The following is a 121896-nucleotide window of genomic DNA, read 5'->3' on the forward strand; positions in this document are numbered from 1 at the left end:
CATTCAGTCTCCTAGAGATGAACGTACTTTGGTGTGAAAAGTGCAAATGAATCTCAGAACAATAGCAAAGGACCTTGGAAAGATGCTGGAGGAAACAGGTACAAAAGTATCTATATCCACAGTAAAACGAGTCCTATATCGACATAACCTGAAAGGCTGCTCAGCAAGGAAGAAGCCACTGCTCCAAAACCACCATAAAAAAGCCAGACTACGGATTGCAACTGCAAATGCGGACAAAGATTGTACTTTTTGGAGAAATGTCCTTTGGTCTGATGAAACAAAAATAGAACTGTTTGGCCATAATGACCATCGTTATGTTTGGAGGAAAAAGGGGGAGGCTTGCAAGCCGAAGAACACCATCCCAACCGTGAAGCACGGGGGTGGCAGCATCATGTTGTGGGGGTGCTTTGCTGCAGCAGAGATGGCAAAATAGATGGCATCATGAGGCAGGAAAATATGTGGAAATATTGAAGCAACATCTCAAGACATCAGTCAGGAAGTTAAAGCTTGGTCGCAAATGGGTCTTCCAAATGGACAATAACCCCAAGCATACTTCCAAAGTTGTGGGAAAATGGCTTAAGGACAACAAAGTCAAGGTATTGGAGTGGCCATCACAAAGCCCTGACCTCAATCCTATAGACAATGTGTGGGTAGAACTGAAAAAGCGTGTGCGAGCAAGGAGGCCTAGAAACCTGACTCAGTTACACCAGCTCTGTCAGGAGGAATGGGCCAAAATTCACCCATCTTATTGTGGGAAGCTTGTGGAAGGCTACCCGAAACGTTTGACCCAAGTTAAACAATTTGAAGGCAATGCTACCAAATACTAATTGAGTGTATGTCAACTTCTGACCCACTAGGAATGTGATGAAAGAAATAAAAGCTGAGATAAATCATTCTCCTATTTTTCTGACATTTCAGTCTTAAAATAAAGTGGTGATTCTAACTGACCTAAAACAGGGAATTTTTACTAGGATTAAATGTTAGGAATTGTGAAAACTGAGTTTAAATGTATTTGGCTAAGGTGTATGTAAACTTCCGACTTCAACTGTACCTGTCTATATAAGGTCCCACAGTTGACAGTGCATGTCAGAGCAAAAACCAAGCCATGAGGTCAAAGGAATTGTCCATAGAGCTCTGAGATAGGATTGTGTCGGGCTAAACTAAGCAATCTGGGGAGAAGGGCCTTTGTCAGGGAGTTTACCAAGAACCCGAGGGTCACTCTGACAGAGCTCCAGAGTTCCTCTGTGGAGATGGGAAAACCTTCCAGAAGGACAACCATCTCTGCAGCACTCCACCAATCAGATCTTTATGGTAGAGTGGCCAGACGGAAGCCACTCCTCAGTAAAGGCACATGACAGCCCACTTGGAGTTTGCCAAAAGGCACCTAAAGGACTCTCAGAACATGAGAAACAAGATTCTCTGATATGATGAAAGTAAGATTGAACTCTTTGGCCTGAATGCCAGGTGTCACATCTGGAGGAAACCTGTCACCATCCCTACGCTGAAGCATGGTGGTGGCAGAATCATGCTGTGGGGATGTCTTTCAGAGGCAGGGACTGGGAGACTAGTCAGGATCAAGGGAAAGATGAACAGAGCACAGTACAGAGAGATCCTTGGTGAAAACCTGCTCCAGAGCGCTCAGGACCTTAGACTGGGGTGAAGGTTCACCTTCCAACAGGACAACGACCCTAAGCACACAGCCAAGACAAGCAGGAGTGGCTTCGGGGACAAGTCTCTGAATGTCCTTGAGTGGCCCAGCCAGAGTCCGGACTTGAACCTGATTCAACATCTCTGGAGAGACCTGGAAATAGCAGTGCAGCAACACTCCCCATCCAACCTGACAGAGATTGAGAGGATCTGCAAAGAAGAATAGGTATAGAATCAGCTTGATCCCTTCTGTCGAAGATGCTTGGACCTTCTTTTTTGATATTTTCAGTTGTATTGTTAACAAACATGCCCCCATAAGAAAATGAGAATTGAAAAGAGAATTGACCATGATCTTGCAGAGTTACTCGACCTCAGAATTGCATTTGGTGAAAGGCTCTGCACACGCATACTCAGGTTGACTGGCTCTTGTTCAGGCAAATGAGAAATAAGTGCACTCAGGCTATTCCTAAGGTCAAAGTTAGTTACTTTAACCTTTTCACATGTACCAACAAACAGGTGTGATCATTCTACAGTGGTCCCTGCAGCGTACGCTCAAAACGCTGTGATTAGAACGCTCATTTAGAACGTTCAGTTTCGATTTACGCAACAATCTTCATTTGAGCTGGCCATACTGTTTTTTTCACAGAAACATTTTTGCAGAAACACAGTCCTTACAAAGTTATGTCCAGAATGTGACCAGTTTATTTTTGGATGCAATGTTCAGACATTCACAGAAGTAGCTACGGCATAACACAATCATCCAAACCGGAAAATGTAGGCTACATTTGTCCTAGCTCTAACTGAGGAAAGATTGATGTAACACAAGCGGTCATATTTTTATAACTCTTGGCTGACAGAAACTACAATATGAATTAGCTTATAGCAATTACTATTTATAATTAATCACATCACTGGTGAGCTCACCATTGATCAAAATGATTGAGTAAAACACTTTCTAGAAATCGAAAGTAATCCAACGATGGGTAGTTTGTGAGCACCGGCATGTTTGTTTTTTCGCATCAACCAAAGATAATAAAAGGAGACAAGATGAGTTTGGTCTGTTTATAGTATGCATGTTGAATGGGGTATGTCGTTAACGATCATTCACTTCCCTTCATTCACTCCAGGAAGTTTACCCGAAAGATGAGGGAACCATTCTTTCACCTTTGGTCTGACAGATTACGTGACATCGAGAATGCATTGTATAATGTCAACAAACATGGCGCCACACATAACTGGCAAATAGCTTAGCATTAGCTCATTATAATCAGTACAACCTTCAAAAAAGTATTTTACACACATCATAGGTGTCAATTAAAATCTATGCAATAATCGGAATGCATTATTTGTCACCAGTACTTGAAAACGTGAATAAAACTGTAAATACAATATGCTCCATACATACACTACCGTTCAAAAGTTTGGGGTCACTTAGAAATGTCCTTGTTTTTGAAAGTAAAGTAAGTTTTTTTGTCCATTACAATAGCATCAAATTGATCAGAAATACAGTGTAGACATTGTTAATGTTGTAAATGACTATTGTAGCTGGAAACGGCTGATTTTTTATGGAATATCTACATAGGCGTACAGAGGCCCATTATCAGCAACCATCACTCCTGTGTTCCAATGGCACATTGTGTTAGCTAATCCAAGTTTATAATTTTAAAAGTCTAATTGATCAAATTTTATTTGTCACATACACATGGTTAGCAGATGTTAATGCTAGTGTAGCGAAATGCTTGTGCTTCTAGTTCCGACCATGCAGTAATATCTAACAAATAATCTAACCTAACAATTTCACAACAACTACCTTATACACACACAAGTGTAAAGGAATGAATAAGAATATGTACATAAAAATATATGAATGAGCGATGGCCGAACGGCATAGGCAAGATGCAGAAGATGGTATAGAGTACAATATATACATATGAGATGAGTAATGTAGGGTATGTAAACATTACATAAAGTGGCATTGTTTAAAGTGGCTAGTGATACATTTAGTAAATACATATTTCATTATTAAAGTGGCTAGAGATAAGTCCGTATGTTGGCAGCAGCCAATGTTAGTGATGGCTGTTTAACAGTCTGATGGCCTTGAGATAGAAGCTGTTTTTCAGTCTCTCGGTCCCCGCTTTGATGCACCTGTACTGACCTTGCCTTCTGGATGATAGCGGGGTGAACAGGCAGTGGCTTGGGTGGTTGTTGTCCTTGATGATCTTTTTGGCCTTCCTGTGACATCGGGTGGTGTATGTGTCCTGGAGGGCAGGAAGATTGCCCCCGGTGATGCGTTGTGCAGACCTCACTACCCTCTGGAGAGCCTTACGGTTGTGGGCAGAGCAGTTGCCGTACCAGGCGGTGATACAGCCTGACAGGATGCTCTTGATTGTGCATCTGCAAAAGTTTGTGAGTGTTTTTGGTGACAAGCCGAATTTCTTCAGCCTCCTGAGGTTGAAGAGGCGCTGCTGCGCCTTCTTCACCACGCTGTCTGTGTGGATGGACCATTTCAGTTTGTCCGTGATGTGTACGTCGAGGAACTTAAAACTTTCCACCTTCTCCACTACTGTCCCGTCGATGTGGATAGGGGGCTGCTCCCTCTGCTGTTTCCTGAAGTCCACGATCATCTCCTTTGTTTTGTTGACATTGAGTGAGAAGTTATTTTCCGGACACCACACTCCGAGGGCCCTCACCTCCTCCCTGTAGGCCATCTCGTCGTTGTTGGTAATCAAGCCTACCACTGTAGTGTCGTCTGCAAACTTGATGATTGAGTTGGAGGCGTGCATGGCCACGCAGTCATGGGTGAACAGGGAGTACAGGAGAGGGCTGAGAACGCACCCTTGTGGGGCCCCAGTGTTGAGGATCAGTGGGGTGGAGATGTTGTTACCTACCCTCACCACCTGGGTGCGACCCATCAGGAAGTCCACGACCCAGTTGCACAGGGCGGGGTCGAGACCCAGAGCTTAATGATGAGTTTGGAGGGTACTATGGTGTTAAATGCTGAGCTGTAGTCGATGAACATCATTCTTACATAGGTATTCCTCTTGTCCAGATGGGTTAGGGCAGTGTGATTAGGATTGCGTCGTCTGTAGACCTATTGGAGCGGTAAGCAAATTGGAGTGGGTCTAGGGTGTCAAAGCACTTCATGATGACGGAGGTGAGTGCCACGGGGCGATAGTCATTTAGCTCAGTTACCTTCGCTTTCTTGGGAACAGGAACAATGGTGGCCCTCTTGAAGCATGTGGGAACAGCAGACTGCGATAAGGATTGATTGAATATGTGCTCTGAGGATGTGGCTGGGGATGCCGTCTGGGCCGGCAGCCTTGCGAGGGTTAACACGTTTTAAAGTTTTACTCACGTTGGCTGCAGTGAAGAAGAGCCCGTGGGTTTTGGTAGCGGGCCATGTCAGTGGCACTGAGTTGTCCTCAAAGCAAGCAAATAAGTGGTTTAGTTTGTCTGGGAGCAAGCCATCGTGGTCTGTGACAGGGCTGGTTTTCCTTTTGTAGTCCGTGATTGACTGTAGACCCTGCCCCATACCTCTCGTGTCTGAGCCGTTGAATTGCGACTCTACTTTGTCTCTATACTGACGCTTAGATTGTTTGATTGCCTTGTGGAGGGGATAGCTACACTGTTTGTATTCGGTCATGTTTCCGGTCACCTTGCCCTGATTAAAAGCAGTGGTTCGCACTTTCAGTTTTGCGCGAATGCTGTCATCAATCCACGGTTTCTGGTTGGGGAATGTTTTAATAGATGCTGTGGGTACAACATCACCGATGCACTTGCTATTAAACTCGCTCACCGAATCAGCGTATCAATGTTATTGTCCGACGCTATGCGGAACATATCCCAGTCCACGTAATCGAAGCAATCTTGAAGCGTGGAATCCGATTGGTCGCACCAGCGTTGAACAGACCTGAGCACGGGCATTTCCTGTTTTAGTTTCTGTCTATAGGCTGGGAGCAATAAAATGGAGTCGTGGTCAGATTTTCCGAAAGGAGGGCGGGGGAGGGCTTTATATGCGTCGCGGATCCAGGGTTTTGCCAGCCCGGGTCGCACATTCGATATGCTGATAAAATTTAGAGAGCCTTGTTTTCAGATTAGCCTTGTTAAAATCCCCAGCTACAATAAATGCAGCCTCAGGATATGTGGTTTCCAGTTTACAGTGAGTCCAATGAAGTTCTTTCAGGGCCGTCGATGTGTCTGATTGGGGTGGGATATACACGACTGTGATTATGATCGAAGAGAATTCTCTTGGTAGATAATGCGGTCGGCATTTGATTGTAAGGAATTCTAGGTCAGGTGAACAAAAGGACTTGAGTTCCTGTATGTTGTTATGATCACACCAAGTCTCATTAATCATAAGGCATACACCCCCGCCCTTCTTCTTACCAGAGAGATGTTTGTGTCTGTCGGCGCAATGTGTGAAGAAGCCAGGTGGCTGTACCAACTCTGATGACGTGAGCCATGTATCTGTGAAACAAAGAACGTTACAATCTCTGATATCTCTCTGGAAGGCAACTCTTGCTCGGATTTCGTCTACCTTGTTGTCAAGAGACTGGACATTGGCGAGTAGAATGCTCGGGAGCAGTGCGTGATGTGCCCGTCTTCGGAGCCTGACCAAAAGACCGCTCCGTCTGCCCCTTCTGCGGCGACTTTGTTTTGGGACGCCGGCTGGGATCCGATCCATTGTCCTCCTGGGTGGTGGACCAAACAGAGGATCCGCTTCGGGAAAGTCGTATTTCTGGGCGAAATGTTGGTGAGTTGACGTTGCTATTATATCCAATAGTTCCTCCCGAGTGTATGTAATAAAACCTAATATTTCCTGGGGTAACAATGTAAGAAATAACACATAAAAAAACTAAATACTGCATAGTTTCCTAGGAACGCGAAGCGAGGTGGCCATCTCTGTCGGCGCCGGAAGTAGAAACCCTTCTGCAATTATGTTAGCACAGCTGAAAACAGTTGTTCTGATTAAAGAAGCAATAAAACTGGCCTTCTTTAGATTAGTTGAGTATCTGGACCATCAGCATTTGTGGGTTCGATTACAGGCTCAAAATGGCCAGAAACAAAGTACTTTCTTCTGAAACTCGTCAGTCTATTCTTGTTCTGAGAAATGAAGGCTATTCAATGTGAGAAATTGCCAAGAAACTGAAGATCTCGTACAACGCTGTGTACTACTCCCTTCACAGAGCAGCAAAAACTGTCTCTAACCAGAATAGAAAGAGGAGTGGGAGACCCGGGTGCATCACTGAGCAAGAGGACAAGTATATTAGAGTGTCTAGTTTGAGAAACAGATGCCTCACAAGTCCTCTTCATTAAATAGTACCCGCAAAACACCAGTCTACGTCAACAGTGAAGAGGTGACTCCAGGATGCTGTGGAGTTAGGGGGGGGCTGTGGAGTTAGGGAGGACACACGGCCGACCGGTGCTGGAGGAGTCAGTCTGGGAGTCGAGAGGGCAGGCAGAACACTTCTCGATCACCCCAGGTGAGTCAGCACCAAACTCACCCAGAACCCCCTGTTGGTCACATGTTCGTATTCATTTTGTTTTCTGATTTTTCTCCCTCTTCCCAGCATAAGGCGCTAGTCGATTCAGGCGCAGCTGGGAACTTTATGGATCGCGGACTCGCCATCAAGCTGGGCATTCCGCTAGTGCCGATATATCCCCCATTCCCCGTGCACTCCCTAGATAGCCGGCCATTAGGGTCAAGGCTGGTCAGGGAGGCCACGGTTCCACTGGACATGGTAACGCAGGGGAATCATAAGGAACGGATTAGTCTCTTCCTTAGCGATTCACCTGCGTTTCCGGTGGTGCTGGGGGTTACCTGGCTGGCTGATCACAATCCCCGGATTTCGTGGAAACAGGGGGTTCTCCGGGGGTGGTCAGAGGAGTGTTCAGGGAGGTGTATAGGAGTTTCCATAGGTGCCACGTCGGTGGAGAGTCCAGACCAGGTTTCCACCGTGCACATTACCCCTGAATACACCGATTTGGCGATCGCTTTTTGTAAAAAGAGGACGACCAAATTACCACCTCATCGACAGGGGGATTGTGCGATAGATCTCCAGGTCAACGCTGCGCTTCCCAAGAGTCACGTGTACCCATTGTCACAGGAGGAGACGGTGGCTATGGAGACATATGTCACGGAATTTCTGGGACAGTGGTACATTCGGCCCTCCATTTCACCCGTCTCCTCGAGTTTTTTTTTTGTGAAGAAAAAGGAGGGAGGTCTGCGTCTGTGCATTGATTACAGAGGTCTAAATGCTATCATGGTGGGGTTTAGTTACCCGCTACCTCTCATCGCTACGGCGGTGGAATAATTTCATAGAGCAAGATTCTTCACAAAACTGGACCTCAGGAGCGCGTATAACCTGGTGCGTATTAAGGATGGAGACGAGTGGAAAACCGCATTTAGTACCACATTCGGCCATTATGAGTACCTCGTCATGCCGTATGGGTTAAAGAATGCTCCAGCCGTCTTTCAATCCTTTGTAGACGAGATTCTCAGGGACCTGCACGGGCAAGGCATTTTTTTTTGTCATTTTAGCAGACGCTCTTATCCAGAGCGACTTACATTTCATTTCATACATTTTTTTTTTTCCGTACTGGCCCCCCGTGGGAATCGAACCCACAACCCTGGCGTTGCAAACACCATGCGTTGCAAACACCATGCTCTACCAACTGAGCTACAGGGAAGGCCTGAGCTACAGGGAAGGCATGGTTGTCTATATCGATGATATTCTGATATATTCCACCCGCGCCGCGCATGTGTCCCTGGTGCGCAAGGTGCTTGGGAGACTGCTGGAGCATGACCTATACGTCAAGGCTGAGAAGTGTGTGTTCTCCAAACGAGCGGTCTCCTTCCTGGGTTATCGCATTTCCACCACGGAGGTGATGGAGTGTGACCGCGTTAAGGCCGTGCGCAATTGGCCGACTCCAACCACGGTGAAGGTGGTGCAGCGGTTCTTAGGGTTTGCCAATTACTACCGGAGGTTTATCCGGGGTTTTGGCCAGGTAGCAGCTCCCATTACCTCACTGCTGAAGGGGGGGCCGGTGCGTTTGCGATGGTCGACTGAGGCGGACGGAGCCTTCAAAAGGTTGAAGGTGCTGTTCACCGAGGCACCCGTGTTGGCGCACCCGGACCCCTCTCTAGCATTCATAGTGGAGGTGGATGCATCCGAGGCTGGGGTGGGTGCCGTGCTATCACAGCGCTCGGGTACGCCATCGAGCGCAACTATGATGTGGGGGACAGGGAGTTGTTAGCGGTGGTAAAAGCCTTGAGGGTGTGGAGACACTGGCTTGAGGGGGCTAAGCACCCCTTTCTCATCTGGACCGACCATCAGAATCTGGAGTATATCCGGGCAGCTAGGAGACTGAATCTGCATCAGGCAAGGTGGGCCATGTTCTTCACCCGTTTCAGGTTTACTATTTCCTATAGACCAGGCTCCCTGAACACGAGGGCCGACGCGATGCCCCGTCTCTATGACACTGAGGACCGGTCCATCGATCCTACTCCCATCATTCCAGCTTCTAGGCTGGTGGCACCGGTGGTATGGGAGGTGCACTCGGACATCGAGCGGGCGTTAAGGGTGGAACCTGCGCCTTCACAGTGTCCCGTGGGTCGCATGTACGTGCCACTCGGTGTCCATGATCAATTGATTCGGTGGGCCCACACACTACCCTCTTCGGGTCATCCTGGTGTGGCGAGGACAGTGCTGGGTCTCAGGGGGAAGTACTGGTGGCCCACCTTGGCTAAGGACGTGAGGTTCTACGTCTCTTCCTGTTCGGTGTGCGCCCAGAGTAAGGCTCCTAGGCATCTCCCGAGAGGGAAGTTAGAGCCCCTCCCTGTTCCACAATGGCCATGGTCTCATCTGTCCGTAGACTTCCTGACAGATCTCCCCCATCTCAGGGGAGCACTACGGTCCTGGTTGTTGTGGATCGGTTTTCAAAGTCCTGCCGTCTCCTCCCGTTGCCCGGTCTCCCTACAGCCCTGCAGACTGCGGAGGCCCTATTTACCCACGTCTTCCGGCACTACGAGGTGCCGGAGGACATTGTCTCTGATCAAGGTTCCCAGTTCACGTCCAGGATATGGAAGGCGTTTATGGAGTGTCTGGGGGTCTCGGTCAGCTTGACCTCCGGTTATCACCCCGAGAGTAATGGGCAGGCGGAGAGGGTGAACTAGGAGGTGGGCAGGTTTCTGCGGTCGTATTGCCAGGACCGGCCAGGGGAGTGGGCGAGGTACATTCCATGAGCGGAGTTGGCCCAGAACTGACTTCGTCACTCCTCCACTAACCTGTCACCCTTTCAGTGTGTTTTGGGTTACCAGCCGGTCCTGGCACCATGGCACCAGAGCCAGACCGAGGCTCCTGCGGTGGAGGAATGTGTGCAGCGCTCCAAGGAGACCTGGAGAGCCGTCCAGGAATCCCTGAAGCAAGCCAGTGGACGGCAGAAGAGGAGTGCTGACCGCCACCGCAGTGAGGCCCCCGTGTCCGTACCGGGGGACAGGGTCTGGCTCTCGACCCGGGAACCTGCCCCTCCGTTTCCCTGCCGGAAGCTGGGGCCGCAGTGTGTGGGGCCCTTCAAAGTCCTGAGGAGGATAAACGAGGTGTGTTATAGGTTACAACTCCCTTCCTATTACCGTATTAACCCCTCGTTTCATGTGTCTCCTCAGGCCGGTGATAGCTGGTCCCCTGCAGGAAGGTGAGGTGCCGGAGGTCCCTCCGCCCCCTCTGGACATCGGGGGGTCCCCGGCGTACAGCATACGGGCCATTCTGGACTCCAGACGCCGGGTGAGGGGCCTGCAGTAAGTACCTCGTGGACTGGGAGGGGTACGGCCCGGAGGAGAGGTGCTGGGTACCGGTGGAGGATGTCTTGGACCTGTCCCTGTTGAGGGATTTCCATCGCCTCCACCCGGATCGCCTTTCGCCTCGCCCTCCAGTTCGCCTTCGAGGCCGATGTTGGCGCGCTGCGGGAGCAAAATGTGCTTTCACCGAAAAGCTATTTTAAAATCGGACACCGCGATTGCATAAAGGAGTTCTGTATCTATAATTCTTAAAATAATTGTTATGTTTTTTGTGAACGTTTATCGTGAGTAATTTAGTAAATTCACCGGAAGTGTTCGGTGGGAATGCTAGTTCTGAACGTCACATGCTAATGTAAAAAGCTGTTTTTTGATATAAATATGAACTTGATTGAACAAAACATGCATGTATTGTATAACATAATGTCCTAGGAGTGTCATCTGATGAAGATCATCAAAGGTTAGTGCTGCATTTAGCTGTGCTTTTGTTTTTTGTGACATTATATGCTAGCTTGAAAAATGGGTGTCTGATTATTTCTGGCTGGGTACTCTCCTGACATAATCTAATGTTTTGCTTTCGTTGTAAAGCCTTTTTGAAATCGGACAGTGTGGTTAGAAAAAGGAGAGTCTTGTCTTTAAAATGGTGTAAAATAGTCATATGTTTGAAAAATTGAAGTTTTCGGATTTTCGAGGAGTTTGTATTTCGCGCCACGCCCTATCATTGGATATTGGAGCGGTGTTCCGCTAGCGGAACGTCTAGATGTAAGAGGTTAAAACAAGTCCAAATACGCTTCTATTTAATCCTCAGATACCTTAAAATGTAATTAAACTATAATTTTTCATAAGGAAAGAAGTATGTTCAATAGGAAAACGATATTAGCAGGTGCGTGTCCTCTTTGTCATCCAAGTCTGTGTCCCTGTAGTAAAACTCATATTTCTTACTCGTTTTGGAAGAAACAAGCTTGAAACCTTGAACAAAGACTACTGACACCCAGTGGAAGAAATAGTAATTGCATACTGGGAGCTAGATTACATTTTTTCCCTATACGTTCCATTGTTAGAGCATGGGCTCTCAAAAAAAAAGCTAATTCTGCTTGGTTTTTCTTTGGATTTTCTCCTACCATATCTATTGTGTTATAGTCTCCTACATTATTTTAACATTTCTACAAACTTCAGAGTGTTTTCTTTCCAATGGTACCAATTATATGCATAGCCTGGCTTCAGGATCTGAGCAACAGGCAGTTTACTTTGGGCACGTCATTCAGGCGGAAATGTAGAAAAATAGACCCTAGCGTGAAGAAGTTTTAATTAAAGATCATCAGAGTTATAAGTGTCACCTTTGCTCACTTTATCCAATGGTGCACGATCCTCCAGACGCCATTCTTCCTGCAGGGAACCAGCCAGAACACTTTGAAGCTCTGTTAGGTGCCCTTGCCGGACCAACCCGTCCTGATCAGCTGGAGCGATGGAATAAACCACTCATTGTCCTCTGGCCATCGCACTACCCAATAGAGTGTCAGGCCCCAGGCGTCCTGAATCTTGTTGTGACCTCTGACCGAATGGTTTCTGGTGTAGACCAGTTTTTCTTTCCCTTAGTTGTGGGTCGCTCACTTGACTTCGATACCTCTGATCTCTGAGCTGCTTCCTTGCATTCAGCCACTGCTGCACATGGTCATATGCTTCGCCCAAGGACTCCTGGTGCTCCTACACCCAATCCTCCACATTGCCCTCTACAGAATCCTCTCTGTCCATACCTAGCAAAAAGTCAACAGGCAGACAAGTAGACTGATCAACAGTATGCATTGGTTACCTGATGGAGATGGTGAGGTCAGCGCCTCTTCTGGTCAGAGGGCAAGGTCATGAAGGATCCAGTTGAAGTGCTCACACTGACCGTTACCCTGGGGGCTGGTATGGGGTTGTACGACTCTTCTGGGTCTTGTAGAGTTTGCACAGTTGCTGGATCAAGTTGCTCTAAAAATGTTGTTCCGAATTGATCCGACACGGTGGGCCGAACAGATATAGCCAATGCTTCACCAGAACCTCAGCAACCGTACCTGCCCGCAGATCCTTGGAAGGGATTTCCTGCATCCACTTGGAAAACACATTGGTAACAGGAGAACATTCTGGCTTCCATTGCTAGCTGGCTCTAGTACAGTGAAATCTATAGCTAGGACTTCATGTGGGTGGGAGGCCTGGAGGCTTCCAATAAAGAGTTTGACCTTTGGCTGAATTGCTTTAGGTAGAATGCACCTTCAACACATTCTGCACCATTTCTCGAAGTCTTCAGACATGCTTGGTCAGTAACAGCGTGACCGTACCAATTGCAAAGTGCGCTCCACCACTTGGTACCCATGATTGTTGTGAAGACTGATACCTTTATACCTATGGTGACACTGTGGCAGTATGAGATGATACTCCTCCTTACCTCCATCAGAGGCATAGTTTTGTCGGGAACAACACAGTCACTACCACTGACGAACAAGCTCCTTTGTACATACACCCAATTTCTCACTCTCCGTTGGGCCTGGACTCCGGCATCCTTCCAGTATGTCAGGAATGGTCCAATGACTGTATCTCGCTTCGGAAAAACAGTCAAGTCTGCCTGCGAACAACCAGGAAGAGCATAAATCTCACATTGAACACTTGACAACTTTCTTACTGGCTCTTCCTCTCCACCTCCTCTAGTTCGACTGGCTTCACATACTGGCGGGACAGTGCGTCAGCATTTCCATTCCGAGATCCAGGGCGATACTTAAGAATAAGGTCAAAAGAGGCCAACTGGGAGGCCCACCGTTGCTTGATTGCCTTGTTCAGATGACACAACTGGTTGTTATCTGTAAATACTTTAAAGGGGGCCCATAGCAAGTACTCTTTGAACTTTTCCGTAACAGCCCACTTAAGGGCCAGGAACTCAAGATTCATGGAGATGTAATTCTCCATGTTCCTCTCAGTGGGTTTGAGCGCTCTGATAATAAAGGCGACAGGTCTGCGCCTCCACCCCTGGCTGGCATCAATCTCTAATACAAAAAGCATCTGTAAGTCAGCATAAACTACAATAGGGGCTGATATGAAAGCTTGTCTGAGCTGGTGGAAACATGCCTCGCATTCTATGGTCCAAGCCCATGTCATGTAAGGTTATAGCACCAGTTCCAATCCAAGTGCCAATGCTGTTTATCAAACTCCAGGTGGTGCTATGGTCAGATTACATGAAAATAGAGGTCTTTGGGCAGGCACATCAGTGGTGGGTTTGGCATCGAAAAACTAAAGCATATGCAGAAAAGTATTTAATACCTACGGTAGAATATGGTGAGGCATTTTATATCTTATGGGGTTATTTTGCTTCCACTGGTCCCTGTGGTTCTTGTTAAGACTGCCCTGTGAGCTTGGCCAACTGGACGTTATCAAAATTCTGGTGCAGTTCAGCACCGACCCTGATGAGTCTGACGCCTGGGGGAACAGTGCCCTGATATGCACCGGCCACAGCCAGGAGCTGGATTTCCTGTTAAGGGCTTTCAAAGGAATAGGCCTGAGGCTGGACCGCACCAACCAGGCTGGGCACTCTTCCATCCAGGTGGCCAACTTCTTTGGGCACGGAAAGTATGTCCAGACCCTGAACTCTGGGAGGAACAGGGTGGTGTCAGATGACCCACTAGGGGAGGTTGGGAAGGGGGCAGGGACCGAGCGGTGACAGCCCAACATGCTCTCTAAACCCTCTCAGGCAAAGCAAAGTAATTTAACCTCCACCTCCTGAGCAGCAGAAAGCAGTCTTATCAGGGTAATGTGCTTGACAAGAGCCTATCAGCAAGGAAATTAAAGATAGCCTTGCCGCAGGACAAAATATCCCTAATAACCAATGTCAAGAGAGCACCTGTGAGGTGACAAACGATGCTGACAAAACTGTCTCCACGCCAAAAGCACTTTTAAACGGCAAAGTCAATCTCCGAGAGCGCCCGAGGATTCCACCAGGGTGCCAAAAGATTAAAATAATGACGTTGCACAATCAAGTAGGAGAGGGAGTAAGAAGAATGGCAGCCTACCGCCGAATGGGCAACTAAACAAACTCTGCTTCCACAGAGCAGAGATGGAGTCGGAGATTCCTGTCCGCCCCCCATGGTTCACCGGGCTGGGGACCAGATTACTGCACCGATTCACCACCCCTAAGTTCATGAGACTGGTAAATAACTGTTCCTCCGGTTCCTCACAGGGCAGAGGGAGGATGTGCTGGGATAAAACTTTCCCTTTTCTCAAAACACCAGAAAGTTAACAGTCAGCCAAGTGGGACAGCATCAGCGGGTTGAAGTGTGAATTTGAGAGCAGTGTCTCCCTCGAGTAAAAGAAAAACCGACTGTTCAATTTGGAAAATTAGAGGCCGTCGATTTGATGAAGCACTTTAGATTCCACATGTTCAAACAGTATGGTAATTTAGGAATATATTCCAATGCTTTGTCTGTAGATTCAAATCATGTGCTATTTGCACAAATCGTAATAATGGCAATGTCGCTTTTATTTGAGAAAATAATAATATATTACACTATTATTGAAATATGTAGTGTATATTCTAATTATAATGTATACTTATTTATAATGACTCATGTTGTTAATATGCACAGGCTATATGAATTGTAATACATTTATACAAATATTTCCAAATGTGACAGAATTCTAATTTCTGCATTTTATATAATCTTTGAAGGAGAGTAGAGAGAGAGAGAGAGAGACAGAGAAAGATGCTCTTGTGTGAAAGGGGACATTAAACATCAAACTCAATTGGAACAAAATAGCAGTGGTTAGTTGATAAATAGCAGGGATTAGTTGATCAAGATCAAGAGTTAATATGCATTATTTATTGATTTTTACAAAATGTCATAAATGTCCTACATAGAAATACAAATACATTAAATATATTGTATCACTGGTAAGAATACAAAGACAATGTGCAAGGTGTTCTCAGCTGGTGGACGTTCTTCAGCATCACATGCCAAGCCTGTGTGCTTTATCTTTGCAAACCAATTCAAATGCTGTCACGCATACATTTTCTGTAGCAACACACACATTCTGTAGTTTTAAAAAGTTGGTTGCAACACAGTGGAAGGGATGGTTGAGGCAAACACTAAAACAGCATCCAGGCATAAACACACACACTTTAAAAATTAAGTTAAATTCATACCATATACACTTCCGTTCAAAAGTTTGGGGTCACTTAGAAATGTCCTTGTATTGAAAGAAAAGCACTTTTTATGTCTAATAAAATATCATAAAATTTATCAGAAATACAGTGTAGACATTGTTAATGTTGTAAATGACTATTGTAGCTGGAAACGGCAGATTGTTAATGGAATATCTACATAGGCGTACAGAGGTGTCACGCCCTGACCATAGAGAACCAAGGTAGGTCAGGGTGTGACTAGGGGGTGTTCTAGTTTATATTTCTATGTTTATATTTCTATGTTGGTGTTTTGTATGGTTCCCAATTAGAGGCAGCTGGTAATCGTTGCCTCTAATTGGGGATCATATTTAGGTAGCCGTTTTTCCCACCTGTGTTTGTGGGATATTGTTTGTTTGAGTTAGTGTGTGTGGGCACTACAACTTCATGTTCTCTTGGGGCTAGGTGGGACGCTAGCGTGCCACCCGTGGTGCACTCCATCAACAGCAGGTGCATTTCAAGAGCGGCAAATTTGAATCCAAATAAATGTCAAAATTCAAATTTTTCAAAAATACAACTATTTTACACCATTTGAAAGATAAACATCTCCTTAATCTAACCACGTTTTACGATTTCAAAAAGGTTTTACGGAGAAAGCATAAATTTAGAGTATGTTAGGACAGTACATTTACAAGAGTTGTGTGTAATGTTTTGTCAAGTCAAAGACAGGGTCACCAAAACCATAAAACCAGCTAAAATGATGCACTAACCTTTTACAATCTCCATCAGATGACACTCCTAGGACATTATGTTAGACAATGCATGCATTTTTAGTTCTATCAAGTTCATATTTATATCCAAAAACAGCGTTTTACTATGGCATTGATGTTGAGGAAATCGTTTCCCTCCAATAACCGGCAGTCAAGTCAGCGTAACAAATTAAATAATTAAAATTAGAAAACATTGGTAAAATATTATATTGTCATTTAAAGAATTATAGATTTACATCTCTTGAACGCAATCAACTTGCCAGATTTAAAAATAACCTTACTGGGAAATCACACTTTGCAATAATCTGAGCACTGCGCCCAGAAAAATACGCGTTGCGATACAGACTAGACGTCATGTTGGGGAGATCTAAAATCGAAAATACTATGTAAATAATCCATTACCTTTGATTCTCTTCATCAGATGTCACTTCCAGGTATCACAGGTCCATAACGAATGTAGTTTTGTTCAAAAAAGCTCATCATTTATGTCCAAAAATCTCCGTCTCGTTAGCACATGATGTAAGCCAGCCGGACTTCTCGTCATGAACGAGGGGAAAAAATATATTTCCGTTCGTTCAAACATGTCAAACGTTGTATAGCATAAATCATTAGGGCCTTTTTTAACCAGAACATGAATAATATTCAAGGTGGACGAATGCATACTCTTTTATAACGTATTGGAACGAGGGTACCCAACATGAACTCGCGCGCCAGGTGTCTAATGGGACATCATCGTTCCATGGCTCTTGTTCGGTCAGATCTCCCTCCAGAAGACTCAAAACACTTTGTAAAGGCTGGTGACATCTAGTGGAAGCAATAGGAAGTGCCAAAATATTCCTAAACCCCTGTGTTTTTCAATGGGATAGGTTTAAAGTCAATACAACACATCAGGTATCCACTTCCTGTCAGAAAATGTCTCAGGGTTTTGCCTGCCAAATGAGTTCTGTTATACTCACAGACACCATTCAAACAGTTTTGGAAACTTTAGAGTGTTTTCTATCCATATATAATAAGTATATGCATATTCTAGTTACTGGGTAGGATTAGTAACCAGATTAAATCGGGTACATTTTTTTTATCCAGACGTGCAAATGCTGCCCCCTAGACCCAACAGGTTAAGTGTTCGCTCTTTTGTGTAGAGCTGGATTGTAATTCCCTGTACGTTTTTACTCAGTTCTGTGTCCTGCGCCTGACTCCGTCCTACCCGCTGCACACAGACACATGACAGAATATCCCACCCACGCAGGACCAAGCAGCGTAAATGAGATAAAGGAGTTTTGAACTTGGGAGGACATGAGAGGACACGAGACCCTTCCTTGGCGGGAGTCGCCAAGGAGCATAGGGGGACAGCGACGGCGCCGGGGACCGAGGCCACAGAAACCCCAAGATTGTTTTTGGGGGGGGCACATGGAGCGGTCGGCGGAGCAGCGGGGAGTGCCAGAGCCCGAATGGCAAACTCTGGAGCTCAACGAGGGATACCGGAGAGAGGTTTTGGCGAGGAGTATGCTGCAGCGCAGGCGCGCTGAAGAGCGCAGGTGCAGTCTGGTGAAGTCTGTGCTGGCTTCACGCATCTGGCCTCCATTACGCCTCCCCAGTCCGGTACGTCCTGTGCCAGCTCCCCGCACTCAACCTGAAGTGCGTGTCACCAGTCCGGTGCCACCTGTGCCGGCTCCACGCATCAGGCCTCCAGTGCGCCTCCCCAGTCCGGTATTCCTGTGCCAGCTCTCCACACTCGCCCTGAAGTGCATGTCACCAGTTCGGTGCCACCTGTGCCGGCTCCACGCATCAGGCCTCCAGTGCGCATTCACAGTCTAGAGCTTCCGGCGATGGTTCACAGTCCAGAGCTTCCAGCGACAGTTCACAGTCCAGAGCTTCCGGCGACGGTTCCCAGTCCAGAGCTTCCGGCGACGGTTCACAGTCCGGAGCTTCCGGCGACGTTTCACAGTCCGGAACCTCCGGCGACGGTTCACAGTCCGGAACTTCCAAAATAGTCAACAGTCCGGAACCTCCAGCGACGGTCAACAGTCCGGAACCTCCAACGACGGTCAATGGCCCGGAGCTTCCAGGGACGGTCAACGGCCCGGAGCTTCCTGGGATGGTCAACGACCCAGAGCTTCCAGTTACGGTCAACAGTCCAGAGAGTCCAGGCACGGTGTCCAGTCCCGCTCCATGGCAGAAGCCTTCCTCTGCGTCGGTGCCCAGTCCAGGCACGGCGTCCAGTCCAGCTCCAAGGCCGGAGCCTTCCTCTGTGCCGATGCCCAGCCCAGGCACGGTGTCCAGTCCCGCTCCATGACAGGAGCCTTCCTCTGCGTCGGTGCCCAGTCCAGGCACGGCGTCCAGTCCAGCTCCAAGGCTGGAGCCTTCCTCTGCGCCGATGCCCAGTCCAGGCACGGTGTCCAGTCCCGCTTCATGGCAGGAGCGTCTACTGCGCCGGTGCCCAGTCCTGGCACGGCGTCCAGTCCCGCTCCATGGCCAGAGCCTTCTTCTGCGCCGGTGCCCAGTCCAGACACTGCATCCAACCCAGCTCCATGGCTGGAGCCCTCCTTTGTGCCGGTGCCCAGTCCAGGCACGGCGTCCAACCCAGCTCCATGGCCGGCGCCCTCCTTTGCGCCGATGCCCAGTCCAGGCACGGCATTCAGTCCGGTGCCACGGCCGGATCCGGGTTCTGGGTGGGGGCTATGACCTGCACCGGAGCCGCCACCGAGACTAATCACCCCCCCTACCCTCCCCATTTGGTTTCAGGTTTTGCGGCCGGAGTCCGCACCTTTGGGGTGGTACTGTCACGCCCTGACCATAGAGAGCCCTTGGTTCTCTATGGTGTAGTAGGTCAGGGCGTGACTAGGGGTGTTCTAGTTTATATTTCTATGTTGGTATTTTGTATGGTTCCCAATTAGAGGCAGCTGGTAATCGTTGCCTCTAATTGGGGATCATATTTAGGTAGCCGTTTTTCCCACCTGTGTTTGTGGGATATTGTTTGTTTGAGTTAGTGTGTGTGGGCACTACGACTTCATGTTCTTTGTTAAGTGTTCGCTCTTTTGTGTAGAGCAGGATTGTATTCTCTGTATGGAATTAGTTTTTGTCTTATTTCGAGTAAAGTACGTTTTTACTCAGTTCTGTGTCCTGCGCCTGACTCCGTCCTACCCGCTGCACACAGACACTTGACAAGAGGCCCATTATCAGCAACTATCACTCCTGTGTTCCAATGGCACGTTGTGTTAGCTAATCCAAGTTTATCATTTTAAAAGGCTAATTGTTCATTAGAAAACCCTTTTGCAATTATGTTAGCACAGCTGAAAACTGTTGTTCTGATTAAAGATGCAATAAAACTTGCCTTCTTTAGAATAGTTGAGTATCTGGACCATCAGCATTTGTGGGTTCGATTACAGGCTCAAAATGGACAGAAACAAATCTCTTTCTTCTGAAACTAGTCAGTCTATTCTTGAGAGAAATTGCCAAGAAACTGAAGATCTCGTCAACGCTGCGTACTACTCCCTTCACAGAACAGCGCAAACTGTTTCTAACCAGAATAGAAAGAGGACTGGGAGGCCCCGGTGCACAACTGAGCAAGAGGTCAAGTACATTAGTGTCTAGTTTGAGAAACAAACGCCTCACAAGTCCTCAACTGGCAGCTTCATTAAATAGTACCTGCAAAACACCAGTCTCAATGTCAACAGTGAAGTGGCAACTCCGGGTTGCTGGCCTTCTAGGCAGAGTTGCAAAAAAAAGCCATATCTGAGACTGGCCAATAAAAAGAAAAGATTAAGATGGGCAAAAGTACACAGACACTAGACAGAGGAAGATTGGAAAAAAGTGTTATGGACAGACAAATCTAAGTTTGAGGTGTTCAGATCACAAAGAAGAACATTCGTGAAATGCAGAAAAAAGGTAAAGATACTGGAGGAGTGCTTGACGCCATCTGTCAAGCATGGTGGAGGCAATGTGTTGGTCTGGGGGTGCTTTGGTGGTGGTAAAGTGGGAGATTTGTACAGGGTAAAAGGGATCTTGAAGAAGGAACGCTATCACTCCATTTTGCAACGCCATGCCATACCATGTGGACGGCGCTTAATTGGAGCCAATTTCCTCATACAAGAGGACAATGACCCAAAGCACAGCTCCAAACTATGCAAGAACTATTTAGGGAAGAAGCAGTCAGTTGGTATTCTGTCTATAATAGAGTGGCCAGCACAGTCACCAGATTTCAACTCTATTGAGCTGTTGTGGGAGCAGCTTGACCGTATGGTACGTAAGAAGTGCCTATCAAGCCAATCCAACTTGTGGGAGGTGCTTCAGGAAGCATGGGGTAAAATCTCTTCAGATTACCTCAACAAATTGACCAACTGGAATGCCAAAGGTCTGCAAGGCTGTAATTGCTGCAAATATAGGATTCTTTGACGAAAGCAAAGTTTGAAGGACACAATTATTATTTCAACAAAAAATCATTATTTATAACCTTGTTGTCACGCCCTGACCTTAGAGAGCCTTTTTTATTCTCTATTTTGTTAGGTCAGGGTGTGACTTGGGTGGGCATATTTATGTTTCTATTTCTTTGTTGGCCTAGTATGGTTCCCAATCAGAGGCAGCTGTTTATCGTTGTCTCTGATTGGGGATCATACGTAGGCAGCCTTTTTTCCCACCTGTGATTGTGGGATCTTGTTTGTGTGTAGTTGCTTTCTGCACTGCATATAGCTTAGTTTTTGTATTTTGTTGTTTTTTCGGTGTCATTTTTATTAAAAGTAAAATGTATGCCTACCACGCTGCACCTTGGTCCAGTTTTTCAGACGTTCGTGACAGAAGATCCCACCACCAAGTGACCAAGCAGCGTGCCCAGGAGTGGAGGACTTCCTGGACCTGGGAGGAGGTAATGGCAAGGGACAAGACCCTGCCATGGAAGCAGGCGGAACCAGCGAGAGAGGAACGGCGACGAGACCAGGAATCAAGGAGACGACGGAAACCCGAGAGACAGCCTGAAAAAAATTGGGGGGGGGCATACGAGGTGGCGAGCGGAGCAAAGGTGGGAACAAGAACCAACTCCCTGTAATTACGATGAGGAGTTGGTCACGGTTCAGATACCATGCTTTGCGGAGATACGCAATGTGTCTCCAGTGCGCATCCACAGCTCGGTGCGTTCTGTGCCAGATCCTCGCACTTGCCGTGCGAAAGTGATCCAGCCAGGACGGGTTGTGCCGGCTCAGCGCTCCAGACCTCCAGTACGCCTCCTCGGTCCAGGATATCCTGCGCTGGCTCTACGCACTGTGTTGCCAGTGTGCCTTCACAGCCCAGTGCGTCTTGTGCCAGTGCCCCGCACGTGCCGGGCTAAAGTGAGCATCCAGCCAGGACAGGTTGTGCCAGCTCTACACTCCAGACCTCCAGTGCGCCTCCACGGCCCAGTATATCCCGTCCCAGCTCCGCGCACCCGGTCTCCAGTGCGTCTCCCCAGCCCTGTACGACCTGTGCCTGCTCCACGCACCCGGCCTCCAGTGCGTCTCTCCAGCCTGGTACGCCCTGTGCCTGCTCCACGCACTCAGCCTCCAGTGCATCTCCCCAGCCTGGTACGCCCTGTTCCGGCTCCATGCACGAAGCTTCCAGTGATGATCCATGGCCCGAAGCCTCCAGTGATGATTCATGGCACGAAGCCTCCAGTGGTGATCCATGGCACGGAGCCTCCAGTGATGATCCATGGCCCGGAGCCTTCAGTGATGATCCATGGCCCAAAGCCTCCAGTGACGAGCCAAGGCCCGGAGTCTCCAGCAACAGTCTGCAGTCCAGAGTCTTCAGCGACGGTCTGCAGTCCAGAGCCTTCAGCGACGGTCTGCAGTCCAGAGCCTCCAGCGACGGTCGGCAGTCCAGAGCCTCCAGCGACGGTCGGCAGTCCAGAACCTCCAGCGACGGTCGGCAGTTCAGAGCCTCCAGCGGGGGTTCCCAGTCCAGAGCCTCCGGCGACGATCTATGGTCCAGAGCCTCCGGCGACGATCCACGGTCCGGTTCCACGGAAGTGGGGGGAGCAGGGGGGGTACTGTCACGCCCTGACCTTAGAGAGCATTTTTATTCTCTATTTTGTTAGGTCAGGGTGTGACTTGGGTGGGCATATCTATGTTTCTATTTCTTTGTTGGCCTAGTATGGTTCCCAATCAGAGGCAGCTGTTTACCGTTGTCTCGGATTGGGGATCATACTTAGGCAGCCCTTTTTCCCACCTGTGATTGTGGGATCTTGTTTGTGTGTAGTTGCTTTCTGCACTGCATATAGCTTTACGTTCGTTTTTGTATTTTGTTGTTTTTTCCGGTGTCATTTTTATTAAAAGTAAAATGTACGCCTACCACGCTGCACCTTGGGCCAGTTCTTCAGACGTTCGTGACAGTTGTCAACGTCTTGACTGTATTTCCTATTCATTTTGCAACTCATTTCATGTATGTTTTTATGGAAAACAAGGACATTTCTAAGTGACCCGAAACTTTTGAACGGTAGTGTAAGTACAGTGGCTCTGCAAGTAAGTCCTAATATACAGAATGTACTGTATTTACGTTATTTGTTCATCTGCTACATTTCAAGTTGATATTCTAAACTGAAAACTTATTTGCAATTTCACATTACAAACCATTCACAACACTTTTCGGAAAAGCAAAATAGAATAAATATTAAAAGGAACATGATTCCTTGAGCACAATAAAAACAAACAGCCATCCCCTCATCTACACATTTGTCATGGTGATACTGGCGGCAGGTCTCTCATGTCATCTCTTAGTAGCATGTTTTAAACATTCTGATCAGGCCAGGTCTGCCTTCATTTGGCCATGCAAATTGTTTACTGACAAGGTGAACTTCAGTCAGTGTCCCATATGGTTGTAGAGCTAAGTAACATCAAGCTTCTCTCCAAGTCATGAGCTACCATAACTTGAGTCTATAGCACAAGCTGAAAATTCACTATTATCCAAACACTACAATGGGAAACTGCTCAATAACAGGAAAAGTCCACAATGCAGTTCACAGTTTCCTTGGATTTCAAGTCTGTATATAATGCATCAATGCTAGATTGGTGTTGTGTCGGGAGGAATCCCATTGGATGTTGTCTATCACAGGTAGAACCAGACGTTGTTGAGATGAGTTAGGAATACTGTTTGTTTGCATGCTACTGTTTCACTACACCAACTCACTGCTAAAGTGCTTCTTACAGTAGGCCTCTAGGCCCATGCTGTGCCATTGTCTACCAAGCCGACAGGCCTGATGCCATGAGCTCTGTAACAGCACCAGGATCTCTGGGTCTGGATCTGCTCTCTGGTGCTGCTCCCACACTGGGGTGGGTGCTGGGTGGGTTGGGCCTGGGCAGATCACACTCAGGGTGGGTACAGTAGTAATCAGGGTCCACCATGGGATCAGCAGTGAGACATGCGCTTGCGGTACTGCTCCACCAGGGGCACCAGGCACTGCGTGGAGCCGCTCTGCAGGAGGAAGGGGTGTTCTAGCAGGTCTGTGGCGCTGGCCCTCTCCACTGGGTCCCGGGTCAACATACGGTTCAGGAAGTCTTTCAGCACCGGCGATACCTACACAAAGTGTAAAGTCCAAGCTAATTCAGCAGAAATAGAGGAAAGGTGTGTGTGTGTGTTTCTGTGCATGTGTAAGAGAGTATCTCTCTATGTACTGTATGTGTTCTGTTTGACCTCTGACCTGGGTTGTGTTCCGTACGGTGGGAGCTGGCTCATCCCTCAGTCTTCTCATGGCTGCAACGGGGGTCTCACTGAAGTAGGGGGGCTCTCCGTCCACCATCTCAACTACCATGATGCCCAGAGACCACACATCCACCTGGCAGACACAACAAACCAGTATACACTATACTGTATATCAGCAGTGTTGACATGGACATGAATACTGGACATCATGAGTATTTGTTTGGACAATTAGTATTCCATTAGTATGCAGTAATATACCTTGTACAGTTAGTTAGGATACAGAGTAGTTTTGAATATCTTCTTTCTCACCTCAGTGCTGTATGGAGATTTAGAGATGACCTCCGGAGCCATCCAGTATGGTGTTCCTACTAAAGACTTCCTCTTGGGAATGTCCTTACTGATCTGTGCACAGAACCCAAAGTCTGACAGCTTGATCTGTACAGGACAGGAGCATTACAATTCAATTATCAACAGTTATGAATACATAAACAGGTGTGTTCTCGCTCAACTGAATTCAAAAGATTTACCCTCCCATCCAGTGTTAGCAGTATGGAGTCACTCTTGATGTCCCTGTGGATGACTCCCTGGGAGTGAAGGTAGGCCAGGGCTTGCAGCACAGCCTCACACACTGTGGCTATCTGCTCCTCACTCAGCCTGCATGGGGGAGTGACACAGATACACACAACACTCAAAACTGCACTGCAAAATGGCTGTTGTTGTGTCACCCAGGTGATGCTATAAATGAATGGTGGCATAGGTGAGGTTCAGACAACTATGTGCATTCAGAGTATCACGTTTATGCATTTTGAATATATAGCCTAGGAGATTTTGAACACTGAAGAACTGTGTTTCAGAAACTCCTCAGTAAATACCTTAGCACACATCTTCAGTTCAAATAACAAATCAGGCTCCTCACCACTGTTCTGTTAAATAGCTGAGGGATGGGACTGGAGGTCTCAAATTCATAGACAGAGCTATGCATGCAAGGACTGACCATCCATGATATAAAAAAATTATAGTTTTGACCATGTTCTGAGGCTATACAATGTTTGTTAGAAATATAATTTGGACAAATAAATGGAGTAAAACAAGCTTAGATTTTGGGTTCTGATGGGGTACGACAGTTGATTTATGCTCTTTCTAAGTTATATTCTTAAAGAATCAATGGGTATATATAATTCATTTAAAAGTAAAAAAATGTAAGTAGAAATCGCAGATTGTTCCTTTAAGGCTTCCAGAACGATATTGATTGTTATCAAAACTTATTTTGGGATGGATTGGAGTATGAAGGAGGTATATTTTAGCAAAGGGGTCTTATTCCAGACAGTTCAATCAAAACAAATACTAATCTTGGGTTCTGACAACCAATGAAAATTACAGACTCCATCTGGACCATTTTAATATGTCAGCTGGATAGATAGAAATGCACTCTGTCCCCATGTCTCTAGATACCTGATTTTGGGGTCAACTCCTATCTATGTAGTGAGAACGTGTCAACTTTCAGTTTGGAATTTAAAATACATTGACAGGTAGTGTTAATATGCATTGACAATTTCTTTATCCATACAGTTCCTGATATATTTAACAGCATGGGAGCATAGATTGAATCGTGTTTTTGGATCAAATTAAATGAACCACGTCATTTTAACATGCACAAATCTAATTATGTTATCAGATTATAGTTTCCCATAGGAGGACACAGTGTTTTGCTCTAGTATCAGTGAGAATGAAAGAAACTGTGCTTAGGTGCCTGTCCCCTCAAGCAGTCAGTACCACACTACCACATAATGGTGAAAATAGGTACTGAAGACATGACTAGAATTTTGCTTTATCATTCTGTCACACAAGTCTTTGAATTCTTGTCTCTTAAAAATGACTATATTTTACTTTTCATTGTTCCTTCAATACAATTTGCCCCCAGTTGTTTATGGGGGAGTAGGTCAGGTCTGTGCTGTGTCTCCATACCTGGTCTCAGACACGATGTTGGTTAGTGCTCCACCCTCTATGTACTCCATGATGACCCAGAGCTCCTCCTCCACCAGGGCACTCTTAAACATCTCCACCACGTTCCTGTGCTGGTAGTCCCTCATGATCACCACCTGGACAAACAAATACAGTTGATAACAGAGGTGTCACGTAATGTTACTGACAATTTCAAGAGGGCACTGATGGGCAAAATAGGGTCTTTGGGTATTATTGTCAGGGACAATAACTAACTGATGGGCAAAATAAGGCCTAGCTGGATCTAAGGGGGCATGTGCCCCCGCAGTTTCAATTGATAACAGGTGGGCTCTGTTACAGATATAGTATCTTAATTTGACCAGTTTCTCACAGCCAGAAAATAATCCTGCAGTAACAAGAAATGTGAATTATTATGTGGATTATAATTAATGGACATTTTTGTAGGGGGCGATCATTTTTTGTTAGGATAAATCAAGTCTGACATTTTAAAATGTAAATTATAAACTTTAGAAACGTTTTAAAATCTTGAATACATTACAATGTGCATTTCCTGCTGTGAAGGGATATTTTCTGCGACAACAGAGTGATCAAATTAAGATAGGATATACAGCACCAGTCAAAAGTTTGGACACACCTATTCATTCAAGGGTTTTTCTTTATTTTTGCTATTTTCTACATTGTAGAATAATAGTGAAGACATCAAAACTATGAAATAACACATGAAGTAATCAAAAACAAATCAAAATATATTTTATATGTGAGATTCATGAAATTAGCCACCCTTTGTCTTGACAGCTTTGCACACTCTTGGCATTCTCTCCACCAGCTTCACCTGGAATGCTTTTCCAACAGTCTTGAAGGAGTTCCCACATGTGCTGAGAACTTGTTGGCTGCTTTTCCTTCACTCTACGTTCCAACTCATCCCAAACCATTACAATTGGGTTGAGATCGCGTGATTGTGGAGGCCAGGTCATCTGATGCAGCACTCCATCACTCTCCTTCTTTGTCAAATAGCCCTGACACTGGCTGGAGGTGTGTTGGGTCATTGTCCTGTGGAAAAACAAATTATAGTCCCACTAAGCGCAAACCAGATGGGATGGCGTATCGCTGCAGAACGCTGTGGTAGCCATTCTGGTTAAGTGTGCCTTGAATTCCAAATAAATCACTGACAGTGTCACCAGCAAAGCACCCCCACACAATCACACCTCATCCTCCATGCTTCATGATGGGAACCACACATGCGGAGATCATCCGTTCACCTACTCTGCGTCTCACAAAGAGAACAAAAAATCGGTTGGAACAAAAAATCTCAAATTTGGACTCATCAGACCAAAGGACAGATTTCCACCGGTCTAATGTCCATTGCTCGTGTTTCTTGGCCCAAGCAAGTCTTTTCTTATTGGTGTCCTTTACTATTGGTTTCCTTGCAGCAATTAGACAATGAAGGCCTGATTCACGCAGTCTCTTCTGTACAGTTGATGTTGAGATGTGTCTGTTACTTGAACTCTGTGAAGCATTTAATTGGGCTTAAATTTCTGAGGCTGGTAACTCTAATGAACTTATCCTCTGCAGCAGAGGTAACTGTGAGTCTTCCTTTCCTGTGGCGGTCCTCATAAGAGGCAGGTTCATCATAACACTGGTGATTTTTGCAACTGCACTTGAAGAAACTTTCAAAGTTCTTGAAATGTTCCTTATTGACTGGCCTTCATGTCTTAAAGTAATGATGGACTGTCATTTCTCTTTGCTTATTTGAACTGTTCTTGACATAATATAGACTTGTTATTTTACCAAATAGGGCTATCTTCTGTATACCACCCCTACCTTGTTACAACACAACTGATTGGCTCAAACACATTTTAAGAAGGAAAGAAATTCCACAAATTAACTTTTAACAAGGCACACCAGTTAATTGAAATGCATTCCAGGTGACTACCTCATGAAGCTGGTTGAGAGAATGCCAAGAGATAATGCCAAAGCTTTCATCAAAGCAAAGGGTGGCTACTTTGAAGAATCTCAAATATACAATATTTTTTTGGTTACTACATGATTCCATATGTGTTATTTCATAGTGTTGATGTCTTCACTATTATTCTGCAATATAGAAAATAGTCAAAATAAAGAAAAACCCTGGAATGAGTAGGTGTGTCCAAATTGTTGACTGGTACTCTATGTATATGATGTATCCAACGTGATTTATTGGTGATTTGGGGTGTTGTTTAGAGGGTTTTGGGGGTCATTGAGGATGGTGTTGGCTGGGGATACCTCGTTGAAAAGTAGCTCTCTTCGCTGTTGTCTCCGCAGGTCCATCATCTTCACGGCCACCTGCCTGCCGCTGTGTTTCTCCCGAGCGATACACACCACCCCCCGTCGAACCTTCGCCAATCTTCACAAAGTTCTCCAGGTACGACCGAGGGTCCCCCTTGTCTACCACCATCTGCAGGGCAGCCTTAAACTGTTCATGAGTCACCTTGGGGGGGGTCTGGTGGCGGCCTCTGGGGGTGCTGAGGGGGTCTGAAAGCAGGGGAGCATGTGCCTGGGGGGCTGGTGGCCAGGGAGCCGGTGGGGGAGGGCCGGGGCTGGGAGGGGCTGTCCTGCCTGGGGAAGGGAGCATTAGGGCAGCCTGAGTGTCTCAAAAAGGGGTCAGGGCCATTGAGTCTCAGGCCCATGTTGGGAGACAGTCCCAGGGTGTAGCTGGCTGAGGAGCGCACCGTCCTGTGGGGCCTGATGCCACTCATGAAGGGACTGCTGGGGGTGCTGGGTAGGAAGCCTGACTGGTGGTGCCTCAGAGCCGACTCTGCCTGGATGATGAGAGAGTAAGAGAGAGAGAGAGTTGGCTGTCTTCCCAAGGTCCCTCCCCTGCTTTATTACTGGATGTAAATAACAGTGCTTTACTCTCACACTATGCATTCACTTCACCTGGTACGCCCCTTGCTAAAACGCCATACAGATATAGGATCTTAATTTGATCACTCTTTTGTTGCTGAGAATTTTTGCTCTTTTCATGAAGCCTACTTTTGGCCAGTGAATAGCCTAACCACCGATCAAGCAACATTATGGACTTAACGTTCAAATCCTGTTGCTGCAGGATTATTTTGCTGTGATAATATAGGTCAATTTAAGATCCTACACCTGTAGGTACCTCAATGTACCCTTGAGATCTTGCTAAACATAGCATCTCTCAACGTTTACAAGCACATTCACGCAATAAAGTCACAAATCACATTTTAGCACCTCGGAAAAAACAACAGCATTAATTGAGCAATCGACCGTAGAATGCAGTGTTGGAGTCTGCTGTAAGATTGAGAGGAGCTATGCGCTCTAAAAGTGTTTTACTTAAACATTTCTATAAATGTTTCACCTAAAAAACTGTCTATGAAGTAGCTCACTGTCCAAATTATGCACAGGGTTTTCAAAGAGTAAAGGTGTTGATTGCTGTATATACCCACAGCACAGGAGGCTGTTGAGGGGAGAACAGCTCATAATAATGGTCGAATGTAGCAAATGGAATGGCATCAAACACATGGAAACCATGTGTTTGATGGATTTGATACAGTTCCACATATTCCTCTCCAGCCATTACCACGAGCCCGTGCCACCAACCTCCTGTGTACCACAGTTAACTACTGGCCAATGTGAAATTGGTTGACGTATGTCTGTGAATAATATATCATAGTTGATTACATCAGCTAAGCTATGACAATGTCCATCTAAAATATAGATGAGAGATAATGATGAAGTGACATGCTTACCTTCAGGTCGTAGGAGGAGTATGGTCTGCTAGGGCTGTTGTGGGAGTGGATGTAGAGGTTTGTGCGGTACTCCGGAGGGGGGTGACGCCCATGATCAGGATGGGGCAGCTGGACAGCCATGGCTGGGTTGTAGAAGCATGAGAAGGGCCTCTGGTTGTGTGGCATAACCCTCGGCACCTGGAAGTCTCTCCTCACCATCAGTCTCTCTGTGGGACTGCCCACCTCACAGCTGATATAAGCCCCCTTAATAGGCACCTGTATGGGCTGGGACAGAACCGGGGGTCCCTCCAGAGAGCTGACACTCACCTCGTAGGTGGACTTGGCCCTGGGAAGATCACCGTTGGGCTGCAGGGTGATGCTCTTCTTCATGCCCATTTGGGGCATCCCACTCTCACTGTGGATGTTATGAGCCCTGTCCCTCCACTGCTGCTGCTCCATGTCATCCTCTCCCAGATCTTCATACTGGTAGGTGTCCCCCTCCTTCACCTCCCCCAGCCTGCCAAGGGACTGGGCCCTCTTCCTGCCTGAAGGGCTGCTCTTCCTTAGGGAGTTGGAGCTGGTCACGGACAGCCTGCTCATGTCGGAGATCATGGCTGAGATGTAGTCTCCATGGCCGATCATACTCCCACGCACGATGGTCTGAAAGGAGAGCAGTTATGTTCAGCCAATCACATTGACTGGAATGATCATAACATACTGAGAGGCCTGTGCATTTGGGTGTGGAATAAAGAGGGTGTGGAATAAAGAGGGTGACACAACTGTGGCTGGGAGATTATTTTTAGAACTCTGAGTCTGAAAGGGAAGTTTTGGCATTCTTTAAAAATCCAGACTTAACTCGTTTCCCAGTTAGTTTTGCTGGCAATATGTTGGAAGGACATATCTACATGTTGCATGTTTATTTTGTAGCATAGATGGTGATTTCATATTTTGGCCTGTATGCAGCCGCTTCTATTTTGTAATGTGTGTTGTATAAAAACGGTAAAAACTGACAGATTCTTTCTGACAAGTAAAATATCTAGCAGCACCCCTCACAGTGGCATAGAGAAAGAGCATTAACTTGCCCTGACAGAACAAGATGACACAGACTTAAAAATGCATTGGCAGACGGCCCTTCCAGTTTAACATATCAGAGAATAGGCCCACTGGCTGATTACTCAATCTCTGGGCAAAGAAAAGTCATGTTCACTGTTATGAGAGTTTTCCATGCTTCTGTCTTTGGTATGGTGCTCTAGTCTGCTCTCACAGCTGCACAGGTGGCTTAAGGGCTATTTATACACTATGAAGACGGACCCAGTGTCACTATGTCGTTTTTTTGTCACAAAAGGGATGGCTCCTTGTAGTGCACTCCGACATTCTAGTACTCCCGTGCCACACTACATGAAAATTGTAAAGCACTGTATCATTCCTTGCGTAGCCATGGGGGCATCGTTGAAGATCGCATGGTTTGTTGATCTGATCTATAGGCTATGTATCAAAGTAACCTATTTTGCATTGATAAGTACATATAATCTCAGCGACTATTCAAACAATAAACCAAACAACATTAAAGCCTTATTAGAATCCCCCACAAAAATGTATTTTGTTTAGAAGTGATAACTTTATTCTAGGCTATTTTAAAATGTAAAAGTAGTGCTTGTTTCTTCTTCTCTGTGACAAAAAAGTATAACATTATATTTTTAGATTATATGGAAGTGAATACATTGAAGCAGCATATCAAATTGGGATAATGTTGTAGGTTACACTGGCAAATATAATAATATTTGACAGGGCATATTATTTAATTATAAATCAGGTTATTTCACATGAGATGTGGGAAGCTAAAAGGCTAGCTAGCTTGCAGTGTTTAGCCAACTTGCCAGCAAGGGAAGACAAGACAAGACAGACTCTTCTTTTGCTTTCACAAGAAATGAGAAGACAACAAGAAAACCTCTGTCACCCCTTGATGAATGTTGCTATTTGGGATGGGTGAGGTATCAGGTTACCCAAAGGTGCACGTTGCTCTAAAATGTCTGACTCCACCCAGCGCACACATGCGTGTAGATCTATGCATGTGAAGACTAATTCACATCCCACTGCATACCCTTTACAAAGGACAGAATGCATCATTATTGTTCAAATGTAGCAAATGTGATCATGTTTCATGTAACCTCTCCAACCTTTGCCTCTGCCATACAGGCTACATCATTTACAGAACACAAGACTCCTCTGTACTACCAATCCAATCCCGATGATCCCATTAAAACCATGACTCTGCTTCAGAAGCTGACGAGGAGATTCTGAAACGCAAAGCTCAAACTTATCCACTGGTGGTAATGAAAACGTGTTATGTTTTTCTAAGGGGCATATCGGCACGAGCATTCAGTCTAGCGCAGAAATCCTTCGAATTGCAGGCTTTATCGCTCACTGGCATTTCCACTGCTGTACCTGCACTTTCTATTCCTCAGCGTGACATCTGTGGGAAGGCACCATGGATCGTTATTAATTGCCTGCATTGAGTAATAAATCTTGGAGCCCTCCAAGGATTCATGTTGTACAGTCAGTGTACACAGCAGGGTCATTAGCTGAGCCCTGTGATAGATAAGAAAGCAATATGACAGGGAGAACAGCAAAGTGTTGACCACCACAGTGCTCTGCTGCAGTAAAGGACTCTGTACTGTAGTAAGAAAGCCTCTGCTATAAATGCTTTCGATGGAGGGCTTTGAGGCTCACTAATAGTGGAATATTCTCAGAAATAAAATCCTATACATTTTCAACTCTTTTAATCTGTTGGAAAATACATCAAGAGAAAAAGACACCCAGTGCACACAGCCAAAATAAGGTCCAGTACCTTCTTTGGATTGAGCTCAACTGGGGTGATCCGGGAGGGGTCCACCATAGGCTTGGGCCTGCGGAGGTTCTCTATCAAACTGTGCCATTGGGTTGGCAGGCCCACGAAGCAGCCCCGTTTAGCGTCAAAAGAGGTGTGCACCCGGTGCTCAAAGTTCTTTGGTGCTGAGATCTCTGGCCTCTTCTTTTTCTTCTTACGAAACATTGTCAGGTCCAGAAAAGTGACAGCTTGCCAAATTCAAGATGGCCCTGCATAGACAAGAAATATATATAACATGTTTCTAAATCTGCAGCACACTTAACATCTACTGTACTGTTAATACCATTGATAAAGTCACTTACAGCTCCTTTAATCTATGAACAGCTTATGTGTACGCCAAAGTGACTAAGCCATCATCAGATGCAGTACGTTCCCAGAAATCAAAATACAAGTGAATAAACTCAAATCTATCTGTCTAAAAAACATTTTCCATCTTCCAGACTGGCTTTCTGTCTGTCACTGGCCTTTGTGCTTTAGAACTTGTCTTAGGGGGACAGAGTGCATTGGGTTTGTAAGCCTGTGTGTAATGAAGGATATCTGGTCAATTAAGGCTTTTTCATTCTCTGTGCCCTTTTTACTGACGAGCACACAGTCGGCCTCGCCAGAGCCCACAGGCTTTCAGAGCATTAGAGGGAGGAAAACACACTAAAAGTCTACCCACTATGCTACAGTCTACCAACTATAACCCCATCCCCATTCCAATGCTAATGAAGGAGCATGCATTTTTCTGGCTTGTAGGGAAAGTAACCACTCAAGCTTTAGATATAAAACCCTCTGCACTGACAGTGGAGTGGTATAGTGTAAGCCAAGGACAGTGCTGTCATGTCTCTCATGCGTATCTACCACAAAGACAGTTATCAATTACGTTACATCTAATGTCCTTAGCTGTACTAGGATATAATTCACCTGCATTTATGCATGCGTATTTTCTTGAAAATATAATAGTGCATTTGAGCTGCTCTTTGATAAAGTGCTGTTGGAGAACATGTTTTGTTGAAAGCTGGTGGATGTTTGTTAGAACATCAAATGGGAACATGGCCGGTGGCCCACTGTAACAAGCTGGCATGACACACTAATGACGTTGTCATATGTAACACAACAAATGTGCCTTCAGTTGAATATGGCACATCTCCCATGATGCAATGTGACACAGTGGGAGATTAGGAAATCACTACTACGGCATTCTATAACTCAGCAGGCCATCACACTGGCAGCCTCCCCTCCCACACTCTACAATCCCAATCTCCCCCCTCCAAGGATAATTCAAACAGAAGGTTAATATGCTAAGTGTTGCATAAGTGTATCATTCTGTGCTCTCCCTATGTACGTAATGTGGAGCTGGGAAGGAATTTCATTCTGACAGGGACACTACAGCGTGAGGGAGGCTGGCAGGAGGTGGGGTGGGTGGCCTTGAGGATGGAGCGGGGACCACAGAGCAGAGTAGACCTGACTGTGGTTTTTGACGGGCACCTTGTTTTTCACTCTAAAACACGAAAATGCTTTTAAGGAGTGTTTGTCTTTTGAGTTTGATTAAATAAAGGTTTGAAATAGCCAGAAAGTACATGACTGTTTTTTTCGCTCCATATGCCTGGTTCTCTGGTTCTGTGTCTGTTCAGAACTGTGCATTTGCAGATGTTGGCACTACTGAGCCAAATATTTACACAAGGCTCTTGTGTTTCCTGTACAATCAGATCTATCAATATTTACACATGAGTGAAATGTAAGCTACTACAGTCATCCGGTGCCAGTGATAATGGGATGATACCATCACAAACAGAATGGCTGCTCTCAGTTCTCTGTGCTGTGTGCTGCTACTCTATCAGCCATCATCGCTTTGCAGAACTGCAGATTACAAACACAACATTATACATCACTATATCCCTTCTATGCAGTTCCTTTCAGAATAAATGGGAGTTAAAGTAAAGAACCAAGTAATTGGACGCAAATAAAAACACAGTGTCTTGATTCATTCTCAACAAAATGAATTGAAAAGTAGATGATTTACAAGTTGTGATCACAGGCTTCTGCCCTTACATCGACCTCTCAGAATCCACTAAGCTTATGACTGTTCAGATAACACCATCTTTCATTTCAGCCCATAGGAAAATACTGTATATATATGCATGCAGAGTGGAACTTGCAGTTGCTATAATAATGGTTTCTGGTCACATACTTCTGAACTTCAGGGACTTGACCCCATGCCTCAGCAGCTTGCCTTGAATCTATCAAAGTGCTGAAGCAAAACTTGGCCACATGCTGTCAAGGATATCAGAAGCCATAGAGGATGAGGTCATTCTAAATTGTGCTACACTTGTTGATTTCTTTCCAACTCCATGAACACACGTGCAAACATAGCATAGATCCAAATACCTGCCATGAACACAGAACCAATAATGCATCCCTTTCACAACTGATTTTTAAAGATTGATGGTTCAGAACCATCAATTGTTCAAAATCACTTTTCAAAGGGACACATGCTAAAATCTTTACCAAGCATACTGGCCTACTTAACGTTAGAAAACATACTTACTCTTGTAGTACAGTCTGATTAATAATCACTCCTCTAAATTGTATGAATTACAACCCTGGTTTTTAAAAACAGACAGCCTATAATTCCAGAATGTGTCAGTGTCCCTGTAAACAACATACCTCAGAGCGCAAACACGCCTTCACACCCAACGCCCATCTCTAGATCTAAAAACAGCCATACCAGCCTGTGAGCAGCTTTAACAGGCAGACAAGCCTCTCAGTTATCCCATCAATCCAGACCAATGGAGGACAGGACTAGTGATGGGGGGGGCGTATGCACCCCTTACCGTATTCTTAGAAGGGGATAGAGAGATACGAGAGGTACGAGAGGTATTGGATTTGCTGGATGTGAGTCCACCAAGCTCAAGTGAATGTTTTCCCTATTTTGTCCTGATTGTCTTTCTGTCCTTTTTGGCAGGCTTGCACTGATGTAGGGAGGATGAAGGTTACTATGCTTGTAGGATCAGTAGCGTGTTCAGCCCTCCTGTGATCCAATTTTAGGACACAGTTTCTCCCACGAGTGCTGACGCACGTTTGTTGTTCACAAAATATGTGTCAGATTGTGAGGTGTGGGTGGGAGATGGGACAGAAGGTTATCCTCTTTTTGTGTTTGTCAATGCATGAATAATCCAGGGCTGAATTACACAGCTAGACCTGTGCCGTGGCATAGATACCATCAAGGTCTTAACTGCTGTTTTTTGACTCTGCAGTGCGGTGGTGTGGGCTCAAAGATTTATATTCTATCAGCTTCATTATGATGCCCGTTTTGCCCTTTGAGTGTAATGAGACTGCATTGCCTCTCAAGGGGGGTGGAGGTGGATGGTATGTTTTTTCAGTACACAGACACGCACGCACGCACGCACGCACACACACACACACACACACACACACACACACACACACACACACACACACACACACACACACACACACACACACACACACACACACACACACACTCTGAGGGCAGGAGAAAGGTACACAAGAACTGGACGTGACTGGACGGCACAATTGCAGTGTTTATGATTGTGGTTGATGCTGCCCTTTCCTTCAGTAGCCATGCCTGTCTAAAGAGTCACTTCTAGTGTCAATAACAGAGCTGAGTCAACACGCAATAGGGTGATGATTATTGTTTTAATTTAAACGTTTAAAAGGTGTAATAAAACTGGAATCTTATGACACATAAAGACATACTCCCTCCATGTATATTTCATTAGTAAGTGTTCTGGTATATCATGCAAGTGGTATGCAAGCAAATGAAAGGGGAGACACACTATAGAACCTGCACTAAGTTACTCGTTGCCAGTGTGTGACTGCACGCTAGACAGTAGAGTCACTGGGGCAGACCTTCCTCATAGAGGGAAATGGGATTTCTTTGCTGATGGCCTCAATCATCATGTTACCATTACTCAGTATAACATGAGCTGTTACAGGAGAGGGTACAGTACTCTACACCACAGTACATCATATAATAGGAGATAAATGATACACATCCAAAAGGGGTTTAGGATCTAGACAATAACATTGCAATGAAAAGAAAGAAAGTGCATTTGTGCTTAATGCTTGCTCCTCCCAAGTGTGGTCTTTATTTGAGCTAGTGGTACAACAACCGCATATAAAAACAAAAAAACGTATTGTATCGCTAGCTCAAATAAAGACCACACTTGGTAGCAGCAAGCTATGTACAGTATACACTGGGGCTAGATCATGAACCAGATTCATTAGACACTGTAGTTTATTAAAGTAAAGCTCTAAAACAGAAGAATATTCTGGATAAGTGAGTATGCAAAACTCGCTGAACTACGTCATCTGCCCTTGCAAGCTCCAAACTCCTGTTAAAGCAAGTCAGAATTGCCTCAATCACTGAAATTCTGGTTTTAAAGAAAACTGAAAGCTTTTCCATCATGTTCTTAGTCACTCAATGAAAAGACAACTAAGAAATTAGTTTCAGACATTAAGAAATGTCCTTATCCTACAACTTTGCGCTGTTTTAACTTCTAGGGTAGAAACAGTGCATGACTGCACATAAGGTTTGGGTGAATATTGACAGTATGGAGTGGAGGAATAGTCCAAAGAGAGAGAAAGGTGGGGGGGGTGTATTTAGCGTGGGCTGTCAGTATTGTCGCCACACACACAACATTTCAATGGTTTTGATGTCTTACTTTATCTCTCTTTGTGTTGGAACCTCGCCACGTGTTGTCATCCTTCCTCATCACCAAGAGACTCAATGTCTTTTATATGTCAACCTTGACTGGCTTCAATGGCTGTAAACAAGCCATAACAGGAGGGATTTGAGAAGGGGACAGGGAGCTTGACAGAGAATATACATCATTCTGCCTGAATTAGATTGGCATAGATTCTCCAGGCCCAGTAAGTGTGAGAGAAAATGGCTTAGTTCTCCACTAGGCCAGAGTCGATGAAACACTAACAGAGTCATGTAAAGTAAAAGCTAGCTCTTAGCTACCCCAAGCACCTTGACATAATGACACTGTAAATACAGCACATCTCAAGTCGTAAGCCCTGATGTGCTATTCCCCCTGCATGCCTCCAGTGATGCTGCTGACACATGCCTGTACCAAATGAGTGCTCGAAAAGGTCCTAGCTCCCAAATCGCCCGGCCATAGGGTGATACCTAGTCAGTTGAATCAGAGAGGTGTGGGGGTTGCCTTGTCAGCACGGGGATTCGATCCAGCAACCTTTCGGTTACTGGCCCAACGCTCCTACCAGCCAGGAAACCTGCTGCCCCATATAGAGTACTTATAACTCTTCCACTGAGGCCTATAGGCAGTAGGGAAGTGAAGTACAGTACTGGCCCGCACTCTGTTTGATTAAAGATGCTACTGGCTTCCACCAGTCCTTTAAACAATCTGACTCTCAGCAGATAAATACATATAATCTGGTTAGTCCAATGAGACAGGCCAAATGGCCTCTCAGGGGTGTAATTTATTGATGCAGAATGCCGCCCTAGCAATCTTTACTGTACACTCTTCTTCCTATGAAAGGGACAAAATTACAAAATATATGTATATAATGTATATTTTATATATATATGTTTTCCCTCCATGTTATCAATTTGCGGCAGCTCAGTTCCTCTTCCGTCACCCAGTATGGGCGCTGTCTCATCACACAGTGTGACTGCAGGGCATACTGTCCTAATTTTACTTGGTCGCATTCTAATCCTGTGTTTGACATCTCATGGCCAGTGGCCACAGAAACTCTTAATACCCACTCTCCTCTCCTCTCCTCTCCTCTCCTCTCCTCTCCTCTCCTCTCCTCTCCTCTCCTCTCCTCTCCTCTCCTCTCCTCTCCTCTCCTCTCCTCTCCTCTCCTCTCCTCTCCTCTCCTCTCCTCTCCTCTCCTCTCCTCTCCTCTCCTCTCCTCTCCTCTCTTGGCAGACACGACTGTGAGTCAAGCATTCCTCTTGCCTCCAGCAGGCCCACAGTGCTGGGCTGTATGCTAAGGGTACAGTATGGGAACTCGGTCTCGGCAGCACCTGTGTGCTTCTCCATGGGGTCTGTCTGTCACCATCCCAGCTGTACCTGAGACAGGCCAGCTCGTTTGTCATCGCCTTGACAGCAATGTGAGGCAGCGCTAGACCGTGAACTTTTAGAAAAATGAGGGACAGAAAAAAAAGGGTTCCAAAAAAGTAATGACGTGAGAAGAGGAGTCACGAGTGTGTATGACATGTCACTCACCCTCAGCTAGCATATGTCCACCTGGCTCTGTGTGTTCCATAAAACTCTCCTCTCACATACTCTTTCTCTCCCTCCCTACCTGGCCTTCTTGAATATCAATGAGAAACCTGAGAAACAAACACATGGCGTGTCCGTTACCGCTGGCTGTGGTATAAAGAGTGTCCAAAGTGTAGTGTTAACTAGAATCTGTAGAACCCCCCCCCCCTTCCAACTAATTAAACACACTTACAAAACATAGAACAGGGTTAATTAATGACCGATCAGGTTATCTGAGTGCTGATTATTGATTAACCTCAATTAATCCTCCAGCACCTATGAGTGGAGCCTCATCCACTCCTAACCGTCCCTGGTCTGGGGAAGCTGAGCTCTATAGATCTGTTGATCCAGGATGTCCCAGAGCAGCGCTTCTCTGTCTGATGGTTCTAACTGGCCATTAGCCTGCTAGTTAACAGAGGCATCCCTGTGCTGTGCAGCAGGTGCAGAGGGGCCTTTCAGCTGAGTCAAACGGGGTCAACTACTCACAACTCATTTACTGGTGTGAGAGGTAAGTGGTGCATGTCATACTGCTGCAGTCAAACATGTATGATTAAGGCATAATTGGCAGTATCACTTCAGGGCATGTGGTTAGAGTTTCAACCTATGGTAGTTATAAACCAGAGCAGAGATAGACCTTACCACTGTTCACAAGAAAGAGAAATCCGTCAAGTTGTTGATCATACCAGCAATCCCATGAAAACTATATCCCATTATATTATATCCTTGATGTAATTACTTAAAACAAGACTAGTATGACGTAGACTATAAATGTAATATAATCTACAGTATAAAACCTTGTAAAATGGCATGAGTGGTTCATTGTCAGTCTGCCACTTGGTCTCTGCTATTCGCTGAGCAATTCTTCTCTGTATCCTCACTTCCACAGAGTACAAACATGTAGCAGTACATTACAACCATCCTGGCACACTAAAGGAACACATTTTGTGCATGATGTCACAGAGCAGAAGAAGAAAGCTAATGTTTATCTAACAAATCCCACACTCGTCAGTTTGTCCCCCTCCCCTCGGCATCCACGTAAGCATAGCAATGCATACAGCAGCTGGATCCCTCAGTCAGCTAACAGTCCCAAGTAAGGACAGATGCATAGGGACAACAATGAGTACCTTTATTCTCAGTGCATGCATGCAATGAGCATGAAATACTATAGCTTTGTCTGTATTGTCTTAACATGATTCGTTCCCCGTCAAAACACAGAAGTATCTGCTTGCTCACCAGCCACTCTGGGAGATCATTTCAACAGAAGCTGAGGACAGAGAGAGAGAGAGAGAAGAGAGAGAGAGAGAGAGTGCAGTGGACGAGCAGGTGAAAGCAGCCTTTCAGTCAGTATTTTCTTCTCTCCCTTATTACCACCTGGGCTTACTGCATCCTGTTCTCTCTCTCTCTCTCTGTCTCTCATCTCCTCCACCACCGCTGTTGCCTGCCGACACCGCACACACACATAGACACACACTACCCTGTTCATTATCAATGGAGCTAAGCCTCTTTTCCCGTTTTCTGCCCCATGCCCCCATCCCCACTCCCCAGAGGGAATACACAGGGTGTGTGTAGGGATTCATTAGTGAAAAAAAAAATATGTCAGTCTCCTTACCTTGCCGATCGCTGAAGAGGAGAGCCTCTCCTCCAGGAAGGAAAGAGGCTTGCGAGCAAGAGTGAGCACACACACATATACACACACACACTTGTTATACACACTCCCTCACACACACCCCCACACTCTTGCACTTTCACACATGCATACACACACACTCATACACACACACACACACACACACACACACACACACACACACACACACACACACACACACACACACACACACACACACACACACCGTCGAGGAAGGCTGGCTCTCAAGCAGACGCACACTGCAGGCTGCTGCTTGCTTGAGAAAGCCTGATGCATTCCTCCCTCCTGGCAGAAACACACACTGCCATCTCGAAAGCTCTTTGTTGGGGATGATTCATCCCCAGCTCCCTCCGTGGCTAACAACTCGTCTGTGCGCCGCTACACCGCTGCCTGCTCCTGGGGACACAGGGTGGCCAGTGACAGGGACAAAACCAGAGGAAAAGCCCCATCCAAGATGAGAGAATATCACAGCCATGCAGAGAGTTCCTTCCCTCCCCCCTCTCTCTCGCTCTCTCTCACACACACATCCCCTCCTACTCTCTCTCTCTCTTTATCACCTCCCTTCCTCCTCCCACCCTCTCATTGGGTTGTCTTTGCAGTGGCCCTAAGTTGATAGCAGCATGCTGTGTGTGTGTCTGTTTAGGCTTGTTTCCAATGACTGAAAGGAAAGTAGAGCTGCTGTACACACAACCTGGGATACCTTTCATCCATCTGGTCCCCCAGGGGGGTGATATTAGGGGTGATATTAGAACAGTAACCCAAGGCGTCTTTTTCCCATTGCCTGGTCAACAGATACATTATCCATGTTAATGACAGGGTCGGCGATGACAGAGTGGGTTTGCTCTAACAAAACATATCTGGAATTAAGCAGAAAGATTATAGCAACAAAAAAACACAACAATAACAAAATGAAATACATAGCAGAAATAGCCTGCAAGACTAACAAGATTTAGGACACTAATACATGGTCTTTTGATTAAAAAATACCTGTGCATGAGCTCTATAACAACCAAAAATAAAGTTATTTTACCCCACATCAAATAAACACAAGTAAAAGGCTTGACTCAGCAAATTTGCATAACAATTATACAGATTTGGACACTTGGGGGCTTGGCAGATGTGACTCCCCTCCCTCTGTTGTCTTTGTTGTCATCACTGTTATTGCTGATATTGATTGGCCAGCCTACCGGGTCTGTCCTGTTAGTACTGTCTGCAGTGCAGTGTTTTGGTGCTATTGGGTGGGCAGCCTTTTCCAGAACACAGGTCTCATAGCACACGATAACACAAATAAATGCCTCTGTTTGCTCAGACTATCTGATGGTGTCTGGTCCTTTTGCTGCTTGTTTACAGACAACCGTTTGTTTGTTTGCACCTCACATCCTTGTGTGCTACAGGTTTGCATATGGTTGGAGAGACCTATATGGCTTAATTAAAAAAGTCAGAGATCCTCCCTTTATTTATGACAATATGCATTCTGTCTATGGCCTCTGTGTTATTTATCTGTCTAGGATCATAAAATCATTCAAATTCAACACGAGGCAATACAAACCTCAAAACGTTACTTATGTAACGTGACACATTGCATGTAAGAAATAGTGATACTAAACTGCACCCACCTATTGTTGTTTGTCAAGCATTGTCACGCTTGATGAGGCTGCTACTGCTTCTGATGAAAACGTTGAGTCACCAGATAAACTGGGGGTAATGACACGCATTGCAAAGTAGGCCTACATTGACAATGCCTTTTTAGCCTTTTGCAGCTATTGTTATTAAATGAAGCCCTTTCTCTTCATGAGAGACAACCTAAATTGCTTGCATTTCAATTTCAATGCCATTTAGTGGGGCTTCTCAGGATTATGCCTGGGCAACATTCAGGCAGGGGTTGGAGTGCCTCCAGGCTTTAATGTTGACTGTGGTTGTGGGTAGTCAGTGAGTGGTCATCAGTGAGTGGTCTAAGCCCATGTCATTCCATGACCTGAGGATCTCAGAGTGGGCTGCAGCCTCTGAGCCCACATCCTAACATGTCATTATCAAGCATGACATTACATTATTTTCAATTGATTAGCTGTCATACACCTGTCCCTTCCCTATGACTAGTTCAGTATAACCCTGCAGTTAACTAAGCCATGTCTTGCAAAGACTTCTGCTGCGTATGGTATTGGCCTGGGCAGGAATCTTGCTGTTAACTGGTGAATGTACTGTAAATAAAAAAGACATAGCATGAAAGCATCAGTTGTGAACAAAGCTAACAGTGCCTGAATTTGTTTGTCAATCAAAATATCCTTCTCCCAGGGCCTTGCAAAAACCCAATTAGGCATAGGTACTAGTAGTCGCTCCAAATCTAGCTCCAAGTAGAGAGAGAGGTCTGGATCAGTAGATAGCAGCAAGTCCTGCAGCAAAGATGCTAGTGAGAATACAAATATTTCAGATAAGATATAGAATTGCAACAGCACTAATACTCTATAGTGCCTTCAGAAAGTATTCACACCCCTTGACTTTTTCCACATTTTGTTGTGTTACAAAGTGCGATTAAAATGGATCGACACAAAATACTATGTAATGTCAAAGTGGAAGAATGTTTTTTACATTTGTAAAATAATTATGAAAAATAAAGCACTAATATATCTTGATTAGATAAGTATTCAACCCCATGAGTCAATACATGTTAAAATCACCTTTCCCAGTGATAACAGCTGTGAGTCTTTCTGGGTAAAGTCTCTAACATTTGCCCACTACTCTTTTCAAAATTCTTCAAGCTCTGTCAAATTGGTTGTTGATCATTGCTAGACAACAATTTTCAGGTCTTGCCATAGATTTTCAAGCAGATTTCAAGCAGACTGTAAGTCGACCAATCAGGAACATTTACTGTCTTTTTGGAGCAACTCCAGTATCGATTTGGCCTTGTGTTTTGTTATTAAACTGCTGAAAGGTGAATTAATCTCACAGTGTCTGTCTGGTGGAAAGCAGACTGAACCAGAGCCACACCTGTTTTGAGCCCCACCTATTTAGCAAAAAATATATTTATAGTTTTTTTTTGTTTTGTTGCCGGTTTTGCATGTTATTTTGGCATTAATACGTGTTACATATCAGTTTGCAAACAATGTATAGATTTTTTTAAATAATTGAGTTAATAAACCCGAATACAAACATGGTCCAAAATACAGGTGTTTCAGCCTAGCTCATAACTTTCTGTGGTGGTGGGGCAGCCAGAAGAAAATACGGAGCGTAGGCGTAGGCGTTGGTAATGTTCTGTAGTTTTACCGTGATTGGCTCAGTGTTCTGTCACTCATGGGGACACTACGTCAAATCTACGGGGAGAGCTGAAAAATTTAAGCCCCTTGGGTGCTGCCATAGAGTTACAGTAGAAGTGTTGTGTTGTATTGTGTAGTGGCTTTGCTGGCATGCATCTAAACGTTTTGGGGGGAGTTTGCCCACCAACATTTACATGCAAAAATCGCCACTAGACCTTACAGATAATTTTATGTGTGGGGTAGTCATTCAAAAATCATGACAAACTCTGTTATTGCACAGAGTCGATGCAACTTATTATGTGACTCGTTAAGAACATTTTACTCCTTAACTTATTTATGCTTGCCAAAACAAAGGGGTTGTACACTTATTGACATAAGACTTTTCAGCTTTTAATTTTTTAATAATTTGTAAAATGGGACTCACCATTTGAGAGGCACTCAAAGCCAGTCAAGAATGGAGGTTGAGGTCAAAATAGTAGTTTGAGGGTGGGTTTCTATGTGATTTCCTCCAGCAGTCAAAGTGAATGTGATTTAGGCTGTCCTTCTCTCCAGCTCCTTGGTGCAGCAGCAGCATTCTGGTGGTAGGGGTCTCATGGGAGTCACTAGGCCAGCTATGCTGCTCACACAACCCAACTAAGGAGGCTGGATTTAACTTGCTAATGAGTCACCTATCTACCCTCAGTGTATCACATCACAGTGGATTACTCCTTAACTTCGTAGTTTGGCTCCTGGATGCTGATTGGATGAAAGCAGTCGTAAATCAGACAATACACCACGGGTATGATGCAAAACTAAATGTTTACTGTTCTAATTATGTTGGTAACCTCTATATACAGTGCATTTGGAAAGTATTCAGATCCCTTGACTTTTTCCACATTTTGTTATGTTACATCCTTATTCTAAAATTGATTTTTTTTTTTAATCTTCATTAATCTACACACAATACCCCATAATCACAAAGCAAAAACAGGATTGGATATTTTAGCAAATGTATTACAAATAAAAATCACATTTACATAAACATTCAGACCCTTTACTCAGTACTTTGTTGAAGCACCTTTGGTTAGCGATTACAGCCTCGAGTATGACGCTACAAGCTTGGCACACCTGTATTTTGGTAGTTTCTCCTATTCTTCTTTACGGATCCTCTCAAGCTCTGTCAGGTTGGATGGGGAGAGTTTCTACACAGCTATTTTCAGGTCTCTCCAGAGATGTTCGATCTGGATCAAGTCTGGGCTCTGGCTGGGCCACTCAAGGACATTCAGAGACTTGTCCCGAAGACACTCCTGCGTTGTTTTGGCTGTGTGTTTAGGGTCGGTGTCCTGTTGGAAGGTGAACCTTCGCCCCAGTCTGAGTTCCTGAGCAGGTTTTCACCAAGGATCTCTCTGTACTTTGCTCCGTTCATCTTTCCCCTCGATCCTGACTAGTCTCCCAGTCCCTAAAAAACATCCCCTCCTCATGATACTGCCACCACCATGCTTCACCGTAGGGATGGTGGCAGGTTTCCTTCAGACGCGATGCTTGGAATTCAGGCCAAAGAGTTCAATATTGGTTTCATCGGAACAGAGAATCTTGTTTCTCATGGTCTGAGAGTCCTTTAGGTGCCTTTTGGCAAACTCCAAGCGGGCTGTCATGTGCCTTTTACTGAGGAGTGGCTTCCGTCTGGCCACTCTACCATAAAGGCCTGATTGGTGGAATGCTGCAGAGATGGTAGTCCTTCTGGAAGGTTCTCCCATCTCCACAGATGAACTCTGGAGCTCTGTCAGAGTGACCAATGGGTTCTTGGTCACCTCCCTGAACAAGGCTCTTCTCCCTTGATTGCTCAGTTTGGCCGGGCGTCTAGCTCAGCCAATCTAGCTCTTCCATTTAAGAATGATGGAGGCCACTGTGTTCTTGTGGACCTTCAATGCTTCAGACATTTTCTGGTACCCTTCCCCAGGTCTGTGCCTCGACACAATCCTATCTCGGATGTCGACGGACAATACCTTCTACCTCATGGCTTGGTTTTTGTTCTGACATGCACTGTAAACTGTGGCACCTTATATATACAGGTGTGTGCCTTTCCAAATAATGTCCAATCAATTGAATTTACCACAGGTGGACTCTAATCAAGTTGTAGAAACATCTCAAGGATGATCAATGGAAACAGGATGCACCTGAGCTCAATTTCTAGTCTCATAGCAAAGGGTCTGAATCCTTAAGTAAATAAGGTATATCTGTTTTATATTTTTTATACATTTCCCAAAATATCTGAAAGCCTGTTTTCGCTTCGTCATTATGGGGTATTGTGTGTAGATTAAAAAGAAATCCATGGGAAGTTAAGCCCTGGAATTTGGGGAATTTTGCTTAAATTCATCAAAAAAGTTAGCTTAACAGTGAACCTTTTTTGTGGGTTACACATAAGGTAATTGTAGGTCTTGTGGCATATTTTGGTTAAACCCTCTGGATGCACAGTGCATTCTTCCATCACATGTACAGCTGCTTCTCAAGATCTTGCACACTAATCAGATGCTATTGAGCCAACACTACTACACGGTCTTAGCCAACGACTACATGCTTTCTGGTAAGTTTTGATTACAATACTGGATGGGGTGAATATATTTGACATGATATACATAATTTTTTGTTAACTAGTAAATAGTAGCCTACAGCAAAGTGTGTTTAACTCATTTCTAACTTGTTAACAATTTCTGCTAGTTAGTTTTTGCTACCATGTGGGTTTTAGCTTACTTGAGCCTGCTAACTGAGGAGTGTTAATTCACCTGTTTCCATACATGTTTCATTTTAAAACATTTATCTTACAAAGGAGTTGTTTAATCTAACTGCTTAGCTATTTATCTGTACATGGAATTGTATTTGGGATTTTTTTTCTAATCTTTACAGGAAAATGCCACAGGCACTATCTGATGTGTGGAGACATTTCACTGCAGATAATGTAGAAGGAAAAGCTGTGCACATTTGCAAACACTGAGCCAAATCATATGTGAAGAATGCAAAAAAGATGCAAAATCATCTGGCCAAGTGCATAAAGTTCCCTCAGCGCTCACAACAAGCAACCTCTGACAAAAGTCCCTCTACTTCTATTAGTGGTGAAAAGGATGAATCAGGCACCTTATCAATAGCAACAGCTCATGGTCCTCCTGGAATCAGAAGTTTTTTTGACTCAATGGAGGAACGTAGTCAGAGAAATGCTAATGAATGTCTTGCTCGAGCTGTGTATGTAACTGGTTCACCTCTGATGCTCACAGGCAATGTGTATTGTAAGAGATTTCTGAATGTTCTTTGCCCAGCATACACCCGTCCAACCAGACATGCTTTATCTACTAATTTGCTGGATGCAGAGTTCAACAGAGTTCAAGTGAAATCTCTTCAACAGAGTTCAAGTGAAGGTCAAGCAAATCATAGCGAAAGCAGACTGTATTGCAATCATCTCTGATGGGTGGTCGAATGTTCGTTGGCAAGGAATAATTAACTACATCATCTCCACCCCTCAACCAGTATTCTACAAGAGCACAGACACAAGGGACAACAGACACACCGGTCTCTACATTGCAGATGAGCTGAAAGCAGTCATCAATGACCTTGGACCACAGAAGGTATTTGCACTGGTGACAGGCAATGCTGCGAACATGAAGGCTGCTTGGTCTAAAGTGGAGGAGTCCTACCCACACATCATACCCAATGGATGTGATGCTCATGGATTGAATCTGCTCCTCAAGGACATCATGGCACTGAAAACAATGGATACACTCTACAAGAGAGCCAAGCAAATGGTTAGGTATGTGAAGGGTCATCAAGTTATATCAGCAATCTACCTCACCAAGCAAAGCGAGAAGAATAATATCACCAGATTGAAGCTGCCCAGCAACACCCGTTGGGGTGGTGTTGTCATCATGTTTGACAGTCTCCTGGAGGGGAAGGAGTCTCTCCAAGAAATTGCCATATCACATTCTGCCGATATGGACAGCCCCATCAAGAGGATCCTCCTGGATGATGTATTTTGGGAGAGAGTGGTAAGCAGCCTGAAACTCCTGAAACCTATAACAGTAGCCATTGCATGGATTGAGAGAGACAATGCCATCCTGTCTGATGTTCAGACTCTGCTTGCAGATGTAAGAGAAGAAATCCATACTGCCCTGCCCACTTCACTGTTGCTCCAAGCAGAGGAAACTGCAGTTCAGAAATACATCAAAAAGCATGAAGACTTCTGCCTGAAGCCCATACACGCCGCAGTGTACATGTTGGACTCCAAGTATGCTGGCAAGAGCATCCTGTCTGGTGCAGAGATCAACAATGCCTATGTTGTCATCACTACCGTGTCTCGCCACCTTGGCATGGATGAGGGCAAGGTTCTTGGCAGTCTGATCGAAGTACACTTCCAAGCAAGGGCTTTGGGTTGGAGATGCAATATGGCAGTCGTGCCAACATATCTCATCAGCCACCTGGTGTAAGGGACTTGTTTGGGAACACACACACCAAAGCACGCAACAGGCTGACCAATACATGGGTTGAAAAATTGGTAGCCATCCTGGCAAATTTGAGGGTGAAGAGTGAAGATGAGGCCTCAGAGTCTGATGTTCAAGAGGTGGACATTGAGGAGGTCCAGGGAGAAGAGAGGAAGACAATCAAAGCTTTAGTTTCTAGACTATCATTTTACATTTTACATATTCCCTTTATTTTGTTGTTCAGTGAAATCATCCCTTGTGAAGAGTCAACTCATTTAATTAAAGTTCAGTTCGTAACTAAATCGTTTTGTTTTTATTTCTATCGATAGGATTTAATCATTTGCAAATATGTCTACTTATGATAAGGTAAAAGGTTTATGTTTCTGTCTCTATATGATATGGTAAATATATCCAATGCAAAAAACATCTACATTTAAATTGTATTAATATGCATATTCATTTGCATATATTTCCATTAATTCCCATATATTCCCATTAATTCCCACGGAAAGTTTCCACCTCTGAATATTCCCCAAAATGTGTAACCCTAGTGGTACATGGCCATAATACCACGACTAGGTGCTGTATCCAGGCACTCCACGCTGCGTCATGTGTTGGCCATCTTCCACACCCCCTCAGGCCTTATTGTTTAACTATACCAGTGGGGACCGAATGAACCTTATTGGACAACAATTAAGAAAATCTGGTCCCGGTTTCCCAAAAGCATCTTAAGGTTAAGTTCATCGTTAGAACCATTGAGCTCCGTTAGAAACATTGTTCGAACCATTTAGTTTAATGGTTCTAACGATGAACTTAGCCTTAAGATGCTTTTGGGAAACCGGGCCCAGCACAGTTAACGATAAAGATTCTGGCTGTAATACAATACGTCAAGTAGGTATATCATTGTGGGCAGTTTTCATAACAGAAAAATACAACATAACACCCTCCAGTTAGAGAATGGAATAATTACATTTGAATAATTAAGATATCCAAGTGGCTGCAAAAAAAATATGGTGAACTGAGATAGTTTATGGTGCAGCTCGTTTCTTGTGACAAGCTGCCAGTGTTTACGACTTTAGCTTTCAGCAAGAACATGTGTAGAGCAGTATACCCTTTGCTCTCATATTCAATGTGGTTCAAATAACATTATCAGATGAAAAACATGCAAAGTAACCCATATTTGAACTTCGTGGTCTGCAGTGCCTCTCCCATCCAGAGCTCCTCTTGCATGCCCTCTACTGATAGTGACTTATACGACAGGCTCCAGTTAATCAGGCAAAGATTATCACAGGAGTCATCACCATTATTTCACATTTATTTAACACTATCACCACATGGCCTGGGGGGGGACATTTTTACCAATATATACAGCAGTGACAGCTATAATGTGAATTGAGCCTTGTCATGGACTCCTCTGGATTTCTCTCTGTCATTCTCATACCCTGCCTTCACCACATGGTGTACTGAAAGTTTCATTCCTAAGAGGTAACGTGAAGAAGGCAAAGAAATAATGGAGAGAGGAACCAGACGGAACATGGCATGTTTTCTAAAGCCCTTTTCGAAACATAATGGATTAGTGGAATGAATGTAAAATGTAGAATACAGTTTTGTAGTGAAATGCCATGAAAAAAAAATTACAGAACAGTCTCAACTGCCAATTATTGCAGAATATCCAAGGATATGCAGTAACAACAACCACCAGTATTTCAGTTCTCAAATCATAGCACCATTTTCTCACACAACTCTTTTCAATCCAATTACATTAGATGATTTTTCCCTCTGGGATACTGTCTGGCCCAGAGCCTAGATAGTGATCTATGGCTATGACTGGTGTGACCTATGTCGTTCCAACTGCAGTTTATATATACACATCACAAATAGTAAAATACATACATGACGAAAGACAACAAAGACATAACTGATGATACTGACAGTCTGCTACCTTCTAAATACAAAACAATCTGAATATGGAAATGTCATGTCAATGTCCAGGTGGAAAGGTGTCAGTATGGAAGACCAGAGCCCCCTTGCTCTTCCTTGACACTGCCCCCTGACTCCAAGGCCTTCTTCTGGTGGTAGCTTTCTGCCCTCAGTTCCTAAAAGCAGAACTCGGAGGCGACACTGAGCAACAGGTCCTTGCAATACATGCTCTGCTTCTGAGCTTTCCCCTCTTCCTGCTGCTGATTGCTGTTGCTGCAGTCTCTTCAGAGGAGTCTCATCCCTGCAGGGCTTTCGTGCAGACAACACCGAATTCGCCGCTGGGTTGATCTTACAGTGTCCTGGAGGAAGGTGCCAGAACAAATAACTAAAACCTTAAGAACACAACTGGAGTAGACACAAATGATGCCACATGAATACACCTTGGGGTTACTGCTGGGTTTTAGTCACCCCGTTTTAAAATCATGTATTGCTAGATCTACATTTCTTTAAATAGAAAAACTGATATTTGCTTTGGGAACAGCCACAGGCATTAATTCATTAAGTTATGAGAGAAAAGTGAAATGAATGAGGGCAGCAAAATACGATGATCTCAGTGAACACTTACATGGCTGGAGGCTGATCTGACTCCTCCACAAAGGGCTGGGAGTTTGGCTTGCTGGGCGGAGCCACAACACTGTGACCAAACCTCGACTTCATAGGCTTCTACAATTGAGCACACAGAAATTATGTCAAATAAATTAGCTTACAAATGGTCACATAACCTTGCCATCACATAAAAAGTCAAATTACTGCATGTCTCATACCTTTACGTTGCTCCATTTCTCATTCTCCTTAGATCTCGATGGGGGTGGGGACATCCAAGATTCCAACTTTGGTTCAGAGGGTCCAGCACTGGCAGCCTTGTTCTCATCAAAGATCACAAGGCGACTGTTTAGACCACTGTTGGCAGGGGCTGGTGGGCCTTGTAACTGTAGCCTTAGTGAATTACCTGTGAACAAACAGGCAATATAAAGTAAAAAATCATAACAGATTGAAATCTATTGAACGTCAAAACCTCCATGACATTACACAACCACAACATCACATCTGGTGTTTTAAGATGGCGCTGAAGAGGATGGCTGACGATTTACATGCCCATAACCAATTGTGCTATTTTGTTCGTTGCGCTGTTTGTAACTTATTATTTTACTTATTTTGTACATAATGTTGCTGCTACCGTCTCGTATGACCGAAAATAACTTCTGGACATCAGAACTGGGATTACTCACCACGAACTGCAAGAAGCTTTTTCCTTTAACAAGTCTGACCTTAAGGATATACTGCTCTCCCGGGAACAGGCCCAGATCCCCATCATTTGTGTGAAGAGGACGCAGATCAGGCTTCCTTTTGAGAATCAGTAGGCGAGCAAGTAAACTCCCACTGCCATCAATGTCATCAAAAAAGTACTGTTCAAACCACTTCTAAAGCACATACAGTAGATTACTCTCTATTTACTTCCTTACTTTACTTCTTTAGCTATCAGTTGGTCCCTTTGATCATAAGAACCTTTGAGGTTAGCTGTTGCACTATCCTTCCTACAGGCAGTTAGATTTGGGTATGTCATTTTAGGTGAAAATTGAAAAAAAAAAGGGGTCAGATCATTCAGAGGATGATTTGACGATCCAATGTCTAATAAAACATTACCCAAAGGTAAAAAGGCAGCACAAGGAAGTTGGCAGAAAAATACCATCCCGGGAAACTGTGGTGCTAACAGTTTACAGGGCTGTATTGATTAGGGCAAAACGTAGCAAAACGTTTTACAACGAAACGTTACAATGAGCATTTATTTTTGGACAAGTCCAGGTAGTCCCTCCCTGTTTCAGTCTGTTTTCTTCCATTTGTTGACTAATGAACACAATCCAGGTAATACGGTCTCATCACGAGGACTGATGATTAGGTGTTTGCTATGGTCATCCCCATAGCAACTCCTCCTTTGGCCACCTTTCCTTCCAGTTCTCTGCTGCCAGTGACTGGAACAATTGCAAAAATCACTGAAGCTGGTGTCATATCTCCCTCACTAACTTTAAGCATCAGCTGTAGGATAGGATAAAGTAATCCTTCTAACCCCCCCCCCCCCCCTTAAAAGATTTAGATGCACTATTGTAAAGTGGTTGTTCCACTGGATATCATAAGGTGAATGCACCAATTTGTAAGTCGCTCTGGATAAGAGCGTCTGCTAAATGACTTAAATGTAAATGTAAAAATGTAATCAATTCTACTTGCTAATATGCAATCATTGGAAAATAAAATTGATGATCCTACCAACATGACATTAAAAACTGTAAAATCGTATGTTTCACTGAGTTGTGGCTGAATGACGACACGGATAACATAGAGCTGGAGGGATTCTCAATGCACAGGCAGAACAAAGAAGCTATGTCTGGTAAGACGAGGGGTGGGGGTGTGTGTATTTTTGTCAATAACAGCTGGTGCGCGATGTCTAATATTTAAGAAGGCTCGCGGTATTGCTTGCCTGAGTTAGAGTACCTTATGATAAGCTGTAGACCACACTACCTATATTATTCGTAGCTGTCTATTTACCATCACAAACCAATGCTGGCACTAAGACCGTGCTCAACTAACTCTATAAGGCCATAAGCAAACAAGAAAATGCTCACCCAGAAGTGGCGCTCCTAGTGGCCGGGGACTTTAATGCAGGCAAACTTAAATCAGTTTTACCAGCATGTCACATGTGCAACCAGAGAAAAAAAATCCTAGACAACCTTTACTCCACACACAGAGATGCATACAAAGCTCTCCCCTGCCCATTTGGCAAATCTGACCATAATTCTATCCTCCTGATTCCTGCTTACAAGCAAAAACTAAAGCAGGAAGTACCAGTGACTCGCTCAATACGGAAGTGGTCAGATGACGCGGATGCTACGCTACAGAACGGTTTTGCTCGCAGACTGGAATATGTTCCGGGATTCATCCAATGGCATTGAGGAGTATACCACCTCAGTCATCGGCTTCATCAATAACTGCATTGATGACGTTGTCCTCACATTGACCGTACAAACATATCCCAACCAGAAGCCATGGATTACAAGCAACATCCGCATCGAGCTAAAGCTGCCGCTTCCAAGGAGCAGGACACTAATCTGGACGCCCATATGAAATTCCGCTACGCCCTCAAACGAATCATCAAACAAGCAAAGCGTTAATACAGGATTAAGATTGAATCCTACTACACCGGCTCTGACGCTCGTCGGCTGTGGCAGGGCTTGAAAACTATTACGGACTACAAAGAGAAACCCAGACGCGAGCTGCCCAGTGATGCGAGCCTGCCAGACGAGCTAAATGCCTTTTATCCTTGCTTCGAGGCAAGCAACACTGAAGCATGCACGAGAGCACCAGCTGTTCCGGATGACTGTGTGATAACACTCTCGGTAGCCGATGTGAGCAAGACCTTTAAACAGGTCAACATTCACAAAGCCACGGGGCCAGATGGATTACCAGGACGTGAACTCAAAGCATGCGCAGACCAACTGGCAAGGGTCTTCACTGACATTTTCACGTCGGAAGCCATGAAGTGCTTTGAAAGGCTGGTCATGGCTCACATCAACAGCATCCTCCCAGATACCCTAGACCCACTCCAATTCGCATACCGCCCCAACAGATCCACAGATGACGCAATCTCAATCGCACTCCACACTGCTCTTTCCCACCTGGACAAAAGGAACACCTATGTGAGAATGCTGTTCATTGATTATAGCTCAGCGTTCAACACCATAGTGCCCACGAAGCTCATCACTAAGCTAAGGACCCTGGGACTAAACACCTCCCTCTGCAAGGGTAGGCAACAACACATCTGCCACGCTGATCCTCAACACGGGGGCCCCTCAGGGGTGTGTACTTAGTCCCCTCCTGTACTCCCTGTTCACCCACGACTGCGCGGCCAAACACGACTCCAACACCATCATTAAGTTTGCTGACGACACAACAGCTTCTACCCCCAAGCCATAAGACTGCTGAACAGTTAATCAAATGGCCACCAGACTATTACATTGATCCCCCCCCCAACCATTTGTTTTGTACACTGCTGCTACTCGCTATTCATTATCTATGCATAGTCACTTCACCCCTACCTAAATGTACAAATTACCTCTAACCTGTACCCCCGCACACTGACTCGGTACAGGTACCCCCTGTATATAGCCTCGTTATTGTTAATTTTTTACTTTCATTTGTTTGGTAAATATTTTCTTAACTCTTCTTGAACTGCACTGTTGGTTAAGGGTTTGTAAGTAAGCATTTCCCTATAAGGTCTACACTTGCTGTGACAAATAAAGTTTGATTTGATGGGTCGGAATGCGATTTGGAGTGGGTCCAGGGTGTATGGTGTTGATGTGTGCCATGACCATCCTTTCAAAGCATTTCATGGCTACAGATGTGAGTGCTATGGGCGATAGTCATTTAGACAGGCTACCTTGGTGTTCTTGGACACAGGGACTACGGTGGTCTGCTTGAAACATGTAGGTATTACACACTGGGTCAGGAAGAGGTAGAAAATGTCAGTGAAGACATGCCAGCTGGTAACTATGTTAACAGTCTGATGTTCAGACAAACACAAACAATGTAAAGCCACTGACATCTTGGACAACTTGTAATGCTTTACAAAGCAAGTAGCAAGCAAGGTGTCACGCATTATACAATGGGTGGGTTTAATTCTGGATGCAGATTGGTTAAAACTGCATTCCAGTCAGTGTCTATTCCACAAGTTACCACCAGCTAAGGCTATGACAGACAGAAAAGGTAACCCAGACAAGTCACATTGGCTATAAAGCTGAAGCATCCCTTGGAACGTTTTCTTGCCCCCAAATATGGTTGTGAGAGGAAGTCCAGTTGGGGGTAGTGGGAGAGGATGGAACTAGAGCTGTGTTCGAATACCCATAGTAATACTGTATACTACATACTTAATGAGTATATACACTACATACTAAAATTTATTTTAGTATACTGTAAACGAACATTATCCTTTCAGTTGAGTGTACTAGCGCTTCGCCTGTCTGCCGGAAGTTGATGCTGTTGCTATGCAACCTCAGTCTTGCTATACATTTTATGACTTCGGGTGTGATCGTAAATTCAATCTGGAGTAGGCTGGACAATAGAATGAGTCAAAATTCACCCAAGGCTGAAAAACAGCAAAAGGACGTTGGCTAAGCTGGAACACTAGCACGAGGCCATAGCAAATGAATGGAATCAAATGTTCGCAGAGCCTGTTTTGACTAGAGTTATGCTTAGAATTCCATTTCGCCTAAATGGCACCAAACAATGTATCCCTTTTTATTTTACCACTACAATCTGTTCGCCGGACGAAACTGGAAAAAAACAACTTGTGTAGAACATCCGCACCTCGATGGTGTCAACTGTGCTTATGTCTGCGTAATGAGAAAGTAGGGAAAAAATGAACACTGACTATTTCTAGTCTAGTGATCGATGACAAACGTGCTCGCTGCCCAATCTAACGTAATTACAAAGAGGAAATTCTCCTGATTAAAATGGTGCCCGACTTGAAAAAATCTAAATATACACATTGAGACATTTGGCGAAATATCCATAGGAAAACAATGTGTTCCAAGGGCAAAAATTATTTTGGGGCTAGCATTTGATGACAACCGAGCTCGCTGCCCAGACTTACATAATCAGAAAGAGGAGAGTCACATGATTAAAATGAAATCCGACCTGAAAAAAAATCTAAATATACACATTGCGAGATATCTGGCGAAATTGACAGACATGCCTATATTTCCCCTATAGGAAACAATGGGACGACCTCAGAGTTCCATGAGTCATTTTTTGTTGTTGTTTACATTTTAACTATAAACAATGTGAGCAGGTCTCATTGCCAACAATAGCGAAGCAGGCATTGTGATGTAGAACAATAAACTGGGAATAGAACATTCGGAAGGCGAGTTGGTGCCACGTTGCTCAATAGAACAAATAGGAGCTGGCAGGGTGAAAAATGCCCTAAAATAAGGCGTTTTTTTCGTGATTACTTCAAAACGAGAGCAAGCAGCTGGGAAATATGGTCATATTATGAAACTGGGCTCCACAGCGGAAGCAATGAACTAGTTATCAGAAAAAAAATGTTTCATGTGTCCAGCGTAACTGGAGTGCCCTCTGGCGTTCGTAAATTCAGAGCGTTCAGATTATCCGTTCGTAAATTCAGAGCGTTTCGCTCTCGGAGCGTTCATGACGCTCTGGCCAAGGAGTAGGGTTAATCCGACTCACAACGGCAGTCAAGCAACCTAGCTAACTGGCTAATGTCGTTGGCTAGCTTGCTAGCTACTTCCAGACACAATTTTTTATTTTTACTTCCAGACACAAATGACACCTCACTCTGACCATTTTGCTCACCCTAGTAGAGCTGGTTAGGCTGTTTTCATGTTATCCAAAAAGTTGGAGACTGATTCTGGCAACAATTTAATGACACCGGCCATATTCAACACCGGGTGTTGACCTATTTAGTACGACATCCTGGAACTTTTGGCATATTAACTATATCCATACTATGACCAATAAGAATACTACATACTCAATTTAATCACAAATAGTACAGTTAGTATGAGTATTCAAACACAATTTGGGTGAATCTGGGCAGACATTCTGATAATTTTCTCATTGATGAAACATCTGATCAATACATTTCTGTTCCCAAATCTAACATCTGTTACAAACACAGTGCAATAAGTTTTATAGACTTGAAAAGCTTTGCCAAAGTTTTAAATTGCATTGTTTAGGAGTGCAAGGTCGAATTGAGTTTGTGCACACACGTCACAGTAAATATATGCAAATACTTGCTACATGCCAATAGGATCTCGCTAGCTCGTGCTTCACTTTGCCCACCTCCTTGCTTCATTTGTTCCATTGTAAACGACACCGATTAACTATATTGGGTTAGTTATATATAGATCTTTGTAATAAATACCTTCGCCTATGACGTTGAAATGATTATTACTTTCTCATCAGTTCAATCAGGCAATTTGTCCACTGTAAAAAAAAAAAGCAAGACATTCTCCCCTTCATTTTAGACTTGCATTTGGTTTTCGACAGTGGATATTTGTAAACCTTGCGGTCTCCGACATTGTAGCATTTTTGCAAAAGCACTTAACTAGCTAGCTTCAGTAGCAAGTCAGCTACACAACAAAAAACAGCTAGCTAACGTTCGCATTATTAGCCATAGTAGCTAGTTAACGTTACTACGAAGCTGGGTTTACAAATTGTATTAGGCTAACATTATATCAAAGAGATCTTACCCTGTTTAGTAAATAGCTATATATTTCATTTACAACTATTTTTGTTTGTTTTGTCAAAGTTCAATAACGCAAAGTCTCATGTCGCGTTCAAAACAACTGGAAACTCGGAAATCTCATATTTCCTACTTCTCTCCGACTAGGAAAAATCGATTTGAATGGTCATGCATTTCGGGAACTCAGGTCTCTCCCTAGAGCTCAGACTTTCCGACCAAAAGATCACTGATGCCATGATTTAACCTCGTGTTTTTTCGATTTCCCAGTTGTTCTGAACGCAGCATCATTTCACTTCCTCTGTATACTTCGAACGGAACCGTGTGAAAATTTGGACAACGCTGATTGGATGGTCAAGCCCAATGACGTGTTCAAACGTGTAGTCCTAAACAAGAAACGAGTTTGAAAAATGAAAAGTATTTTTTATTAAATGTCAATTATTTACGGCGGACTCTAAAACCATTCAAATAGTATACTCCACCCCGCCCCCCAAAAGTACCCTTACGTTTCAACATTAGGACTACATTTACCATGTCATGTGGCTCCTGCGCGCTCACTGACTGTGCCAACAACTTCCGGTACAGTCAGCGAGCGATGTCTTAGAAACATAAACATAATTACTAAATGCGGCAAAATAGACAACCATTGTTATTGTTGTTAATCAAAGTTCACTCTCTTCAGGAAGGAGGTTTGTTTGTGCCTCCTACCCTACTCCTTTTACGTTTTTGTAGTTGGATATTTTATTCCATGTGTTGTTGTATGTGTCGAACTGCTTTGCTTTATCTTGGCCAGGTCGCAGTTATAAATGAGAACTTGTTCTCAACTAGCCTACCTGGTTAAATAAAGTATTATTTTTTTTTTTACCTAATGCCATTGTCAAATCATCTGGTACAGGTTTAAACGTCTTGTTTTATGTTTTGACTGTCATTCTTTACAGTTGGGCAGTAAGAACTGCGGTCAATCCTCTTGCTCGGGTTGCCTGACTTTCAACGCAGTTTTGCCTAGCTTTGGTAACACCCAGCAGAAGGTCTGCAAGCAATGTCATGGGAATCTCGCAAGGTGGAGTTATGATGTAGCTTTACACGAAAGCAGTAGGACTATGCAATATCATGATATTTGATGGACTGGTTTTGCTTGCTCACTGAATAATGTTTAGTCACTGGAGAAAACCAAAATAATGCGTCAGATGGTTCTCTCCTGGAAAGTGAGTACAGATGGGTTAATACGTTTATTTATTTTTTATTTATCCTTTATTTAACTAGGAAAGTCAGTTAAGAACAAATTCTTATTTACAATGACGGCCTACCAAAAGGCCTCCTGTGGGGACAGGGGCCTGGGATTAAAAATAAAAATACATACAATATAAATATAGGACAAAACACACATCACAACAAGAGAGACAACACAACACTACATAAAGAGAGACCTAAGACAACAACATAGCAAGGCAGCAACACATGACAACACAGCATGGTAGCAACCCAACATAACAACAACATGGTAGCAGCAAAAAAACATGGTACTAACATTATTGGGCACAGACAGCACAAAGGGCAAGAAGGTAGAGATAACAATACATCACACAAGCGGCCACAACTGTCAGTATGATTTTCCATGATTGAGTCTTTGAATGAAGAGATTGAGATAAAACTGTCCAGTTTGAGTGTTTGTTGCAGCTCGTTCCAGTCGCTAGCTGCAGCGAACTGAAAAGAGGAGCGACCCAGGGATGTGTGTGCTTTGGGGACCTTTAACAGAATGTGCCTGGCAGAACGGGTGTTGTATGTGGAGGATGAGGTCTGCAGTAGATATCTCAGATAGGAGGGAGTGAGGCCTAAGAGGGTTTTATAAATAAGCATCAACCAGTGGGTCTTGCGACGGGTATACAGAGATGACCCGTTTACAGAGAAGTATAGAGTGCAGTGATGTGTCCTATAAGGAGCATTGGTGGCAAATCTGATGGCCGAAGGGTAAAGAACATCTAGCCGCTCGAGAGCACCCTTACATGCCGATCTATATGGACGGTCATCTGAATCAGGGTTAGTTTGGCAGCTGGGGTGAAAGAGGAGCGGTTATGATAGAGGAAACCAAGTCTAGATTGAACTTTAGCCTGCAGCTTTGATATGTGCTGTGAGAAGGACAGTGCACCATCTAGCCATACTCCCAAGTACTTGTATGAGGTGACTACCTAAAGCTCTAAACCCTCAGAGGTAGTAATCACACCTGTGGGGAGTGGGGCATTCTTCTTACCAAACTAAATTACCTCTGTTTTAGAGGTGTTCAGAACAAGTAGAGAAAGCTTGTTGGACACTAAGAAAGCTTTGTTGTAGAGCATTTAACACAAAGTCCGGGAGGGGCCAGCTGAGTATAAGACTGTATCATCTGCATATAAATGGATGAGAGAGCTTCCTACTGCCTGAGCTATGTCGTTGATGTAAATTGAGAATGACGTGTGGCCTAGGATTGAGCCTTGGGGTACCTTGGTGACAGGCAGTGACTGAGATAGCAGATTTTCTGACTTTATACACTGCACTCTTTGAGAGAGGTAGTTAGCAAACCAGGCCAGAGACAGCAATACTCCTTAGCTGGCCCACAAGAATGGAATGGAATAGCAGCACAATATTGCTTAGAATCAAGGGCAATTGGTGACATCATTGAGGTTGCAGTGACACATCCATAACCTGAGCGGGAACCAGATTGCATACCTGAGAGAATACTATAGACATCAAGAAAGCCAGTCAGTTGATTATTGACAAGTTTTCCCAACACTTTTGATAAACAGGGCAAAATAGAAATAGGCCTATAACAGTTAGGATCAGCTTGATCTCCCCCTTTAAATAAAGGACAAGCTGTGGCTGCCTTCCAAGCAATGGGAACCTCCCCAGAAAGGATAGAGAGGTTTGGCTGACTGTTTGCTACATATTGTTTATCGGTAGATATCATAACGCCTTTTATATTGTGTTTGCTCAGGCGAGTTGCTGTGCTTGAGGACAAACAAGGACGCCTGATACAATCCCCTGGACCAGGGGGCAGCAGAAATGCCAAACAAGGCCTCATTCCAACCAAAGGTTTGAGTAAAGAGGACCTGACCAACGCTGAGAGACTGCAAATGCTGAAAGAGGACACTAACGAAGTGAGCACTCAGCACCACTGAGCACTGTCTTAACACACTATGTTCCAATAGGCTATATCTTTACTGGTACCTGAACGTATACCTGTGCCCACCTTTTGGTTGGAGTCCATCCCGTCAGAAAAAGTTATTGATTCTCGTCTGGCTGCCTTGAAGGCTCCCATCCAGCCTGTGCTCTCTGCAGGGGAGATGGAGGAACGCATGGTAGCCTTTTTACAGGGAAGACCTCCTCCCTCCCAACCCCCTCCACCTGTGAGTCCCAGCTTTAGACTACACATATTAGACTAAAACTTGCTGTGTTGCCGCTGTTTGACCTCGTATTCATGCTGTATCCAAATCCTTCAGGTCTGGGTTCCCGAGTGGCGCAGCGGTCTAAGGCATTGCATCTCAATGATAGAGGCATCACTACAGACACCTTGGTTCGAATCCAGACTGTATCTCAACCGGCCGTGATTGGGAGTCCCATAAGGCGGCGCACCATTGGCGCAGCATCGTCCGGGTTTGGCTGGTGTAGGCCATCATTGTAAATAAGAATTTGTTCTTAACTGACATGCTACTTTGAATATGCACTATCTCAAACGAGCCTTTTTTCTTTTACATTCCTACCCATGGCGGCGATCAGAGTATGTGAGCAGAGCGAGGAGTGGAGCATGCCCAATTTGACTGGAGTGTGGCGCGAGATTCCCAAAGGCTGGAGCGTCGGCCTTCTTGCCCGCTCCAGTAGCGCTCACTTCACGAGCTCAGGGCATGCCCGCCCGAGCATGCATTTGTAGTCTACTTTTGTACTGCTATAGCCCCTTGCTTTAGCTACTGTCATGGAGTTCGCTAAATATTTTCATAAAGAAACTGATAAAACACACAGGTGCTAAATCAAGGTGACTTACAAAGATCAAGAGCAAGAGAGGGAGTGTGGTGATGTTGTGTCCACAACTAAAGAATCATTGTGTAATCTGAAAATACATTTATCCCAATGTATGATGGTGTACTTACTACGTGCACATGCTAAAAGAAAGGAACGAGGTGGGTAGATAACTGTGTCATTGTAGCAAAGTATTTATAAACAAAAAATCAGATCTCTTAAACAATTCATTCATTTTTGTTCTATTATCTATACAATAGTCCATCGTGGTCCATTAGGCCTGGCATATTTCCACATTCAAGGAGCTTTCTGTTTTGATTGGGTTATTTTGCATAAAAACTTTTAGGCATATATATATATATATATCTGCATCTCTGCCCAGCCTGGCAAGAGTGGCCAAAAGGGTGTTTAGCATCCCCAGTGGCTCTGCAAGTGGAGAAGATATTCTTCGCTGCTGGCCGCCTTGCCAGGCACCATCGACTTCTAAAAATGAATTCAAAGGCACTAATAAGTCATTTTAGTTTCATTTGTATTTAATTCTAAGTAAGTCTCAGCCTATACACAATTTATTGACAAATGATTTAATACAACGACATGTTGTTTAAATGCTGCACGCGTTATGTCCCTACCAGTCTATTGTGTATTCCTTTGTAGGCTATAGCCTTGAAATAATATACCCTAAATAATTAATTTCGTTCTTAGGCTCCCTGTCTGGCTCCTGACCTATTTAGAGTGTTTATATGCTGTTTAATATGACATGTAGCCTATTTGAAATTATGTTTGCTTCATACGTTCACATTTTCATGTTTATTCAACTACTTTTCATTCAAATCCATATGGTTTGGTTTCAATACTTCAAAAACAACTGGTAGGTCCAGGTAGTCACAAAAATAGATGGGTGTTGGTTAAATTGTGATTTTAATGAATTGAGAAAATTTGGAGTGTGAGTTTTTTTTACCCTGTGAGCATGGAGTGGTTTTTAGTGGAGCAGTAGGAAAGGACATAGAGCGTCGGAGCAGTGAGCAAGCACCACTCCATGAGCTATGAGCAGGACTTTCAACCGCTCAACTCCGCTCTCATACTCTGGTGGGGATGCATACCAACCTAATTTTAGATAGTGCTACTTTTCATAACCACAAGAGGCTGCTGTTTTGTCATTTTACTTATGAACGTCATAATTGAAAGAGACGATTGAAGCTGTCATCTGGTAACAATGTGAATAGGAATGATAAAGCATTCTGTGGCAATTATTAACTCATTCCCAGCTCACGGAATAAACTGCATTGGATGAGGCCAGTGGCTACAACATGCCTCCTGAGCACAGTGGCCCAAAGAACACAGAAATGACAGCTGCCCACAAGAAACAGGTAATAAATATGCAGTCCTTTTTGAACACATACACTTCAAAGGCTGCGTTTACACAGGAAGCCCAATTCATATCTTTAGACAATTATTTGCATGTCTGATACCTATCATATTTTTTCCCCTATTGTGTAAACGGCAAAAAAACACATGGAATCGGATATTTTGACTTCCGATTCATACCACCTCCATATGTGGACCTCAATTGTGATACAAACCCGATCCTCCATATGCGACCTTTGGATGCTCAGATCAGATATTGTTTTGCTCCTATGTGTTTTTTGTGTGTGTTATTTTTCACATAACCTGCTGTTACTATAAAAACCACCCCCAATAACAGAACAGTGCCAGTAAATGTGCATTGCATCTGTGCTACTTCAAAGGCTACATCAGTGTGAATGCGCAAATTGGATATGGGTCACATGTAAAATCTTAGTGAGGACAGTCAGAAAAAAACATCAGATATAGAAAGAAAATCAGATTTGAGTTCTTAGGGTGGCGGTATAAACACAGCCAAAGAATCCCACAAATAAAACAGACAGTAAAAGCACAAAATTAAGTATATATTTGTTTGACCTATGTTTAAGACACCAGTTCTATCGTGTTCATCATCGAGGACCCCAGCAGCTGCCCTGGCCAGTCAGGCTTCAGACAGTGATGAGGATGAGCTTCCCTGGTGCTGCATCTGTAACCAGGACACCTCCATCCGCTGGGGATCTTTACTGCAACCGCTGCTTCAGGTACTGCACAATACTACGGCCACATATCTATGCAATGATTTACAAGAAAGTGAAGTTGCACGCAATTTGTCCCTGTGTGCTTGTCATGGTTTTTTCGAAACATGACCTAGATAAATATTGTATAAACTTCTGCCATTCTGCAGAGCAGCACATGTATGAAGTATTTAGTAGTTACACGGCACCTAAGAAAAACAAGAGGAGGTCGACGTGAGACTGCAGGGGCTGGCATCAATATTTCTTGGAGTCACTCTAAAAGATGTGTACCTTTTAAGAGGCCGGACAGTATTCTTGGAATTCTGCAGGATCACAAAGAGAAGGCTTATCCAAACACTACTACCTGTCTTTAGGGTTACAAAATTCCAGTAACTTTCCCAAAGTGCCCTGGTTTTCCAGAAATCCTGGTTGGGAGATTGCTGGAATTATGAGGGAATAAGCAGGGGTGTAAAGTACTTAAGTAAAAAAAATTGTTTAAAAGTACTACTTAAGTAGTTTTTTGGGGTGTCTGTACTGTACTTTACTTTACTATTTATATTTTTGACAACGTTTACTTCACTACATTCATAAAGAAAATAATGTACTTTTTACTCCATACATTTTCCCTGACACACAAAAGTTCTTGTTATATTTTGAATGCTTAGCAGGACAGACATTTTTTCTAATTCATGCATTTATCAAGAGAACATCCCTGGTCGTCCCTACTGCCTCTGATCTGGCAGACTCACTAAACACACTTGCTTAGTTTGTAAGTGGTGTCCGAAATGTTGAAGAGTGCCCCTAGATATCCGTAATCTTAAAAACAAGACAATGGTACAGTCTGGTTTGCTTAATATAAGAAATTCAAAATTATTTATACTTTTACTTTCGGTACTTTTACTCAAGTAGTATTTTACTGGGTGACATTCACTTGTACTTGAGACATTTTCTATTAAGGTATCTTTACTAGGGATGCACCGATATGACATTTTTGGCCCATATCAGATATTTCCTTGACAAAAAAAAAACGAAACAGATAACCAATGTTTAACATTTTAGCGGCCTTTTAAGCATTCTAGTACAGTTAAATAGTTGAAACACACACACACACTGACCAAAAAGTTATTTTGTTGGCATTTACTATGTCCCAATTACCAGTAAAACATAATCAAAACGTATTTCTTTCAATTACTTGCTGTGCGGTATCATTTCAGAGGTATCATTTCATATTTTTAAATGTAAGGTTGTCTAACTGTACAAATACTTTTTGAGATATACTGACACTAACCAAAGAGTTTATCAAATTGAACAACTCCTGTTTAATTTACGTTGCAACAACACATCATCAGTAGGGTAAAACTAACCTGTCTCATGACGGTCTAATCCCAGCTCACGTTCCCTATTAGTGGGTGAACAATCCAACGCTTGGTGAATTCTGCTTCAGAATGATAGGAAGAGCCGACATCGAAGGATCAAAAAGCGACGTCGCTATGAACTTGTCCATTTGTTCAGTCTGAACCAGGATTTCATCACACATGTCAAGCAGTGAAGTTTCAGCTCTGTCTGTCCGTGGCCCCTCTTCCTCGGTGTGCACTGTCACTGTGTCCGTTTCCATCTTGTCCAGCTGTGTCTTTAACATTTCACGTAAACCCTGTTTCTTGTCTGCATCGAAGTAGCGGTCCTTGTACCTAGCATCGAGCATGGTGGCAACACAGTAGAGGCTCAGAGAGAATGTCACCGAATCGCTTGTTCACAGCCTCTAGTAGAGTACTTTTCCAAGTTAACCTGACGGTCTGTGTTGGCATTTTTGTTGAGCAGGTGTTTCAATGCTATGACAGGGTATCACATCTGCTGCAGACGCAGTTGAGCTTATTTCTCGAGTCAGTTGTTTGAATGGAGCTCGGAGTGTTCATGTTTCCAAGTTTCAAACATGTTCTAAAATGCCATTGAAATGGCAGCAGCGGTATGAGAACTAGAACATTCTTGAGCATGCAATACGGCTTTCCTCAGTACGAAATCCTCGTCGACCCACTGTGCTGTCAGACTCATAATGCTCATGGGGCCGACATCGCTGGTCCAAATGTCAGTCGTGAAGCTAATAGCAGTGACACCCATAGATGTGAGTTTCAACAATACTGTGCAACTCCGGTAGGGCAACATCTGAAAAATAGCACCTACTTGGTAGTGTGTACTAGTGCTCGACCAGTTGTCGAAAGCCAACATCATCCACGACAGAATGGTTGATTGTCAAGGGCAATGAATTCCATTATCTTGGCGTTAATGGATTTCGCCTTTGAGTTGTCTTGCTGAAATGTTCTTACTCTTTCAAATGACTGCTCAACTTGATGACTGCTTGATACACACAGCAGACATTGTGGGCTAGGTTAGGAATGCTGTGTAGCGCTATATTTTTTGTGGCGTCATTACGTCATCTACCCGAGTGATATAGGTATGCATGTCAGCTTTGACATCGATTTTGCACATTGGCGTTAAACTAGACATCGAGCCGATGTTGGCGTTTTTAGCTAATATCGGTCGATTCCAATATGCTTAGCGATATATCGTGCATCTCTAATCTTTACTTTTACTTAAGTATGACAATTGGGTACGTTTACCGCCACTGGTAATAATAATTAAATCCGGTAATCCTTCGAACCAAGATTTCTGTAAAACCAGGGAATTTTTGGAAAGTTACAAGAATTTTGAAACCCTGCAGTGCATTCGGAAAGTATTCAGACCCCTTCCATTTTCCCACGTTTTGTTACGTTACAGCCTTATTCTAAAATGCATTAATAAAAAAAAAGTCCTCATCAATCTACACACATTACCCCAATAATGATAAAATGAAAACAGGTTTGTAGAAAGGTTACCTAATTTATTCAAACTAAAAAACAGAAATACCATATTTACATAATTATTCAGACGCTTTGCCTATGAGACTCCAAATTGAGCTCAGGTGCATCCTGTTTCCATTGATCATCCTTGAGATGTTTCTTAAATTTGATTAGAGTCCACATGTGGTAAATTCAATTGATTGGACATGATTTGGAAAGGCACACACGTCTATATAAGGTCCCACAGTTGACAGTGCATGTTAGAGCAAAAACCAAGCCATGAGGTCAGAATTGTCCGTAGAGCTCTGAGACAGGATTGTGTCGAGGCACAGATTTGGGGAAGATTTCTGCAGCATTGAAGGTCCCCAAGAACACAGTGGCTTCCATCATTCTTAAATGGAAGAAGTTTGGAATAACCAACTCTTCCTAGAGCTGTCCGCCCGTCCAAACTGTCATTATGGGGTATTGTGTGTAGATTGATGAGAGGCAAAAATACAATTCATTTTAGAATATGGCTGTAACGTAACATAATTTGGAAAATTCGAGGGGTCTGAGTACTTTACAAATGCACTGTACCTGTCTTACAAAGAGACTAAGAAGAAACCCTGATTATGTTGCTAATCTAGTGTAATACACAGTAATCTGTCAAGTGTAGTTATAGATTTCTTCTAAATGGCTATACTATGAGTAACATTATGGGGTTGCATTAGCATAATTTAAGCTTGCGATTTGCTACATAACTGTATTGTAGATTCACTTGACATTCACATATCAGTAATCCAATCAATATCAGTCAATTACTTGTGGACAGTATTGCCAATATTGATTTACATTTCATTTGTGAGGTTAGTCTAATTTACTCTCACAAAATGTTTAACATTATTGTATTTTAGCATTACCCATCCTAACCCTTTGGGTTTTGGTCCAATTAAATAAAGTAATCTGGGCAATTTGATGTGCTATCTCAATTGTAGCACACTTGAAATGGCTTGCAGATATCTTATTTGCTGTCATGATAATGAGATAGATGTTGAGTTGGTAACAACACAGACTCATGCACGTCGAACAAACACAATTTGCTTATTTGGGAGGATGTATGGTCCCAGACAACTCAGCTTCTCACTAGAGGCTCACAGAGGAGCCAGTATAAAAGGATTAGTGAAGGCTTTGTTTTCTTTTGGCAGGCTGTATAGTCTGTGTTATGATCTGTCTTTGGCTGGGACTCTGACATGATTGTTGTTTTTCCTGTAGCTGTGTGTAATGTAGATCTAAGGGATGTAAACAATGTGTCTATGAGAGATTTAAAAAAATAAAAATGATGTCCTGATAGCTTTTTTGCTATGTGCCCTACTTCTCCCACCACTAATATCATAACTATATAACACTGTCACTCTTTTGTCATACCCCTCTAGGGGTTCTCCACTCATACATTAGGACAGCCACTATTTCAGAAAGGCTGGAGAGAGGATTTTTTTTAGGAGAGTTTCTGTAATGAAAACCTTTACCAGATTACTGTCGGTATATGACAGAGAGATCGGGGCAGAGTGCAGTTTCATCAGGGTGCATTACTGTCTGGAGAGCCATAATGAATCTCACCTCCAGGGGTTTAGTCCATTAAGACCCAGATAGAGGCCCCTCTGTGTTGGCCTAACTTTTCTATCCCACACAATGACCACAGGCAGGAAATGGACAGGCATAATGGATGCAGATAGAGATAATGGACCACCTTTTTGCTACATGTGTTATCTGTGTTGTTGATATGCTGTCATTTTAATCAAGTCCCTTGTTTCAATTAGACAATCACAAAGAATACATTTAGACTAACAAGTGAGAATGAAAATTTCAAGTAAAATGTTATTGATCGCATACACATTTAGCAGATGTTTTTGCAGTTGTAGCGAAATGCTTGTAAAGTGAAATGTACAGTGCATATATATATATATATATATATATATATATATATATATACATACATACATACATACATACACATGGATACAGTTGAAGTCGGAAGTTTACATACACTTAGGTTGGAGTCATTAAAACTCATTTTTCAACCACTCCACAAATTTCTTGTTAACAAACTATACTTTTGGCAGGTTTGTTAGGACATCTACTTTGTGCACGACACAAGTAATTTTTCCAAAAATTGTTTACAGACAGATTGTTTCACTTATAATTCACTGTATCACAATTCCAGAGGGTCAGAAGTTTAAATACGCTAAGTTGACTGTGCCTTTAAACAGCTTGGAAAATTCCAGAAAATGGTGTCAAGGCTTTAGAAGCTTCTGATAGGCTAATTGACACCATTTCAGTCAATTGGAGGTGTACCTGTGGATGTATTTCAAGGCCTACCTTCAAACTCAGTGCCTCTTTGCATAACATCATGGGAAAATCAAAAGAAATCAGCCAAGACCTAAAAAAAAAATGTGTAGACCTCCACAAGTCTGGTTCTTCCTTGGGAGCAATTTCCAAACGCCTGAAGGTACCACGTTCATCTGTCCAAACAATAGTACGCAAGTATAAAAGCCATGGGACCACGCAGTCGTCATACCGCTCAGGAAGGAGACGCGTTCTGTCTCCTTGAGATGAACGTACTTTGGTGCAAAAAGTGCAAATCAATCCCAGAACAACAGCAAAAGACCTTGTGAAGATGCTGGAGGAAACAGGTACAAAAGTATCTATATCCACAGTAAAACGAGTCCTATATCGACATAACCTGAAAGAATGCTCAGCAAGGAAGAAGCCACTGCTCCAAAACCGCCATAAAAAAAGCCAGACTACGGTTTGCAACTGCACATGGGGACAAAGATTGTACTTTTTGGAGAAATGTCCTCTGGTCTGATGATTTTTTTTAAAAACTGTTTGGCCATAATGACCATCATTATGTTTGGAGGAAAAAGGGGGAGGCTTGCAAGCCGAAGAACACCATCCCAACCATGAAGCACGGGGGTGGCATCATCATGCTGTGGGGTTGCTTTGCTGCAGGAGGGACTGGTGCACTTCACAAAATAGGTGGCATCATGAGGCAGGAAAATTATGTGGATATATTGAAGCAACGTCTCAAGACATCAGTCAGGAAGTTAAAGCTTGGTCGCAAATGGGTCTTCCAAATGGACAATGACCCCAAGCATACTTCCAAAGTTGTGGCAAAATGGCTTAAGGACAACAATGTCAAGGTATTGGAGTGGCCATCACAAAGCCCTGACCTCAATCCCATAGAACATTTGTGGGCAGAACTGAAAAAGCATGTGCGAGCAAGGAGGCCAACAAACCTGTCAGTTACACCAGCTCTGTCAGGAGGAATGGGCCAAAATTCACCCAACTTATTGTGGGAAGCTTGTGGAAGGCTACCCAAAACGTTTGACCCAAGTTAAACAATTTAAAGGCAATGCTACCAAATATTAATTGAGTGTATGTAATCTTCTGACCCACTGGGAATGTGATGAAAGAAATAAAATCTGAAATAAATCATTCTCTCTACTATTATTCTTTTACTAGGATTAAATGTCAGGAATTGAGAAAAAACTAGTTTAAATGTATTTGGCTAAGGTGTATGTAAACTTCCAACTTCAACTGATATATATATATATATATATATATATATATACTACCATTCAAAATGGGGTCACTTAGAACAGACGCCTCACAAGTCCTCAACTGCCAGGTTCATTAAATAGTACCCGCAAAACACCAGTCTCAACGTCAACAGTGAAGAGGCGACTCCGGGATGCTGGCCTTCTAGGCAGAGTTGCAAAGAAAAATCCATATCTCAGACTGGCCAATAAAAAGAAAAGATTAAGATGGGCAAAAGAACACAGACACTGGACAGAGGAACTCTGCCTAGAAGGCCAGCATCCCGGAGTCGCCTCTTCACTGTTGACATTGAGACTGGTGTTTTGCGGGTACTATTTAATGAAGCTACCAGTGTAGGACTTGTGAGGCATCTGTTTCTCAAACTAGACACTCTAATGTACTTGTCCTCTTGCTCAGTTGTGTACCCACTCTTCTTTCTATTCTGGTTAGAGCCAGTTTGCGCTGTTCTGTGAAGGGAGTAGTACACAGCGTTGTACGAGATCTTCAGTTTCTTGGCAATTTCTCGCATGGAATAGCCTTCATTTCTCAGAACAAGAATAGACTGACGAGTTTCAGAAGAAAGTGCTTTGTTTCTGGCCATTTTGAGCCTGTAATCGAGCCCACATGCTGACACTCCAGATACTCAATTAGTCTGAAGAAGGCCAGTTCTATTGCTTCTTTAATCAGAACAACAGTTTTCAGCTGTGCTAACATAATTGCAAAAGGGTTTTCTAATGATCAATTAGCCTTTTAAAACGATAAACTTGATTTAGCTAACACAACGTGCTATTGGAACACAGGAGTGATGGTTGCTGATAATGGGCCTCTGTACGCCTATGTAGATATTCCATTAAAAATCAGCCGTTTCCAGCTACAATAGTCATTTACAACATTAACAATGTCTACACTGTATTTCTGATCAACTTGATGTTATTTTAATGGACAAAATATTTGCTTTTCTTTCAAAAACAAGGACATTTCTAAGTGACCCCAAACTGTTGAATGGTAGTGTATGTGTATACATATATACATGTGTACATATATATATGTGTGAATATGTGTATAGTACCAGTAAAAAGTTTGGGCACGCCTACTCATTCAAGGGTTTTTCTTTATTTTCTACATTGTAGAAAAAATTGTCAAGATATCAAAACTATGAAATAACACACATGGAATCATGTAGTAACCAAAAAAGTGTTAAATCAAAATATATTTTAGATTCTTCAAAGTAGCCACCCTTTGCCTTGATGACAGCTTTGCACACTCTTGGCATTCTCTCAACCAGCTTCATGAGGAATCATTTTCCAACTGTCTTGAAGCATTTCCCACATATGCTGAGCACTTGTTGGCTGCTTTTCCTTCACTCTGTAGTTCAACTCGTCCCAAACCATCTCAATTGGGTTGAGGTCGCATGATTGTGGAGGCCAGGTCATCTGATGCAGCACTCCGTCACTCTCCTTGGTCAAATAGCCCTTACACAGCCTGGAGGTGTGTTATGGGTTATTGTCCTGTTGAAAAACAAATGATAGTACCACTAAGCGCAAACCAGATGGGATGGCGTATCGCTGCAGAATGCTGTGGTAGCCATGCTGGTTAAGTGTGCCTTGAATTCTAAATAAATGACAGTGTCACCAGTAAAGCACCCCCACACCATTACACCACCTCCTCCATGCTTCAAGGTGGGATCCACACATGCAGAGATCATCCATTCACCTACTCTGCATCTCACAAAGATACAGCATTTGGAACCAAAAATCTCAACTTTGGACACATCAGACCGAAGGACAAATTTCCACCGGTCTAATGTCCATTGCTCGTGTTTCTTTGCTCAAGCAAGTCTCTTCTTATTATTGTTGTCCTTTAGTAGAGTTTTTTTGTTGCTTCAATTCGACCATGAAGGCCTGATTCACGCAGTCTCCTCTGAACAGTTGATGTTGAGATGTGTCTGTTACTTGAATACTGTGAAGAATTTATTTGGGCTGCAATCTGAGTTGAAGTTAACTCTTATGATCTTATCCTCTGCAGCATAGGTAACTCTGAGTCCTCCTTTCCTGTGGTGGTCCTCATGAGAGCCAGTTTCATCGTAACGCTTGATGGTTTTTGCGACTGCACTTGAAGAAACTTTCAAAGTACTTGAACTTTTCCGTATTGACTGACTGACCTGTCTTAAAGTAATGATACTGTCATTTCTCTTTGCTTATTTGAGCTGTTCTTGCCATAAAATGGACTTGGTATTTTACCAAATAGGGCTATCTTCTGTATACCACCCCTACCTTGTCACAACACAACTGATTGGCTCAAATGCATTAAGAAGGAAAGAAATTCCACAAATTAACTATTAACAATGCACACCTGTTAATTTAAATGCATTCCAGGTGACTACCTCATGAAGCAGGTTGAGAGAATGCCAAGAGTGGGCAAAGCTGTCATCAAGGCAAAGGGTGGCTACCTTGAAGAATCTCAAATATAAAATATTTTTGTTTTGTTTAACACTTTATTTGGTTACTACATGATTCCATATGTGTTATTTCATAGATTTGATGTCTTCATTATTATTGTACAATGTAGAAAATAGTGGAGGGAAAAAAATCATCCTTGAATGAGTAGGTGTGTCCAAACTGTTGACTGGTACTGTATATATAAAAACACAGGGGAATCTAGTTTTTGACTGTACTGGGCCTTTAACAAAAAACATGACTTTGTTTTTGTAATTTGCGTCGGAGCAATAGTGTGTTACAGTGCAAACATGCAGAATATTTAGAGTAATATTGAAATAATGAAAGCGTAACATTTCCCCTCAATGATGCGGATTTATCCACTGGTGCTGATTGGAATTATATATTGATGGGTGAAGACAAGCTTTGGGAGGGTTGGCAGTGCCACGATAGCATAGCCTAAAAACTTCCTTGGGACAGCCATTCTCTCTGCCCTACTTCTGCTGGCATCGAATTTTCAATCTCTTCCTCTCGTCTTATACAGTGTCTCCAGTGTGAAGCATGTAGCTTTTAGAACAATACTGTTTTTTTGTGAATATTAAAACATACAATCTACCTTCAGTGAAGCCGGTCAACATTTACATTACATTGTCATCTAACAGACTCCAATCCAGAGCGACCCACCGGAACAACCATGGTCAACACGTTGACAGATCTGCCACCAAGTAAAAACAGGGACCCCAGATCTGCCACCAAGTAAAAACAGGGACCCCAGATCTGCCACCAAGTAAAAACAGGGACCCCAGATCTGCCACCAAGTAAAAACAGGGACCCCAGATCTGCCACCAAGTAAAAACAGGGACCCCAGATCTGCCACCAAGTAAAAACAGCGATCTATCGGCCACTGTTTTGATGTTTATATACACTGACTGGCTTTATCCTTCTATGAAATGACATATCATCCATATACAGTAGGTATACATCCAGAGCCTTGTCTCAAAAAATTTTGGTTTTATTGACAAACACTTATCAGAACAAAAATATATGTACATAAATAGGCAAGCAAAAATGTACAGTCTTACACAAAAACATTCCATGTGAGTAATAGACAATACATTTTATTACTGGTGCATTATTTTAATTGAGGGGAATCAAAATGTTAAGACTGTCCACAAATAATGTTATATAAAACACTAATCAAAACCCACTGTTCTCTTTACAGACCAACATTGACCCATGTGTGCAGAGAGAAGGTCCCATTAACATGTAACTGCACAGAGAGACATCCAGAATACCAGGTAATGATGGGGTGGGTCGCGGAGGCTGGGGCGCTTCACATTGTCTCGATTCTCGATTTGACCTATTATTATTTCTTCAGGGGCCCTGACATTTTGCGTAGGCCCTTCATCCGATAAAGCAGCCCATTGATAAAGTCCTGAAAGGGAGGAAGAGAATGAGTTAACACTACCTGTACTAGCAGTTGACAGTTAAACTCGTTCTGAGACTGTTTGAGCAGTGGACCATTGAATTGCAAGTATTTCTTTGTAGAGAGTAAATGTACACTAAGTGGAATTTGATGTTTCGTTTTTTCGGTACATGACTAAGGCTATAATATTTGATGGTTGTGTCTCACCTCTTTTGGCTTCTCACATTCCTGCAGTAACTCCTGTAAATGCACAGAAACAAACATGGCCTCAGTAACTGACGTGAACATTGCTCTTTCACGTCTAACATTGCGAAAGGACACCAACTGGGGTCAAGTGCTTGTAAAGCAATTACCCTACTTTGTTAAATATGCCCAGGTGTATGTGTGAAGTATAAACAAGGGCATAGCTGAAGTGTAAGTATTGCCTCGTACTGTGACCCACAAAATGGCTTCTGAAGAGATGTCAATTTTCCATGGCTTGCAATCTGTTAGACAAGGCTTAGCATTTGTGAAGGTATAGCTTACAGTGAAACCTTGGCTGGAGAATGTCTATGTTTTCTCTGTTTGTTGTCTTTTAATGAGCTTGTTTTATATTTTCCAAAAGTTACTGTGATAACTCTTATCTCATCTTTTATAACTATACTGTAAAATGTTATTGTTGTTTTCTTTGTTGACCAAATGTCTATTTGTTGGGGAGGGGGGGTTACAGGTACATTATACATTTCAAATTATAATATTTATGAAACATGTACCTGTAGGCTGCCACTCAAAAGAAAGTCAACAGCAAGAAATACATACAGTTGAAGTGATACTACATTCAGTATAAACAGGAAAACAAAACTAAAAAGAAGTGGGCTTCCAACCTCCCATCCCATTACCCCAACCCCACCAAGTCTCCATCCAACCCCCCCACCCCCAACTCGTTTCCCACGCCCCCCTAGCAACTAGGGTTGCACATTATATATATATTTATTATTTGTATGTGTTGGGATTTATGGATTGTTTATTTGTATGTTTTGGGCTTTAGCTGAGATTATTCTTTACAGAGTCAAGTATATTTGTCCAGGCTTCAATTGTTCCTTGACCAGCATCATTCATTCTCACTGTTGATAATTATGTTATAACTTTTAATAGTAACTGTAAACACTGGCGCATTGGGAAAGAGTGAAGTGATGCCATCTAAGAGCCAACATGTTTTTTTTGCGGCAGTGCTGCCTGCCAGCGTTAATTGTCTTTGATTGACTGAGAGATTCAAGGAGCTATCATCGTTAAGTAACATAATATATGTAAAGCATTGAATATTTACATTCATGCACTTCTAAACAAATTTTCCGTATTTGCCCCAGAAGCATTTAACTGCAGGAAACTTCCATATCATATGGAGAAATGTGCCTACCTGATTTAGGGGACACGGTGAACAGTAGGGAGTTGGGGCCAATTTCATCGTAAAATGTTTCCTTGATGTCTGTGAGCAAACTTAAAATGTATAAATTGATGGTTCAAATTAAGGGATTCCAAGGTCATATTTTTCCATATTCTGTTCCAGTTAATGGTTTGTTCAGATTCAATTAGATCTGTGGACCATACTTTTTAAATGGCTAGCTCAGAATATGAGCTTTCCAAAAGTTGTTCATACTGTCACGACTTCCGCCGAAGTCGGTCCCTCTCCTAGTTCGGGCGGCGTTCGGCGGTTGATGTCACTGGCCTTCTAGCCATCGCCGATCCACCTTTCATTTTCCATTGGTTTTGTCTTGTCTTCCCTCACACCTGGTTTCAATTCCATCAATTACATGTTGTGTATTTAACCCTCTGTTTCCCCCATGTCCTTGTCCAGAATTGTTGATTGTAAGAGTTTGTGCACGTTATGTCTGGCGAGCGAAGGGTTTCGTCCCATTGCATTTATTTGTTTTTGTTCACGGTGATTTTTATTATTAAACTGCAACGTTGTAACACAGTCTTTGCTCTCCTGCGCCTGACTTCTCTGACGCCAGTACGCACGCATTACACATACAGTGCATTCGGAAAGTATTCAGACCACTTGACGTTTTCCACATTTTGTTACGTTACAGATTTATTCTAAAATATGATGAAATTGTTTTTCCCCCTCATCAATCTACACACAATACCCCATAATGACAAAACAAAAACAGGTTTTTCGACATTTTTGCAAATATCACATTTGGCAGTGATTACAGCCTCGAGTCTTCTTGGGTATGACGCTACAAGCTTTGCACACCTGTATATGAGGAGTTTCTCCCATTCTTCTCTGCAGATCCTCTCAAGCTCTGTCAGGTTGGATGGGGAGCGTTGCTGCACAGCTATTTTCATGTCTCTCCAGAGATGTTCGATCGGGTTCAAGTCCGGGCTCTGGCTGGGCCACCCAAGGACATTGAGACTTGTCCCGAAGTCACTCCTATGTTGTCTTGGTTGTGTGCTTAGGGATAGTTATCTTGTTGTAAGGTGAACCTTCGCCCCAGTCTAAGGTCCTGAGTGCTCTGGAGCAGGTTTTCATCAAGGATCTCTCTGTACATTGCTATGTTCAGCTTTCCCTCGATCCTGACTAGTCGCCCAGTCCCTGCTGCTGAAAAACATCCCCACAGCATGATGCTGCCACCACCATGCTTCACTGTAGGAATGGTGCCAGGTTTCCTCCAGATGTGACGCTTGGCATTCAGGCCAAAGAGTTAAATCTAGGTTTCATCGGACCAGGGAAATTGGTTTCTCATGGTCTGAGAGTCCTTTAGGTGCCCCTTGGCAAACTCCAAACGGGCTGTCATGTGCCTTGTACTGAGGAGTGGCTTCCGTCTGGCCACTCTACCATAAAGGCCCTGATTGGTGGAGTACCGCAGAGATGGCTGTCCATCTGGAAGGTTCTCACATCTCCACAGAGGAACTCTGGAGCTCTGCAGAGTGACCACCGGGGTCTTGGTCACCTCTCTGACCAAGGCCCTTCTCCCCTGATTGCTCAGTTTGGCCGGGCGGCCAGCTCTAGGAAGAGTCTTGGTGGTTCCAAACTTCTTCCATTTAGGATTGATGGAGACCACTGTGTTCTTGGGGACCTTCAATGCTGCAGAAATGTTTTGGTACCCTTCCCTAGATCTGTGCCTCGACACAATCCTGTCTCGGAGCTCTACGGACAATTCCTTCAACCTCATGGCTTGGTTTTTGCTCTGACATGCACTGTCAACTGTGGGGCCTTATATAGACAGGTGTGTGCCTTCACAAATCATGTCCAATCAATTGAACTTACCACAGGTGGACTCCAATCAAGTCCTAGAAATATCTCAAGGATGATCAATGGAAACAGGATGCACCTGAGCTCGATTTCGAGTCTCATAGCAAAGGGTCTGAATAGTTATGTAAATAAGGTATCTGTTTTTTAGTTTTAATACATTTGCAAAAAATTCTAAATACCTGTTTTCGCTTTGTCAATAATGAGTATTGTGTGTAGATTGATGAGGATTTTTTTATTTAATCCATTTCAAATTAAGGCTGTAACGTAACAAAATGTGGAAAAGTCAAGGGGTCTGAATACTTTCCGAATGCACTGTGTATTATAGAGATCAGTCCTTTCGGGAGCCCAGATAATTTATTTACAAATCCCATCATTGGATGTTTCGGTAGTTCGGTTTTCCAAGGGACTCCATAGGCTAGCATAGAATGATTTGTCTGGTAATGTGTATGTATCTTTCAAATCTTGGAATGTTCTCAATCCATTACTGTCCATGATATCGGCAAGGGTACAGATTCCACATTTGGACTATTGGGGGGACGCAAAAGGCCGCACTCCCGATCGCAAGGCATTCTTGTGAAATATGGAGTATGCGCATGCTATTTTGTTTGTAAATTTTGTGGCAAATACAAATTGTAGTATAAATTGTTTCAGGGATATATCAGTGAAGACCACCTCTTCCAGGGCAATAGGAGACACCATATTATGCTCCATACTAAGCCAGGGGGCAGAAGAATCATGTCTAAACCAATTTAGGTTTGAGCCAAATGCTGGTGCCTGAAAATACAATAAAAAAGTTTGGTATGGATAGTCCTCCTACGTCTTTCCCTCTTTGTACATTTGTTAATTTGATTCGGGATCGTTTACCTTGCCATATACATTTTGAAAACGCACAATGAATTTTATCCCAATAGCCAGAAAGGGGAGCCATGTGAAGCATTGAACTACAGAAATTCAGCCGTGGCAATATAGTATTCATTTTAGCAATAGATATTCTGCCGGTTAAGGCAACTAACTGGGATATTATTCCATCTACTGAGGTAAGATTGAATTGATTTTAAGCTTTCTGTTAAAGTTTATGGCAAAGGTTTTATCTAAGGAAGGAAAAATATCTACTCCCAAGTATTTAAAATGGTAAACGATTGGGATTCCATAAGTAGAGAAACTCATCCATCGGGGTCTTGAGGCAGTAAGGCTGATTTTGTTAGATTCATTTTATATCTTGAGATTAAGCTGAATTTATCTTTGATCTTCAATACATTTGGGAGCGATTGAGATACATTGTCTAGGTATAGTAAAAAAAAATAGATGAAGTGATCAGTAGATTTTAGGGAAATTGGTATTATTTCCTCGATTTGAAGAATTGCCTGGCAAATGGGTTCCATGCAAAGGCGAAATTGGATCACATTGTCTGCTCCTTTTAGTGATTCTGAACGGAGCAGAGCAGGTATTGCCTGTTATAACATTGTTTTGACAGTATTGTACAATAAAACAAACTACCTTATTAATTATTTACTCTGGGTGATTTTATGCGTAAACAGTAAATGATACCGTTTATTCCAAAGAAACGTTGATTTAACAGTACATTATTGTAAGCACACATCATTGTGGGATTGGCAAGCTTCCGACCTACCTCACTTCACTGTTAAAAGAAAATATGAGACACCAAACCCGTTCAAGACAGATTTACCTAGATTGGTATATACTAGTGGAACCTTGAAAGTTAACCATTTAACTCTTGAGGTTCCGTTAGTATGTACTGATCTAGGTAGATCCACCTTCAGTTTTAGTGCCCCCCATTTTTGGAATAGCCTACAAAACTCCCTACATCTTGACTCTCTGGTGTCTCTATGGCAGTTTAGGACTTTAATGTTGAATATAGTTTTTGAGAATTGCAACTGTTTGGATTGAAACATAGACGAATAATTGTTTTTGTGGTGTTTGAAGCTATAGTGTTGATTCTGTAAGTTTATTTTAATTTATCATTTTTAATTTATTGTATTGTTGTCTTTGGGGCACCATTGTAAATGAGACCCTGGTCTCAATGGGTTCCACTGAATAAAAAAAGAAAACAAAGAAAGTGATATAAAATACCAAAATGCTGTATTTTTCCACTTGCACTTCTAGAGGTTTTAACAAAAGCTTCTTCTACACTGTAATTCATCGATATTCTGTAATATGTGAACAAATTACCTAGCCAACCTGCTTGCACCAATCCTTGAAGTAAAATACAAACCTCATCTACCCTCAATGAATTTAATTAATTAATCAAATTATTCATTCATTAATTTGTTACAATTACCATAATATTATTACAGTAATGCACTGTAGTATTGTTTTTGCAGTAACTTACAGGCCTGAAAGTTACCGTAATAACAAAGGTAAAAAAGATTACAGTAACAGTATTGGATACCGTAAAATATGGTATGTAACATACTGTATTTTTTTTTTTTTTACGGCTTTAACCTGACCTCTCAGGACATCCTGCCAGTACTCACCTGCAGTCTGGATCTCTGCTCCGTGTCAGATAGCTCCAGCAGCTCATCTATGTCAATCTCTAACTCTGTGATCTCCTCCTCCTGGACAGAGAGAGAGAAGAAAGTGGTCAGAGACACAGGGATGTTGTTCTTTTACCCGCCATGCAAACATAGATGAACTGTGACTGGGGCTCCCTGCCACCTTAAATAGGCCTTTACCATTCAGTGTTTGAACATATTTCACTTAACTGTACCAAAGAAAATTAGTCTGAATATCAAGTTTAAAAGACATTGCTGATGCATCAAGCACGATGTACCACTAGAACAATAATGTATGTCTAACCCCATATATAAACGCAACATGTAAAGTGTTGGTCCCATGTTTCATGAGATGAAATAAAAGATCACAGAAATGTTCCATACACACCAAAAACGTATTTCTCTCAAATTTTGTGCACAAATTCGTTTACATCCCTGTTAGTGAGCATTTCTCCTTGGCCAAGATAATCCATCCACTTGACAGGTGTGACATATCAAGAATCTGATTAAACCCCATGATCATTGCACAGGTACAACTTGTGCTGGGAACAATAAAAAGCCACTCTAAAATGTTTTGTCACACAACACATTGCCACAGATGTATAAAGTGTTGAGGGAGCATGTAATTGGCATGCTGACTGCAGGAATGTCCAACAGAGCTGTTGCCAGAGAATTTAATGTTCATTTCTCTAGCATAAGCCGCCTCCAACTCGTTTTAGAGAATTTGGCAGTACGTCCAAATGGCCTCACAACCGCAGACCACTCCAGCTCAGGGCCTTCACATCCGGGCATTTTATCTGCAGGATCATCTGAGACCAAACTGTGGGTTTGCACAACCAAAGATTTTCTGCACAAACTGTCAGAAACCATCTGCAGTTCAGCAAATGCTCACCTTTGATGGCCACTGGCAATCTGGAGAAGTGTGCTCTTCACGGATAAATCCCAGTTTCAGCTATACCTGGCAGATGGCATTGTGTGATCGAGTGGATTGCTTATGTCAACATTGTGAACAGAGTGCCCCATGGTGGCAGTGGGGTTATGTTATGGGCAGGCATAAGCTACGGACAACAAACACAATGCATTTTATCGCTGGAAATTTGAATTCACAGAGATACCGTGATGAGATCCTGAGGCCCATTGTCGTGCCATTCATCTGCTGCCATCACCTCATGTTTCAGCATGATAATGCACTGCCCCATGTTGCAAGGATCTGTGCACAATTTCTGGAAACTGAAAATGTCCCAGTTCTTTCATGGCCTGCATACTCACCAGACATATCACCCATTGAACATGTTTGGGATGCTCTGGATCGACGTGTATGACTGCGTGTTCTATTTCCCGCCAATATCCAGCAACTTTACACAGCCATTGAAGAGGAGTGGGACAACATTCCACAGGCCACAATCAACAGCCTGATCAACTCTATGCGAAGAAGATGTGTCGCGCTACATGAGGCAAATGGTGGCCAGACCAGATGCTGACTGGTTTTCTGATCCACGCCCCCACTTTTTTTTTAAGGTATATCTGTATTCCCAGTCAAGTAAAACCCATAGATTAGGGACTAATGAATTTACATAATTTGACCAGGGGCAGGAGGATAGGCAACCGCCATCTGATTTCATGGATGATTTACCCAGCTGCCATTTTGCTCAACCATTAGAGTTAGAATTCCTCTGGTTTAATTTTTTTAATATGAAATTAGCAGTGTTTCTGCTTCCTTTTTCTGGGCTACTTTCTTTATATGGCAAATATCCTGTGCAGATTAGTCTAGACCTAGGGGAAATATTCTGGTTGTGTTTAAGAATAACCCCTTACTGTGTGATATGTGGTCATTTGTTGTAAACTGACACTTACCTGGAAATCTAATTATCTAATGAATTTAGTAGACTGTGTTAACATATTTCAAATGAATCCAATTAACTCCTACCAATGTCAGTTACAGCCCCAAGATATAGATGAGTGTCTGCCATCTTTGAGAAACATTGCAAAACCACATCCACACAAAAATGACTCCGCTAATCTAAAACAAATACTAAGGTAATAGTAATCAATCTATATTCTGGCTGATATTGCCCTTTGAATACCATTTACTGAGAGGATACGATGATGGCTCACTTCTGGCCATGGAAGACTGAGCTGGGAAATATCTGGAGTCAGCAGGTGTAGTTTTAGATTTGACAAGCCCTTAAAAAGAGAATTTTCAAGTCGGGGGTTTAATGGCAGGTCTGTTGATGAGATTTCTGGCAGATTTCTGGATGAGGAGAGAGCTAATCAATGAGACTAGTGGCAGAACGGAAGAGATCAACAGCCCAGTCCAGAGTCCCCTGTGTGTCCCTCTAATTGATAAATGATGCCAGGTCTGACTGTTTGGGATTCTGCATATTGGCATTATTCCACGGGAGCAGGGCCCTGCTGGGCTGTGCTGGGCCAGCAAACCACTGATCCAGGGATCCTCTCTCTGTCTGACTCTGGCTTAAGACTGCAGGGCAATGCACAGCACCACAGAATATCAATGAAAGTTAAAAAAAATTCAGTGGGAGAAAAGTGTATGCATTTGTTATTGTCATGAGAAAGCCTTTGTAACCTTTTGTAGTAGCTCTTCAATGTATATATTGTGTGGGGTTGAATGCTTTTCATTTGTGTGATTTTATTTTATTTAAAAAAAAATGTATCTGGGGCTGAAAATGTCTCGACAGCACTTTTGAAGTTAGGGAAACTAGTCTGACATTAAAATGAATGTTGGCATTCATTTTTTTTAACACATGAATATGAAAGTGGTTCTTTAGAGGAGCATAATTTTTTAACTGCAATATGGATTAGAACTGCAATCTTAATTAACCATTTTATGTTGAGGGATTTTGTTAGGATAAGATGCTCCTGTATCCAAGGGACCAGTTGTATCCATGCCAGCAGAGCCTAAAACTACATTGCCTTTAGGTAGAGTTCAATTGAAATTTGATTGGAATTTGGGGTTCATAACCATTTATATTTAACATTGACATGACAAGACAGAAATCATAGCAGCCAACTGGTGAGGTATTGTAGATTGATGCATTTACAACAAGTACATGGTGAGTATGCAGTATGATAGAGAAGCTATATTCTCCACTTTGCTTGTATCCCTAATACACTATGACCACATAACAAACCGATGTTCCTAAACCAATCAGTGTTAATATACTGAACAAAAATATAAACGCAACATGTAAAGTGTTGGTCCCATGTTTCATGAGATTAAATAAAAGTTTCCAGCAATTTTCCATATGCACAAATAGCTTATTTCTCTCACATTTTGTGCACACATTTGTTTACATCCCTGTTAGTGAGCATTTCTCCTTTACCTGTAACAATCATCAAAGGGAGTAGACCAAGGTGCAGCATGGTATGTGTTCATCTTGATATTTATTTTAACTCTGAACACTTAAAATAATAAACAATGGAAAACGACCGTCACGTCTTGCAGGCTTAACAAAGCAGTACAAAAATAAGATCCCACAACTCAAGGAGGGAAAAGGGCTGCCTAAGTATGGTTCCCAATCAGAGACAACAATAGGCAGCTGCCTCTGATTGGAAACCATATCTGGCCAAAACATAGAAATATAAACCATAGAATGCCCACCCCACACCCTGACTTAACAACATAGAGAAACAAACCGTCTCTCTCAGGTCAGGGCGTGACAGTACCCCCCCTCCCAAAGGTGTGGACTCCCGGCCGCAAACCTGAACCTATAGGGGAGTGTCCGGGTGGGCATCTATACTTGGCGGCGGCTCTGGTTCGGGGCGTAGCCCCCACACCGCCTGCTGATCCCCCCACTTCTGTGTCGCCGGAGGAACCAGACAGTGGATCATCGCCGGAGGCTCTGAACTGCCGACCGCCGCTGAAGACTCCGGGCTGCAGGCCGCCGCTGAAGACTCCGGGCTGCAGGCCGCCGCTGAAGACTCCGGGCTGCAGGCCGCCGCTGAAGACTCCGGGCTGCAGGCCGCCGCTGAAGACTCCGGGCTGCAGGCCGCCGCTGAAGACTCCGGGCTGCAGGCCGCCGCTGAAGACTCCGGGCTGCAGGCCGCCGCTGAAGACTCCGGGCTGCAGGCCGCCGCTGAAGACTCCGGGCTGCAGGCCGCCGCTGAAGACTCCGGGCCATGGATCGTCGCTGGAGGCTCCGTGCCAGGGATCGTCCCTACAGGCTCCGTGCCAGGGATCGTCCCTACAGGCTCCTTGCCATGGATCGTCCCTACAGGCTCCTTGCCATGGATCGTCCCTACAGGCTCCGTGCCAGGGATCGTCCCTACAGGCTCCGTGCCATGGATCGTCCCTACAGGCTCCTTGCCATGGATCGTCCCTACAGGCTCCTTGCCATGGATCGTCCCTACAGGCTCCTTGCCATGGATCGTCCCTACAGGCTTCTTGCCATGGATCGTCCCTACAGGCTCCGGGCCACGGATTATCACTGGAGGCGTCGTGCCACGGATTATCACTGGAGGCTTCGTGCCACGGATTATCACTGGAGGCTTCGAACCACAAATCATCACTGGAGGCTTCCTACGTGGAGCTGGAACCGGTCTCACCGGACTGGGGAGAGGCACAGGAGACTGGGTGCGCAGAGCAGGCACAGGGTATACTGGGCCGTGGAGGCGAATTGGAGGTCTGGAGCTTAGGGCTGGCACACCTCGTCCTGGCTGGATGGTTATTTTAGCCCAGCAAGGGTGGAGCGCTGGCACAGGATGAACTGGTTTGTGCTGGTGAACGGGGGGTACCGTGCGTAGAGCTGGCGCAGGATAACCTGGGCCGAAGAGACGCACTGGAGACCAGGAACGCTGAGCCGGCACACTTCTTCCTGGCTGACGGCCAACTCTAGCACGGCAACGGTGAGGAGCTTGCACCGAGCGCACCGGGCTGTGAGTGCGCACTGGCGACACAGTGCGCATCACCGCATAACACGGTACTTGCTTGGTCACTCGCTCCCCACGGTAAGCACGGGGAGTTGGCTCAGGTCTCAACCCCGACTTCGCCAATCTCTCGTGTGCCCCCCCCCCCCAAATGTTTTGGCCGCAGGGCTTCCATTGTTGCCTTGCCTGTTCTCTATCTCCTCTTGCGGACGGCGATACTCCCCAGGCCTTGTCCAGGGTCCTGCCCCATCCAGGATTTCCTCCCAGGTCCAGTCATCCTGCCCACGCTGCTTGGTCCTTTGGTGGTGGAATTTTCTGTAACAACTGTCAAAAGGGAGTAGACCAAGGTGCAGCATGGTATGTGTTCATCTTGATATTTATTTTAACTCTGAACACTTAAACAAAATAATAAACAATGGAAAACGACCGTCACGTCTTGCAGGATTAACAAAGCAGTACAAAAATAAGATCCCACAACTCAAGGAGGGAAAAGGGCTGCCTAAGTATGGTTCCCAATCAGAGACAACGATAGGCCTCTGATTGGAAACCATATCTGGCCAAAACATAGAAATATAAACCATAGAAGCCCACCCCACATCCTGACCTAACAACATAGAGAAACAAACCGGCTCTCTCAGGTTAGGGCGTGACATTACCAAGATAATCCATCCACCTGACAGGTGTGGCATATCAAGAAGCTGATTAAACAGCATGATCATTACACTGGTGCACCTTGTGATGGGGACAATTAAAAGGCCACTCTATAATGTGCAGTTTTGTCACACAACACAATGCCACAGATGTCTCAACAGAAATGTCCACCAGAGCTTTTGCCAGAGAATTAAATAATAATTTCTATACCATACGCCTCCAACGTCGTTTTAGAGAATTTGGCAGTACATCCAATCGGCCAAACAACCACAGACCAAGTGTAACCACACCAGCCTAGGACCTCCACAGCCTGCTTCTTCACCTGCGGGATCGTCTGAGACCACCACCCAGGCAGCTGATGAAACTGTGGGTTTGCACAACCGAAGAGTTTCTGCACAAATTGTCAGAAACCGTCTCAGGGAAGCTCATCTGTGTGCTCGTCGTCCTCACCAAGGTCTTGACCTGACTGCAGATCGGCATCGTAACCGACTTCAGTGGGCAAATGCTTACCTTCGATGGCCACTGGCACGCTGGAGAAGTGTGCTCTTCACGGATGAATCCTAGTTTGCATGGCGTCGTGTGGTTTGCTGATGTCAATGTTATGAACAAATGGTGGTCACACCAAATACTGACTAGTTTTCTGATCAATGCCCCTACTTTTTTTAATGTATCTGTGACCAACAGATGCATATCTGTATTCCCAGTCTTCAAAATCCATAGATTAGGGCCTATTGAATTCATTTCAATTGACTGATTTCCTTATATGAACTGTAACTCAGTAAAATCTTTGAAATTGTTGCGTGCTGCGTTTATATTCTTGTTCAGTGTAGTTGATACTAATCAGAGATGTAAAGGAAACCTTTCCCACAAAACCATGTTGTTTTGAAAAGAGGCTGACGTGAAAGTCAGACAAGACTGATTGTTGTCTAAATTCATTACTCATAAAAAAAAATTCCTGTAAGAGGCTCGAGCTGTCGACCAATCAAAACATACCATAACAGAGGGGTCACGGGTCATACGCATGACATTTATCTGAGATCATCTGCATTGTGAGGAGGTTAATGGCTGTAACAAGTTAAAGAGGCATCACACATTTAGTACTGTATCCATTGAAACGAGAACCATATTGCTTTACATTTGTAACTTAATAATTACATTTACATTTTAGTAATTTAGTAGATGCTTTTATCCTTTTACAGGAGCTATTAGGCTTAAGTGCCTTGCTCAAGGGCACATCAACAGATAATGACATAACTGCAGTCTGAAGTATATTTCTATTGAGTAAGGATATTATCTGTTCATTTTTAAGTATTTCCTACTCTTAAATTAGTGTTTTTTCCACACCTCTACGATTTGAGACTATTTTCCTAAAAGGTGTGAAGTCATCAACGTGGTCCAGTGCCATTGCCACTCAATACCCAACCAATAAGCTACTTGTATAAATTAGAGATGTCACTAAATAATTCAGCTCTTGACACAGGGGGCTGACCACTAAATACTTCCACACGGAAGAGTCAGAGTATCCAACCACAGTCTAACCTGCATTCCCCAGAGTTCATGCAAAATTCATCCCATTAGCCAACGCACATTGACCAACCATGTCTCCTCCTGCCACACCAATGGGTGGTGTCTAGCAAACAACTTATCCTTCACAGATAGACTGGAGTTTGTCTAGTAACCACTGAAATCTGACATTAAGACATGAGCACCTCAAATCCTACAAAGAGATAGGCCATACTTAGGGGCAGGAGTTTTTTATTGACTGCGTGACCTGTCCAGGAAACCCTGCTTGCCCTAGTCATATTGTTTTATCCATACAGGAGTACAAACCCACAAAGACTGTACCTACCAGACAACAGGCCTGTTTCATATGGCAGGCCCCATAACCACAATAACAAAGGAGTTAGCTACTACTGCTACTGTATCTGTTATCATCCCATCAATCATGCAGGGATCCCATTACGTGCAACATCCTTCAGTCATAAAGGGAGTCTCTCAGGGATTCCCCCAGACAAATTAGTACAGTCAAGAACTCGAACACAATAACATTAGTGTACTGTCTACTAGTCTTCTATTAGTGTACTGATGACATGTCCTGAGTAGCTTAGTTGGAAGAGCAATGCGCTTGAACCGCTGGGGTTGTGGGTTTGATTCCCACGGGAGACCAGAATGAAAATGTATGCACTCACTACTGTAATTGAGTGTCTGCTAAATGACTAAAATGTAAAACATAATTCTCATGATAATAGCATGACAATAATATCAAACCCTATGCAAATTATAAATTGTTCTGGAACCATATTCTAACTCGGTTCTGCTCGCCTGAGTTAGAATACCTCATGATAAGCTGTAGTCCACACCCTTTACCACCACAAATTGATGCTGTCACTAAGGTTGCACTCAACGAGCTGTATAGGGCCTTAATAGAGTAACACAGTATGAGTCATAATACCCATATAACCTAGCGGTCAAACAGGGAAATGGTTCCGATTGTTTTTCCACCGTTCATTTTTCCCATGGGGGATTTTAGAAACACTTAAAATAAGAGCTGTATTTTGTGTAGGCTTATCCTGGCGTGATGTTTTGATAACAGTATAAATCTCTCTAGGACAAGTTGATATTTATTAATATATTCACCTGTATTTACCCCCCAAAAATGTAATACTAATTATCTGCTAATATGGCTATCATAAAGAACTACAAATGCCATGATGATCTGGACGAAACTGCCGAATTGAGGCAAAGGTAAGAATCTCTGGATTAGCTATCTAATGTTAGCTTAATGTAGTAATGAATAAATTGGCTACATTTCTTTAAATGGCCAATTCTGTGAACTGTCTTGTGCAAGTTTTAAATTGTCACAATACCTGTTAGCAAAGGTGTCAGCTAGCGATGACGTGCAGGAGCTTGCATGATGTCTACTTTGATGCTAATTAGCATTTTCGAATCTGAGAGTAAATAGAGCTGAATATGTTGAATAAAAGTCACCCTGTACGAGAGAGATTTACATGGTTATCAAAACGTCACGTCAGGGTAAGCCTACACGAAACACTTATTTTAAGTTTTCCAAAATCCCCTATGGGAAAAATTATTGGTGGAAAAATCATTGAAACCATTTCCCTGTTTGACCACTAGGTTTTATGGGTATTACGACACCTCGACTGTGGGGCTCTATGGCGCCATAGGCAAACAAGAACATTCTCAGTCAGAGGCAATGCTCCTAGTGGCCGGTGATTTTAATGCAGGAAAACTCAAATCTGTTTTACCTAATTTCTACCAGCATTTCACCTCTGCAACTAAAGGCAAAACAACTCCAGATCACATTTACTCCACACACAGAAATGCATACAAAGCTCTCCCTCGCCCTCAAGTTGGCAAATCTGACCATAACTCTGTCTTCCTGCTTACAAGCAAAAACTCAAACAGGAAGTACCAGTGACGCGCTCAATATGGAAGTTGTCCGATGAAGCGGATGCTAAGCAACAGGAGTGTTTCGCTAGCACAGACTGGAATATGTTCTGGGATTCATCCGATGGCATTGAGGAGTTTACCACATCAGTCACCGGCTTCAATAATAAGTGCATCGACGAAGTCGTCCACACAGTGAAAGTACAGTGCATTCGGAAATTATTCAGACCTCTTGACTTTTCCTACATTTTGTTACGTTACATCCTTATTTTCATCAAACCTTATCAATCTACACACAATACACCATAATGACAAAGCAAAAAATAAACAACAGAAATACCATATTTACATAAGTATTCAGACCCTTTGCTATGAGACTCAAAATTGAGCTCAGGTGCATCCTGTTTCCATTGATCTTCCTTGAGATGTTTCTACAACTTGATTGGAGTCCACCTGTGGTAAATTTAATTGATTGGACATGATTCTGAAAGGCACACACCTGTCTATATAAGGTCCCACTTTTGACAGTGCATGTCAGAGCAAAAACTATGCCATGACGTCGAAGGTATTGTCCGCAGAGTTCCGAGACAGGATTGTGTCCAGGCACAGATCTGGGAAGGGTACAGAAAAATGTCTGCAGCATTTATGGTCCCCAAGAACACAGTGGCCTCCATCATTCTTAAATGGAAAAAGTTTAGAACCACCAAGACTCTTCCTAGAGCTGGCCAAACTGAGCAATCGGGGGAGAAGGGCCTTGGTCAGGGAGGTGACCAAGAACCTGATGGTCACTCTGACAGAGCTCTAGAGTTCCACTGTGGAGATGGGAGAATATTCCAGAAGAACAACTATCTCTGCAGCACTCCACCAATCAGGCTTTATGGTAGAGTTGCCAGATGGAAGCAATTCCTCAGTAAAAGGCACATGACAGCCAGCTTGGAGTTTGCCAAAAGGCACCTAAAGACTATCAGACCATGAGAAACAAGATTCTCTGGTCTGATGAAACCAAGATTGAACTCTTTGGCCTGAATGCCAAACGTCACTTCTGGAGGAAACCTGCCACCATCCCTACGGTGAAACATGTTGGTGGCAGCATCATACTGTGGGGATGTTTTTCAGAGGCAGAGACTGGAAGACTAGTCAGGATCGAGGGAAAGATGAACAGAGCAAAGTACATAGAGATCCAAATAGCCTTTACACAGCCTGGAGGTGTGTTGGGTCATTGTCCTGTTGAAAAACAAATGATAGTCCCACTAAGCCCAAACCAGATGGGATGGCGTATCGATGCAGAATGCTGTGGTAGCCATGCTGGTTAAGTGTGCCTTGAATTCTAAATAAATCACAGACAGTGTCACCAGCAAAGCACCCCACACTAAAACATCCTCCTTCTCTATGCTTTACGGTGGGAAATACACATGCGGAGATCATCCCTTCACCCACACCGCATCTCACAAAGAGATGGCAGTTGGAACCAAAAATCTCAAATTTGGACTCCAGACCAAAGGACAGATTTCCACTGGTCTGATGTCCATTGCTCGTGTTTCTTGGCCCAAGCAAGTCTCTTCTTATTATTGGTGTCCTTCAGTAGTGGTTTCTTTGCAGCAATTCGACCATGAAGGCCTGGGACAAGGGGAGTATACAGAATGTTAAGACTACACAAGGCTTTAAGTAATGATGGATGGTCGTTTCTCTGTGCTTATTTGAGCTGTTCTTGCCATAACATGGACTTGGTCTTGTTCTTGCCATAACATGGACTTGGTCTTTTACCAAATAGGGCTATCTTCTGTATACCCTACCTTGTCACAGCACAACTGATTGGCTCAAACGCATTAAGAAGGAAATAAATTCCACAAATTAACTTTCAAGAAGGCACACCTGTTAATTGAAATGCATTCCAGGTGACTACCTCGTGAAGTTGGTTGAGAGAATGCCAAGAGTATGCAAAGCTGTCATCGAGGCAAAGGGTGGCTATTTGAATAATCTCAAATATAAAATATATTTTGATTTGTTTAACACTTTTTTTGGTTACTACATGATTCCATATGTGTTATTTTATAGTTTTGATGTCTTCACTATTATTCTACAATGTAGAAAATTGTCAAAATAAAGAAAAACCCTTGAATGACTAGGTGTTCTAATGACCGGTACTGTACATGTCCTAAGAAGCAATGGATTACGGGCAACATCCGCACTAAGCTAAAGGCTAGAGCTGCCGCTTTCAAGGAGCGGGACGTTATACAGTGCGATTTTAGCATGTAAATCTTGGTGGGGAAAACTCCCCCATTTTTTTGCATGCCAGCAAAACCAATACACAATGCAACACTAAATAATATATTAATTGCACTATAACGGTGCCCACAAACTGTTAGGACCTACATAAAGCCATCCCAGAGTTTTCTTTTCAGCACCATGGAGTGTATCCTTACCACTAATATACCTAGCTATCAGCGACCCCTTGTCTGGCAGAGAAACAGTTCATCTCAGCTTCATTTACTGCCTTTTAAAAAAAATTGCTGATATGGCTGACTTGCTTAAACAAATGTTGTTTCTACTGACAATTGAGATGTACAAACTATGCCATAAGGGAAGGATGAGCGGATAAGAGGCAATACATAATTTCGATTAAGACATCAATGAGCGAGCTAAGACGGACTTAGTCAGTATAACTATGTACTTTTGAAATGTACAGCGACAGAATTGAGAACATGGACCGTTCTTACAGTATTCTCCCTGTACACCAAGTCGGAACCGTAGGATAAATAAAGGGCAGATAATGAAAGTACTTACAATATTTGATGGTGACATTTCTCTAAAACAGACTATAGGCTACATGTGCACCACCAAGTCAGAAAAGTAGGCTAAATTATGAGGGGGAAAGGGACCAAACTATTAGGTCGAGGCACATGGGCTACTAATAGCTTACTACACAACATACACTTAATATTACTTTCTTGGCTACAGTATACATATCTCGCTGGCACATTACATCATTTATGCAGCAGGATATAATACATTTTTGGACTCACCTTGTTGTGCTGTGCTCATTTGAACAAGAAGGTGGCGCTGTGGTCCTTCTTGTGGGCAAATTTTGGCATCAAAATGTGTCATCAAAGTCTGGCATTCTCTGGATTTATGGTGCTTTCAAGACAACTGGGAACTCGAAAATAAAACGGTTGAATCATGCCGTCAGTGATCTCCAGGTCGGAGCTTTAGAAAGAGGCCTGAGTTCTCGACTTGGAATTCCGAGTTGGATGACTGTTCAAAATGTATTTTCCCAGTTGGAGTTCCGAGTTATCTTGAACTCACAAGTCTGAGATTTTCAAGTTGTTTTGAACGCGCCAGAAGTCATGCTGGATTGACAGCATGGCCAATGTATTCAACCTTTTCTGGCCCATGGTGTTGCATGTGAGTGTTTATCCTTTTAAGCTTGGAAAAGAGACCCTTAAACCCAGACTTGGACCACACACCCTCTCCACTGAATAGCAGGCTAGTGATTGCTTTCTTAAATTTGCAATTTCCAACTTGTTGTCTAATGTTTATGTCCAATGGTCGATGAGCACTGAAACGTTTTATGTATATTTTCTCTTTATGACAAGGATTCAAAAGGATTTGCCAGTAAATTGTCAACTTAATTCATGATGATGACTGCTTGTCTAGCTTGCTAGCTAAGGTTTTGAAAGTATGATGTTGACATGATCAGTTCAATCAAAGCTACGGAAGATGTAACGTGATTTGACATACTTTTATCTGTGGCCAAGGACCTTGGGCCTTCTTGGATGGGCACTTCTAATGTAAATCTACAATATGGCAGCACCCAAGGGGCTTGAATTTTTTTGCTCTCCCTGTAGATTTTGCGGTGACGTAGTGTCCCCATGAGTGACAGAACACTGAGCCAATCACAGCGCAACTAGAGAACATTACCAACCCCTACGCCCTGTATTTTCCTCTGGTTGCCCCACCACCACAGAAAGCACAGCTAAGCTGAAACACCTGCATTTTGGAGCTGCCTTACTCAAGAAAGCAAAAAAGATCCGATGTTTGTGTGCGACATTATTAACAAAAATGTATTTTTTTTTACATTGTTTGCAAACTGATATATGTCATGTATTTACGCTAAAATAACATGCAAAACAGGCAACAGGTGGGGTTCTGCCCTGAATGACAGGTCACCACTGCGCTTATAAGAAATCCCGCAATGACCTCCGACGAACCATAAAACAGGCAAAGCGTAAATACAGGACTACCTGTTGTTTAAGAAGCATGTGACGAATAAAATGTGATTTGATTAAAAAAAATATTGATTTGATTTGATTTTGAAGCAGCAGGCAAGACTGACTTAGCATCATTTGTAAAGCAGCATAGAGATTCTTCTTTAACCATAATCCTTTATTCTTTTTTTCTGAGATTCAGGCACCATTTCAACCCACTGCCTTTCAGGGATCTTTGCATATATTACCAGAGAAATAAGCAGTTAATGGGATCGCTAAAAATGTGCACTGCTGAGGGAATATATTTAGGAGACAGCTGTAATGCAATCCTTACAAAACACCAACCGTGTTGTGTGTCCAATCTAACAGTAGAGTGGTTTTATTAAAATCACCCAGGCCTACGTAGCTCACACAGGCTGTCCACTGGCCTGTTCTGAGGAAAATGTGGAGTCTGAGCCGAGAGGAGACGTTGGGTGTCTGTCTGCCACTAGACTGGCTGTAATGAATGTCTCTCCCTCCCATCTCAGTGTGTAGAATGGAATCTGGTTGAACCTGATGCCCTAGCCGAACGGCCCGTCACTGCCCTCTCTGACTACTTTGGATGCATGTATCTGGATAGGTGTTTCTACTGAGGATATGGTGCTGTCTGTGTTCATTTGGACCTGATCATAAACTCAACAGGTCACTACATTAACCTGATTCCTGTCCTCTTACCTTAATGATATAGCTAGGAACCTGAGTTTTTCAAGACTACATGACCTGACCGGGAAAAACTCCTAGCTCTACATATACAGATGTAGGATCTTAATTTGAGCCAGTTTGCTACAGCAGGAAAATAATCCTGCAGCAACAGGAAATGTGAATTATTATGTGTATTATAATTTACTTTTTTGTAGGTGTTGATACATTTTTTGTTAGGACAAATCAAATCTAACATTTTAAAGTGAACATTACAAAATTTAGAAGCCTTTTTAAACCTGGAGTACACTACAAGTTTGCATTTCCTGCTGTGCAGGAACATTATCAGCAACAAAAGAGTGATCAAATTAAGATACTACATCTGTAGCTATTTTCAGGAACTCAAACTTTAATGAGGACACCCCTCACACGTGATGCTCTCTCATGCCCTGCAGCATCAGTATGCCATATGCAGAGTGTTTCTTGGCATTGGAGAATAATTTTTGGGTTGGAGGCATTCAAATCACTCACTGCCCCAACTCAACTCCCTCCTCAGTCAGGAAAGTAAATGAGAAACATCATCCTCCTCCACCCTGTCTTTTCCCGATCCAGCTTCAAACACAGGTGTTGTGTTGTCGTGTTGTCATATGATCTCCATTATCACGCGGGTGCCCATGCTCCTGAAGACATCCCTCTGACTCCTCTGTGCCTTTCCTCTTCACGTGGGAGCCAGTCTTCTGTTGCCATGGCATCCTCAGAGACTTCCCAGCAAATTGATGCAGCCTCTGATGATAATTGGATTTCCCCCCACCAAATTGCAGTGCAGTGATGACACAGGGGGGGTCCTACGATCTCCACACAGGGGTCCCACTCCCTAATCTTTGGAATGAATTATGCAAACGCCCAGTCCCCCCGTTTGTGGTGTGCAATCCTGGCCGTAAGCAGTTCTGCAGACAGCCTCCCTGCCGAGATCTAAGCAGTAAACCTCTCAAGTTCTTAGAAGTCTCAGACTGCAAACTGACCAGAGACAACAGGGATTTGCTGCCCTGTCTGAACCAGTGTCACAGAGGGGAGTAGATTCTCATCTTCTGAGGACAGATGCTGCGTGCCACTATAGTACTGTCTGTGTATAAGTGTTTATAATAAGGAAAGGGGTGATTGTATTAGCCAATTAATATATTTATGTTAGATAGATAATGTTGTGTTACTCTGGAATGCTGTATGTATGTCCATTCAGTGATACAGATGTTCAGAAAGGATATAAATAATGTAATATGATGTATAGTCATCCTGATATGATGGTCAGATAATGTGTATCTACAAGGCTGATAATGCAGTAATACATCTACCCACACAGCCCCTGGGACCTAGCTGTGCCAGCAGCAGCCGTGCACAACCTACCTCATAGTCGAAGAGCAGGTGCAGCTGATTGTCGATCCACTCCTCAATATCCAGCCTCCTCTGCAGGTCCTTGCGGTTGTATTTGACGGTCAGCTTGCCCAGTTTGCGATGCGTAGGCTCCTCTTTTTTATCTGCGGACTGGAACATCACCCTGGACTGGGTGACTGGCTCCGACGCCATGCCTGCCATGGCCTCGGGTAAAACAGCTGAGGAAACACACAGCCGTCTCTCTCTCTCTTTCTATCTCTCCCTCTGTCTCTGGTGCTCTCACTCCCACTCTCTCTCTTGCTGTCTTTCTTGTGTGCTCGCTCTTTTTCTTCTTCTCTTGCTCTAGCTCTCCTACATATCTATCTTGCTTGCTCCGTCTGTCTATGTGCACTCGTCTCTCTCTCTCCCTCCCTCTCTCTCTCTCCCTCCCTCGCACACTCACTGCCTGTGGAGGATGGTAATGAAATATGCCTCTGTGTGTGTGTGTGTGTGTGTGTGTGTGTGTGTGTGTGTGTGTGTGTCTAGGTGTGCTATCCTTATCTCTCAGGTAGAAGAGCATAGGTCAATTACGGAGTGATAAAAACTGAGAAAGGGATGAGAGGGCAACCAAAGATCGGAGTATTGCAGTGGTTAACAATACATTTATTTAACAATTTTGTCATCCAGAAAAAGATCCATGTCCCAAATTGTAACACGTGGATTTCTAACAATGTGGGTTTCCAATTTTCCAATGTGCCCTAATCAGGAGTTTACTCAGTGCTTGACTGAGTAAAGAGCTTACCGGAGCTGAGTACCGGCACCTAAAATGTTCTACTGCTTGAGGTCCTGCACCTCTTATAGAATACTGTATAAGCTCAAAAGTATTGTGGAGCTCCTGCACCTAAATAGAAACAGTACCGGCACCCAAAATGAGTACCAGAACCTACTGTATTTCAGTCCAAGTCAAGCACTGAGTTTACTGTATTACTCTGTGGCTTATCATCTCTACATCACAGCATGTGGAAACTCTTGGCCATCTCTGTTCATCCACACTTATCAGAATACCTGCGTTTCCCTGACAGGTGATCCAGACTTCCTCCAGTGTTCATGAGATCCCCTCCACGTCGTTTATAACAGCTATTATCAGGTGTACATTTAATAAGCCTTGAAGCCAAATTGGCATCCTCAGTTACATCTCCATCAATAATGGATAAAAGAGAGAGCAGATAAATGCTATTAACAATCACTCAGAGGGTAAAACCAGTGATAAAGACTCTGAACTAACCCATTTCATTTGAGAAGGTCAAATATCACCAGGAACTAAATTAGTCAAGGTTAAAACTACTTAGTTTTTCTTTCTGTGCCAAACTAGTACAGTTGAGACTAGCAAGGGTACGCTGTAGTTTCCACAGATCCTTTTACAATAATAACAATGAGACCCTGCTTTTTGTTTCGGCAGTGTGTATCAGTCAGCCGTGGTGTTGCGTGTTCACCTGCTGAGGCAACGTCTGTTACAAACACCGAATTATTGAGCACCATTGGCAGCTCACCTTTCCAGGCAAACAAATGAATTCATACAATTCACTGTTACCCGGTTCTGCCCCATCAGGCTGACTGAAAGGGGACTGGGACTGGGGAATCAGGAGACCTGGACTGGCCATCTCTTCATTCTAGAATGGGAGGAATGAGACACACCTCACATAAGTGCTGGATCTCACATTAACTTGACTCATATCCCTTGATTGGTTATTTTTATACTGCAGAGGCTGTGTTAAATATGATGCTCTTCTGTTTTTACTGGTTTACTGGACTTGGGGGTATAATAGTGTGTTGCTCATAACACTGCCAACAACACACATAAAGTGTGTGTGTGTTTTAAAAGGTTATTGATTTTCACAAGGGACCCCAATTACTTGTTTCAGGCAGCAGCCATGACTCAGTACAGGAGTCACGATGCAGCATCAGCTTCATGTAAAGAGGACATGAAGATGAGATAAATATGAAAGGGGCCCATGAGACTGACATTCTGACAACTATTTCAGAATACACTCAAGAAACTGATCGTTCAGATGATCTGGATAATTTTCTGTGTGACACTGCCATCTAGAGGGTATAAAAAGGTTAAATTTGGTAAAAGTGAGAAAGAAAAAAATGACGCTATATAGCCTGTCAGAGATTTGAGCACTAAATGCATCAGGACATTGTATGCATTGGCCTATAGTCTTAGGCGTCCACTGTATGATATTAATATTTAAAAAATAAATATAAAAGTAGAGAAGCCAGCTTAGTCCTAGCCCCAGAGAGAAATAGAGATATGCCGGCGACATGCATACCAACATGCATTTCTTTATCCTTGTCAGATGGGCTACTGCATTTGCTATACATATATCGGGGGACAGAAGGAGATTAATAAGTATTTTTTTTATCCGAATATTTTTTTATAAAGATAAGTATTATATTGGACTCTGGTAGGCCTACAATGTTCTTCCTCGCCTTAAATTCAACTGTCAGAGTCAGTTGGAGCGCCAGTGCGTGCTGCCTTCATATCATAGGCTTGCAGTATAGGCAAATAGCCACACCACGGAAAACTTTTACAAAAGGCATTATAACTGCTGTATTTCTGTATTTTGAAAGTTATATATCTTGAAAACTTGATTTTGGGACTATATCAACAATGGACTAATGAAACAAATACCAAAAGATAGTTTTTGGGTGGAGTTTTCCTTTAAACTAAATACTGAGCACACAATTAAAAATACCTAATTTACCCAACGAAAATTACTCAACAGAATGAAACAAAACATGTTTTGCAAATTTAAAGAACTGGTTAAGATTAATAAATAGGCTTACAATAATAACAATGATATAAAAAATAATAATAATAATAATGATGAAACAAATTATTATAAATACAAAAAAAATAAGTAAAAAACCGTGCATCCTACCGGAATTGCAAGTTGCACAGTAGCCATTTGTATGGTATTAAAACATATTCTGCTAATGTCTTCCATCTTGTAAAAAAAATGTCTGCACTCATTGTGCCCTCAAAGCTCAGCACTAAGCTAAGGACCCTGGGACTAAACACCTCCCTCTGCAACTGCCCCCAGGTGGTAAGGGAAGGTAACAACACATACGCCACGCTGATCCTCAACACGGGGGCCCCTCAGGGGTGCGAGCTCAGTCCCCTCCTGTACTCCCTGTTCACTCATGACTGCATGGCCAGGCACGACTCCAACACCATCATTAAGTTTGCCGATGACACAATAGTGGTAGGCCTGATCACCGGCAACGATGAGACAGCCTATAGGGAGGAGGTCAGAGACCTGGCAGTGTGGTGCCAGGACAACAACCTCTCCCTCAACGTGATCAAGACAAAGGAGATGATTGTGGACAACAGGAAAAGGAGGACCGAGCACGCTCCCATTCTCATTGACGGGGCTGGAGTGGAGCAGGTTGAGAGCTTCAAGTTCCTTGCTGTCCACATCACCAACAAACTAACATGGTCCAAGCACACCAAGACAGTCGTAAAGAGGGCACGACAAAACCTATTCCCCCTCAGGAGACTGAAAAGATTTGGCATGGGTCCTCAGATCCTCAAAAGTTTCTACAGCTGCACCATCGAGATACATCCTGACTGGTTGCATCACTGCTTGGTATGGCAGCTGCTCGGCCTCTGACCGCAAGGCACTACAAAGGGTAGTGTGTCAGAGGAAGGCCCTAAATATTGTCGAAGACTCCAGACACCCTAGTCATAGACTGTTCTCTCTGCTACCGTACAGCAAGCGGTACTGGAGCGCCAAGTCCAGGTCCAAGAGGCTTCAAAACAGCTTCTATCTCCAAGCCATAACACTCCTGAACATCTAATCAAATTGCTACCCAGACTATTTGCATTGCCCCCACCCTCTTTTACGCTGCTACACTCTGTTTATTATCTATGCATAGTCACTTTAATAACTCTACCTACATATTGTACATATTACCTCAATTACCTCGACTAACCAGTGCCCCCGCACATTGACTCTGTACCGGTACCCCCTGTACAGTTGAAGTCGGAAGTTTACATACACTTAGGTTGGAGTCATTAAAACTCATTTTTCAACCACTCCACAAATTTCTTGTTAACAAACTATAGTTTTGGCAGGTTTGTTAGGACATCTACTTTGTGCATGACACAAGTCATTTTTCCAACAATTGTTTACAGACAGATTATTTAACTTAAAATTCACTGTATCACAATTCCAGTGGGTCAGAAGTTTACATAGACTAAGTTGACTGTGCCTTTAAACAGCTTGGAAAATTCCAGAAAATGATGTCATGACTTTAGAAGCTTCTGATAGGCTAATTGACATAATTTGAGTCAATTCGAGGTGTACCTGTGGATGTAGTTCAAGGCCTACCTTCAAACTCAGTGCCTCTTTGCTTGACATCATGGGAAAATCAAAAGAAATCAGCCAAGACATCAGAAAAATAATTGTAGACCTCCACAAGTCTGGTTCATCCTTGGGAGCAATTCCCAAACACCTGAAGGTACCACGTTCATCTGTACAAACAATATTACGCAAGTATAAACACCATGGGACGACACAGCCGTCATACCGCTCAGGAAGGAGACGCGTTCTGTCTCCTAGAGATGAACGATACTTTCGTGTGAAAAGTGCAAATCAATCCCAGAACAGCAAAGGCCCTTGTGAAGATGCTGGAGGAAACAGTACAAAAGTATCTATATCCACAGTAAAACGAGTCCTATATCGACATAACCTGAAAGGTCGCTCAGCAAGGAAGAAGCCACTGCTCCAAATCCGCCATAAAAAAGCCAGACTACAGTTTGCAACTGCACATGGGGACAAAGATCGTACTTTTTGGAGAAATGTCTTCTGGTCAGATGACACAAAAATAGAACTGTTTGGCCATAATGACCATCGTTATGTTTGGAGGAAAAAGGGGGAGGCTTGCAAGCCAAAGAACACCATCCCAACCATGAAGCACGGGGGTGGCAGCATCATGTTGTGGGGGTGCTTTGCTGCATGAGGGACTGGTGCACTTCACAAAATAGATGGCATCATGAGGCAGGAAAATGATGTGGATATATTGAAGCAACATCTCAAGACATCAGTCAGGAAGTTAAATCTTGGTCGCAAATGGGTCTTCCTGTTTGGCCCTGTCCGGGGGTTTCATCGGATGGGGCCACAGTGTCTCCTGACCCCTCCTGTCTCAGCCTCCAGTATTTATGCTGCAGTAGTTTATGTGTTGGGGGGCTAGGGTCAGTCTGTCACATCTGGAGTATTTCTCTTGTCTTTTCCGGTGTCCTGTGTGAATTTAAATATGCTCTTTCTAATTCTCTCTTTCTCTTTCTTTCTTTCTCTCTCTCGGAGGACCTGAGCCCTAGGACCATGCCTCAGGACTACCTGGCTTGATGACTCCTTGCTATCCCCAGTTCACCTGGCCCTGCTGCTGTTCCAGCTCCAACTGTTCTGCCTGCAGCTATGGAACCCTGACCTGTTCACCGGACGTGCTACCTGTCCCAGACCTGCTGGAACCCTGACCTATTCACTGGACGTGCTACCTGTCCCAGACCTGCTGTTTTCAACAGCAGGAGCGGTAGAGATACTCTCAAAGATCGGCTATGAAAAAGCCAACTGACACTTACTTTTGTGTTACTGACTTGTTGCACCCTCGACAACTACTATGATTATTATTATTTGACAATGCTGGTCATTTATGAACATTTGAACATCTAGGCCATGTGCTGTTATAATCTCCACCCGGCACAGCCAGAAGAGGACTGGCCACCCCTCATAGCCTGGTTCCTCTCTAGGTTTCTTCCTAGGTTTTGGCCTTTCTAGGGAGTTATTCCTAGCCACCGTGCTTCTACACCTGCATTGCTTGCTGTTTGGGGTTTTAGGCTGGGTTTCTGTACAGCACTTTGATATCAGCTGATGTAAGAAGGGCTATATAAATACATTTGATTTGATTTGATTTGACAATGACCCCAAGCATACTTTCAAAGTTGTGGCAAAATGGCTTAAGGACAACAATGTCAAGGTATTGGAGTGGCCATCACAAAGCCCTGACTTCAATCCTATAGAAAATTTGTAGGCAGAACTGAAAAAGTGTGTGCGAGCAAGGAGGCCTACAAACCTGACTCAGTTACACCAGCTCTGTCAGGAGGAATGGGCCAAAATTCACCCAACTTATTGTGGGAAGGTTGTGGAAGGCTACCCGAAACGTTTGACCCAAATTAAACTATTTAAAAGCAATGCTACCAAATACTAATTGAGTGTATGTAAACTTCTGACCCACTGGGAATGTGATGAAAGAAATAAAAGCTGAAATAAATGTACATTTACATTTAAGTCATTTAGCAGACGCTCTTATCCAATAAATCATTCTCTCTACTATTATTCTGACATTTCACATTTTTAAAATAAAGTGGTGATCTTAACTGACCTAAGACAGGGAGTTTTTACTCTGATTAAATGTCAGGAATTGTGAAAAACTGAGTTTAAATGTATTTGACTAAGGTAAAACTTCCGACTTCAACTGTATATAGCCTCACTATTGTTATTTTACTGCTGCTTTTTAATGATTTGTTATTTTTATGGGCTTGTAAGTAAGCATTTCACTGTAAGGTCTACACGTGTTGTATTCCGCGCATGTGACAAATACTATTTGATTTGATTTATTGGTCTGCTAATACAGGACTAGTAAATGCCAAATGCTCTACTTTTATGATTTTTGTTTTTTAACTAAATGTATTTGAGTGTTTACCAGCATTTGTAACTTCAGTCTGATAATTATCTGTACAAAACAGTTAACCTGATAATACTTGTGGAATATAAAATGACTCGCTTGATATAGGTTTTCCAGTTTCTTGATATACAACTAATTTCTTTGTGAAAACTGAAATAGTCTATTCATTTCTTTTCCATTTTAGTAGACGCTCTTATCCAGAGCAACTTACAGTCGTGAGTGCATACATTTTTATACTTTTTCGTATTGGTCCCCCATGGGAATCGAACCCACAACCCTAGCATTGCAAGTACCATGTTCTACCAACTGAGTCACATCACATCTGTCACACCCTGATCTGTTTCACCTGTCTTGTGCTTGTCTCCGCTCCCCTCCAGGTGTCGCCCATCTTCCCATTATTCCCTGTCTATTTATACCTGTGTTCTCTGTTTGTCTGTTACCAGTTCTTCTTGTCTTGTCAGGTCTTACCAGCGTTCTTTCCTGCCTTCCTGTTTCTCTAGTACTGTTTCCTGGTTTTTCCCGGTTCTGACCATTCTGCCTGTCCTGACCCTGAGCCTGCCTGCTGTCCATGTACCTGCCTGACTCTGATCTGATTACAAACCTCTGCCTGCCCTGACCCAGAGCCTGCCTGCTGCCCTGTACCTGCCTGACTCTGACCTGATCACAAACCTCTGCCTGCCCTCAACCTGCTCTTTGCCTGCCCCGTGTTTCTAATAAATCATCTGAGAACTGTACTATCCGCCTCACGTGTTTGCATCTGGGTCATATCCTGAGACATGATAGTACGAACCAGCTCCGCAATGCCGTCTCCTCCCAGGGAGCCACCATTGGAAGACACGAGGAGTTACTTCAAGGTCTTTTGGAAGGATTCCAGACCTTGGTGGAATGCCAGGACCATGCCTTCAACACATTGCTGGAGCAATTCCGCGGATTGTACTACAATAAACCCCCAGACTGTCAATTACCCCGCTACCAGCGGCGTTTCTTCCCAATCTACCCCGGCTTCCCAAGAACGCTGGAGATCCTGGATCCTGCGGGATATTTCTCTCCCAGTGTTCTCTCATCTTTGAGCTGCAGCCCTCTTCATTTCCCTCGGATCGCTCGAGGATAGCATACGTGATAATACTGATGTCCGGGAGGGCTCTTGCCTGGGCTACGGCGGTGTGGGAGCAACAATCCACCGTTTGCCTCAGATTGGAGGAGTTCGTGGCGAAGGTACGGAAAGTGTTTGATTCTCCGTTTTCCGGGAGAGAGGCGGCTCGTAAGCTGCTCCAACTCCAGGATTCCCGTAGTGTGGTAGACTACGCAGTGGATTTTCGCACGTTGGTGGCTGAGAGTGCCTGGAACCCGGAAGCCCTGTTTGACGCGTTCCTTCACGGGTTGTCGGAGGTGATTAAAGACGAGCTCGCAGTCCGGGAGCTGCACCTGGACCTCAACTCCCTCATAGCCTTGACCATCTGGATCGATGGGCGGCTATGGGAACGTAGGAGGGAGAGGGAATCTGTTCACTGTCGCCCGACGCTCGTCCTCGATTTCCACCTTGACTCCAAGGAATCCGGGAAATCACCGAAGCCTACATTTCCGAGTATAACCGGAGTTTCTGGGAGGTCACCGAGGGCTGCCGAGTCATCTCCTCCCGAGCCCATGCAACTGTGCAGGGCTAGATTGTCTCCTGCTGAGCGTTTACGCAGACATAACACCCAGAGCTGTCTGTATTATGGAGCTACGGGACATTTTGTTCTTCCTGCGGGCTTGGGAAAAGTCCTGGACCTCTCCGCCGAACGGCGGAGTACCATGACCTCCGGGAGGTTTTCAGCAAGGCCCGTGCCACCACGCTTCCTCTGCATCGGCCATATGACTGCGCCATCAACCTTCTCCCAGGCACTACACCGCCTCGGGGTGGCTTTATTCTCTGTCAGGTCCGGAGACCAAGGTGATGGAGACGTATATTGAGGACTCCCTGGCTGCAGGGGCTATCCGTCCTTGTGCTCCCCCACCAGAGAAGGGTTCTTGCGTCCGTGTATCGACTACCGGGGTCTGAATGACATCACGGTTAAAAAACATTACCTGCTTTCCCTCATCTCCTCGAAAGGAGCCTCTCCAGGGGGCTACCATCTTCTCCGGGATGCTGGTCTTCTAGGCAGAGTTCCTCTGTTCAGTGTCTGTGTTATTTTGCCCATCTTTATCTTTTATTTTTATTGGCCAGTCTAAGATATGGCTTTTTCTTTGCAACTCTGCCTAGAAGGTCAGCATCCCGGAGTCGCCTCTTCACTGTTGACGTTGAGACTGGTGTTTTGCGGGTACTATTTAATGAAGCTGCCAGTTGAGGACTTGTGAGGGCTCTGTTTCTCAAACTAGACTCTCTAATGTACTTGTCCTCTTGCTCAGTTGTGCACTGGGGCCTCCCACTCCTCTTTCTATTCTGTTTAGAGCAAGTTTGCGCTGTTCTGTGAAGGGAGTAGTACACAGCGTTGTACGAGATCCTCAGTTTCTTGGCAATTTCTCACATGGAATAGCCTTCATTTCTCAGACCAAGAATAGACTGATGAGTTTCAGAAGAAAGTTATTTGTTTTGGCCATTTTGAGCCTGTAATCGAACCCACAAATGCTGATGCTCCAGATACTCAACTAGTCTAAAGAAGGCCAGTTTTATTGCATCTTTAATCAGAACAACAGTTTTCAGCTGTGCCAACATAATTGCAAAAGGGTTTTCTAATGATCAATTATCCTTTTAAAATGATAAACTTGGATTATCTAACACAATGTGCCATTGTAACACAGGAGTGATGGTTGCTGATAATGGGGCTCTGTACGCCTGTGTAGATATTCCATTAAAAATCAGCCGTTTCCAGCTACAATAGTAATTTACAACATTAACAATGTCTACACTGTATTTCTGATCAATTTTGATGTTATTTTAATGGACAAAAAAAGAGCTTTTCTTTCAAAAGCAAGGATATTTCTAAGTGACCCCAAATTTTTGAACGGAAGTGTACATTTACATTAAGTGGTTTGTAAGGTAAATTAATACTGCACAAAAAGTGGTTGTTTTCCATGTTATTTGATCAAGAAAAATATTTAATTTGATGCGTATGTTTAGTGTCTTTGCCCATACATTTGCACCTTTTGATGTAAATGTTTGAGGACAGGGTTTTGTTCTTTCTGTATTCCATTAGAATGACGATCACAGAGAAAGGGACAGGGCAACAACTCTTCCAATTCCAACTCTTGAATCCTGCAAGATACTGTTCTTAATTACACAACTAACTTTTTTTTTTGTTGCCTGCACTACAGATGTCTACATCTGTCCACTAATACTAGTAAAGTCCCAGTGCACTACTTTTGTGAAAAAATATTTTGTTCAACAAAAAATATATATATTTACAGTACCAGTCAAAATTTTGGACACACCTACTCATTCAAGGTTTTTCATTTTTTAAACTATTTTCTACATTGTAGAATAATAGTGAAGACATCAAAACTATGAAACAACGCATATGGAATCATGTAGTAACCAAAAAAGTGTTAAACAAATTCTTCAAAGTAGCCTTGATGACAGCTTCGCACACTCTTGGCATTCTCTCAACCAGTTTCATGAGGTAGTCACCTGTAATACATTTCAATTAACAGGTGTGCTTTGTTAAAAGTTAATTTGTAGAATTTCTTTCCTTCCTAATGAGTTTGAGCCAATCAGTTTTGTTGTGACAAGGTATGGGTGTACAGAAGATAGCCCTATTTGGTAAAAGACCTAAGCAGTGTTCGAATACTCATACTAACCGGACTAACTGTATTATTTGTGATGTAAATTGAATATGTAGTATTATTATTGTTCATAGTATGGATATAGTTAGTATGCTAAAAGTTCCAGGATGTCATACTAAATTCGCCAAAATATGAAGTACACAAGCAGTGGACACTATTTCTGGGATTTTAGGGCCCATAATACAATTCATCAGAAAATGGGCGTGGCTTCCCAACTTTTTCAGATTTCAAGAAAATAGCGGAAAATATGGAGCAGCAGTCCGATGAGAGCGGATACAATTTCAATTAGCTTTAACAAATTCTGACAAATGTTAAGAAAATGTTGAGCAAAGTAATAAAGTAATGACTTTTCAAATAAGTTACATGTAATGTTGGCTGACAATTTGTTAGCTACGCTATCTTTATGAACTGCAGCATATCATTACAGCAGTATGTACCGGTATGTTAGCTAGCTAGCTAACGTTAGTTGGCTACTAATACATTGAACTTGCCAGTATATTAACTATATGTCATTCTTAGCTTAGCGAAGTGGTACAGTCGTTGTGTGTTCTCAATGGTCATTGTTAATTCAATCTGGCTATCTACTCAGATGAATTTACAAACACTCAACACCCGGCATTTAATATGGCCGGTATCAGTAAACATCAGCAAAAAAAGAGTCATTAAATTGTTGCCAGCAGCACAATTACAGTCACCAACGCTCTGGATAACATGAAAACAACCAGCTCTGCTAGGGCGAGTAAAATGATCAGAGTGAGGTGTTCTTTCATTTGTGTCTGGAAGTAGCTAGCCATTACCATCCAGCATGACGACCTCAGACTCATATTGCTCCTCCTGCCAGTACCTGTTTTCAGGGAAGACAAAGGCCCAGAAATATTCCATATAGTTCACACACACACCTCCCAGAATAAGTTATATTACATACAAGTTTTTCTCAAAGCAGACAACTAAAGTAATGTAGTTAACTTTATTATGGGCACAGTGGGAATTCATATCTGTGATGTTGAAATTATTTCTTATCCCGTGTCTTACTTGCTGAAGGCCCCAGTCATCCCTGCCTGTACTTGATATTGTTGAAAAACAAGTGAACAATGAATAAAGATCATACACAAACAATAGGCTCCTAGAATAGGCTATATTACATTTAAGTTTTGCTCAAAGCAGCCAACTAAAGTAATGAGGTTAACATAAGTTCAATCACAAAGGCTGGTCTGAGTGCATCTCCTCATAGTTTAATTCAGAAGTACAACACAATTCACATTGCATTTTATCATGGGCTCAGTGGGAATTTATATCTGTGATGTTAAAATTATGAGTGAGAGAGCACATCACTTCCAGCAGATCTCCTTGCTTAGGGTGGTGTTGATCATGCACTGCTTGTCGTGGGGTGAGCCTGATGTTCCACATGTCACGCCTCATGTCTAAAACATGGGGAAAAGGGGATATAAAGTAAAAATGTTAACGCTTCTACAAATGCAATGTTTTACACAATATTGTATCATATTTGATGCATTACTGACCTGTCCGTCCACAGGCTTGATGTGCTGTACAAATGGACACTCCTGCTCGGATCACACTGGTACAGGAAGTCCATGCACCGGATGGTCTGAGAAGTGCACTCCTGTTGGACTGGAAAACAGAGACATTTGGTCATTGGTAGGTCTTTTTCAATGCTGCATCACCATCTTTATCTGGACAGAAAAAGCATTGCTTATCATAACAAAAATCCACCTTGGACAATGTGACATGCGGTCCCTCAACAACCAATCCTCATGCCTCATTGTTTGTTCTTGTTTCCCAATCAACCATCTGGATCTTCCACTTCTGCCATGGTGGATGAGCTAACTTTTCTGGTAAATGCAGGGCCATTTCTCTTTCCCACCAGAAAATGGCAGCTGCAGACCTGAGTGTTGTTTCTGGGTTTCCAGTCCACCCATCTGAAAGACAAAAAATAAAATAAATTGCTAGCTAAGTTGATTACTAAAATGGTAACATCTATATTAAAATACCATAACCCACAGACTTGACTATAGTAACAGTAAAATAGACTGGGCATTTCTGCACATCTAAAATCCTACTATGTGGATGATACATTTCTGCTGGGATAGAGGAATTATCTGGAATGTTCAACTAGATGATCAGGACAGTCAAGGGTACTATTTGCCAGAAGAGGTGAAGTATTCCATTGAGCTATTATACTGTACTTCTGATTATAATGCTCAAGAGGAAAATTAAAACCCTCAGCCGTGAGGTCACTGAGGAGCACCAACAGTGATAAGGGGTATCATCTGAAAGGGACCGACATGCATGGATGAAACATAAGGATTTTGGGCACTGGCCAGCAGACCACGATTTGTACTAGCCCAGGTAACATGCAGGTCCTAAATCTGTGGCATGTTTGAAAAGGCTAAATTTCACTGCTGTGTCAGGCTAGTTTGGCACATTCTTTACTAGCCCAGTCTGAAAAGTACTAGCCTCGGGCTAGCTTAATTTCCATCCCTGCTGGTGACTTCACAGGTCATTTGATTAGTCATGTACAACAGATGCACTCGTGGAACAAAACCATGTGTTTTCTATGGGAAAACATTGAGCCAGCTAGTTAACGTTAACTCACCGTTCGTGTAAGTTAGTCACTTTTCCACGCGGTGACGTGCTAGGCAATGTTAGTCCATCAGGGCATGGATATTTAGCTAACGTTTAGCTAGCTAGTTAAACGTTAGCTCATCGTTCGTGTAGTCAGACTATAATCGCCAACGTTAAATGATCTTCCCTTGACCCCTACCGAAAAATGAATGGAACCATTTCCGTTGTTTATGGGTATTATGACTCAAACTGTGGTATTGCTGCTTTGATGACTTATGACCAACAACAAGCTACATGCGCCATGTTCCACTCTCCTGAAAAGCAATGATCAAATTTCTCTATCGCTCTCAACTGCAGCAGTCACTTCGGATCTGTACCGCCCTAAAGACAAGTCAGTTAAAATTACACATACCCGAGACTCGTGAAAATCAGATCCGACCCAGACCCGTGACATTATTTATAATTCTGTATTCGGACCTGTCTCGGGTATTTGGGTGTAGGTGGGTCTTTGAAGCCATCAACCACCTATTGTGGTCATATGAATAAGACAGGTCCCCATTATGAAAGCCATCGATTACCATAGGACTATTGTGAATAAAATATTTCAAGAACAATATTTAATCAATCTCTTCTTTTCCATAAAAGTATTCTACTATTCCCTTTTCACAACTCGAAATGGGAGTGGCATCGTGAATGTCTTTGGTCCCCTCGGTGGAAAATCTGTCTACCTCCAGCAGGTGGCGTTGTTTCGCCAACCAAGCAAGGAGTTTTTGTATGGAGGTCATGAGACTGTCGAATTTGGTCAACAAATAAACGATTCATTTTTGCTACGTGAGGTTTATTTGATCGAACATAAGTTTCGTAATGCTAAAGTTGTTAGGAGTGTACTTTTATAAGTAGGACACGTGACATCCCGGCAACTTTGAGAAAAAACACTTTATATCGACGTTGTCTCGAGATGGCTATGCATATTCATGAAATGGGGCTAGTAGCATAGCATCTCTCTCTCTCTCCATTGAATACAGGCGGTTGACGTCAACAACCCTCATCGAGTATTCAATTATGTTCAATAATGAGATGTATCCACCAATCCAAAGAAAGGTTAAGCGGGATCTAGACAACCCGCTGTGCCGCTTTGTGGACAACGACTCCCATTGTTATGGCGGAGAGACATATATCTTGTTATTATATCCATAATCTTCGGTGTGGTCAGGATGGGAGTAGAATTTCACTTCCTGTATGGAACAGGGGTGTATTCACAACATAATCAAACGGAACGAAATGGGCAGCGACCTAATTGAATTTGTCCAATAGAAACTCGTTTTCTTTGCCAAATGTTTTCCGTTTTGAGTAAATGGTTTCCGTTGCAAAACGTTTTAGATTAATGATTACACCTCTGGTACCCGACAGAGACACACCTGTGAAATGGAAAGATTTTGATAGTTTGTATAGAATAATCGACGACAGATACAGAATTTACAGGTGACACATTTTGGTTAATTCTAAGTGTTATTTTTTTGAAGAAATATGGACCTATAAAGTTACAGAAGAGATAGATATTGGGTTATTAATTTGGTATTCTTGACGTAATTCTTAGACTACCTTTGAAATCAGGAAGAGAGAGAGAGCGAGAGACTGCCGCTGACAAAAGTCCTAAGTTTGTCTATAAATGATTGTGTGTATGTATGTATGTATGTATGTATGTATGTATGTATGTATGTATTGTTTTTGTGTGTATATGTTATCTTATTTAGATCATGTTATGACTACTTAAAGAAACTCTTTACATTTTAATAATTGATATTTAATCACAAGGCATTCCATGCTATATGTTACGTATTTTAAATTGCTTATATCACTCTGTTTTCAGATCATCCGCTGGATTGTATTTGTGGGAAATTGTTTTCCTGGAATGTCTTGTAGAATGACCTCTCTCCAAATTGGATTGTTATTGGGCGCTTCGGTGTGTTGTATTCTTTTCCTGGGGCACGCGGAGGCACAGGCATTCGGGGAACAATGTTTGGACAAGTTCAAAAAGGGCAGAGACGATTTCGTTCTCGACACCAATGAGTCGGTCAAAGACGGTGCGACTTTCATCTCTTCAATGACAGTTGAGCGCTCCAATGACTGTATACGCTCCTGCTGCAAAGACCCCAGATGTAATGTCGCTTTCATGGAGAAGGTTGCAGATGAGGGCATGATCAAGTCATGCTTTCTCTTTGACTGTCTATACAAGCAGACCTATGTCTGCCGATTTGTCAGGAAGAAGGGATTCCTGAACTACATCATAGACTCTGTGTATGCAAGTGATCTGGCAACAAATGGGTTCCCAGGTAAGATGGGTATCACTCTAACCCATCACAACATAGACACTCATCAAATTAACTAATTGAGTCTACTCATATATTTAGGGTTGGGCATGTCCATAATGAACTTCATGTTGACATTGAACTGCCTACTAAAGTAACCTGAACACACATACCATTTGGCTACTGTATATTATTATGAGCAGAGAAAGCTCAAACCACAAAGACAGTCCCGACAGCCAAGCCTCTTATCTCCAGAGGAGATGAAACCACCGGCGTAGAGAAGAGCATTACCCAGCATGTCCACACACGCCATGGCTCATTATATGGCCCGTTGTCACAGGTTTCTGTTTTTTGCTGCTGAGAAAGCTTCTTACAGGGGAGATTGGTATTGTGCTGTGAGTCAAGTAATGGACTGCACTCAGACTTGACTCCGAGTGAATATTGTATGTCAACAGGATGTAGTTGTTAATTGTGCATGAGCACCACCAAACTGATGGATTTGCTTCTGTTGTGTTGACACTCAAAACCATTCAAATGCCATTAAAGTTCAGCCTAGTCAAACTTAAACCAGCCATAATGTGTTTACTCTTTGCACAACGCTTTCTGACATAACAGATTGTCTTAAAGCTGCATGTATTTTCAGTATGACTATGTTGTATTGAATATGTGATGAAGGCTGTATTCAACTTTCAGATGAAGAGGACCATCCTCCAGTGGCCAATGGAGGTCCGGACAGAGTGGTGCAGCCCCACGAAAGTTTGACTCTGAATGGCATTGAGAGCAAAGATGACCACGAGATTGTCACGTACCAGTGGCACCAAGTGTCAGGCAACTCCTCCGCTGTCATAGAGGTGAGTGATGATGACTGGGGACATCAGGGGGCACTGGTCAGTCATTATTGGGGTGTTTATCTGATCATAGATTTCTCTCTGACTGTAAGAGTACATGAGATGGACAGGTCACTCTCAGAACACCAGAGGATCACAATTAACTCAATTTCCAAAGTTCTGCCATACTAGACAACACATTTAAACATTTTCTTTCCTTGTCTCCTAGAAAACTACATTCGATGACCAAGTGATCGTGTCCAAACTGACGTCTGGGGTGTACAAGTTCCAGCTGACCGTCACAGACTCCAGCGGGCAGTCCGACCAAACCCAGATCACCATCCTGGTGCTCACCTCTGAGCAGTCTGAGGGTGAGTATGCTATAGTCTATGTGAAACACCTGCAGAATTCACCTAGCTACACAGTTTAACACAGCTGTGTTGGGGGTGAAGGGAAATTCATGCTGTATATTGAATTTCAATACACTTCTACACAGTAAGTTGCCTGTGTAGGAAATCAAACTAAAGTGAAAATGATTTCTCATAGCAGAGACATGGTTGTTTCCCATGTGGCGAGACATTCCTCTTTTATGTTACATGTGCATGTTAGTGTCAGCATGCTGTGAAAACCACATAGATCACTGTATAAGTTAACTAGAATTTTCACTTATGCAAAGTCAAATGTCACCTATTTCACTGCCTGGCTGTGCTCCTCCATTCTAATGTTATGTCTTCTTTTATTAGCCACAGTTGGTTTATGACATTTATTGTTTTGATCATATCACTTCTAACAGTCAATAATCTTCTTCTGCATTTCACTCTGCTGAAGATACTCAACATTAAGGGCTAGTTTGATTCCAGAGAGTGTGTGTGTGTGTGAGTTTTAAAGATGAATAGGTATGCAGTTTCTGAGTACTCATATTTTGTTCCTGACTCACATTGGGTCATACCAGACATGACTCACGTCTCCTCTATTTGTTTGTCTTTAAAGTGGCCTACGTCAGTGATCTGTCATATGTTAAGAGTAGGTACACTGTGATAAACTATGTCCTTGAGGTGAGAAGGACAGATGCCCTTCTGACTATATTTGACACTGAACACACAATGCAAGTGAATGCAATATAAGGAATTACTTTGAAATTCTATTTTTTCTTCAAATCGGGGAAACTGTCTTTGCAGTTTGCATTTTGCTGTGAAGAAGAAATACCCCATTTCAAGTATAGGTGGCATGTTGTTAAGTTCATAAATAATTTCCATGGCTTTCAAATGCTTGTTGATTACTTTTACCGGTTGTACTGTTTTATTACAACAAGACTTTATCATAATCCTCACCTTTTCATGCCAATGTGACAGGATGTATGCATATTAAAATGACAAAAATGCATTTCCAGGTAAGCTCCTCTAATTCCCGTAGAACAAAATCTAGATTTTCAGATTTAAAAAGGCGCCATTCATAAGTAGATTTGACTCGGCTTAGACATCTATATGTTTTTTTTAAAATTTTATTTATTTTTATTTCACCTTTATTTAACCAGGTTGGCAAGTTGAGAACAAGTTCTCATTTACAATTGCGACCTGGCCAAGATAAAGCAAAGCAGTTCGACACATATAACAACACAGAGTTACACATGGAGTAAAACAAACATACAGTCAATAATACAGTAGAAAAATAAGTCTATATACAATGTGAGCAAATGAGGTGAGATAAGGGAGGTAAAGGCCATTGTGGCAAAGTAAATACAATATAGCAAGTAAAACACTGGAATGGTAGATTTGTAGTGGAAGAAAGTACAAAGTAGAATTAGAAATAATGGGGTGCAAAGGAGTGGATGTGGGAAAGGATGTGGGCTCAAGCGCTACTTACAACAGCTTAGCGTTGTTATTTTCCTAGTACCCGTTTCCTCATTGGTTGTGAATTTGACAGAAAAAACGGATATGTCCTCCATGAATGACGGTATGAGGTCATAGCAGGATGACAACTCATTATCACACTGGTTTATACTTGGTAGATCAATAGTGTTGCCTGACTGCTCATTATAGATTAACAGGGAATACTTAGGAATCAGACAATGGAGGGCTTTTCTCTGCCCTACCCAGTAACGTGAGAGTGTGTATATGGAATGGATAGACACTTCTTGGAAGTTCAGGAGAAACAGGAAGTGAGGATAGCTGTGGTTGGCTTGTTTTCACTTCACTCCCCCCCCTTTTTATAACCTGTCTGTCTGGTTTGAGCTTGGGTTTCACAAACACAAGCAAAGTCTTTCATTGTCTTGATGAAGACAGACTCTTGATATTCAAACACTTTGATGTTATTTCTAATGAGTCAGTTATACATTTTTGGAGCATGTTGGTCTCGCTCACAGTCTTAGCAGACTGAGCAGAGACTATTAACCATTCATTGATTCAGTTACCCATTAACAAGTCTCTACTCGGAATGGTGTGAGGAATGTTCCTCTGAGGAAAAGACCAATGTATAGCAGTGATCCCTGGCGTGAACCACCACTATACATTTATACCGAAATGGCTGCCTGCCTCAATGCTGGACGAATCACAATTAGAAATACTAGAATAATCATAATTAAAGATACCCTCCCCTTTCAGCAAAACGATATGTATACTGTGAATCGTTCTCTACCTATAATGTTATTCTTAATGCATCAATTCACTTTCATATTGTAATGATGGAATGGCAGTGTAATGTAATGACTCATACAAAATAGTTTTAAGTATATAGGTTGGTTCTAAAGCATCAACCAGCTTGTCGTGAGATGTACAGCTTGGCGTTGCACAAGAGGAACCACTTCCTTTGTCTGTGTTATATCAGTCATGTCTGCTTTCTTCCAAGATGCATCCAAATGTATCTTCAGTGGTTGAAGTAGGCCTAATTTGAAGGAAAATTACCTAGACCCCCCCCCAATCACCTCTCTCTGATGCTTTAGTTGGGGCGGCAGGTAGCCTAGTGGTTAGAGCGTTGGGCCAGTAACCGAAAGGTTGCTACATTGAATCCCCGAGCTGACAAGGTAAAAATATGTTGTTCTGCCCCTGAGAAAGGCAGTTAACCCACTGTTCCCCGGGCGCCAACGACGTGGATGTCGATTAAGGCAGCCCCCCGCACCTCTCTGATTCAGAGGGGTTGGGTTAAATGCGGAAGACACATTTCAGTTGGAGGCATTCAGTTGTACAACTGACTAGGTATCTCCCTTTCCCTTTATCCTCCAGATCACTGCCTGGTCCCCAAGAAGGTGGGTCCCTGTCGTGGGTCCTTCCCCCGCTGGCACTACAATGCTGCCTCAGAAAAGTGTGAGGAGTTCCTGTTTGGGGGCTGCAGAGAGAACCTCAACAACTACCTGTCCCTCCAGGAGTGTACCAATGCCTGTGATGGTGTTTCAGGTACTGTACAGATCCCTCTTGCCTCTCTAAGAACAGTTGGTTGATTGGTCGATTGGTTAATTGATTGGCATTTCCTTTCATGTAGTTATGTCCAGCGTTGGCAGTGGCAGAAGTGGGCCACTTCCAGCCCCTAGAGGTAAGACTAACCCGCATTTCATTGAATGTCTTCAGCTGTAGACCTTTTGGCTATGCATCCCACACTCATTGATACAGGCTGGCAAATATACAGTGCCTAGTTAAAGTCTACACACCCCTAACCTTCACATTTTGCTGCCTTAAAATAATAATAAATGCTATTTTCATACAGATCGAAACGATGTACTCCACATTTTCAAAGTTATAGAACATTAGTACAACATTTAATAAAATTTTAATTAAAAAAAAATTCTTGATTGCTTATTTCTTCACACCCCAGAGTTAATTCTTGGTCTTAAGCACCTTTGGCAGCCATTACAGCTATGAATCATTTGGAATAATATTCTACAAACTTTGCACAAGTCTTAGGGCAACATATGTCCATTGTTTCAAGCTCAGTAAATTTGGTTGGGGATCATTGATGGACAGCAATATTCAAACCTTGTCTCTGCTTTTAAAGTACATTTAAGTCAGGACTGAGACTAGACCACTTATGAACACTCAACACCTTTTGGAAGCCATTCTGGTGTGTCTTTGGCATAAAAATGTGTGTAATTGTCTCGCTGGAAATAAAACTCTGAGGTAGGTTTTCCTTTTCCTTTTTACCTGGGCTTTGCTCCTTTCATATTTCTTTTGATCCTAAAAAACCACCAAGTTCTTGCCAATGACAAGCATACCAATAACATGATGCTGCCAATATAATACTTGAAAATACAGAGGGTTTCACTCTGTTGTATTGGATTTGACCCAAATATGTAGTTTTTAATTTAGGCCAAAAAAGTTAATGTCTTGCAGTGTTACTTAACGGCCATGTTTCAAACAGAATGTATGATTTGGAGTGGCGTTTCTTTTAACACAGGCTTCCTTTTCACTTTATCATACAGGCCTGTAATGTGGAATGAATGCAATGTTGCTGATCCCTTTGTATTTTCAAGTATTGTGGTTACAGCATCATGTTATGGGTATGCTTGTCACCAGCAGGGACTGGGGAGTTTGTTAGAATCCAAATAAATATAAAAGGCTCAATGCTCAGGTAAGAAGTTAGAGGAAAACAGGTCCCTGAGTTTTAGTTTTCTGCGGGATAATTACACAAATTGTAATGCCAAAGACGGACCAGAATGGATTTCCAACCGGTGTTGAGTGTTCCTGATTGGTCCAGTCAGCTGTAATGGCTGCCAAAGGTGCTTCCACCAAGTATTAACTCTGGGGTGTGAAGACATACACATTCAAGACATCCCCATTTAGTTTTTTTTTTGTAATAATTTTTTTTTTTAATTGTGTGGATCAATGGGAATGTTTTGGGGGTGATTTTCATACAGATCTGTTTTACCGTTTTAGAAATGAAAGCACTTTGTGTATCTAGTCCCCCCCCCCTCCTCCTTGTGAAGAAGTCATAAGTATTTGGACGAATTTGCTTATAGTGTATCAAAGTAGTGAAGTTTAGTATTTGGTACCATATTCCACACAATGACTACATGAAGCTTGTGATTCTACAAACGTGTTGGATGCTTTTGCAGATTGTTATGGGTTATGTTTTGCCCAGTAGTAACTGAATGATGATGACTGGAGTGATTTTCTAAGTGAGTGGATTAGATGTTTCTGACCACTTCTAAATGAATCCTGATAATACCATGATTAAGAAAATGAATGAATCATGAATAATGATGAGTGAGATGCCATTACGAGGCTACAACAAAACATGCTAATCTCTCACCATTACCAATAACAGGGGAGGGTTCAGAAACATCTTATATTCTTATTTACACTAAAAGTGACTCCACAAGACATTATTCACCATTCAGTTCCTATTGGGCAAAACATAACTGAAAACACAACCAAAACAAACCGTAAATGCAATCAACAAGTTTGTAAAGTCACAAGCTTAATGTAGTCATTGCGTGCACTTTGATACACTAAAAATGACATCTTCAAATGGGGGGACTAGACACATGAAGTGCATTCATTTCTAAATGGTAAAACAGATATGTATGAAAATACCCTTGAATAAAAGGCTGGAGTATTGACACAATTAAAATGTTTAGCTTCACTGTCCAAATACATATGGAGGGGAATCCACCTGTTCATTCAGACTTATCGGTTGCATGGGTTAGCTGTGCACTGCATCATGTTTCTCTGTATTGAGTGAAGGTTACTCTCACCCTACTTGTTCTGTTAAACTCTGCTGTTGTGTTTAGAGGTGTGTGGGATCCCCTGTCGGTCAGGCCAGTTCACCTGTGCCAACGGCTGCTGCCTTGACCAAGGCCTGGAGTGTGACAAGGAGCAGCAGTGCAGCGACGGCTCAGACGAGGAGAACTGCGAGTACTGTGAGTGCAGGCTATGGCTATGCAAACCAACCCTAATTTACATACAACACTTCACTGGCCTTACCTTACCACTGACCTTACGTTACCAGTGCAGCCATGAAGTGATACTGCTGGGCTGCTCATTGTTTGTTGACATGTGAAGTTGCTAAACTCTTGTTTTCTTCCTTTCACCAGTGAACGACAAGTTCCGGATTCTACTGCAAATTCCTGTGGATGAACAGAAAGGTTATTTGAGTTTTACTGATCAATCTAGGATATTGTTTTTGAGTTAACTGGTCACCTATGGTGCTCCTTACAAACACTGATTTGTCTCACACACACACATTCTTTCAACCACAGTTCGCTGCACAGAGCACCCCAAAACGGGACACTGTCGGGACAGTTTTACCAAGTGGTACTACAACCCTCTCTACGAGAAGTGTTTCCGTTTCAACTATGGCGGCTGCGATGGGAATGACAACAGATTTGACACTGAGGATACTTGTATGACGACCTGCAAACTGGTAACAGGTGGGTTTGTGTTCTGTATCCATTACAACACTTTCAACTGATTTAAAAATGGTTGTACTGTTATATTACCCTTTGAGACCATAATGAAGAGAACTGAAGGGAATGTTTGAGAGCTATGCTCCCATAGCAGCACCCCTACGTTGTGTACAGTTGAAGTCGGATGTTTACATACACCTTAGCCAAATACATTTAAACTCATTTTTTCACAATTCCTGACATTTAATCCTAGTAAAAATTCCCTGTCTTAGGTCAGTTAGGATCACCACTTTATTTTAAGACTGTGAAATGTCAGAATAATAGTAGAGAAAATTATTTATGTCAGCTTTTATTTATTTCATCATATTCCCAGTGGGTCAGAAGATTACATACACTCAATTAGTATTTGGTATCATTGCCTTTAAATTGTTTAACTTGGGTCAAACCTTTGGGGTAGCCTTCCATAAGCTTCCCACAATAAGTTGGGTGAATTTTGGCCCATTCCTCTTGACAGAGCTGGTGTAACAGAGTCAGGTTTGTTGGCCTCCTTGCTCGCACACGCTTTTTCAGTTCCGCCCACAAATTTTCTATAGGATTGAGGTCAGGGCTTTGTGATGGCCACTCCAATACCTTGACTTTGTTGTCCTTAAGCCATTTTGCCACAACTTTGAAAGTATGCTTGGGGTCATTGTCCATTTGGAAGACCCATTTGCGACCAAGCTTTAACTTCCTGACTGATGTCTTGAGATGTTACGTCAATATATCCACATCATTTTCCTTCCTCATGACGCCATCTATTTTGTGAAGTACCTCCTGCAGCAAAGCAACCCCAAAACATGTTGCTGCCACCCCCGTACTTCACGGTTGGGATGGTGTTCTTTGTCTTGCAAGCCTCCCCCTTTTTCCTCCAAACATAACAATGGTCTTTATGGCCATTTTTGTTTCATAAGGCCAGAGGACATTCCTCCAAAAAGTACGATCTTTGTCCCCATGTGCAGTTGCAAACCGTAGTCTGTCTTTTTTATGGCGGTTTTGGAGCAGTGGCTTCTTCCTTGCTGAGCGGCCTTTCAGGTTATGTCGATGTAGGACTCGTTTTACTGTGGATATAGATACCTTTGTACCTGTTTCCTCCAGCATCTTCACAAGGTCCTTTGCTGTTGTTCTGGGATTGATTTTACACTTTTCGCACCAAAGTATGTTCATCTCTATGAGACAGAACGCGTCTCCTTCCTGAGCGGTATGATGGCTGCATGGTCCCATGGTTTTTATACTTGCGTACTATTGTTTGTACAGATGAATGTGGTACCTTCAGGCATTTGGAAATTGCTCCCAATGCTGAACCAGACATGTGGAGGTCTACAATTATTTTTTTCTGAGGTCTTGGCTGATTTCTTTTGATTTTTCCCATGATGTCAAGCAAAGAGGAACTGAGTTTGAAGGTAGGCCTTGAAATACATCCACAGGTACACCTCCAATTGACTCAAATTATGTCAATTAGCCTACCGGAAGCTTCTAAAGCCATGACATAATTTTCTGGAATTTTCCGAGCTGTCAACTTAGTGTATGTAAACTTCTGACCCACTGGAATTGTGATTAAGTGAAATAATCTGTCTGTAAACAATTGTTGGAAAAATGACTTGTATCATGCACAAAGTAGATGTCCTAACCAACTTGAAAAACCTACAGTTTGTTAACAAGAAATTTGTGGAGTGGTTGAAAAACTAACTCGTATTGTCTGTTATCCTTACTATGTGTTCAGAAAAGGACATCTTTGAGAGAAAGGAGTCCTTTGAATACCAGAACACTCAAGGCCATACAGGTAATTATCTCTTTATTCAGCATTTCTTCTGTAGTTACCTCGTGAAGATGGGGCCTTTGTCCCTCAGAATGAATTGTGCTCCTTTACAATCACTCAAGTCCATGGAAAAGACACCCTGACAATACTCCTTTTTAAATCAAATTCTTCCACCCCATCAATTTTAAGGGACCTGGGGGTCAAAGCTGGTCACAAATATCTTGAGGTGATGATGAAGCTGTCTGCTTCCCTGCCCATTCTCTTCACTTAATTCAGACACCATCAATGTTGTACATGATTGATCGTGTCTGTTGTCTAGCTTTTGCTGCCCTGCACATGCAGGCTTCTTTTTATATAGTTATTGACTTACTGGTGTGTGTGTCTTCATGCCCATCCTCTCTCAGGCATCATAGCGATAGCCGCACTGCTTGGCCTGGCCATCATCATACTGCTGGTTGTTCTATGTTACTGCTTCATGAAGGGCAGGAAGAAGCAGCCTCAGCGCCAGCGGGTACCCATCAACGGCACCCAGGTCCACACCAAGGAGGACACAGAGCGCCTTGTCTACAACAGCACCACCAAGCCCATCTGACCCCTAACCTTTGACCCCACAGGCCAGCCATTAGTGTTACCTTGCAAAGGTATTCAGACCCCTTTGATTTCTTCATATATTATTATTTTTTTAAATTCTTCAAGCTCTGTCAAGTGTTGCCATTTTAGTATTTCAAGCAGATTTAAGTAAAAACTGGAACATTCACTGTCTTCTTGGTAAGCAATTCCAGTGTAGATTTGGCCTTGTAAAAATGTAGGTTATTGTCCTGCTGAAAGGTGAATTCCTCTCTTAGTCTCTGGAGTAAAGCAGACTGAAGCAGGTTTTGCTCAGGATTTTGCCTGTGCTTAGCTGTATCCCGTTTATTTTTATCCTGAAAAACTTGCCAGTATTTGCTGATGTCAAGTATGCCCATACCATGATGCAGCACCACCATGCTTGAAAATAAGGAGGCAGTTAGTTACTTAGTGATATGTTTTGTTGGATTTGCCAAAACATATGGCTTTACATTTAGCCCAAAAAGTGTGTTCCTTTGCCATGTTTTTTGTGCATTATTACTTTAGTGCCTTGTTGCATACAAGATGCATGTTTTGGAGTATATTTTATTTGCTATATTGATATTTTCACTGTCATTTACAATGTTGTTGATCCATCCTCGGTCCTCTCCCATCACAGCCATTGAACTATTTAGCTGTTTTAAAATCACCTGTCCTGCAGCTCAGTTCAGAAGGATGACTATCTTTGAGGTGTCTGGGTAGTTTAATACATAATGCCCAGCATAATTATTAACTAGACAATGCTTAAAGATATATTCCATGTCTGATTTGTTATTGTTACCCATCTACTAATCACTGCACTTTTTTATGAGGCTTTCGAAAAGCTCCCTGGTCTTTGTAGTTGAATCTGTGCTTACAGATGTTGTATGTATAGGGGACAGAGGAAGGGTTAGCCATAAAAAATCATGTCAACCCCTATTACATGGATAGAGTCCATGTAACTTCTTGTGATTTGTTATGCCTCATTTTTCTCCTGAACTAATTTAGGCTTTCCTAAACGAAGGGGCTGAATACTTATGCGACGACTATTTTAGTTATTGCATTTTTATACGAAAAAAGCTTTTTTCTTCCACTTTGATGTTAGAGAATTTTGTATCTTTTTTTTTTTAATTAAATCTTTGAATCCCATTGTAACACAAAACTTGAAGAAATCCAAGGGGTCTGAAAACTTTTGCAAGGCACTGTATGTGAACCTTGGAGGGGTTTTGTGTCGTAGTATAGTCTGTTTTATTTTCCACAAATACAGGCCTCTCTGTTTGATAAGAGCTTTACCTTGTTGATGATGTAATGTAGGCCTATGAGATTTTATTGGAGCTTGACACCACTCCGGAAAGATAAAGTGGCAGAAAATCTTCAAAATGTGACACTTGTGTTTTGCCTTTTTTTTTTCTTCTTGCATTAGCCTTTCAGAATTCAGATGGTTGGTCACTAATTCTGCACTCAGGATATAATGGTCCAATGATTAAATCAACAAATCTGACTATTATTCATGTAAATTGTTGACATAATGATACCTGCCGCTATTGCTTACTAAATATGAATTTATTATTCTTCTTATTCTGTTTTATTGTATTTTAGGCATTTTTTGTTTGTGTTGCTGGAAATATTGTACATGGTTAACACATTGTCTTAACTGTTAAAGTTAGAGCAAGTTATTTTACTTTTGGAGTTTATTTTCTGGTGATGAAAACGGGTATTTCAGAAGGAAACAGAAGAGGGGAAACTAAAGCCAGTTTGTGCCTCATGATGGTAGTAACATGAAAAAGATACTCCTTTCAACATTTTCAATTTTTTTTGCTAACCTTTTAAATATAGTTTTATCTATTTTACCATTAGGTCTCAAATCCTAAATAAAATTATACTAAGGTTACCAGTATGTGTTTGTTCTGAAGATGAGGCATACTAGTCTGAATTTGTTGCTTTTTCAGTACATTATGATTAGTATCACATAATGTAACTGTACTTCGTTTAACCCTTGCTTTTACTGTAATTTCACATTCCATCATCTGAGGTTAAACGGGCAGTGCCCTTTTGTCCATAATAATCTCATATAGGGCAGGCTATACCCGCACTGTATCTGCGAGCTGTTGGCTAGAGTGCACGAGCCAATTGTGAGAAAAACCGTAGAGTTAAATGCGATGGAAACCCATTTAACTTGTATTTTTTATTTGGGACATGGGAATTTTAAGCGCAAAAGGGACTTTTATATGCATGACATCATCACGCACA

At 43.1% G+C, this 121896-nt stretch overlaps 3 protein-coding genes, 2 long non-coding RNA genes and 1 pseudogene across 8 annotated transcripts; 2 read left to right on the forward strand and 4 right to left on the reverse strand.

Annotated features, from left to right (window-relative positions):
* Positions 1-22632: 22632 nt before the first annotated feature.
* LOC106610869 (serine/threonine-protein kinase PAK 6) lies at positions 22633-40648 on the reverse strand. The gene is given in 11 exon segments (XM_014210511.2): positions 22633-23890; positions 24015-24149; positions 24326-24451; positions 24544-24670; positions 25982-26115; positions 28241-28342; positions 28344-28439; positions 28441-28776; positions 29728-30366; positions 32555-32802; positions 40463-40648. Coding segments are annotated over 10 exon segments (2067 nt in total). The 5' UTR covers positions 32759-32802; positions 40463-40648; the 3' UTR covers positions 22633-23722.
* Positions 40649-49498: 8850 nt separating this feature from the next.
* LOC106610868 (uncharacterized) lies at positions 49499-57707 on the reverse strand. 3 transcript variants are annotated; one of them, XR_001329999.2, is made up of 5 exons: positions 57437-57707; positions 57109-57170; positions 50942-51126; positions 50743-50840; positions 49499-50476 (listed from the first exon to the last, which is right to left on the reverse strand). It is a non-coding gene; the product is annotated as an uncharacterized lncRNA (long non-coding RNA). The 3 variants fall into 3 exon arrangements; XR_006770955.1 differs by lacking the exon at positions 57109-57170 and having other exon boundaries at positions 57437-57705; XR_001329998.2 differs by having other exon boundaries at positions 57109-57704.
* Positions 57708-57958: 251 nt separating this feature from the next.
* On the forward strand, positions 57959-75713 carry LOC106610825 (abscission/NoCut checkpoint regulator-like; annotated as a pseudogene).
* Positions 73330-95165, reverse strand: LOC106610866 (protein phosphatase 1 regulatory subunit 14B). Its single transcript, XM_014210510.2, has 4 exons — positions 94735-95165; positions 79490-79570; positions 73967-73999; positions 73330-73768 (listed from the first exon to the last, which is right to left on the reverse strand). Exons 1-4 carry the CDS (start codon positions 94921-94923, stop codon positions 73700-73702), a joined length of 372 nt encoding a protein of 123 aa, XP_014065985.1. The 5' UTR covers positions 94924-95165; the 3' UTR covers positions 73330-73699.
* Positions 95166-106423: 11258 nt separating this feature from the next.
* LOC106610909 (uncharacterized) lies at positions 106424-108503 on the reverse strand. 2 transcript variants are annotated; one of them, XR_001330020.2, is made up of 4 exons: positions 108209-108503; positions 106945-107150; positions 106734-106842; positions 106424-106634 (listed from the first exon to the last, which is right to left on the reverse strand). It is a non-coding gene; the product is annotated as an uncharacterized lncRNA (long non-coding RNA). The 2 variants fall into 2 exon arrangements; XR_001330019.2 differs by having other exon boundaries at positions 107828-108503.
* A 489-nt stretch (positions 108504-108992) lies between these two features.
* On the forward strand, positions 108993-121537 carry LOC106610865 (kunitz-type protease inhibitor 1). Its single transcript, XM_014210509.2, has 11 exons — positions 108993-109278; positions 109667-110129; positions 110799-110956; positions 111162-111303; positions 114151-114321; positions 114407-114457; positions 116652-116780; positions 116955-117005; positions 117120-117290; positions 119026-119085; positions 119466-121537. The coding sequence occupies exons 2-11, from the start codon at positions 109709-109711 to the stop codon at positions 119651-119653; spliced, it is 1542 nt and encodes a 513-aa protein (XP_014065984.1). The 5' UTR covers positions 108993-109278; positions 109667-109708; the 3' UTR covers positions 119654-121537.
* The last annotated feature ends 359 nt before the right edge of the window (positions 121538-121896 follow it).

The sequence above is a fragment of the Salmo salar genome, chromosome ssa09 (genome assembly GCF_905237065.1).
Source record: "Salmo salar chromosome ssa09, Ssal_v3.1, whole genome shotgun sequence".
Taxonomy (NCBI): Eukaryota; Metazoa; Chordata; class Actinopteri; order Salmoniformes; family Salmonidae; genus Salmo; species Salmo salar.

Coding starts and splice junctions, on each gene's coding strand:
- LOC106610865 (XM_014210509.2), top strand. CDS start 109,709: ATGTCTTGTAGAATGACCTCTCTCCAAATTGGATTGTTATTGGGCGCT. Junction 110,130..110,798: donor GGCAACAAATGGGTTCCCAG/GTAAGATGGGTA, acceptor TTCAACTTTCAG/ATGAAGAGGACCATCCTCCA. Junction 111,304..114,150: donor CACCTCTGAGCAGTCTGAGG/GTGAGTATGCTA, acceptor TTTATCCTCCAG/ATCACTGCCTGGTCCCCAAG.
- LOC106610866 (XM_014210510.2), bottom strand. CDS start 94,923: ATGGCAGGCATGGCGTCGGAGCCAGTCACCCAGTCCAGGGTGATGTTC. Junction 74,000..79,489: donor AGCAGAGATCCAGACTGCAG/GTGAGTACTGGC, acceptor GTGCATTTACAG/GAGTTACTGCAGGAATGTGA. Junction 73,769..73,966: donor AATGTGAGAAGCCAAAAGAG/GTGAGACACAAC, acceptor CCTCCCTTTCAG/GACTTTATCAATGGGCTGCT.